General features: G+C 46.1%; 3 protein-coding genes, 1 long non-coding RNA gene and 1 pseudogene across 5 annotated transcripts; all 5 read left to right on the top strand.

Moving 5' to 3' along the window:
- Positions 1 to 17,399: 17,399 nt before the first annotated feature.
- LOC144129213 (uncharacterized) lies at positions 17,400 to 21,671 on the top strand. Its single transcript, XR_013313886.1, has 3 exons — positions 17,400 to 17,770; positions 19,889 to 20,047; positions 21,534 to 21,671. It is a non-coding gene; the product is annotated as an uncharacterized LOC144129213 (long non-coding RNA).
- Positions 21,672 to 34,754: 13,083 nt separating this feature from the next.
- LOC144129212 (alpha-tocopherol transfer protein-like) lies at positions 34,755 to 43,629 on the top strand. Its single transcript, XM_077663198.1, has 6 exons — positions 34,755 to 35,107; positions 37,237 to 37,395; positions 39,068 to 39,319; positions 40,591 to 40,784; positions 42,390 to 42,500; positions 43,388 to 43,629. Exons 2-6 carry the CDS (start codon positions 37,254 to 37,256, stop codon positions 43,583 to 43,585), a joined length of 897 nt encoding a protein of 298 aa, XP_077519324.1. The 5' UTR covers positions 34,755 to 35,107; positions 37,237 to 37,253; the 3' UTR covers positions 43,586 to 43,629.
- Positions 43,630 to 67,163: 23,534 nt separating this feature from the next.
- LOC144129211 (alpha-tocopherol transfer protein-like) lies at positions 67,164 to 79,428 on the top strand (annotated as a pseudogene). Its single transcript, XR_013313885.1, has 6 exons — positions 67,164 to 67,248; positions 70,188 to 70,334; positions 74,280 to 74,531; positions 75,825 to 76,018; positions 77,301 to 77,410; positions 79,235 to 79,428. The product of XR_013313885.1 is annotated as an alpha-tocopherol transfer protein-like (transcript).
- Positions 79,429 to 89,104: 9,676 nt separating this feature from the next.
- LOC144129210 (alpha-tocopherol transfer protein-like) lies at positions 89,105 to 103,751 on the top strand. Its single transcript, XM_077663197.1, has 6 exons — positions 89,105 to 89,574; positions 92,541 to 92,690; positions 96,231 to 96,482; positions 99,029 to 99,222; positions 100,366 to 100,476; positions 102,294 to 103,751. The coding sequence occupies exons 2-6, from the start codon at positions 92,558 to 92,560 to the stop codon at positions 102,411 to 102,413; spliced, it is 810 nt and encodes a 269-aa protein (XP_077519323.1). The 5' UTR covers positions 89,105 to 89,574; positions 92,541 to 92,557; the 3' UTR covers positions 102,414 to 103,751.
- A 1,716-nt stretch (positions 103,752 to 105,467) lies between these two features.
- On the top strand, positions 105,468 to 115,829 carry LOC144129209 (alpha-tocopherol transfer protein-like). Its single transcript, XM_077663196.1, has 6 exons — positions 105,468 to 106,493; positions 108,670 to 108,816; positions 109,771 to 110,022; positions 110,447 to 110,640; positions 114,351 to 114,461; positions 114,950 to 115,829. Exons 2-6 carry the CDS (start codon positions 108,684 to 108,686, stop codon positions 115,139 to 115,141), a joined length of 882 nt encoding a protein of 293 aa, XP_077519322.1. The 5' UTR covers positions 105,468 to 106,493; positions 108,670 to 108,683; the 3' UTR covers positions 115,142 to 115,829.
- Positions 115,830 to 117,185: the final 1,356 nt, after the last annotated feature.

Here is a 117,185-nt window from a genome sequence, read left to right as displayed (position 1 = left end):
GCAAAAGGAAGCTGTGTGAAATCGCCGTCGTACTGGGATGCTTTGTTCGTTTACCGGTATTAAAGGTTTGTGTGCTGGATGGTTATTCGAGTTTCTACACAGCGTGATGACGCACCATAACACTCCATGATATACTGCGTTGCAGCTCTACACGAAGGCTTTTTGTGAGGCACAAAGCTCGGACAGGGAGACCACTGGTGAAACTCGAATGCCGGGCTTGCATTTTTTCAGTGCTCGACTCGTCGCTCTTTCATTTATATTGCACGTTGATTTGTGAAAGAAACGGTGATTTACTTTCAGTTTACTTTTTTTTTTGCTCAATGAGTTTATTGCCACTTCGCGCGGTGGGCAGCATGGACCACCATATATTCACCCTTTTTCAGGTCTCAGCTAAACGGATAAGGTATGTGAAGCCCAGCGCACCGTTCGCGCTTAAATCACGGCTGATTATCTTCTTTTGCTTTCGTTGTCCTGCACAGCCAGGGAATCCTTTGACCATTGCCACTCATCGAAATATTCAAATACTGTAAGGTACAAGGCTCCAGAACTTTGAACATGAAACCTGACGTCTGAAGCTCGGCTTTGGAAAGCCTCAGTGTTTCTGGAATTGGAGCCTTTTAACGCAATAGCGTTAAAGGCCTCGCTGTCCAGAAAAACTGGTGTGGCGTTGTTGGCGTCGGCGCTGAGAGTGAAAAATCGCCTGCATGACTGTGCCAGTTGGTGCCCCAAAGACCTTTCAGATAGACCCTGAAGATCCGCGATAGCGAAGTAGTTCAATTCTCATTAATGCATAATGTCATTTTCTACTTTACATTCATAAATCCCGAAGAGTCTTCATACCCTTCCTGGCACAGAGGTGCAGCAGTTAAGCGATGCGCCACTGCGATGGCAGGTGCTCCCTGCAGTGAACCTTGTGCGGCCAAAGTTGACCTTCCCCAGCGAGAGATCCTTCATTTAACTGCCACCTGCCACGGTGGGCACTTTTCTTTGTATCTGGTGGGCAGGTTGTTATGACACTGGAAGGTCACGTGACCTTGGTGGCTCACCTGTCTCCTAGGTTTGCACTCTGGGCCCCACCTGCCAGTGTCATACTCGTGATTCTGCGCTCACAACGCAGACGCCGGATTTTCGGACAACGAGGCCTGTAACGCTATCGCGTTAAAAAAAAAAGCGGGAATAAAGAAAACTGAGAAGAAATGAAAACCCAGTTCGCGAATAAGTTGGTTATCATCAATGAGCCCAATTTCAACTCGAAGGTGGCTCCATTTGATGAGGGGTTAAAGAAATAAAAGACAATAGGCTCTGAGCAAGCCGCACCTCGCACCTACATTCCTTCCAATTCCTTCCCTCCGATAGCGTGCTATATACAGAGACCCTTTTTTCTAGGCGTGCTCGGAGATACACAGGAAATAAGGTCTGGGTTATAATATGAGATAACTGTGAGAAAGCTGAAATGCAGGATTGCACAGCTTTGCCGAGGCATTGGGCACGAGATTCGCCTTAAGCCAATACATACCTTTCCGAAGGCGACATAGGACGCCCTGCACCGATAGTGAAAAAAATGTCATATGCATTCGTCACTGCAGTCCATGCTTAAAGTCGCGGGGACAAAAATCATGGCCGTTGCGACTTTTCCTTCATCGCTACTTTGTAAGGTGGTTTCACGCAGCAATGTGTGAACCATACCAGCGGCACCCCGGTAAAAGATGTGCCGTGAGGGTCGTGAAGACGCAAAGCTTCTTGCCCCTATTACTTAGTGCATCATAGGGTTATCAGAATATTTACAGCGATTTTGCACGGCAGACTCCAGCCACCAGAGTTGGTGGCGACACCTGCAGACGTCCTCCAGAAGTAGAAAGTGAATCGAAGCGCCGAGGCGCGGCGCTTGCTTACCTGGCTGGTCTGGGGTGCCCGGGGCAAGCTTCATGCATGGGGGGTTTACGCACGGTCCTTGGTCTGCATGCCACGCGGGCGGCGGCGCCGACGTGTACGCCCCATGGTAGATAAACTGGTAGCGAAAGTCCCATAAGGCACCGTCGTGATGGCAAAGCGAGGCACGAATTTGGTGGCGCCACCTGGGAGTGGTGGTGAAATAACAAATGAAGCAGAAACTGTGACCTCATTATGATGTTTCTCGCGTTGAATTTGAACTTTTTTTTCTTCCTATATATAGCCCTGATCATCTGTATTTTGCCATTTCTGACGAAATAAATGTGTTACGTTCCAATAAACGGGAAAAGACAAGGCCAACGACAGCGACGGAGTTTGAACGGTGCTCCCATAAGTTGGCAGACAAATTTCACTGTTATTCTTAAGCCGACTTCACAGCAATTTTTCCTGCTAAGTCGACTCCAAATCCGAATTATTACAGCACGGTTCTACTTCCATCGTCGTTCACCTCGTCTTCCGTCGCGCGTCTTGTAAAGACATGGAGCGGTTTTTATGTGGAGGTACCTTCATAAACAAATAGCTCCCAAATTGTGAATCACATTGCTTTGGTGATTTTACTGAAGGAAAAAATTAGTGCTGTAATAGAATGTGCTTCATATACTCAAGATTACACTCTGAGACGCGTCGCGAAACACAAAATGTAATCTTTAACTATAAGAAAGTGACCAACCTCCATTCAGCTGCCGTAGAGTCTTCAAACGCAGACCCTGTATATATTAAAATTATCTGATGGCCCCTTATGCGAACAAAACGTGGGCACGCTATAAAAAGGCCATACTAACGGAAAAATAATGTGCCGTCAATATGCGAACGAAACGTGGGCACACTATAAAAGGGTCATATTCACGGAAAAACAATGCGCCGTCAACGTCACAACAGACGCCAACAAGAGAGGCAAGCGCGAAAACGTGAAGTATCAGCTCCTCAATAGGGAACTCAAACGAGATTTGTTTCCAGTAAAAAAGAAAGCTGTTATAACGTTTTAGAAGTGAAAATCAACAGTGCTACTTTTAAGTTTCTTTGAACAGAAGCAGGATTCAATTTTCTGCTCTCGGTTCATTTGATGCAGATAAATATCTATTTAAGCGAAAACGTGAAAAGTTTAAAGGGCAATGACTAAAGGGCAAGAGCCAAAGCCTAAACGTCTACAAATTATACTCAGGTCCATCACGTTTTTATGCATATGCGCGTTTTATTGCACCACTGACTGCAGAATCGGTGATGGCGAGCGAACACCGACGCACGCCGGACAGGCCGCTAGATATAACTTCCTCTCCTTTTAAAGTGACCCCATTATACGCCACAAATTAAGAGCGACTTCAACATTTAATACATACAGGTAAAACTATAGTTCACTTACGAATGGTTATGGGGAATCTGCGCTGCCAAGGTGGCACTGCAATTGTTCCACTTGGTGACTCAAAACTGCTTTTGTAAGCCGCTTGGGCCACTGCAAACGCGAGAACACATTCCCGGGTTCAAACCCGACCGCGGCGGCTGCGTTTTTATGGAGGAAAAACGCTAAGGCGCTCGTGTGCTGTGCGATGTCAGTGCACGTTAAAGATTCCCAGGTGGTCGAAATTATTCCGGAGCCCTCCACTACGGCACCTCTTCTTCCTTTCTTATTTCACTCCCTCCTTTATCCCTTCCCTTACGGTGCGGTTCAGGTGTCCAACGATATATGAGACAGATACTGCGCCATTTCCTTTCCCCCCAAACCTATTATTATTATTATTATTATTATTATTATTATTATTATTATTATTATTATTATTATTATTATTATTATTATTATTATTATTATTATTATTATTATTATTATTATTATTATTATTATTATTATTGCGATTAGGTACCCGCGTTTGGCTGACAGCATTCATTGCCTAGCTTCTCTCGGCGTAGCCCAGATAGCTGACGCACGGCACGTGCGCCTTCGACAGAGCGCGGAGGCTCACGCCAATAAGCGCCTGAAGGCGGCACGGAAAAGTACTAAGAGTACTACCCAAAACGGCCTGCTCTTCTCGCCAGGCAGTGGCTTATGGCGCTGCAATCGGCACCGCAAACTTCCCCATAGCCAGCCAAACCTTTAGCTAGCGTGCTCTACGGCAGCGTTTTCCGTGCTCCTGCAGCTTATGACGGAGTAAACTTGCGAAAAGATCAAATCTCGGCACAGACTCACCAAGCCCGTGCTTAATCTTGAGCTTTCAGCAAGTTTACTTCGTTCTAAGGTGCAGGAGAACAAAAAAAAAAGCTGCCGTCGAGCACGCTAGCTAACGGTTTGGCCGGCTCTACGTGATGACTTCTCGAGCTCATTCAGGCAACGATGCTGCGTTAATGCGGCGGAAAAACCGAAACGCGCACCAAAGGGAGTGGACGGAAGGCTTTACTAGGGAATACGACGCGCGACATGAGAGCAATAAAACCTCGCCATCAGGATTAAATGCCGAAGCGGCGCAGCGAAACGCCGGTAGTGCAGGCGTGCAGCCACGTAATACGTGCCACTTGCGGCGACGTCTACGGGAAGCTAGGTAGGGCACTGATGCAGCATTGTCGGACCGTCCGAGAAGGCGCAGTCCTCGGCATGCGCTCGCCGCCTTTGCTTTGCTGTCACTGCGAGACGAACCACTACCACACAGTGAAATGCGAAAATGTTTGACACATATAACCCTCGCTCTTCGCGGACAAATGCATAAAGCAATGCAGTGACAAAGCGGGTAACGCTAAACCGTCGAGCTGCCTCCCCGCACGTAAAATTGGTTACCGCATGGCAAACTTGCGGGTCAAGACCATGCGAGGGAGCTAAGAACAAGCTGAAATACTAGTACTACTAAGAAATTCCGCACGCCTTTTAACCAAGAAAAAACCCACCAGAGCAGGATTTGGCCACCCTAGTGTTGTACTTAGCAACAACCTTCTATGATCAAAGAAAAAACAATGATGTTTATTTATGCACACGATAACAATGATTTGCTTTTGTTTTCATAAATATAAAATAGTTTTCAGTTGCACTCTATAGTTCCTAAAATGGTACCTCCATTCCCTTCCAATGGCGCTGTTCCAGTTGATGTCGTTGGCAATAGGTTCTGGCTCGCGTTTGGCCCCATAGAGCATGTGGTCACGTGGCATGAGAGCTTGTTCGAGAGGGAGAGCGTATGGTCGGGAGTTATTCCCAGTACCGCTTCCGGCGCACGTGGCATCTTGCGAATCCTCCTTCTCTCTTTCTTCTTTCAGTCCCTCTTTCCTCCCTTCCACCACGGCGCGGTTGAGGTGTCCACCGATAAGTGAGACAGTAACATGAGCATGCCAGAAAAACCCAGTTATACCAAGAATCAATAACCCAACAACTGAGAACTGGGAGGCGGTGCTGTCCAGCTCACATTTGGAGGACCAGCTTTCGTTGGTGAACCGGGCAAGAGTGGCGACAAAAGCCACTGTGTTCCTGGAAGAGGCCCACCAAAACATTCTATGCATAAAATGTTTCTCTCTCTCTCTCTCTGCGCCACGCCCTTTTCACAATACCACTAATTCGTTTGTAAAACCGCTAGCTCTGCTGCACGGGCCCCTATGGCCTATTCCTCTCGGCGATCCAGAGTAAGGTTTCTTGTTCCGCGGAACTAAAGAGCGTGTTTAAATGGGCGATTTGATTTCAGATGCAGAGTTCTGATTGGACAGCGACAATGTGATCCCGAGACTTCCTAGACATCTTGCTCCTTCGAGGATTCGGAGTCAGCTACAGATCGCCGACTGAAATACGCCATTAGATTGGGCGCGCCCAGCTCACCCCTACCAAGGCTAGGCTGGCATGACCGGTGCTGATCGACGAGCACCGTGTGTTGTCTAGCATTGAGAGCTGGGGGCTGCCTGTCATGAAGCTCGCCACGTGCTCGCTGGTCTGCTCGAATGGGACGCATCAGTGCTCCAGCAATGAACGCTTGCAAGGGAACCTAGCCATGGGCCCGCATCGATGTCCTGCTTGCGGATCATTCTTAAGAGGCGAGCAAACAGGGGTTGAAAATAGAGAGTTACAGCATATCGTTACCGTGTTTACGTTACCGTTTAGCGGGCCCGGCTAGCGACATCTGCACATGCGCCGCCACTTACCGGTCTGCTAGCACTTTACGGAAACTCTTTTGGCGTTGCGGAGAGTTAGCGTTCGCTCGTAAACAAACATGGCGGCGCCCTGCACGGCCGCTTCGGACCAAATACAGCACCGCCGCCGCGTTCTTCGGCGCCATTTCTCGCTATGAATTAAGGCATTCGCTTTTAATTTGCAAACTCTCACTCATACGTCGAGGTTTGAGTAAAAACTAGGCCATATTTTTGAGATAATTTGCCGATTTTTGAGCAGTGAAGCCTAACTATATGTCGTGTACATAGCCAAATAGCAACGACTACACTGCAGCTCTTCAGTTTTGTGCCTGATTTAACATTTTTCTTTATTTTCAAGATTATTTTCCCAGAAAAAAAAAGACTTGTAATTCCATTGCTAAATTCATCAGTAATTGCAGAAAATAAAAACTTTCTCCCGCCCAAAGTTGGCGCGCTTTAACTCACTGTCACTAGATGGCGCCACAGTGTTCACATCCAAACACACAAAGAAGCGACGATGCGTCACGGCACACAGGCGTCGAGTTGCGCTTTTTACAGCACTCGCAACGCAACGTGCGCTGCGTATGCAAGCTTACTGAGGTCTACGTTGTGAAACTGTCAACTGGCCAGGGCATGCAAAGGTGTCTAGGTTCACGGGCACATTTGAAAAGCCGCTGAGTCGGCTGTTAGCTGACGTGCAGTCGGTACGTTTTTAAATGCAGAAAAAAAGATTATTAAAGTGCATGTAGCGTCTCACTTCATAGAAATGATTGCAATGCATCCGTATTTTTGTTTGTAATAAAAGCTGGGCATCTGCCATCATCATCACTCGTTTTAGCCTTACGGTAACTTTTTACGGGAGAGACGGTACGCTAAAACGTCTTCTGGCGTCCGGTAACACGGTAAACGGTAACGTAAACAGGGTAACGATATGCTATAACTCTCTATTATGTGCATGGTGTCAGGCGGTTGGGGCACGCTACGCAGGCACTAAGTTAAAGGGTAGGAAATTTCACGACGCTTTATGGCTGAGCTTATTTCAGCAAAAAAAAAGAAAAGCTGTGTGGCGAAGAATGTGATAAAAGTTGTGGAAGAGCGCAACTGTTGCCAACCTTTTCCCTAAACTAACGTTTAAAAGCTGCCAATCTTTTCGTTGAACCAAATGCGTAGTAACTTTCGTTACGTTACTTTTGAAAATTTCTGACGTCCCTACAGATTCTTTTTTTTCCGGCGATAGGATGCGGCATATATTTTTATCACCCCAGTGTCACAGAGCTTTCGTGTAATGAGTCAGACGGTTCGCTGCTTATTTTACTAATTGCTATGGTGCGTAAAACAGTCTTTCACATAGCAAAGCGTAACTCCTTACATATCTGAGTGCCGCTTTTACTTGTATATCGGCTTTCATTTCATCATCATCATCATCATCATCATCATAATTTATTATCCCTTAAGGGCCCTGGGTTGGGCGTTACATAAGGGGGGGTAACAAGTACATTAATCACGTGGTCATATAATTATATAGCTAAATAAAAAGCAGAGACGCAAGTAACGTTATACATTCTTATGAAACCATGGTTATTGAAAGGTAAAAATGAAAACAAAAGAAGAAAAGAACACCCATGCGATTGATTTCCGCATATCTTTACAAATAAATACAAAGGTTTACATGCACAATTATTAAACACAGAAAAAAACATACAAGACAAACCAGAAAATATGACATATACATGGGCGTGGTATATACTGCCGTGTATTCATCAATAAGAACCCCTTCATTACTACAGTTTGCGCTAAGAACATGTAGCTCTGCATTATTGCTGGATATACAAATCTGCGTTGTGATTATTTGCTTTGGTCAAAAATGGGCAGTCTCATTTAAACAGTACTACAAAAGGCGCGTCTACTTTTTCTGCAGATTGTTGCATGGGTGTTCCCTATTTAATTTTGGCCTACTTGTACGTCTGCGCCTTCTGGCCTACGTATTCTGCTCATTGAAATGTTCGACTAGCCTGGCTCTAAATTGGGCTTCAATGGCTCCTACGTGCAAACAGGTGTACGTCCAACTACTTTGTGGTAAAACATGCAAACCGGCATACACCTTTATATTTAGTGATTGCGAAGCAACAGTTCTATTATTTCCACAATAATGTGGCAGTACAAACGAACCTAAATTAGTTCACGGTGGCGCCTCATTCTGTACCAGCTTACAAAAATGAAAGAGGGGAGTAGGAATGCTTCGCTCAGAAGGCTACCTCAACATCGTAAACTAGCTGATATGGATGGTACTGTTTAGTCTCTGTGTTCTTTCATACGATGCTTGTCCTTTTATATGGCTGGTTTCTTCAGTTATTGTGAACATTTCGGACTCAACCTCAGATGGGCTGGCATTAACCCAGATGGCGAATAAATAAGCTGGAGGAATGATGTGTCAGGTGTGTTGCATAGCTGCACCAACTATTTGTCTTGCTTTTAAAGTTGAATTAAGAATTCCAGCGGAAAGGCAACCTTAATCAAAACCAGCTTTGCAATTTCCAGCTTATTCTTGTTTTAGTGAGGCTTCTGTATATAGTTTAGTCCAAAGTTCGGCGAACATTCATCTGGCGACGAAACAGCACGACTCGGCGAATGGAAGAAAATTAGGACAAAGCCCTTTTCTTTTTCATTTTTCTTTCATGCGGCGAGTGTTTGTTGTGCATTGAAGCTTCTGGGTATGTACAGACTCTTCGACAATGGTTTTCACAAGGTCTCCCGATCGGCGTGGGTCTTGAATTTTTGAGTGAGTCAGTGCACAACTGAACCTTCCTCCGCTTCTCATGTACTTCTCGTTTTGTGGGCGGGCTGGGCGATAAAGTTTTTCACGAGATCTGCTTACATGGATCAACATAAATTTTTGGTAAGTCAGTGAACTGCGTACAACTGCCACTATCTCTGCTTATCAGTTTGTGCCTTTTTTTTTTTTGTGCGCAGGCTGTAATCATATTTTTTTCAGGTTACCTGCTGGCTGGCTGAGCTTCTCGAATCTTAGGTAGGTCAGTTCATTGTGTGCAAAAACAACGTTGCACATTCACTTCATGTTTTTTTTTCTAGGAACATGTTGTTCTGGAATTTTGCGAATATACTCAGTAGAGAAGAGATTTTGGGTATGAATGGATCTACGCGGAATACGCCTCTCCCGGCCTACATGACGGATGGCTTTTCGAAGAAGGAGAGAAAGGCATGGCTTGGCGTGGTTGGCAAAGCATACTGCTACCGGCAGCGTGGTGCAGTAGATTCGAACTATTATAGTGATAGTTTGCTGTGCCCTTGTCAATGCCGTCAGTTGTTGCGCGTTGGAATGCGCTAACTCATCGGAGAAGACCAGCTGATATATCAACATGATAGTGTTAAGAAGCTCGTGTGGCAGAAAATACCGCGCCGGCGTCGTACACCATGAGCGACAAGTTCACTAAAGATCCCCAGAGAAGCAACCTAGGTGGCAGGCGGGCCACCAACGATTAAGTTAGTCACTGATCGCGAGAGGTTGCTCGGGAAAAGCAAACTGGGTCGCACAAGCCCCACCGACGGTAGCACCTGCCATCTCAGGGCACTGGCGCATCTCTTAGCCACTGCACCACTGTGCTAGGAGTGGTATGAAGACTCCTAGGGATCTATGAAAGTAGAGAAAGATGATTTGTGAATGTATGGGAGTCAATCCACTGCGCTATCGGATCATATCCAAAAAACGAAGCTTAAGTGTCCGCTGCAATATTTTTCCTTTCCGCTTTCCGAATATCGAAAACCGGCGAACAATTGGTTGTGGAGCCGTGAAAAGAGCAAAGTGACCAACGTAAAGCGCACTCGGCGTAAAGCGAACACTTCCTTGTACGCCTCAGCTCCCACTTCCTCCACTGGCCTAACGGAGACAAGATCACTCTCCCCAGGATTGTCGTTACTTCGATTTCATTACCTTCCTGCAACCTCGCGCGATGTTTATGAAAGGAAAAGTCGACGAGGAACCGAGATGTTTGAACTGTATTTATTGGCGGAGTATCCAAAAGTATAAGGCAGGGGAATTAACTATTTATTTTATTGCTATATTTCTTTTTCTTCCTCCCGTTTCTCACTGGCTCGCGCATTCAGCTGCTGAGCCTACAGACACGGAATAGAATCCAGGACACAGGGGGTGAATTACAATGGAGGAAAAACGCCTGTGTGCAGTGCGATGTCAGCACACTCTAAAGCATTCCAGTTGGTCGAAACTATTCTGGTCACCTGAACCACTTTGTCTCTGATTGCCATGCATGTGCCACTTCAGAACGGTAAACCTTACATGCCACCCCGTATCGCTGCAATTTTTTTTCGTCTACATCATCGTACTGAGGCAAACAAGCATTACCTGCAATACTTCGATATCCTGGTTGTTTAGGTGTCCTCATGAGGTGCGTGCATGGGTGCGAATATCAAAGTCGCAAGCAAATCATGCGTGCACAAACGACCTGCATGGAGTAGACATTTCCTCTTTTCAGTCTCGACGGCTTACCGACGTAATCTAAAAGGTCGCGCTGCGCCTGTAGCCTTTAAATGATTACGCATGAGGAAGTTGCGCACCATACAATCTTTTGCTCGTTCTTACACTCTCACATTACCTAAGCGGCCGTTAGGGGGCCTTACCCTGCTGAGTGCATCAAATTTCTCGTGTAAAATAAAAAAAATTTGTAAGCTCATATAAGGTTGCTTTTCTCACCCACTCAGGGTGCAGGCAGTTACGAAACGAAAATTGGTCAGCGTACAGCGCTGCTTTTGCAGTTTTGCAGACTGAGCCACGCGTCGTCGCGAGGCTTGTGCAACGACAGCGAGCGGGAGCGCGGCTGATAGCAAGGCTGCGGCAGGGGAGCGCTCTGGCTGGATTTCTATCTGTTTCATCTATCTGTTTCGTACGCAGACAACGTCCGCAGACAACGTCAAGGCGCGTTCAGACAGCCGCAATACTGAACACGTGGTAGGAAGACAGGCGTGTCGTTGGAAAGCGTGCAGACTTATACGTAATTGGACTTACAGACGAACACAGCTACTTGGGTGGATCGACAGTGTAAACTGCGCACGGTGCTGCGGCATTGGGATGCTGTCGACGTTGAGATTGGAGTGGACGGTGGAGACGTGACCAGAACCCACACCTTGTCATAGGGATATCAAGGGTAGGTCCGCATTCTCTTGCTCGAGCATAGAAAAGCGTAGGAGCCACTTTAGCGACGAAGGTCGGTTTTTAGCGCCATTGTTTGTTTCACATTTGTCGTGCAATGAGCATGGCCAGCATGATCGCTCTCTTTGCGCAGTTTCGGGGCGTGCCGTAGAACTTGGGGATATATGCTTTCCGCTCTTTCTCCAGCGGCGAAGCAGTACTAATTCGGTTTATAGTAGTGCCCCTCTGGCCCTCTTAATGCATTCGTATACCACGTGCAAATGATGTCTTAGATAAGTCTGAAGGGAAGCCACACGACGGGTCACAATGGTTTTTCTTGCTTAGTGGGCTGATGCATGTGCTAGAGGGGCAACAATTCGAGGAATTATTGTAGCAACGTCGTAGACATGTAGTGCAGGCCGTGATGTGGGGCTGCTGAGTCTGGGACTGTCGAATTGGCCTTGAAAAAAATCATCAAACATGTTATGTAGGCCTTATACCTTGTAATTTACACTTTAATCAACCAAATGGTCAGGCAGGGTTTCGTAAAGGATATTCCACAATTAATCATATTCAGATTATCAATTAGGTGATAGAGAAATGCGCAGAATATAACCAGCCCTTATATATAGCCTTCATTGATTACGAGAAAGCATTCGACTCAGTGCAAACCCCAGCAGTCATAGAGAGGCATTGCGAAATCAGGGTATAGAAGAGCCTTATGTCGAAATACTAGAAGATATATATAGCAACTGCAAAGCTACCATAGTCCTCCATAAAGCCAGCAATAAAATTCCAATAAGGAAGGGCGTCAGGCAAGAAGACACGATCTTGCCAATGCTATTCACCGCCTGTTTACAGGAGGTGTTCCAAGGCCTGATTTGGAACAGTTAGGGATAACAGTTAATGGAGAAGGCTTAAGTAATCTTCGATTTACTGATGGCATTGCCTTGATGAGTCACTGAGGAAATGAACCGCAAATCATGATCAATGAGTTAGACAGACAGAGCAGTACGGTGGCTCTAAAAATTAACATGCAGAAAACCAAAGTAATGTTCGACAGTCTAGCAAGGAAACAGCAGTTCACAACTGGCAACGAGGTGCTGGAAGAGGTAATGGAATACGTCTATATACTTAGGACAGGTAGTGACAGCTGATACGGATTATGAAAGGAAAATAACTAGAAGGATAAGAATGGGGTGCAGCGCATATGACAATTTCTCTCAGATCATGAATGGCAGTTTACCAATATCCGTCAAGAGAAAAATGTACAACAGCTGTATCTTACCAGTATTCACCTACGGGGCAGAAACGTGGAGGCTAACGAAAAGAGTTCAGCTGAAATTAAGGACAACGCAGCGAACCATAGAAAGAAAAAATACAGGTGTAACGTTAAGAGACCGGAAGCGGACAGAGTGGGTGAGGGAACAAACGTGGGTTAACGACATCCTAGTCGAAATCAATGGGAAGAAATGGGCTTGGACAGGGCATGTGATGCGAAGGCAAGGTAACCGTCGGTCCTTAAGGGTAATGGAGTGGATTCCAAGAGAAGGCAAGCGTAGCAGGGGGCGGCCGAAGGGGGCGCATGAAATTAAGAAGTTTGCAGTGATAGGGTGGGCGCAGCTGGCAAAGGACAGGGTTAGTTGAAGAGGCGTGGGAGAGGCTTTTGACCTGCTGTGCGTGCAGTCAGGCTGATGATGATGATGATGATGATGATGATGATGTTGTTGTTGTTGTTGTTGTTGTTGATGATGATGATGATGATGATGATGATGATGATGATGATGATGATACAAGACCTTCATAATTCGTCTTCAATTACGAGACAACTACACACTGTTTAGATTTCTAGTTGGCAGTATCAACAGCCAATGCCACCAAAAACCTGAAAAGAAGAAGCCGGCGGAGAAATAATGAATTGCAAGAAACGTATTGTTTTCAACCGGCAAAAAACATACATTCGGTAAGACTAAAGCTTGCTATCTGAAGTAATCCTGTATGTGGAGTCATAGATGAGATAGGATACACTGCGGACAGTGCTAAGAAACCTGGATAATGAGTGTTTACGTCCCAACCAGAAATAACATCAAGCCATAATTCTTGGGATAAAAATGGTGCTACAGGAGGTTGAGAAAAGCAGATGAGTCAGAAAGTCAGAACACAACAAAAGGTTTGCTTTCATCAAAGTTGGAAGCTATCGCATGAAAGCAAATATTCCAAGCTTTCCATTTAAGGTATGTCAAGAAAGCTGGCTCCGAGCGAAACACTGCGTTGCAAATGCTGTCAACTGGTCCCCTTATCTGCTGTGCGCCCTTGAAGTATGGCTCGTGTGGAACGAAAACCAGGAACTACTAGTGAATGCGTGAAGCTGTCGCCTTGTGGTTGCATGCTAATGACAGTTGCTTTCAGCCACTGTGCTTGCAGCTCGTTCAGAAGATTCTTAAAGAGGAGAAGCGTAGGAAAGAAATATAGAAGGTACGCTTATGAATTGAATGAAAGGGGTAAATGGGAGCGCAGCCAAACTTTTGCAAGTGTTCAGCAGCCGTCAGACGCTTCACTCGTTAGATTGAGAATAAGGCAAAGAGGCTTCGCGCTTAGGGCAGTGCAGTTATCTATCTGAACACATAGACACTTTGATACATCGCAAATGACAGAAGCCTGGGCGGACTAAGTAAAAGCATGGAAGGCGCATGATGAGCAGTAGCATGCTGACAAGCGTCAGTTAGCACTAGCGCTTATGAGCAGTCAATAATGGTGAAAATAGACTTAGGGTATTCATATTTTTGACCACCGCTCTCTGCTTGGTATAAGTTCATTGTGTTTTCAGGAAGCCGTGCAGGAAGCCCCGATCTGTTCCGAATAGTTTTGTTGGTCAGTCCGCTTGAATAAAGGAACAGATCGATAGGTAAGTTAAGGAGTTCCCGTCAATCTTTTCCACGGCAACAGTTAAGCTTTTCCAATCAATCCTTCTTTGATGGGATGGCCGGATTGGGCTGGTCGGTTGCTCGTCGCGAGCGGTGAACGATGATGGCACGCTGGCCGGTGATCGAATATACACGGCGGTTAGCGGTACGAAGAGCACTTCAGGTCTTCGTCCGCTCGTCCGGCGACACGTTGCCGGTCAGGGCAGCAGATTCAACTCCTTAAGGGAAAATTTATTTATTAAAGACGGGATTGAAATACAAGGCAGTGATGATAACGAAGTTTAAAGCGAAGGCTGTTTAAAAGCGGCCGAGACTGGGACTCGGCGCGCTCCTTTCAAGTCTGTTTCAAGCGGGTTTTAACCCCTTCGATAATTGGGCGGAGCTTTACTAAACCAGCTCTCGCCCAATTTTAACCAATAGCAATGCAATAGCGCCGTACATGCAAGTGGGCAGAGCCCAGGGCTCATCGGTCCGAGCCCAGTGGACCCCGCGCCTCCTGGAACCTTCAGGGCGCGCGGTTTCGCGTACACAGCTCGCTGCATGTGCATTCCATCGAGACGCCAGGCATCGGCTTTGCCGTCCCCGCTGACAGCTAAGGACTTTCTTCAGCGGGACAAGGTCGTCGGCGCCCTGTGGAGTACTCTAACAAGACAGTTCGGGGTCCTTCTCCCGCTTTCCCGCGGTTTTGGGCAGCATCCGGAATGCGTGATGCACTGTCACTGTTCTACCCCTCGTGCACGGCCGGTCAGCAGGGGATGAGCCAGGACCAGAGCCGAAAGGATTAGCGCGGGTAGCTAGCATCGAGGCACCCTACGCGCGGGCGTCGCGCCTCTCAGTAAATTCCTTCTACTTTCCAAGGAGATGACGGCTCCCAGGAAAAGGTGCGGGGAAGGGGGGGGGGGGGGGGGGACAACCCATCGGTGCCGTGAGCTTCTAACTTAACAGACAGTCACTGGTTTTCTTGCTCCTGCTTAATTTCTGGCACCTATGTGTTCTCCCCTTAAACCCAAAATCAACACTGCATCTCTGCTTTATACCGCTTTCTGTTAAATGATTAATGCCCTTTCCGTACTTCGATCAGTTTGTGGAATGCCCGACTAGAATAGGCTCACATAGTGCTAATGCACATGACTATTTTTTGCAACGATCGACTCTCATCTTTTTTTATCTCCACAATACCAGGTTTAAGCGACAATGAAATTGTAATCGCAAGATTGGCCTGCATTGCCGAACGCCGCAGAAATTCGCCGCCACGCACGGTGTTTTACTACGGCCCAGGCAAATATGTCTCGCGATGCCTTTAGGTCTGATTTTATATATCACATTTCCAATCTCGACGTGCATTCTACATGGAATATACTAAAAACAAAACTACTGTCCATACTAAAGAAGCACATGCCATCACGTGTCATTTCGTTGAATCGTAGAACGGTTAAGCCTTGGATGAACAAAGGCAAAGCCAAAGAAGGACCCCTGCAGTCTTTCCTCGCCTTGACCACGGTAACAAAATAAAACGCATAAGGTGCCGTTCATCGATTTACGCGAAATCATTCATTGATCGCACCATAATAGACTGGAACAACCTCCCATCACACTTGGCTACTGAGGTGGACTGACAATCCTTTCAGCATTTGTTAAAGCAAACCATGCACAAACAGATTTTGTATTTTGATGTATTATGTGCATTATAGTATTACTGAGTATTTCATTTTATTTTGCGTTATCCGTGGTTTCATTTGTGTACGATACTAGCTTTATTTCATTCTTCGTTATTACATGCATTATTTGTTTTATGTCAAGTGCCAGTGCCATATATTTATTCTTGTATTCCCCCCCCCCCCCCCCATGTAATACTCTCGCACGAGGGCCCTTAGGGGGTATTGTAGGTAAAAAAAGCAAATAAATAAACTTTGAGAAACAAAAGGCGCCGCTTATATCGCCGGAACCTTCGATCGCCACAGCTTTCTATGCATTGTGAACTGAAAGAGCAGAATCAGATCACAACACCAGAGATGCTCAGGGCCGAAAGGACGTATCTAAGCATCTTTGGCGAAAACACTAAAAATTCAAGGGGCACTTTGACGATCTACACTGCGTGAGGCGAAAGACTTTCCGCCCGACTTTGACTGCTACGGTTGTTGCCTCTGTGAGTTGACATCTTTTGACATTTTTTCTATAATTAAATAACTGATTACTCTACAGCCATCAAACTTGGCTTCTAGGGTCATTTTTTTCTCTTCTATTTGAGGCAGTCATTCTTTTTTCCTGTCTTTATTAGTTCCCACTAAACAAAGCGTCACGGATGGACGGACGGACGGACGCACACGATTGTGGCCGTGAGCATGAGCCATTAAAGGCTTTCGCCTTAAAAGTAACCCTGTTGACGACTGTTGCATCTACCGTGGTGGCAGTTGTGTTTGGCGGCAAGACTGTTTTCTAGGGTTTGTCTATAGAGAGTCTATAGACTTTATAGACAGAAATCTATGGACAGTCTATAGAGTGTCTAAAGAAGTTTTTGTAAGAGAAGTGCTTACGACTATGGCTGTTCCCCAATATCCTTCAGGTGCAACAGGTTTGAAAAAAAAATGCCCACATTAAAGGCTCCAGCTACGTATCCTTCCTTTTACACAACACTAAGAAAGTTCAAGGATACATGTGCCGTATAAATATATTTAAAAATTCATTCTTTCCCAAAACAATCCATGATCGGAGTAATTGCCCGAGGAGGTTGTTTCAGCCCCACCTTCGTCTTTTCAAAATGCATTGACGTGTCATTTGGTGAAATAATACTGTTACGGAGACGAAGAAGAGGGCTGAGGTGCGGGACGGAGCGCTCGCGCTTGGCCCCACAGCCATTAAATCTTATTTTAATCTATCATCATGTCATCGTGTTCCTTGACTTACCACCACGTATCAATATTTTTTTTCACCACTATGCGTTTTCGTATTCGTTTCTTCTCAGATTACGATGCGATGTATTCAATTTTTTGCTTGTTTTGCTTTCTTTACTTGTTTTATTTCGTTTTTTGTATAGTGTGTTATCTGTATGAAAATATTTTTTTCCCCTTGTATCCTCCTATAATACTGCCCCCAACGGGCGCTGTGGGTATCAAGATAAATAAATAATAAACCTTCTCCTCCGATATTCGCTCACTTTGCTGAATATTTCCCCGAACGATACCGCCTAGGTTTAACGCTCATGAATGATTCACTAGATTGCCCCTTTTCTTTGCAACGCAGGCAGGAAAGAGCAGCGCTCGAAAAAATTAGTCGATGTGCCAAGTTCTACCTCTCTGCGAGCCTCGCTAAGCAAAACCGGTTTGGAGAACGCCACTATGAAGGCCGCTACGCAGGGCAGTGTTCTTTTTCTTTCCATTCGCTATCATGAGGTCTGGCGAACGTAGGACGTAAAGTTACGGTGATATTTACGTTTCTTACCACTTGTGCCATCAAAGTCGTTGAAAGAAGAGGTCTGATAATTTAACGTGAATGGTGTTCTCAGTGCACGTCTGATTTTTTTTTTGCGCCGTACATAACTGCGTTAAGATTCTTGGGTGGCGCCGAAATAAGGTGCTCATTAGACGGCTGTATGGGAGATTTTCCGCTGATCTCAAAGGACGCCACGCAGAGAAGACTACTATCGGTGGTATGTTGCCTTTTCTGTTGTAACGTTGAACTGTTAATTACGCCTACTTTTTTATGTAAAATGCATTTTCAAGTGAATAGCGCATCGATGATTAGCACTTTATTAACCTCCGTGAAAATGAAGCTGTATAAACTGTCTGTTCAGCTAGTCGACCCCTCCAGGGGCCTAAACTCTAAAGGTAAAGAGAAAGCATGAAGTGAGATTGAAGTAGTAGAAATCCATATGATAACAGTAAAATTAAAAAAACACAAATGGTGAAAGCATTTCGGTGGATGAGAGAAAATATTCGAGTTAGTGCATTTTACTATTGATAAATAAACTGATCATGATGCACATTCCACCCGAGCTCAGAGCAGCTGGAAGAGATCGCCCCCTGTGATACATTAATCACTAAGAACTGATAACCTAAGGTCACGTAGGCCAACAAGGTTGGAAGAGCGGAAAATTGTTGGCGCTCTGCACAGAATTAGGCCGAAAGATGAGATTATGACGTCTGTTGAGATACGGTGGACGCATGGCTGGTGCAAAAAAGGGCTAATTGCTGACCAAGCCTAGATATCTTCGCTTTCTAGTGTACGTCGCCTTGCTGAATCCCAAGAGTGATGATGAGGGCATCAGTGCAAGTGAACTTGGATGAAGACTTCGGTTTCGCAGGTTGTGCGTGAGAACTGCGGTCACTAGAAGGGTGTGAATGTGTAATGCATTTTTGAGAGCATGAAAGTGAATATTATGCTAAACGACATCTGAAACCATCACTGTCCTCGGCAAATTGTCTCGACTGAGTGCTTCACTAAAGTGTATTAAAACATCCTCTTGAGAAATCACGTTTTTGTTTGTTTTACGTAGACATCCTGTTGACCAGTGCCTGGTTTCTATCTACTCGCTGATTCCATCGGTGCTCGTCGGGAAGACGAAGAGAGATGGCATATCGAATGTAATTCTGTACTGCGCGAGATAAGCCGGCAAATCGTTAAGCCTCAAGTCATTACGCGCTATTCCTCTTCGTTACCGGTAAATTAAAAGGTGTGAGACGCGTTTAGTAGTGCCTTGAATTAGCAGGTCTGTTCTTTAAGGTTTTTTATAACTACATTCTCGTCTCAGGCTTGAAACTTCTTTTTACAAAGACAACACGAATTATATAGTACCATAACTAGTACACTCTACAGAAAGTCTGGGATGGCACAATGAATAGATAAATAAATAAAAAAATGAGGAAATGACTCCCCCCGTCTGTAACCCTAAAAGGAAGGTATCCTCGTCGGGCTACCAGCACAGTGAGGGAGCAAGAGAGTTACCTGGTGAGTTACGAGGATCGAGTTTCCACCTGGAAGTGCACACACATTGAGTTACCAACACAGGGATGGTTAGCGGCACATATTCGGTGTCAGGGTGGACAGGTGGTAGCTCGCAGTATATATCGTTATCATTTCCGCCAACCACTAATAGTTATGAAAAAATACTTTCGTCTATGGTCATTTGAGAGCGTGGAAGGTAACACGCTAACATATAATGCTCACCTCCAAATGTCTCCCATTCAAATAATACAATTCAATTAATAGGACGGCCAAACTGAAATCTTACTTGAAACAACCAAAAGATAAATAAATAAAAAGCTGAAGATGAGTGCAGATAGTCCTCTTATCACACTGATTATAAAATAGTCCACTGCTCTTATTCAAGGCCTTCTACTGTAGGCATCCTGATAATCTGTGAAATGTAAAGCATGGGTTGCTATAATTTTGGGTCGTCTATGGAAGGACGCCGTGTTTGCTCTTTAAACCAGCCCTAACAAACATCCCCAAAACTAGCAAAAATTTATGTAAACTTGGGTCGCTTGAAAGTGATTGTGTTAATTTTTTTTTTCGAACAGCTATCATAGATTACTGTCCAAAACTCGTACTCGCGTGTTCTGGCTCAAGTAAAGCAATTACATGAGCGAGCATGTCATTTCCGACGCCTATCGTCACTGAGGATGCTGTGGACAGGTGCCTAAATGGCAAAAGGTAGCATGTGAATATAACAAATATAGAAAGCATTTCAAACTCTGCCTGACTGCTTTATCGGCGATGGTTTCATGGAACCCATGTACTAATACTAATCACCGTAACTTTCCTATAGATGCGGCGTGTACTGCTATGATCAACAGTGACATCACAAAAGCCATGGTCGAAAACAGTGCATCTATAAAGTATATTAAAGGACTTGAATTTCAAGATCTGGGAGTGACGCCTGCTGCAATGGAAGAGGCTGTGAACCAACTACGGGAACTCATTATGGGTAAGCCTTAACGATAAAACACTCCAGTGTTATTCACTGCCAGCTGGAAGATCAGGTCTTCCTGTTTTCTCCTTTCCTTTTTTTTTGGTAGCCGTCTGGAATTCATATACTGCATATACCACAGTGACAACATATTTTTTTTTCACTAATGGAATGAAGAACTAAGTATTTTTGGGCTGTCTGAGAAAACTGAATTTCAATGTTTAGATTCATTTGGCAGAGTTCATATATCTTCATATTACATATCACGTCCAGCGCCCTGAACTCTCTAAGCATAAATCCATTTCTCGGCACGATGGAATGCGTTTGCATTGGCAGTTTTAGTTGTGGGGAAGAAAGTTGAGTACATTTGATCTGCGCATGGAATCGATTGATCGACGCACAGAGTCCGTTTGATCGGCGCCCGTCACAAAGATTACACCTCGCCTTGGCATATGGTATCAATACCGAACACCTGAGAGAGGTAGCCGATAGAAAATACATTGACCTACTTAACAGCCATGGTTTTAAAAAATACAGCGCATTTCAACTGCATTTGCAATAAATGTTCAAGGAAGTTTCGGAAGCTCAGAGGAGAGTTCAGTGAGCGAGGATACAAGTAAAATATGCGGCTTGCAGAATGAAATTCATGTCTTCATAACTTACGGAATTCTCTTCTAAGAGCTAACCGAAGGAATCGCGTCTAGATGGCAGCACATTCACAAGAAAGCAGTTCACACGGCAGAACGCAATTCTCAAGTTCAACGAAGACAAGGTGACTAATATTAAATTAAATTACAAGTGCAATATGACAAGTTTCAATCATTAATCCCAAAAAACAAAATATTTCAATGTCTTTCCTTAGGAAAAGCATTAGATAGAAGAGTCTCTGAATAACATTGTCAAAATAAAATAGTTTATGAGACTGCGCAGCACGGTATTGTAAACCCTGGGCTCTAAGGAAAAACAGAAAGGAGCAACTTATTTTTAGCTACATGCCAGAGCAGCACTAGGCCTTCAGCTTGAGCATATCGAAAGAATATAACCAAATAAGCCAGATAATTAGTTTCACTGCACAGGCGTTGCCGTTGTTTTGTTCTTGGAGTATCCGTGCGGTATTCTAAGCATCAATTATTTCTGGTTCCTGTGTTCATTGTACAGCTCCCTTCTTAAGTTTTAACGCTTACAATAATAATGAATGAATATGATTCAGACTATTGCCTGTGGAAACAAATATGCTTTGGGCCATAACTGAACTTTTTTTTCCTTTCCAAAGAAGACATTACATTTCCAGGGACACCTTATACTACGCTCCCCAACAGTGGCTGCGTGGGTGCAGTGTTTTGTTGTCAAAGGTACTAAACACAAAATTAAAAACGAGACAAGCTAAGTAGTCCAGCTACGTGGTAGCTACGTGGTCTAGCTACGTAAAAAACTGGACAGAAAAAGAAGTTTGGTGGTTACAAATATATTCCGTTTTCTCTCCTCACAAATATGCCACAAACAGGGGAGACGCTGCTCGAGTGCCCCACGGACGATGCCTTTCTCCTTAAATTCCTGTGAGGTCGCAAGTTTGACGTCCAGCGCGCCTTCAAGAATGTGAAGAAGTACTTTGAAGTCCGAAGGGACAACCCGGAAATGTTCGAAGCCCTTGGACTGCACAGTGTTCCTTTCGACGTCGCCTGCCGCGTGCATCGGCTGGTTGCAGTTTCACGCAAGACGGATCCCGAAGGGAGAGGTGTCATAATGTACAAAATTGGTGAGCTGACTGCAACAGTTGTGCAATTCAACTTCTTACATTCAAAGACCTGCATTGCTCGCTGTCAGAAAAAAAAAAAAACATTATGGAGAGCTTCGATTTGGTCTCAACTTCTTAGGACCCACACAAACCCATTTCACTGAATGTTCCACTATGGCACCGCTGCCGCAAATGATGCCGGCAGCTGTGCCCCCTGGCGGAGCTGCATTTCAACCATGCCTGAAGGAGTTTATGAAAACATGAAAGACGCTGTAGCACAGGCAACCATCCGCTTTCAATGGGCACGGTACGATTCGTTTTGGGGCCAAAGTGTGTACATTTCCAAGTGCGCAACATTTGTAACGAAACTTAAGATTTCAGCTATAGGCTTTATCTATCCTTTTGAAAAGAGTATGTCTCATTGTAGAAAAGAAGATTTATGACGTCCGTTTCCTTACTCGCATTCAGAAGCTGCAACCCACTGAGTCCGCCCGTGGATATATGCCACAGTACATCTAGACTGGTCTGTCTCAAGGCTGCCTCGAGCTTCTAGGCAAAGGTAAACCGATGAAGAGAATAGGCATCCTGGCTGTCCAATACTTGAAGCGGAGGCTAATAACCGCAGCCTTCGGCGCATTAGCGGCGTGAAGCTGGAAATGTCGACTACCGACAGCTGCAATGCGCGCTGCTTGTGCCACGTGACCTTTTCTGTGTCACTCGCGCTGCTCACTGCTCCTGCAGAGGCGGAGATGAGGAGGTCCCGTGGGACGTGTGCCGCGGAGTGACGCGATTAGATGGACGTCACTGCGAGCACATGGCCGGCGCGCGATTTTCGAATTGCGCTAGAAATTACTAAAATTTGTTGAGCCGCAGCGCCAAAGCTAATCACGTTTTTGAAATTCCCAAAACAGATGCGGCTATTAGAAAAGCTCAGCAACAAATCTGTGTAACCAAGCGCCTGCCTCTATTAAATTATGAAGTTAAATATTAGGATTTATTTAACCTTATTACTACCTAACTTGATTCACCAGTTTTCTTGGCATTCGCCATCACTGGAATTGGTTTTCTGAAAAAAATAAAGACCTTTTTACCTCAACAAGTCTATCTTGAAAAATTAGTCGCGGGATTCCTTTAAACATCTGAAACCTTGGCTTACGTATTTTGAAGATGTAACCAGAGCTGTTCTCTGCCTTTCAAACACCCGCAGTCTCTTTGGGACTTCTTATTCTGCTTGTTGATTTATTCTGGACCTTAGTTTTTTTTTTGTTAGGAAGCTGGCATCCGGACATCTGCTCCCTGAACGACATCTTCAGAATTGCCCTACTTTACTCTGAACACCTGCTTCTTCGCGAAGAGTTCCAAACTAAGGGTATTGTGGCTCTATTAGACCTAGAGCACCTCAGCCCCTACCACCTGGTCCACTACACACCTTCTGTCATCAGGACATTCATCACCCTGGCACAGGTCAGTGCAAAATCTCAGAGCTAGAGAAAGAGCGTAACTTATTTCATTTCGGTGGCCTTTGTTCACAAGCCTTTACAGCATTATACAGGGGGACTTCGCATAAACTTAAAAACTAAGCAAAGTACAGGACATCAAAAAAAAAGAGAAGCAGACGGGTGTAGTGCAGACTATAACAACTTGTGTATTGCTCCCACGGCTCCTTTCCACACACTGCCAGTGTGTGCTTGAAAATGTGTGTTTGAAGCGCATGAGCGTTGTTATTGAAGATGGAAGAAGGCTCTGGCGCATTAAAGCAGTTGTTAGTTGAGTCTGCGTTCGTCCTGGCTGCTTCTTCTCTTTTCTATGCCCCGTACTTTGCGCAGTTTATTTGTTCATATATTGTCGTACCAACTAGCCTCCACCGCACTCTTGCGGAGGGGACATTGTATATGCATGAACGATGTTCAGAATAATATATTAAATTACACATTCAATTACACGTCAATAAAAAAATTGGTTTGTAAAAACAATAATAAAAATATTAACAATAACAACCAAGTACCGCTGGAGCAATGAGTACTGCCATCAATTTTATCATAACTAGCATTTGACACGTTAATGTGCATCCTTAGCTCTTAAATAACCGTTGTTACGTCTCGCCTACAACGCGCGGTATAGCCGGCGCGGATGCAACGGACGCCGCGGCTTCGTTCATCGCGGCCGCAACGCCTCCCGCCAAGCGCGTCCAGGCAGGTTTCAGTGCCACGTGTCGTCGTGCGTGCGTGTGTGTGTGTGTGCATGTTTTGCCCACGCTTGTCAAAGCGCGGCAGCCGGGGAGAGGAGCTCCCCAACTGGGAGGCGAGGAGGTCTGACCGGCGCCGGCCTGGCGGACGCGCCCGTCACGTCTGGACATGTCGAAGCGACGCCGTATCGGATGACTCTTCCCAAGCCGTTCACTCTTGCCCTCGACTCCGATGGTATAAAACGCCGCTGCCGGAGGAGGACGCGCGCGGGAGGGCGGAGAGGTCTGTCTTCTCCGAGGAGCGCGCGCGCCCCTGCGCGCGCGTTCTTCCTTCTTCTTCTGAAACCCTACCTATCCTTCTCTCTATCTGCACGCCGGCAGTGGTTGTGGTGTTTTAACACCAGTCACAGGCCCGTGCATTTTCCTTTCCTCTTCCCCTTTCATCCACTTACTACTACTACTACTACTACGCGCGCGCGCGCGCGCGCCCCTGCGCGCGCGTTCTTCCTTCTTCTTCTGAAACCCTACCTATCCTTCTCTCTATCTGCACGCCGGCAGTGATTGTGGTGTTTTAACACCAGTCACAGGCCCGTGCATTTTCCTTCCCTCTTCCCCTTTCATCCACTTACTACGCCGAGAGAGACTTCGATTCCTTCCTTCGAGTAACGTGGTCGCCCTGACCGGCTGCTCTTTTGAGATGCCAGAATAAACAAGTTGTTCTGTTGCCAGTCGACTCATCCTTTGCCGGGACCTTCGGATGTTTCCAGCTTTGCCCCAGGCCGCCAGGCCAACGCTACCCTTGGGGCTTGCAACCCATTTGCAACAACTGGTTGCCAGCGGTGGGATCCCGACAACGGAGGCCGGCAGCGAAGATATGCGTTCAACTGTATGCTGAGCAGCACAACGACCATCCGGGAGCAGTGCAACGAGCCCTGTGTGATGACTGGTTGCCTGCAGCGGAACGACTGCGCTGAATTCTTGGCTGCGAGGTTTGGTGAGTGCGGGACTTTCTTCTTCTGAGTTTTGCCAGGCTTTTGTTAGTGTCAGAAACAGAGCTGGTAATTGTGTTGTCGTTGCTGCCGGGTTAGTTTGCGGCAAGACAATAGTAGGCAGTAGAGAAAGCAGCATTCGGAGCAGCCATGGATTTGAAGTCGTTGCGCAAACCGAAATTGCTGGAGCTTGCAAGAGAGTTGGGTCTGGATGTCTCAGACAAACTCAGAAAACCAGAACTGCTAAGGGCTATTCTTGAGTTGGAGGCTGAGGATGACGAGCTGTCGGAATGCCTTGAGACCATTGAGGAGAGGGAACAAAAAGAAAAAGAGAAAAACGAGCGCGAACGTAAAGAACAAAAAGAGAAAGAGGAGCGCGAACGTAAAGAGCAAAAAGATAAAGAGAAAGAAGAGCGCGACCGTCAACACGCTTTGGAAATGAAGCGTCTCGAGGTAGAGATGGAACGCGCTCGTAATGGAAGTCAGGCACACGGTGCAGGAGAACGGGTATCGTTCAAAATGACTGACCTGATGCGGCCGTTTAAGCTTGGAGAGGACATTGGTTTGTTCCTGGTTAACTTTGAGCGAACGTGCGAGAAGCAGGGGTTCTCTCGGGAAACGTGGCCACAGCGCTTGCTCACTTTGTTACCCGGCGAGGCGGCCGACGTAGTCGCTCGCTTGAAGAGAGAGGAGGCAGAGGATTTCGACCAAGTGAAATCGAGTCTGCTAAAAAAGTACAGGCTGTCAGCGGAGGCGTTCCGTCGGAAGTTTCGGGAAAATGAAAAAGGCAGAAATGAGTCATATACAGAGTTTGCCTACAGGCTTATGTCAAACATGCAGGAGTGGCTCAAAGAAGAGAAAGCGTTTGGTGACCACGAGAAAATTCTGCAGTGTTTCGGGCTAGAACAGTTTTATAGTCGGTTACCTGAGAACGTGCGGTACTGGGTCTTGGATAGGCCAGACGTTAGTACAGTGGCTAAAGCCGCCGAGCTAGCCGAGGAGTTTGTGACGCGTCGGGCTCGAGGAGCTAAGGACGGTCAAAAGGGTGAATTTGGCTCCAAGTCTGAGAGGCCGAAGTTCACACCCATGAGAGCAAGGGGGGACACGCGTAGTGCGGATGCGAGTGAAAGCAGTCCGACCGAACGTAAGGAGACGGCGGCAGCCGAAGCCGAACGCAGAAAGCGGTTCGAGGCGAGGCAAGCGCGCGTGTGTTATACGTGCCAGAAGCCGGGTCACTTTTCGGCGCAGTGTCCAGAAACAAAAAGAGAAGTCGTGTGTTTGTCATTATGTAGCACTGACGAGAACATGAAGCTTCTCGAGCCTTACATGCGAGACTTCCTCGTGAACGGGAAAGAGTGCCGAGTGCTTCGTGATTCCGCAGCTACAATGGATGTAGTTCACCCCTCTTACGTAGAACCCGATATGTTCACGGGCGAGCGCGCATGGATCAAGCAAGCCGTGGAAGCTCATAGCGTGTGTCTGCCCGTAGCAAAAGTGCTTATTGAAGGACCTTTCGGAGCACTTGAGACGGAGGCCGTAGTGTCATCTAGGCTGCCCCCCCAGTACCCGTACCTATTTTCGAACAGGTCCGATCACCTCCTGCGCGAGAAGGGGCTTTTGTTTGGTGAGGCTAGCGTTCAGGCCTTAACCAGACCGAGAGTTCGGGAGCTCGCTGCAAAGGCGGTAGTTGCGGGGCCGACGTTGTCGAGCAATGAGAAAGGGTCGGAGGCGCAGCAAGCTGATATTCAGAGCACGTCCGAACTGAATAAAATTGAGCCTGTAGCGTTGAAGGCACCAGGTACTGGAGAGGAAATGCCCGACACGGGAAAGTTAGAAGAGCTTCCGGTCGAGCTTCCGGGAATAGGCTCAGTGACGAACAGGGAAGACACTGATCAGGTCATTAGTGACTTAATCATTAAAGCACCGCTGTCGGCTGAGCAGAAATCCGAACTACACCAACTCTTACAAGAGTTTCAAGGTCAGTTCTCTGAGAGGCCTGGTAGGACTTCTGTCCTTACTCATGATATAGAACTTACCTCCCCAGAGCCAGTACGATCCAAGGCGTACCGGGTGTCACCCCGCCAGCGCGATATTATGGAGGCTGAGGTAAAGAAAATGCTACAGCTCGGTGTTATTGAGGCGGGTGAGAGTGATTATACCTCCCCTTTGATTTTAGTTGAGGTACCGGGCAAGGAACCTCGTCCTTGCGTCGACTACCGCAGGCTTAATTCCATTACTAAGGATCAAATTTATCCGATCCCTAACATCGAGGAGCGCCTTGAGAAAGTTAGTAGCGCTCAGTTTATTTCCACCCTAGATCTTGTCAGGGGTTATTGGCAGGTTCCACTTACAGAAGAGGCTAGTAGGTATGCGGCGTTCATTTCACCAATGGGAACATTCCGTCCTAAAGTTTTGAGTTTTGGTTTGAAGAACGCGCCATACTGCTTTTCAAGCCTCATGGACAAAGTGTTGCGAGGACAGGAAGAATTCGCTTTACCGTATTTAGACGACGTAGCGATATTCTCCGCATCCTGGTCTGAGCATATGGCACACTTGCGGGCAGTGCTAACCCGCCTGCGCGAAGCGGGCTTGACAGTCAAAGCTCCCAAGTGCCAATTAGCACAGGCCGAGGTTGTATACCTCGGTCACGTGATTGGACAGGGTCGTCGCCGCCCCTCTGAAATAAAGGTGGCCGCTGTGCGAGACTTCCCGCAACCGCGCACGAAGACCGATATTCGGTCGTTCTTAGGTGTCGCCGGCTACTATCAGAGGTACATCCCCAGGTACTCCGATATCGCGGCTCCCCTGACGGATGCTCTAAGAAAAACAGAGCCCCAAACAGTCGTCTGGAGCGAGACAAAGGAAAGAGCTTTTAGCGCCCTAAAGAGCGCCCTAACAAGCCAGCCTGTGCTACGATCGCCAGACTACACAAAAGGGTTCGTTGTTCAGTGCGATGCTAGTGAGCGAGGCATGGGCGTTGTACTGTGCCAAAGGGACAATGGAGAAGTGGAACACCCCGTCCTGTATGCTAGTCGTAAGCTGACCTGTCGTGAGCAGGCGTACAGCGCCACCGAGAAAGAGTGTGCGTGTCTCGTGTGGGCCGTTCAGAAATTGTCATGCTACCTAGCCGGCTCGAGGTTTATCATTGAGACGGATCATTGCCCTCTCCAATGGCTGCAGACCATATCTCCCAAAAATGGCCGCCTCCTGCGCTGGAGCCTCGCTTTGCAACAATATTCCTTTGAGGTGCGTTACAAAAAGGGGAGTCTCAACGGTAACGCCGATGGCTTAAGTCGAAGCCCCTACCGTAGGAATCCGCCTCAAAGTTGTTGGTTACTGATGTTTTCTTCCTGAGGCAGGATTTTTAACATATTGCTTTTGTTTAGTGTTTCAAAGTGATTATGTGCTTTCTAGTGCAATTTTCCAATTTGTGGACGCGTTCTGAGTGCTGCTTGACTACTGTAAGGAACTAGGCAGTAGTATAAAAGGGGAAAGAGCCTGGCAGAGCTTAGTGAGGGTTGTCTCGTGCTTGCTGACTGAGCGGTTGCGTTTCGGCGTAGTTCTAACGCTTGCTGGGAACGAGCACAAAAATGGCAACTCTCCCGAAGTGACTTTGCAGTGTCCTATGTGATCCTGAACCCGAGAACGAGGCCTTCTCTGTGCGCTGCGCTCAAGCAACGTCGAGGGACGATCGGTTTCGATTACGAGCATCATCGAGCGACATCCCTCTGGACAGCGGATGCAGTCCCCTGACCATCGGGATCTCCTTCTCCCGGCGGGGCGGTCTGTTACGTCTCGCCTACAACGCGCGGTATAGCCGGCGCGGATGCAACGGACGCCGCGGCTTCGTTCATCGCGGCCGCAACGCCTCCCGCCAAGCGCGTCCAGGCAGGTTTCAGTGCCACGTGTCGTCGTGCGTGCGTGTGTGTGTGTGTGCATGTTTTGCCCACGCTTGTCAAAGCGCGGCAGCCGGGGAGAGGAGCTCCCCAACTGGGAGGCGAGGAGGTCTGACCGGCGCCGGCCTGGCGGACGCGCCCGTCACGTCTGGACATGTCGAAGCGACGCCGTATCGGATGACTCTTCCCAAGCCGTTCCCTCTTGCCCTCGACTCCGATGGTATAAAACGCCGCTGCCCCGGACGCCGAGAGAGACTTCGATTCCTTCCTTCGAGTAACGTGGTCGCCCTGACCGGCTGCTCTTTTGAGATGCCAGAATAAACAAGTTGTTCTGTTGCCAGTCGACTTATCCTTTGCCGGGACCTTCGGATGTTTCCAGCTTTGCCCCAGGCCGCCAGGCCAACGCTACCCTTGGGGCTTGCAACCCAATTGCAACAGTATCGGCTGGCTTTGCGCTCATAAATACATATTCGATATTTCCAACGACAATGACAATTTAGATAAGTTTAGAAGCTGGGCTTGTCTACAATAGTGAAGGCCCCTCTTCTCCTAATAAGGCATTGTATCCTGAAACCAAAAATTGCAAAAAAGTTAACGACCTATGTGTCTTTTGTAAATCCTCATAGTTACTTATATGTGGACATATTATCCTCCATTCCGTACAATTTACTTGCTAAGACAAGATTGTCGGACCTTCCACAGCTGTTTAAAGAAAAATATGTAAGCTACTGATGAAAAAAAAAATCGGCAGAGTCATTTAAGACTGCTTACGTGTGGGAATTTGAAAACATTATTGTCCCTGGGCGCACTAACGCCCACCTAATCACCCATGCGTATGACACCACCCTGAAAGCTTCGAATCTCAACTTGCTCCCGATCCCAAAGCTTTTAGACTCCAACTTGACTAGCACATGTAAACTATATGCAACGAGAAATCTAAAAAAAAATTAAACGCTGTGTGACAAACGGCTGGGAAATAATTTTGGTACGAATGTAGTCAGGAAAACGGGCGTCACGTCCAGGTCGGCCAGTGGAGGGCATATATAGAACAACACGTATTTATGATTGTCTGAAATGGCGGTGCTCGCCTTGCTGTATGCGTCCTACCACCTCTTGATGACGTCGCTCTATTTTTCTTGTGGCCGCTGGGATTTTCTGTACTATCTGCGAGTACACACACTAACACACACAGGCCGCCGGCTTTTCTCCTAATGTGACTAGTAATGCTTTCGAATTACAAAGGCATTCCTCACTAAGCTCAAGGAAGGACGTTCAGTGCAGGCGGTGATTATTCAGGTAGTTTGTTGCGGCGAGCGTGGAACTAAGGCTGACGAGCGCTCGACATTTCGGCTGGCTCTGGTCCTTAGTGGCACGTGCGTGGCAACTAAGAGGTGTCGTGCAAAGTTGCGCGTGAAATGCAAAGAAGTTTGGTGTTTTTGTAGTTTTTCGTTTATTTTGGAAAAGTTGCATAACCATGCCGAAATACCAGGGATGTGACAGGCGGTTACAGACGAATATTTTGGTTGTTTGTTGTCGTTGGGTGCAGGCTTATTGTGGGCCAGATTCCTAGGGCTTAAAACTGAGCCCAGGGACCGCGTCCGGTCCGGCGTTCTTCTCTACGGCTTGGTGCTCTGCCTAATAGGAAATGCCGAGAGGGGTCTCTCCCAGTTAGTCAGTTCCATTTTCTTGACTCCTTGTAAATATTCTTTGTATATTTTTTTGCTAGCTGTCATACACCATCTTTCCAAATTCATTCTCTTTGCCTCTGGCAAATTTCTATCCGACGGGTGCACCTCTGGTGCAAAGGCTACTCTTCCTGGTACATCTGCAAGTCATCCCAGCCATAGGTTGGCGTGGATGGAAGGAAAAGAAGCAACCAACCATCACTGGTGAGTTTTTAATTTCCTAATCCGATGGGTACAAACCCCGAGCAAAATTGTCCTTCGTGTGTTCGCGTTGTCATTGTTGTTGTTAGCCTTACAAAAAATGGCACAAACCAACACTGGAGAATCGGCAAATAATCGGGAGGCATAGGTTGCTATATACCTATTATTCCTATTGTCAGTGCGCCTAGCGCCAGCGATTCGTCCCGCGGCACTGCCCACTCATCGTTGGTTGTATTATACCTGCGCCCTGTGCTGAAGAACTATGCTACGTTATGATCGTACCGTGCTAGTGCAAGCTGTCCTCTTCTGAGGGTATAGCTCTTGTCCAGCTCTCTTACTTCTCGCTGTGGAAAGAAGCCTAATCAAGCGTGGGTACACTAGCAGGGCAAGTGCTGGCGCATTCTTCGTGTGAATAATTCAGGTTCCGTGAGAAAGACTGCGTGCGAAAGCTGCTCTCGGTTGGTCCCCTTCTTCTGTGTGACCTTGAAGTATGGCTTGTGCGCGGCGTAAAACAAAATCGATTTGCGAATGCATAAAGCGGTCGCTTTGTGGTTGCTTGATAATGAAGGTTGCTTTCAGCCACGGTGCTTGCAGCTCGTTCTGCCTCACTGCCCTGTATAGGCATGAAAGCTTTGGCCACCATAACAATAAGTAGCCCAGGAGATTTCTAAAGAGGAACATGGAACAAAATATAAAAAGTAAACGTGAGAATTAAATACAATGGGTAAATATTAAAAATTAAATATAAGGGGCATTAGGTGTAATGCAGCGAAATTTTTGCCGCCCAACACGTCGCTCCTCAAGTCGAGGATAGCGAAATATACGTCACACTTGGGCAGTGCAGCAATAGATATGAACATGTAGGCGCATGAGCACATCGTAACTGACAGAAACCTTAGCTGATAAAGTAGAAGCATGAAAGGCGCATGTTGAGCAGTAGCATGTCGACGAGCGTCATTTAACACCAGCGCCTCTGAGCAGTCAGTTACGAGACAGATAGACTTGCAGCATTCATATTTTTGACCACCGCCCATTCCCTGCTTGGTATCAGCTCATTGTGCTTTCGCCGTAAAGGACGCTTCGATTGGTTTCGAATAGTTCCGTTGGTCAGTCCGCTTGAATAAAGGAACAGATCGATAGATAGGCACCGCTTTTCTTGCTTCTGCTTCATTTCTGGCACCCGATAACTGACTCGTGGAGGCTAACTATGCGTTACCAGCCGTAAACGCAAACGTCTGTAGATTATGATTCTGTACTGGATAGAGACGGCTATAGCCGAAAGTCGCACCTTGACGTTCGCGCCGCGATGGAAGTAAGTGAGGTATGTTAAAAGAGAGCATCCGGCAAAAGGCAAAATCCACAATATTATACATGATGTCAGCTATAGCCCGGATTTGGAAGTCAAAGCTGAACTATTTAATCGGCATTTTCAATTAATCTTCTCTATCTCCGCTTGCCCTGCCAACGGCTTACAAACAGTATTTGAGTTTACGGAAATGGGCGACAAATTTTTTCAGAACATGGAATAGTAATTCTATTGGAGAAGCTCAAGTTGAACTCGGCACCTGGCCCAGATAATATACCCAATCGCATTCTAAACAACTGTGCTGCTTCTCCTGCGCCTTTTTTAGTAACGCTCTTCCAGCAATCATATGATGTCGGAGCCTTACCTGATGTTTGCAAAACCACCTATGCAGTCCCTGTATGTTAGGGGCGCAAAAAAACAAACAGAAACCATAAACTATAGACCAATCTCTAAAGTAAGTGTAATATGTAAATCGCTAGAACACCTTATTTACATAGTTTAATCACCCACCTGAAAGATGACTTTATTCACCCGCGCAGCACGGTTTCATAAAGGGATTTTCTTCCGATACGCTATTGTTAAAACATTTTCGTGCGATACTCAAAATATAGAATTTACGCAATAATGTTGCTGTGTCAATTACTGAAGTTGTCTTTCCTCAAAGTTTCACGTCTCCCGCTGAAATGGCTAGGTTAATTGATTGATTGAAAACGTTTATTGATAGTTACAAGTATTATTATTGGTTGAGCAGCGCTGCGCTCTTAGTCCAGGACCCCACGGTCTCTTGCAGCCTTCTCGACCTCTTCGGTGGGCTTAAGCTGTTGCTTGAGGTCAGAACTGGCCAGCAGGAACTCTCACTGCTTTAGAGAAGTGCGCATGCGTTTTCTTATATCCGGCTTACCCTCGCGTGGGAATTTGGGTCGGTTTGGTTTTGTTTATGGGGCTTTAACGTCCCAAAGCGACTCAGGCTATGAGAGACGCCGTAGTGAAGGGCTCTGGAAATTTCGACCACCTGAGGTTCTTTAACGTGCACTGACATCGCACAGCACACGGGCCTCGAGAATTTCGCCTCCATAGAAATTCGACCGCCACGGCCGGGATCGAACCCGCGTCTTTCGGGCCAGCAGCCGAGCGCCATAACCACTCAGCCACCGCGGCGGCGGAAATGGGTCGATAAATATCTTGTCGGGAGGAAGCACAGTGTCATTATTGAAGGGGTGAATTCATCGGACGTTAAAGCTTTAGAGGATGTCCGCCAAAGATCACTTTTGGGCCCTCTTCTTTTTTTAAATATTTATTAATGACACAGCTGGCCAGGTTTCTAGTCATGCGAGACTGTGTGCTGACGACTGTTGCATCTACCGCGACGCCACTTGTGTGAACGACTCCTATCAAATGCATTGCTACTCAACTCTGTCCTAGCATGGTGCTATGCATTGAACACGACACTAAGCTTTTGAAAATGCAATGTTCTTCAATTTACAGAGAACAGGCAACCTATAGCTACAAAATACCTTCTATAGAAAACAGAAACATGTGATTTGTTACAAATTACAAGTACTTTCTTGAAAAAGACATGACGCTACAAGTACACGTACAAAAAGACGAGGAGATGAAGGACAGACGCAAACTTAGGTGTAATCTTACTTATGTGTAAGTATTTAGGCGCAGTCTTCGCTAACAATCTTTTCTGGAATGCCCACGTTCTGCCGCTAAAGCTTGCCATGCATTAAATTTTTTTAAAGCGTATTTTCAGGCACGCCCACGCTAAGCTTAAACACATTTCTTGATAAATCTGCCTCCCATGTCAGAATATACTTGTGTGAGTTGAGATCTTGAAGCAGGAACACTTATTAACGAACCTGAACAGAATCAGAAACGTGCGACACGGTTTGTATCCGCAAACTATGATTTCACCAAAAATGTCGGGTGGCCTCTTTTACAAGAGAGACGAAATTATCTGCGGCTGGAACTGTACCACAATAGTTTTAAAGGTTTTGCAAAAGAAGCCTACATTAAAGATCTCAGCTATGTATTCTCCCGTTAGGCCACACTAAGAAAGCTCAAGAATACATGTGCCGAATGAATATATTAAAAACTCATTCTACCCCAAAACAGTCCACGATAGGAATAAATTTCCGGAGGAGGTTGTTTCAGCCCCGCCATCTTCTTTTGAAAATGCTTCGGCGTGTCTTTTGGTGAAATATTTCTGTCAACGCTATGCGTCTTGTCTTGCTGCCAAATTCCAAAACGCGGTTTGCATTTACAAGCGAAATTGTGTGTTCCAGTTGGTACTTTAATTTTTCGAATAAGAATGTTTCGGCTTCAGTACAACTTGAAGGCTATATGACAATCTTACTTTACCCTGCCTTCTTCTGTTTTTCGCTCTCCCTTAGTACTCGTTCGTTTTCAGATTAGTATGCGGTCTTTTGTATTTTTGTTCGTTTCGGTATTTTACGCGTTGTTATCTTGTTTTCTGTAGAGCGTGTCATCTGCATGAAAATATATTTTTCGCCTCGTATCCTACTGCAATAATGACCTCAGCGGGCGCTGTAGATATCCGAATAAATGAATAAACCTTCCCGTCCGATATTCACTCACTAATTTGCTGAATAATTCTCTAAGTGTGGTAGTCATGCATAATTCGTTAGATTGCCTCATTTGCTCCTTCTGTCTCAGAGAAAGAACAGCGCTAACAAAAAAAATCAGCCGATGTGCCAAGTTCTTCCTCTGTGTGAGCGTTGGTAGGGGAAACCAGTTTGAAGGACGCCGCTATTAAAGCTGCTACGTAGGGCAGAGTTCTTTTTCTTTCCATTCGCTTGCATGAGGTCTGATGTACGTGGAACGCAAAATTACCCAGGCATTTAAATTTCTTACCACTTGTGTCTTCAAAGTCGTTCAAGGAAGAGGTCTGATAATTTAACGTGAACTGTGATCTCAGTGCATCTGTGATTTTTTTGTGCCGTTCGTAAGTGCGTCAAGATTCTTGGACGGCGCAGAAATAAGGTGCTCATTAGACGGCTGTTTGGGATATTACCGCTTATCTCAAAGGACGCCACGCAGAGAAGACTACTATCGGTGGTATGTTGCCTTTTCTGTTCTAACGTTGAACCGTTCAGTACACCGACTTCTTTTTCTTGTCAACTGCATCTTTAGGTGATTAGGACACCGATGATTAGCATGTTATTAACCTCCGTGAAAATGAAGCTTTATAAACGGCCTGTTCAGCTAGTGGACGCCTCCAGAGGCCTAAACACGATATGTAAAGAAAAGGCATGAAATGAGATTAAAGCACTAGAACTTCATACGATAACAGTAAAAATAACAAACACAAGTGTTGAGAACATGGCGGTGGATGAGAAAAAATATTCGAGTTAGTGAATTTTTCTATTGATGAATAAACTGATGATGATGCACATTCCACCCGAGCTCAGAGCAGCTGGAAGAGATCGCCCTCTGTGATACATTAATCCCTGAGAACTGATAACCTAAGGTCACGTAGGCCAACAAGGTTGGAAGAGCGGAAAATTGTTGGCGCTCTGCACAGAATTAGGCCGAAAGATGAGATTATGACGTCTGTTGAGATACGGTGGACGCATGGTTGGTGCAAAAAAGGGCTAATTGCTGACCAAGCCCAGATATCTTCGCTTTTTGGTGTACGTCGCCTTGCTGAATCCCAAGAGTGATGATGATGGCATCAGTGCAAGTGAACTTGGATGAAGACTTTGGTTTCACAGGTTGTGCGTGAGAACTGCGGTCACTAGAGGGGTGCGAATGTGTAATGCATTTTGGAGAGCATGAAAGTGAATATTATGCTAAACGACATCTGAAACCATCACTGTCCTCGGCAAATTGTCTCGACTGAGTGCTTCACTAAAGTGTATTAAAATATCCTCTTGAGAAATCACGTTTTTGTTTGTTTTACGTAGACATCCTGTTGACCAGTGCCTGGTTTCTATCTACTCGCTGATTCCATGGCTGCTCGTTGGGAAGACGAAGAGAGATGACACAGCGAATGTAATTGTGTACTGCGCGAAATAAGCCGGCAAATCGTTAAGCCTCAAGTCATTAGGCGCTATTACTCTTTGTTACCGGTAAATTAACAGGTGTCAGACGCGTGTAGTAGTGCCTTGAATTAGCAGCTCTGTTCTTTAAGTTTTTTTATAACTACATTGTCGTCTCAGGATTGAAAATTCTTTTTAAAACGACAACAAGAATTATTTAGTACCCTAACTAGTACACTCCACAGAAAGCCTGGGATGGCACACTGAATATATCAGTACATAAAAAATGAGGAAATGACTCCCCCCGTCTGTAACCCTAAATGGAAGGTATCCTCGTCGGTCGAACAGCACAGTGAGGGAGCGAGAGAGTTACCTGGTGAGTTACGAGAATCGAGTTTCCAGCTGGAAGTGCACACACATTGAGTTACCAACACAGGGATGGTTAGCGGCACATATTCGGTGTCAGGGTGGACAGGTAATAGCTCGCAGTATATATCGTTATCATTTCCGCTAACCACTAATAGTTATGAAAAAAATACTTTCGTCTATGGTCATTTGAGAGCGTGGAAGGTAACACGCTAACATATAATGCTCACCTCCAAGTGTCTCCCATTCAAATAATACAATTCAATTAATAGGACGGCCAAACTGAAATCTTACTTGAAACAACCAAAAGATAAATAAATAAAAGCTGAAGATGAGTGCTGTGAGTCCTCTTATCACACTGATTATAAAATACTCCACTCCACTTATTCAAGGCCTTCTACTGTAGGCATCCTGATAATCTGGGCTTTCTTGTCAAATGTAAAGCATGGGTTGCTATAATTTTGTGTCGTCTATTGAAGGACGCCGTGTTTGCTCTTTAAACCACCCTCAATGAACATCGCCAGAACAAGCAAAGATTTATGTAACATTGGGTCGTTTAAAAGTGATTGTGTTAATTTTGTCGAACAGCTCTCATAGATTGCTGTCCAAAACTCGTACTCGCGCGTGTTCTCGCTCAAGTACAGCAATTACATGAGTGAACATGTAATTGTCGAAAATGTAATATCGTCACTTAGGATGCTGTGGACCGGTGCCTAAATGGCAAAAGGTAGCAAGTGAATATAACGTATATAAAGGCATCTCAAGCTCTGTTGACTGCTTTAGCAGCGATGGTTTCGTGGAACACATGTACTAATACTAATCACCATAACTTTAATATAGATGCAGCGTGTACTGCTATGATCAACGGTGACATCACAAAAGCCATGGTCGAAAACAGTGCATCTATAAAGTATATGAAAGGACTTGAGTTTCAAGATCTGGGAGTGACGCCTGCTGCAATGGAAGAGGCTGTGAACCACCTACGGGAACTCATTATGGGTAAGGCTTAACGATAAAACACTCCAGTGTTATTCACCGCAAGCTGGAAAATCAGCTCTTCCTGTTTTCTCCTTTCTTTTATTTTGGGTGGGGGGGAGGGGGGGTCTTGAATTGATGTACTACATATACCACCGTGAAACATATTTTTTGGCTAATGGAATGAAGAATTTAGTACTTTTGGCCTGTTTAAGTAAACTTCATTTATATGTTTATAGATTAAGTGCCGCAGCTGTACAGGATAGCAAGTTGCCAGAGTTCAAATATCTTTATGGAAACTATGAATATCTGCGCAAAAAGGACGAGACAAGAGAGAAGAAACACACGAGAGAAACGCAGACTAACATGGACCAACTTGCCCCTCACCGCTCTCTTCTAGATTTCAAATATCTTCTTATTATATATCCCCACCAGCGCCCTGAACTCTTTAAGCATAAATCCATTTCTCCGCACGATGGAATGCGTTTGCATTAGCAGTTTTAATTGTGGGGAAGAAAGTTAAGTCCGTTTGATAGGTGCATGGAATTCTTAGGTTATAGGGACGTTCTTAGCAAATCTTCAACACGACAAACACTCTTTACATGCGCACGTCACAAAGCGTACATCTCGCCTTCGCATACGGTATCAATAACGAACACCTGTGAGAGGTAGCCGCTAGAAAATACATTGACCTACTTAACCGCTATGGTGTAAAGAATACAGCGCATGTTAACATCATTTGCAATAACTGTTAAATGAAGTTTCGAGAGCTTACAGGAGAGTTTAGTGAGCGAAGACACAAGTAAAATATGAGGGTTGCAGAATGACGCTCATGTCTTCGTAACTTGCGGAATTCTCTTCTAGGAGCTGACTGAAGAAATCGCAACTAGATGGCAGCACGTTCACAAGAAAGCCGTTCACAGGGCAAAACACAATTAGTACAGATCAACGAAGACAAGCTGACTAAAACTAAATTAAAATACAGGTGCAATATAGAAGTTTCAGTCATTAATTCGAAAAGAACAAAACGTTTCAATGTCTTTTCTTAGGAAAAGCAATAGATAGAAGAGTCTCTGAATGAGATTGTCAAAAAAAAGTAGCTTATATGAGACTGCGCAGCACGGTATTGTAAACACTGGGCTCTAGGGAACAACAAACAGGAGCAACTTAATTTTACCTATATGCCAGAGCAACACTAGGCCTTCAGCTTAAGCATATCGACAGAATATAACCAAATCAGCCAGATCATTAGTTTCACTGCACAGGCGTTGGTGTTGTTTTGTTCTTGGAGTATACGTGCGGTATTCTAAGCATCAATTATTGCTGGTTCCTGTGTTCGTTGTACAGCTCCCTTCTTAAGTTTTAACGCTTTCAATAATGATGAATAAATATGATTCAGACTATTGTCTGTGGAAACAAATATGCTTTAGGTCATAACTGAACTTTTTTTTTCCTTTCCAAAGAAGACATTACATTTCCAGGCACACCTTATACTACGCTCCCCAACAGTGGCTGCGTGGGTGCAGTGTTTTGTTGTCAAAGGTACTAAACACAAAATTAAAAACGAGATATGCTAAGTAGTCCAGCTACGTGGTAGCTACGTAGTCTAGCTACGTAAAAAATTGGACTGAGAAAAAGAAGTTTGGTGGTTCGAAATATATTCCGTTTTCTCTCCTCACAAATATGCCACAAACAGGTGAGACGCTGCTCGAGTGCCCCAAGGACGATGCCTTTCTCCTTAAATTCCTGAGAGGTCGCAAGTTTGACGTCCAGCGCGCCTTCAAGAATGTGAAGAAGTACTTTGAGGTCCGAAGGGACAACCCGGAAATGTTCGGAGCCCTTGGACTGCACGGTGTTCCTTTCGACGTCGCCTGCCGCGTGCATCGGCTGGTTGCAGTTTCACGCAAGACGGATCCCGAAGGGAGAGGTGTCATAATGTGCAAGACCGGTGAGCTGATTGCAACAGTTTTGCCATTCAACTTTTTAACTAATTGGAGAGCTTCGATTTGGTCTAAACTATTTAGGACCCACACAGACATAGTCCACTGCATGTTCCACTATGACACCGCTGCCACAAATGATGCCGGTAGCTGTGCCCCCTGGCGGAGCTGCATTTCAACCATGCCTGAAGGAGTTTATGAAAACATGAAAGACGCTGTAGCACAGGCAACCATTCGCTTTCAATGTGCATGGCATGATTCGTTTTTGGGCCAAAGTGTGTACAATTCCATGTGCGCAACATTTGTAACGAAACTTAAATCTTCAGCTGCAGGCTTTATTTCTCCTTGTGAAAACAGTATCTCTCATTGTAGATAACAAGGTTGATGGCGTGGATTTTCTTACTCGCATTCAGAAACTGCAACCCACTGAGTCCACCCGTGGATAGATGCCACAGTACAGCTATACTGGTCTAGCTGTCTGAAGGCTGCCGCGAGCTCCAAGGCAAAGGTAAATGTATGAAGAAAACAGGCATCATGGCTGGCCAAGCAGTGTACTTGGCGCGGAGGGAGTTGAAAAACCGCAGCGCATTAGCGGCCTGAAGTTGGAATTGTCTACTACCGACAGCTGCAATGCGCGCTGCTTGTGCCACGTGACCTTTTCTGTGTCACTCGCGCTGCTCACTGCTCCTGCAGAGGCGGAGATGAGGAGGTCCCGTGGCATGTGTGCCGCGGAGTGCCGCGATTTGATGGATGTCACTGTGAGCACACAGCCGGCGCACGATGTTCGAATCGTCTAGAAATTAGCAAAATTTGCTTAACCACACAGCGACGATCGTCGCTGTGTGGTTCAGCAAGCTAATCACATTTATTAAATTCCAAAAACAGATGTGCATATTACACATGGTCAGCAACAAATCTGTGTAACCAAGCGCATATTTTATAAATTATGAAGTTAAATATTACGATTGAGGTAACCAACTTTTTATTTTACTTCATTCTCCGGTTTTTTATGTCCGCCATCACTGGTATTTGTTTTCAAAAAAAGCCATCTTTCTACCTCAAAAAGCCTACATTTAAAAATGTCTCGCGCGCTTCCTTCAACTTCAAACACCTCGAATCTTGGCTTACATATTTTGATGATCTAGCCAGAGGAATTGCTTTTCGCAGTTGCCGGAAGGAGGGGGGGGGGGGGGGGGGGGGTTGCCCTTCGTTCGTTGCGTCGTTGGGATTTGATATTTTGCTTGCTGTTTTATTCTGGACCTTCATATTTCTTTGTTAGGAGGCTGGCGTCCCGACATGTGCTCCCTGAACGACTTCTTCAGAATTGCCATACTTTACGCTGAACACCTGATTTTTCGCGAAGAGTTCCAAATGAAGGGCATTGTGGCTGTACTAGACCTAAACCACCTCAGCCCTTACCACCTGGTCCACTACACACCTTCTGTCATCAGGACATTCATCAGCCTCGTACAGGTCAGTGCCAAATCTCACATCTGGAGCAAGAGTAAAACTAGCTTTTGTGCACAATCCTTTAAAGCAGTACATAGGGGACTTTCTAGAGATTTAAAACTGCGAAAAGTGCAGGACATAGAAAAGAAAAGAAGCACACGGGTCCAGTGCAGACTAACTACCCGTTTAATGCTCCCAGGACTCCTTCCCACACCCTTCCAGTGTGTGTTTAAAGCGCATGCGCGTTGTTGTTGAAGATGGAAGAAGGCGCTGGCGCATTAAGGCAGTTGTTAGTCTGCGCTTGTCCCATCTGCTCCTTCTCTTTTATATGTGACGTACTTTGCGCAGTTTTTAAGTTCATAGAATGTGGTACCAACCAGCCCCCGCCGCACTCGTACACAGGTGACGTTGTATTAAATTACACATTCAATTGGACGTCAATAAAAAACTGGCTTGTAATATTAATAATAATAAAAATATTAATAACAACCTAGTTGCGCTAGAACAAAGAGCACTGCCATCCATTTTATCATCACTAGCATTTCACTTCGTAAACGTGCATGCTTAGCTCATAAATAACCGCCATAATCATCTGAGCTGTCTTGAAAACGTAGATCCCAAGAACTGAAACCACATTAAAAACTTCGCCAACAGAGATAATCAATTTTTACTCGGTTCTAAGACTTGACAGATCAATGAGAGATGAATTTTACACGGTAATGGCATTTAACTGTGACAAGAGACTAAGAGGAGATAAGTTAATCTATAAGTTACACGTTTTCACCTCGAACCATTCCAGCTCTAAGTTTTGAGCAATATTTTCGTTTTGGTAGACTGACAGTTTCGTTGCCACTCCAAAATGCACAATCTTTCAAAGTTATTTTAGTGCCATATTTAAACGGTAGCAAAGATAAAAGCTGTTGCAACGTCAGCCGGCCTAGAAGAGTTTGAATGTTGGGAATGTTCAAGAAGTACTGATTTAAATCTATTTGCCAAACTTTGATGCACTCGCATTTGCGTGCACTGCAACAACAGGAGTGAACTTATTTGGAGCCTTGTAGGATGCGGAGAGGTGGGCAAATTTGTGCGAGCCTAACATTATTTTGCTGATTTAGTGGATTTTTTATATCTTTGTTCCCAGCAGGAAAATGATGAAGCAACAAGGTTATAGTTTTTTTTTAACAAACAATTATTGCTTCAAGAAAACGAAACCCCTGTATCGTCTTATCCTGTGCCAAATATCTGCTATTATATTCTTTTGTTTTAACCTTCTTCGATTACGAGATATATTCCAAAGAGATAAGCAAAATCAGCATATTTTCCTCTTCTTTCAGCATCCCGAACTCTAGTGACAACCGCAAAAAAATACGGTCAGTCCGGCTAGCTTAGTGTGGCCTCCAGATTTGAACAGGAAAATTGTCTGATTCGTAAGAAAATAGGAAAGCTCATGGAGGCAGTCAGGAAACATACGGGCATTTGACGGTATTCAGCTAGGAGGAGGAGAGAGATTTTAATGAAACAGGATAGTGTGTGCAGTTAGATTTACAGCTTGCATGATACCGAACCAGGTCTTCTTATCACGACCATTTAGCCAGAACATGGCCGTCAATCTGCGTGCTCTTATTCCAGGACGTGCTTCCCCTCCGGATCAAAGGAGTCTACATCATCAACAATCCTGCTCTCTTTGACATTCTTTTCGCCATCGGCAAGCCTTTAATGAATTATAAATTGATTAAAAGGGTAAGTTTTGTGCGTTTCCTTCCGGTCACTTGGTTTCAAACTGCTTCAAACTAGATTTGTCCGAGTAACATTAACTGTAACAGTTCTTAAAAGCTCGCACGTTGGTTACTACCCGTATCGCAAAATTCAGTTATAGCTTCGGCGGCAGGCAAGGCTGAATCCACCAAAGCGAGAAACGTCGCGCTAATAGCTATAGCTGTGAAGCAAACCCTCTTAGTTTGTGTTCTTTCCACTGTGTAACTGAAGAGACAACGATAGCGATATACCGATAGCTACGCCGAGACTCCCCTACCCCCACCTCTTTTACCTACATGAGCACGTAGTCCAAATCGCCATGAGCCAGGCTCACATGCATAACATTAAGACACAGGGCACAATCTTGAGAGCACCCAATGCTCAGACAACCTGAATAGCGTTTATTTTGGCGGCATGTGGGCACGACAGCGTCTGATCGGCACGTATGATGGCGATGCGACTTGAGAAAAAAAAAAAATAGCGGTGGCTTAGCTCTGCAATGCGTAGTATACGGAGAGAATGCTGCCGCAACGAGCAGGGGTTCTCTTCTTCCATAGCTTGCAAGTTGCAACTGACTGCCGAGCGCATCGCCCCGCGCGCTTGTGCAATAAGGCGCATAGCTAGTCGTGGCGTCAACGCGCAGCGGGGGAGGCGGCGGCGGCGCAGCTGTGACGTCACGCGCAGCGCACCTGTGGGCCGTGGCGAACCTCGCGCTTGCGCAGTAGAAGCAGATGGCCAAGACGGGCAAAATCGCTACGGCTAGTGTAATCAGCTTTCGCAAAAAAAAAGTTGCGTGTTACGCGAGCTCTTGTACCGACATTATCAGTGGGCGATAACCGGTAAGGATCAATGAATTTGCCTGTACGTTACAGATTCGCTTCTTCGGCTACAACTTGGAGGAGTTACACAAGCTGGTGCCAGAGGACGTGATTCCTGAGGAGCATGGTGGAACGCTCGAGAGCTACGACTACGACTTGGTGAAGGAGGAGTTGATTGCTGAAGATAGTTACTTCCAGAAGATCAACTCTTACGGTTACCGCACAGCAACAGAAGAAGCTACACACCTGTAATGGCGAATGAGTTTGACAAACTAAACACTAGAAGTATGTACTTACTTCTGCCAGTTGGTAACAGGATTTGACTTCTTGATGACTGTTGAAGTTGAGGAAGTTACCATGCATGACTTTTTCTTCAAAACGTTAGCCGTCGTGAGCAGAGGAAGCCACACTGCCTCATAGAACTGATGAAGTTAGTAACCCAGTGGTGCACTCAGTGTCCTATCTTGGGATGACGAAGAAGTGCCACCGCAAACAACGGCGACAGCAGAATATGTTGCACATGAGTGAACGAGGGCAGAACATGCATCCCCTGCGGTAGTCAACGCTGAGAAAAATAAAATCGTTGGATACAAATAGGAACAGTTTGGTTTCGCTCTCGGAGTAATGGTGCTCTTTTGTCATTTATTGTCAGACTAAGCTGGCATGTAATACATTCACAATAGACGGCACGCACATGATATTTCTCCATGCTTTTCTAAGCGTTCCCTTGAAGTCAGCCGTAACATAAAGCTGAAAGCCTTAGTATCAAGGAAGTGGTGCGAAACATTGACGTAACAATTGCAAAATATTGGGCACTTTATCATTTCGCCCTGGAAAGCTGCAGGAAAAACCGGTTTATCAGATCTATTTCGCTCGCCATTAAAAGTGGCAATGCAATCGCAATAATCTGCAAGATCTCAAGAACCCTCCACAAGGCTTGATCGACCGGTCATATAGAAGCTGACTGCACAAGAGCTGAACCCGTGGAAGGAATATTAATCGAATCCCTGTGGCAGCAACGTGATCGAATGATAAATCAGCATCTGCGCAATTTGGCCGGAGGCACTCGAGATCATTATACAACGCGCATGCAGAAAGTATAGGTTAGCACGTTCTTCCCATCCGCAGCTTCCTCTTGCGAAATCCATGGCTCGCAACACAAGAAGCATCCGTCACTTGTACAATTGACACAGTCTCCATCCAGATATCTTGTCGCTTGGAAACAACTACAAGATGTTTAAATAGTTTCGCAACCACAGCGAGTAACGAATGAACCGACATCTAATGTGTTGGGCACTTGTTCATTGGCGCTAGCCAGGAAATAAGGACTTGTACTCAAGACGTGCTTAGAAAGGTCAATGAGATTGTCTGATGGCAGTTTCCAAAGCACGGCCTAAAGCAGATGATGTGATGTTAGAAATAAACTGAGAAATATTCATTGCTAAACATAGTCTATTCACTCAGGTGTACTTGGAACGTTGCTGGTTTTTAGTACTGGAATGCATTTAACAACAACACTTTCACCTCTTTACCGAAAAATTTTGTTCATCCTTTCATCCACACCACGAGAAAATTCGTTAAAATGAAACACGCTAGAAAAGTTTTTAGAGAAATTCCAGCCACCGCCTCATAGATTTCTTGCTAACTAGCAGGCTGGTTAACTAATATTGAATAGGTAATCAAGGCCTACCTCCCGAACACGGGCTTTTGGAGTCTGCCAGAGAAGATCTCTTTTGGACTTGATTTTTGTTACTTTTTAAATATCACGCTGTCGAAAAACAGAATATCGACAGTGACATCGGCGCATCGTCTCAAGTATTCTGCCGAAAATGATTGTACCATACATAAGAAATAGTTATACAGAGTGTTTCACCTAAGACTTTGCACAATTCTTAAAAATAGGCTTTGTCAGTTAGAATAGCGCTTTTTTCGGCACATCATTGTCAGTGCTGTAGTAGATCAGAATACAACTAAGACGAGCTAACTAGCAGGCTGGTTAACTAATATTGAATAGGTAATTTTTAACTATTAATGAGAACCTCTTTAGTTCCTGTGAGGCATGTAGCCCACCGTACGTAATACCCATATCAGCTTTAGAATTTCGAAAAGGCGGTTACACTCGGCGATGTGGACCAACAAATTTTTGCAATTTCGACGAATTGCGTGCACTGGAGAGGTTGCTTTCCCTGCAGGCTCCTCCAAAGCGCGTGTATTTTAGTGCAATGTAGCAAAAATTTGTAGGGCCACAGCGCCGACAGTAACCGCGTTATCGAAATTCTAAAAACTTATATGGATATTACTCAAGGTGGGCTACACGCCTCTCAATAATTAGGGAGCCTATGATTAATAGTGCAAAAGTTAACTATTCCGTCTTAGTTATCCAACCTACTAGTTGCAGATCTCAACCGTATTCCGATGTACTACACCGCTGACAATGCTATGACGAAAGAAGTGCTCTTCTAACTCAAAAGCCTTTTTTAAATGTAAGCACCATGTATATTGTAACGGAAAACAGGGAGACAGGTCGCTAACCAGCAGAATACAGCAAGCAGCCAGCCAGCCAGCGCGAGACACTTCAACGTCTTCGAAGACACTTCAGCGCCACCTGAGAATTTGCTCTTCCCGAGCAATCTCTCGCGACCAGTCATTAATTGAACTGCCACCTGCCAAGGCGAGCGGTTTGCTCACAATCCAGTGAGCAAATTGGGACGAGGCCACAAGGTCACATGACGTAGGTGGCGCACCTAGCACTCTTTTCCGGCGATTTTTTGCTCGCAACGCCGACGACCGACGCCGGATTTTCTGCAGCACGGTAGGCTTAACGCCATCGCGTTAATATGTGGCACTGGTATGCGGTCTCAAAGGCTGCGAGAGACGAAGTAGGTGTCCGGTTCTTCTGCGTGCACTGACATCGCTCATCACTAAGGCGTCTTTTGCATTTCGCCTCTATAAAAATGCAGCCGCCGTGGCTAAGACTCGAACCCAAACCATTGGACGAAGCAGCCCAACGCTATAGCCATTAAAGAACTGTGATAGGCGTCAAGATCTATGCGCTGGTTATGGTTGATATTTATGTTTAAGTAGTCCTAGTTCCATTATATGAACTACAACTAGGACAGAAACTGAGTGTTCATATTGCCACCTGGTGTTCTCAGGTGGCGCTGAAGTGTCTTCGAAGACGTTGAAGTGTCTCGCGCTGGCTGGCTGGCTGCTTGCTGTATTCTGCTGGTTAGCGACCTGTCTCCCTGTTTTCCGTTACATATTTTGGTGTAGGCGCTGGGTAAAGATCCCTGTATATGTCTCATACTCCTCCGGATACCCTGGGCTCCAGTCCTTCGCTAGTGGACACCCCCGTGCACCGTGCTAGCCGAAGAAATCAAGGCCTACCTCCCGAACACGGGCTTTTGGAGTCTGCCAGAGCACCCACCCATCGACCTGTCATGCCAGCTGCTGCCTACTACACCTTGCAGAATCCGCGACTGCCCAAACCATTCCACGGCAGTCAGCTCGAAGACGTAGAGGACTGGCTTCTCGAGTTTGAACGCGTGGCCTCATTCAACCAGTGGGACGACGCCGCTAAACTTCGAAACGTCTTCTTTAGTCTCGAGGATGGTGCACGTACCTGGTACGAAAACCGAGAAGACGCCCTAACATCATGGCACGAGTTCCGCCGACGCCTGCTGGAGACCTACACCAGCACGGATCGTCGAGAACGGGCTGAACGGGCTTTGCAGTCTCGCATTCAGATGCCGAATGAGACTGTAAGCATGTACGTGGAGGATATGACTCGGCTCTTCCGGCGAGCTGACCCGGCCATGCCCGAAGATAAAAAGGTGCGCCATCTCATGCGCGGCGTTAAAGAGCAACTTTTCGCTGGCCTCGTGCGCAGTCCACCTGGGACTGTTGCTGAGTTTCTCTCGGAGGCGGTCACGATGGAGAAGATGCTCTTGCGGCGGTCTACCACCTACGACCGGCCGGTACTCGCCGCTTCACTTACAGAGCCGCTTCCTGCCTTCGGGGCTAACCCTGGTCTTCTCCGCGACCTGATCCGCTCCGTTGTGCGCGAAGAGCTCCAGGCGCTTTTCGGTGCTCCCCTGCCGACGGCCGGCTCTCTCGCTAGCCTGGTCCGCGAAGAGGTTCAAGCCTTGAGACCTTCGTTCCCGTCCGTTGACCCGCCGCCTTTACCAACGGAGTGCCATCGTCCAACGTACGCTGAAGCCTTGCAACGTCCTGCGCCCTCTTCGGCGCAGTTTCCTCCGTCCAATCAAGGCTCGCTGTTTTCCGCACACCCCGACACGTACTACATCGACAATCGACGATCACCCCAGCGGAAGACGGACCTGTGGCGTGCTCCGGATCGGCGGCGTCTCTGCTTTCACTGCGGGGAACCCGGTCATCTGTATCGCCAGTGCCCGTATCGACAGCTTGGGCTGCAGGGGTTCCCTATCGACATGCCCCGTCCACCAAGAGGTCAACGACCCCGGGAGATCGAGGACTACGTAGCCCAGCAGCGCATGGCGACAATTCCCCAGCGGCAGTCTCGGTCTCCATCACCACGCCGACCTTCGCCACAGCCCCAAAGCTCCTCCTGGATGGCGCAGAGACGGTCGCCAAGTCCCCGCCGGGAAAACTAAAGAGAGCGACCTCAGGGGGCGAGGCCGCTGGCAATCGATACGAACAAGACCCCCCGACAACGCGAACAGCGACCGACCGCGATTTAAAGGCAACGACTGCAGTACCTGAACTCGGAGATCGATTCTCGTTGGATATACCCGTGCTTCTCGATGGCTATAAGGTTAGTGCTTTGGTGGACACTGGCGCTGATTTCTCGATTTTAAGCGGAAAGCTAGCGGCGCTTCTTAAAAAAGTAATGACACCATGGTCCGGCACGCAGATTCGCACGGCTGGCGGACATGTCGTAACTCCGCTTGGCCTATGCACAGCAAGAGTCCAAATTCGCAGCTCCACATTTGTTGTCAGCTGCCTAGTTCTACCGAACTGCTCCCGTGACTGTATCCTTGGCGTTGATTTTCTCCGAGAGTATGGAGCTATTATTGACCTCCGAAAGCGCACTGTCACATTTTCTACCGAGAAAGCTGATGTTTACTCCGAGGACTGTCCACGCCGCGCCGCCCTTAGAATATCCGCCGAGAGCGTTTGGATTCCGCCACGCGCCAGCGTTTTTGTGAGTGTTCACTGCGACGGACTACGTGAAGGGACAGCGGTCGCAGAGGGCAACCTGTCCCTTTTGCTCACCCACGGCATCTGCTCAGCGCGAGGTCTCATCCATCTCCGCGACGGCTGCTCTGAGCTCCTGGTGACTAACTTCTCTAACGAGCCCCGGCACCTTTTTCGTGCTACTGCCATCGCATTCGCCGACCCCTTAGCGGAGGTTTCTGAATGTTTCGCGTTCGAAGCTGTTAGACCTGTGCGCCAATCCCTTGACATCAGCCCGGACCTTTCGGTGACTCAACAGCGAGAACTACGTGCCCTCCTACTTGAATACTCCTCCTGTTTCGCTTCTTCGTCGAAAGTCCGGCAAACGGCTCTTCTCAAGCACCGCATCATTACGCCCGACGATGCCCGCCCCATCCATCAGCAGCCGTACCGTATCTCACCGAAGGAGCGTGAGGCGATCCAAACGCAGGTGAAGGAGATGCTTTCAGATGGAATCATTCAACCTTCCAGCAGCCCCTGGTCTTCACCTGTCGTGCTGGTGAAGAAAAAGGATGGGACACTCCGCTTCTGCGTGGATTATCGGAAACTGAACAACATCACCAAAAAAGACGTCTACCCAGCACCTCCACCAAAATATGTAACGGAAAACAGGGAGACAGGTCGCTAACCAGCAGAATACAGCAAGCAGCCAGCCAGCCAGCGCGAGACACTTCAACGTCTTCGAAGACACTTCAGCGCCACCTGAGAACACCAGGTGGCAATATGAACACTCAGTTTCTGTCCTAGTTGTAGTTCATATAATGGAACTAGGACTACTTAAACATAAATATCAACCATAACCAGCGCATAGATCTTGACGCCTATCACAGTTCTTTAATGGCTATAGCGTTGGGCTGCTTCGTCCAATGGTTTGGGTTCGAGTCTTAGCCACGGCGGCTGCATTTTTATAGAGGCGAAATGCAAAAGACGCCTTAGTGATGAGCGATGTCAGTGCACGCAGAAGAACCGGACACCTACTTCGTCTCTCGCAGCCTTTGAGACCGCATACCAGTGCCACATATTAACGCGATGGCGTTAAGCCTACCGTGCTGCAGAAAATCCGGCGTCGGTCGTCGGCGTTGCGAGCAAAAAATCGCCGGAAAAGAGTGCTAGGTGCGCCACCTACGTCATGTGACCTTGTGGCCTCGTCCCAATTTTCTCACTGGATTGTGAGCAAACCGCTCGCCTTGGCAGGTGGCAGTTCAATTAATGACTGGTCGCGAGAGATTGCTCGGGAAGAGCAAATTCGGTAGCACAAGCCCCACCGGTGGCAGCACCTGCCATCGCAGGACACTGGCGCATCTCTTAACCACTGCGCCACTGCGCCAAAGATGATATGATGACTCCTAGGGATCTGTATATGTCAAGTATAGAATGATCAATTCCTCATACTGCTGGGACATTAGCCCATTAACGCTACCGCGGGATTCCGCTAAGGCGGAAGCTTAAGTGTCCATTAAAAATTTCTTCCATCTGATGGCCGCAATGTACCATCGTTTTTGAGAAGTTCCAAGGTGCACCGCTGCTCGCATTCCATTACAATCGTTTCATTTCTCTGGGCGAGTAATAACAGCCTTTCTCTGCGCTTTCAAGCTTAAAAGTACCAGGCACATTGCCACTCTTAAGCTGCTCCGCAGCAGTGGCATTGGAAGCGACGGTACGTCACTGCACATCACCCTATGTGAATGTCCCGGAGCTATTTCTGGTTTTGCATGCATATCACTCTAAGCAAAAAGGGGCTAAAAGGTTTATGGTTAACGAGGCTTAACCTCCCAAGCGGCTCGGGCTATGAGGGACGCCGTAGTGGAGGGCTCCGGATAAATTCGACCTTCTGGGATTCTTTAACGTGCGCTGACATATCACAATACACGCGGCCCTTTAGCACTTAGGGCTCATTCACACTTGAGAGTCGCAGAGGTCGCGTGACTGTTTAGGCCGAAAACCGACAGTCGCAAACGGTCGCGTTGGTCGAAAAGCGACAGTCGCGGGCCAGTCGCTCGCTGCTCGATTTTTCAGCCTCGCGACTGCGAGTCGCTAACCGCTGAACCAATCAGCGAGCGAGCCCAGCTTTCGGCAACGACGCCGCTCGCGGGTGCGCCGAGCGACGAACTGCGCTTCTACTCCTTGGCTGCCGTAGTCGTCGCTAAGCCTAGCCGGTTTCACAACGATGCCGCAGCTGAGGGTGTTTCGGAACCGACCAGCACTGTAACCAAGATGCTACTTCCGTCATGGCTTTATTGTGAACTCCGTCTCATGATAATATAAAAATATGCTCGATTATTGCGACGTCTTCAGCAGCGGAGAAAGGAGAAGCCAGCCGATCGAGCCGCTTTGGGCAACAGCAGCAAAGCGGCTAGTAGAAGAAATTGCTTGTATTCAGCAGCTTAGTATTGGCCAACGGCCCTCGAAACTGATTTTATTTTTTAAATTTCGACTTCGCAGACCATGGTATGAACGCGAACAAACAATATACTACGGCATTTTTCTGACGCTAGCGGCCGGCATTGAGGCTGGCTGGCAGGCCGCTTGTACGGCCGCGGGGCGCATTGCTGTTACATCTTCCTCTTCGCTCAGCTCGTCGCAGTATATTGCTAATAGCGAGGGACCAGCAGAGCCCTTTCGAGGGCCAAACGCGAGCGCAGGAGACGCGGCCAAAGCAGACGAAACTCTCGAAAGCGCGCGAACGGCGTCATTCCCAAGAGTTCTCATTTCAAACGAGAATCGAACGAGAAGGCGACGCGCGGGTCGCCTTTGGAAGTGTGAACATCGGTGTTGTCGAACTGCGGTGTAGTCGCAGGCGACTGTTGGTCGCGCGACCTCTGCGACTCTCAAGTGTGAATGAGCCCTTAGCCTTCATAAAAATGCGACCACCGCGGCCGGTCAGCAGCTAGCACAATAACCACTGAGCACCCGCGGCGGCGGTGGACTGAAAAGGGCGCGAGAAGTTAGTTCTTTTGGGCCTAACTGAAAAGAATCTGACTGTTAGAACCCTAGAGAAGGGGTGCTACAGTTTGCCCCCATGAGCAGCCATTTAACAAAAAAAATTCGCTCAAAGCTTGATTTTCAGGGTAATATCGGGATAGTTTTCCGGCACCATCGATCGCACATAACACAATTTAAAAAAGTCGGAGTAAACATCCATGAATATACGAGGATTTGAACTCAGAACCTTTCGACTACGAACCGAGCGCGGATATGACAGCAGCCTACAGCTGACGGCCCGAGCAGGAAGTAAAAGCCTTATAGTATACGAAGCACACACACTTACCACTCGCACTTGCAGTTTACTCTAACGTATTGCTGTTTATAGTGAAGCCTGGTGATTTCTTTGCGTTCATGTGCTTTTGCAACAATCATCGGCAAGCCTTAAATCATGTGCGCAGAGGTCTAATTCGCGTTCCTGGGGCAAAAATAACTTCAGGACCGTGTACACCTTACGTCCGATACTTCGCAACCACAAATTGATGTGTTTTGTTTGTTTTGTGCGAATAAGGTTGCCTTATTTGTGGCAACTGGCAGTTAAACATTGCGGCCGGTTGAAAAGAAATATAGAAGCCCGTGGTCCACTACGTTTGTTTCGTTACTGGCAGCAGCGGCGATGGGGAATCGACTGTTTGCCACTCATCGTTCCGCTAAGTGCCGCCGATGCGTACACAACAATGCATAAGCTCGCACACAAACAGCAACGAAATGAAATGACGTATACCTGCTTAACGCCAACTGTCACAACTCACATCCGACTTGTATTGAAGTGCGTAGTACATGTTCACGAACCAGCTACCAATCACATAGTTTCACGAAGCCTTTTTGCTCGTGCAAAGAGTCTATCCGCTTGGGAACAGACATCAGCAGTTCCCTCACTGGCCTTAGACCGAGTGTTATCGAGTACTGTGGCAGTCAAGGTGCTCTCGAGCGATTTTCGTGTGCTGCTGTGCTGCGGTTTCCCCCCTGTGTGCCTCTTTCTCCATGGAGTTTGCGCATGGCACGCATTTGTGGCAAGAGACGTGACGTATGCATGTTTAGGGACTAACAGTAGGTTTAATTTCCCTCCCACTAAGCTTGTTTTTTTTCTTATAGCGTCAGTGTGTGTGCAGTCCTCCAGTTATGTGCTGAAGCGCAGCGTGAACATAAAAAAATATTCTGAATCCATGTGGCGCGCAGTGAGAAAGAATTTGGGTGACACTCAACCCACCTTAAGTTTGGTGCGTTTGTAGGCTTATGCCTTAGGAAAGGAGAGCGCTACGCGTTCGGCAGAGACGTTTAAAAGTGCTTACGTGTGGCAATGCGAAACCACTAATGTCCCTGGATGCACTGACACGCACCCCCCTCCCACACACACACACACACGCACGCACGCCCACACACACACACACACACACACACACACACACACACACACACACACACACACACACACACACACACACACACACACACACACACACACACACACACACACACACACACACACACACACACACACACACACACACACGCACACACGCACACACGCACGCACGCACACACGCACGCACGCACGCACGCACGCACGCACGCGCACGCACGCACGCACGCACGCGCACGCACGCGCACGCACGCGCGCGCGATGAGGCCACCCGGAAAGCTTCGAATCCCGGTCGCAAGCTAGCCTCCAACTTGACTAGCACATGTAAGCTATATGAAACGAGAAATCTAAAGAAAATGAAACGCTGCATGACAAACGGTTGGGTAATAATTTTGGTAGGAATGTAACCGGGAAAACTGGCGGCATATCGAGGTCTGCCAGTGGGGGGCATACATAGAAGAACACGTATATATGATTGTCTGAAATGGCGGTGCTCGGCTTGCTGTATGAACGTCCTACCACCGCTTGATGACGTCACTCTATTTTTCTTGTGGCCTCTGGGATTTTCTGTACTATCTGCGAGTACACACACTAACACACACAGGCCGCCGGATTTTCTTCTAATGGGGCTAGTAATGCTTTCGCTTTACAACTGGAGGAAACACTGAAGCTCAGCCTTAAGGGTATTATGCGACAGCGTTGATGGGTTACTGCCCACACATGCGGAATTGTTCATTCTCTACTTTACATACATAGGCCCCTCGGCATCCTCATACCCCTCCTGGCGCAGTGGTGCAGCGGTTAAGCGATGCGCCGCTGGATGGCAGGTGTAGCCACCGGTTGAGTTTGAGAGACCCAGGTTACCCTTCCTGGGGAACCCAACGTGCCGAATCGTTAATTTCGCTGTCCCTCTCATGGGTGGCAGTTCGCTCACAATCCGGTCGACAGGTTTTGATGACGTCACAAGGTCACGAGACGCAGTCTTTGGGGATTTTTCGTGGATGTTTCGCTCAAGGCCAATGCGCCGATACCGACGACGACGAGGCCGGCTTTTCTGCGACACGGGAACCTTAACACTATCGCATTAAAAAATGAAAATAGCGGTATATTGAAACTTTGATCGCTCACACTCTGTCTTCTACTGTCTGTCTGTCTCCAGTCTTCTTTCTACAACCTTCCTTCATCCCGAGTCCATTTCGCCGACGTGTTGGGCGATGTATGGGCTCTGATATGCTTGGGTATCGGGACCGAGGTCTTCACCGCATGACGATGAACTCTGCAGACGACGGAGGGAAGCCTTCAGGAGGGTTGGAAAACTTGAAGGTTTATTTACATATTTACAAGAGAAGCAGGGAGACCAAAAGTCAGAGATGAAGTGCCGTGAAACCAGCCAAATCGCGGCTTAAATACAGTGGATATTCCCTAGGCACCTAGCTAGGGAAACCGGTGGCTGATCAAGCGTCCAATGGGCAGACACGCTCTTTATAGTCTCTTCCCTAACTCCGTGACCGCTCCGCCCCCACAAACACGTGCACAGGCGATAAGGAATCCTGGCGCCTTGAGGTCCTGAAATGCTATTTCCGATCGGTCGACCAGGTGCATAAGGTCGTTGGCTTAGCAGGCGGTGATGCCCTCCGTGGGAAAGAGGCGTCATGGAATGTGGTTTCCGACGGGTTGACCATGTGTATAAGGTCGTTGGCTTTGTAGGCGGTGATCCCCTTCGTGGAAAGATGCGTCCTGACGGCCCCGGGCATTCCAGAGGGTAAGATGAATCAGCCGTGTCCGCCCCCGCTTTGTCTGGCCGCGCAAGTGCAAGCGAGCGAGGCGGGTCCGGCGCCTTTGTTCGGGTTTTTCTGCCGGTCCACGTGAGGGCGCAGTTCGGGATCAATGCCGCATTCCATACTACGGGCGAAGGGATGAGAGGCCTTTCGTCACAGCTCACCGTCGCCAGGAGCCGTTCCTAATCCTCTTCTCAGGACGACAGCACCTTTGGTCAAACATAGTTCGATGGCGCCTGCCGGGCTCGTCTGTTCCCGTTGTCAGGGCCTCCGATCACAACAGCTCCGATTCACCGAATTTAGACAGCGACCAGGACCAAAGTCGGAAAATAAATGTTTTAAGGCGAAAGCCTGTACAGGCTCATGACTCGCCAGCGGGGATGTTCGCGGAAAAGTGTCACACTATAGCTGTCAATCAAACTGATAACGCCATCAGTGGTGTAGTACCGAAGAAAGGGGATTCCTCCGCCGGCTGTCGAGGTGATCGGACGTGCGTCCGACGAGCTCCGACGACAACGGGGGCGACGTAGCACCCAGGACTCTGGATGCGTAGAAACTGTCTGGAATCACCGACCAAGGAAGCTCCATCATCGGACGCACCGATATTCACAAGGTGGGACCGAGTTACCTTGATTTTCGAGGCTTGCGGAACCCCACGTGTAGCAAGCGGAGTTAAGCCTAACGAAGCTTAGGTCGGCGAAGGAAGGAACCGAGGCCTAAGGGCCTCCAGCGGGCGACTCTAAGAGAAATGGAAGTCGTAGAAGGCACGGATATAGATCCGGAAGAGCTGATGATACCGGGTCAATGGTTCAAAGCGAAGAAAAGCGGGAAAATAGCCCCGGCCGAAATAGAAGATAGCGGCCACGTGGCTCACATCGTGTGTAGGGAAACTAATGGAATATGGAATCCAAACGAGGCTAACCCGATTCATGGAAGATAATGAATTATGGCCGAATGAGATGGTCGGATTCCGGCCGGGCCTAAGCACCCAGGATGTGATGTTGAGACTCGAGCACATCATAGACTCGCGATCGAGATATATAAAAGCAATACTAGGTCTAGTCCTCAAGAAAGCTTTTGACAATGTCAAACATGAGGCAATCCTGACAGAACTTCAGGAAATAGGCGTAGGAGGCAGAACCTACAATTATATAAAGAACTTCCTGACAGACAGGACGGCAAAGATACCAAGATTTGAAATCGGAAGAAATAGAGCTGGGAACAGAGGTACCCCACAAGGATCGGTACTCTCCCCACTCCTCTTCAATCTGGCAATGAGGGGTCTGCCAGCTAAACTTGGGAGAATAAAAAACCTAAATTTCAGCATGTATGCTGACGACATAAACGTCTGGATAAACAAAGGTAGCGACGCAGAAATATAGAACAAGCTGCAAACGGCTGCAGATACAGTGGTAGAGTACGTAGCAGCTAGGGGCTTGCCTGCTCACCAGAAAAATCAGGACTCTTAATGTACAACCCCAAATCATTAAGGCTGAAAAAAGAAAGCGATATCAAAATCATGGTCGGAAACAAACCAGTACCCAAAGTAGACAAAATAAGAATATTAGGTCTTTTCATTCAAAGTAACGGATACAACGACGAAACCATAAAGAAATTGGAAGGCTACGCAGCACAGATGACTGGGATATTCAGAAGAATAGCCCTCAAGGGAAGAGGGCTAAAGGAAAGGAGCCTAGTTAAGCTGGTACAAGCGTACGTCATCAGCCGACTCAGCTACGCTACACCATATCTAAACATCCGGGCCTCAGAAAGAGATAAATTGGACTCAATAATCAGGAGATGCTACAAACGAGCACTCGGAATAACCATAAGCACATCAACCGAAAGACTCCTAGCAATGGGAATCCATAATACATGAAAAAAAACAGCCGAAGCAGTAAGGACCGCCCAGCAGGAAAGACTCAGTCAAACATACACAGGCAGGGCCATTCTAAGCATGGTGGGACTGCAGACGGACAGAGGCATGCAAAAGAAACCGGATATTCCAAGAAAAATCAGGGAACAGCTGAGGATTGACCCGCTTCCCAAGAACATGCATCCCACCTTCAATAAGGAAAGGAGGGAAAACAGACCTGAAGCACTAGTCAAACGCTTCAGCGAAGTAAACAGCGAGACAGTGGCATACACAGATGGGGCGAGCGGCAAACTGGGAGCAGCAGTAGCCTCGGTAGTAGATGGCCAAGGTAAAGCAATCTCGGCAGCAACAATACGCAGCCGCAATCCAGAGGTAGCGGAAGAAGTAGCAATAGCACTTTCTTGCGTAGGCACCAAGGCAAGTTACATAATAAGCGACAGCAAAACAGCCATATACAATTACGGAAGGGGCAGAGTAGCACCAGAAGCGGTGCGAATACTAATTGGAAGGAAAATTGATAGGAAAATTAGCCTCATATGGGCACCAGCTCACACGTCAGTTCCAGGCAACGAGGCGGCGCACCTCTTAGCCCGAGATCTCTACCTCCGGGCAAGAGCAGAGCCGCCCGATTGCAAGGAGCTTGACGAGAGACTACAGACATACACGGAGATAATAGAAAACTACAGATTACAGCGAAGAACTGTCCCTCCACCGGACAAAGAGCTCGGAAACAGAGAGGCAACAACTTGGTGCAGATTACAGGCAGGAAACTACATAAATCCGGTATGGGCATCACACGTCCTGAAAGACGAAGACGTAGACGATAAATGTAAGGAATGCGGAGAGAGGGGGACCCTCGACCACATAATCTGGCAATGCACACACTCCCCAGGGGTCAATGAAGGAATAAATAGTAGAGAAGCCTGGGAGACCCTTCTGCAAAGCGCGGACCCCGCCATACAGAGGAAAGCCATCCATCTGGCGGTAGAGGCCGCGAAGAGCCAGCAACTCTTTGCCTGCATCTAGTCGCGGAGGCCCCGGCCCCTGCCCCTAGGCCTGCGCGCCAGGGGTAGGAAGTAGGGGGTCTCCATTTCTGATGGAAATAAAAGTTTTTGGAATGGAATAAAATGGTACCGAAGAAAGTAACGCACCGCACTTGCGCGGACTGTGCAGAAGATAAATCTTAGCGCAAGTGCGGTGCGCTACTTTCGTCGGTACATGGGCCCCGCAACAACAGATTACGCTGTCGAATAGCCGCTGGATCCGAGCTGTGTGCAGTTTTTAATCAACATCTTCACCACACAACAGCGACACAAGCAGCAAAACCACGCTAAGCCTTTCTCCTCAGCGCACTTTGGGTCAACAAAGTGCCCGCCTGAATTTTTTTCTCTCTCTCCAGGCAAATCTGTCTCGCTTCTCATGAAGGCGATAAGCTCAACTTTATGTGACAGGTGAAGCGCATTTTGAGGTATTGATTTATGTTTGAAATGAAGTGTTTTACCCCTATTTTGATGCAACTCCGGGTTGCAGCTTATTCAAATTCGCATGCCCAATGTAATTGTTGGATGGAGCTGCTATATTACTCATCTACTTTAAGTTTTAATGCGGCAGTAATAAAACTGTCCCCTCCACCCCCTCCCTTCCTAATTTACGATGTCGTGAAATTTCCTGACTGGTGGAGACGATGGTGAACGTCACAATTGTTACATTACCGCAAATGACCAAGCACAGAGCACCACCCGTTAGAGACAAGTACAAACCACCAAACAAAAGTGAATTAATAAGGATTGCGCGAAAACTCTAGAGGTCCCATTCTCGAGAAAAGCGGGCGTCGGCCGTCCGTGTCGTGAAAAAGCGCCATTGGTCGAAAGGATGGCGACACAGAGAGAAAAAAGCACTTTCGCATAAACGCAACAGGGCGCTAAATCGAAATCGAAAGGCTGTCTTTTGGGTGTCGAGCAAGGCACGTACCTCTGCGTAACTTCCTTAGAAAAATGTCTTTACACAGTCTATAGGCGTCCATAGACTTCTGTCTATGAAGTCTATAGACTCTCAATGAACAAACCGTAGAGAACTGTCTATAGATAATACAAATCCTGTAGGCAGTCTATAGAAAATGTATAGATTTATGGCCATAAACATTTAGTACACTTTGTCTATATACTACGAAATGACAAAAATAAATATCTATAGGAAGGCAATATAGTCTATAAGAAGTCTATAGACTGTCTACAAACCATTTTTATAGGGGCTGAGGAGCGTTCGACACGATTGTATCACACTGTACAAGGAAAGATATGCCAAGCGTCCTCCAAGTTTTTTTCCCTCATTTTCTCTCTCTCCCTTAAGCCAGCAGTGCAGCACATGAGACCGTATGCTAGTGCCAGCGAAGCGAGGAATATTTTCCCGCGCTCTCTGCGAGCTGGCTGCTTAATACGTTCTACCGCCACCAACAACAACGGCGCTTGCCAACGCGAGCCAAGGACGGCCAGGCTACTCAGCCGCTGCATCAAAACAAGCGTTGTAAGCGTGTGCGAATTCCATTATTCATAAATAGCGGCGTCAATAACGCGATGGAAATAACCTGAAACAGCGGTAACACCGGCGCTAATAGCTTCTTTCTCTCGCTCCCGCAAGTTTGATAACCGTGGCATTATTCAATAAAGTTTTTATTCTTTAAATCAAAATAGGAAAACTTCCACCGATGACTCGTGAAGTAACCGTTCCTGCCAAAGTGGTTAATTATTAAGGAAGGCGTTACAAGAACAGACACAAACCAGATAATGGAGCTGGGTTGGTATAAAAGCGGGGAGTTGGGTTGGTCTGGCTAGATCACATCTTGCTCAGTCCCGTCCTTTCTTCTGTACTAGGCTTTCTCAAGTAAATCTCGAGCGCTTGCCAGTGCTGAAGGGTGGTATCTGAGTTGCTTGGCTGTGCGTCTTGGGCTTATACCCTAAGGTTGTTTTTCTATTTTCTCTTTGTCTGGCCGCGTGCGGTGCTTGTGCACGAACATTTCTATTGTGCACGAACATTTCTATTGTGCACGAACATTTCTTGTGCACGAACATTTCTAGTTTATCGGTGCTACTGTGCTGGCCGTTGGCGCTGGAACCTACTAACACGCTAACACACGCCACCTTCTTTTATCGCATATGTGACCAGTAATAGTTCCGCAATAATGGAGGGTGGGGAGGGTTTAATTCAGCACTTTGCGGGGCTTAACGTCCTCGAGCGACGAAGGTCACTACGTTTTTGAAATTCTAAAAACTGACATGAATATTACTTACGGTGCGCTACACGCCTCTCAATAATTAGGTTTGGTTTGGTTTATTGGGGTTTTACGTCCCAAAGCGACTCAGGCTATGAGGAACGCCGTAGTGAAGGGCTCCGGAAATTTCGACCACCTGGGGTTCTTTAACCTGCACTGACATCGCACAGTAGATGGGCCTCTAGAATTTCGCCTCCATCGAAATGCGACCGCCGCGACCGGGATCGAACCCGCGTATTTCGGGCCAGCAGCCCAGGCCGTAACCACTGAGCCACCATGCCCGCCCCCCCCCCCACCCCCCCCCCCCACCCCCACCCCCCCACGAGGAAACGCAAGGACAACATGCGCTATTGTGAATGCAAAACTGTTCGTTTTATTTCAGTCATAAACATTCGCTTTTAATGTGTCCAACCGAACTTATCTCAACCATGTGCTTGGATTTATTCAGTTTGGTGCCATTTTAACGAGTTTAAGAATTCTCTAGTTGCACCGTCCGTTACTTACAGGTGGAGTTGAGGCAATTATGAATTTATTGGCAGAAAAAAGGCTTTGTTTTGTAGATAGTACAGGACACTCATTTGTGCTACTGCCTAACTATCAATCATGCTCAGTGCCAATCCACGACAGAGTGAGCCTGACTAAATTTTTTACCCGCAAAAAATAGGGAAACGTATACCGACAGTTTTCATTTGATAAATGTATGTGGATAGTAGAAATGTTTCCACATTGTGTCACGCCACTTACGAAGGTGCCTAAAAAAAGATTCCATAGCTAGACTATGCCTATACAAACTTGCACAGCAGTCTCCCATTGTTAACTGCCTTTCCTCCTACGCCGATATGCAACACTGTCGCTTCTTTTGCCCCATTGCTGGCACCCTAGGGCGCCTCAGTGCGCTCGTTCGCCCCCCCCCCCCCCCATCCATTCACTGCGAAAGAATTGGAGACATGCTTCTGGGCCCGCTTGTTTTTGGCACGCACCTGCATGCCACCGCACTAATAGGTTCCAGGAACGAAAAAGGCCTCGACAGATCGACTCAAGGCCTATCTGACGATTGAAGCGTTACATGGCAACAAGGGCATTTGTAATGCAAGCAGCGCCGGTGCGTCGTAGCAGCGTTGGCGCAGAACTTATGTAATGGGTTGCGGTGCGAACTCTCTCACCATTTCCTTCTCGCTTCTTTGCCATTGAAACACCGCACGTAGCAAACCAGTTTTCTGTTTTACTCAGACGTCGATGCATGATTTCAGTGGGATTCGACAAGTACAAACCCAATTTCCGGCACCAAGACTGTTGCGACAGCTGACAGCTGTCGCAACAGCTCTAAATTATGGCTGCTCTCTGTCGCTGATGTGCGATGACGTCATCACAATCACGGCAGTGGCCGTTGTGGGAGCATACTCTAATAGCTGTTTCTGCAACTTCTCCTGCGCGCCTAATGCCGCCGTAAACTGTGGGAGCCTGGCGTCTTGTGAAACCAGATTTGTTGCTGCAGACGTGACTTGGCCATGACTTGCAAAGAAATGCACGCCCGCAGCGGCCCTGCAAGTACTACGCTCTCAATGTCTCGGGCCTTTTGCTGACAGGTCACAAGGAAAAGATCCAGTCCAAAGACGATACCTTCAAATGACTTGGACGTCCTAATGCAGGCTCTGTGCACTCGCAGTGACGGAGCGGGTACCGAGCTCCCAATATACCTGTCTGAGCGTAAGACCAAGCTCCGGTCTTTTGCAAAGACTTGTAAGTTACCGAATTACAGAAGACTGTAATGAATATCATGCTTGTGCTGCCGTCGAGCGTGCATAAGCCAAAAGCACGAAATGCATGCACTGCAGGTACTGGCCACGCTCAATTTAGTTATTGCATTGTCACAAACAGCGCGAAATAACACGAGGATCATAAGAAATGGAGACGCACGACGACCGCTGTAGTGTTGCAACTCTTCAATAGCAGACACATTAATGGCTCCAATCGTATCTTTGCTCAAGAAAGAAGTGAGATGTTTCCATTTTAAGGCTAAAGCCTTTCTTCGCTCATGAGTGGCGTCTGGGTGGAAGTTGTAGGCGGAAGTTTGTGGACGGAAGTTGTCCGCACGAACTGTCAATCATAAGTTGTGTGGTAAACAAAACAAACATGTAAAAGTCGATTAAACAACAGTTATTAAGCAACACATGTCTTATAAAAAACAGAAATAAAAATAAAAACAAGAGATAAAAATAAGCAAATATAAATAAAAAAGAACGAAAGACAAAAATTCCAGAAAATAAAAGAAAATGAAAAATGAAGGGGGAACGAGTATATGGAAGGGCATTCGCATTTCCGCTTATAAGCAGACTTAAGTCCAATCTTGTAATCTTTTTATCTTTCTTATCTTCCTGATGTGGAGCAGGTTGGCTGCGTACTCTGTGGCCGGGTGTTTTCTTCGCAAAGTGGCATTTATTGCGCATTGGCACAAGCAACCGCTTTGCTTGTGACACAACCGTATGTCGTCATGGGGAGATGTATAGAAGTGGAGGAACATTTGCTGCGTAAATGTCTTACGTTTAACGACGAAGTAAGTGTCCTGTGCTGTCCTCTGGGCCGCTTCGATCCCCGCATTCTGACTTGGTCCTTGCTACTTACCCTATATCTTTTTCTCTTTCCCTTCTACTCCGATGTTCCCATTCCACCAGTGGAGGGCATCCAACCGGGATACACTATATGGTTAATCTATCTCGCTTCCTTCCCCTTTCTTCCATCTTTCTATCTGAGCACACTCTGCACTGCAGAAATTCTTGTACGCAACGAATTCTTCTTTATAACAAGGGTATGAGTTTCAGCCAGTAAAGCGCGTATATTTAGTACCACAGCTTCTTGCCGTAGGACAAAAAAAGTCAGCACTTCTTGAGCGCTTTAGTAAACCTTATATTGGTTACGGTTTTATACCGTAAATTAGCCTGATGCAGGCTAAAGAAGTTACCGGTTGATTTAAGCATCAACAAACTTACTGTAGCACACCGCTGCATGAAACGCTTCGGATTTCTAGAGAACTAAAGAGTGCTTCAGAACTAAATAAAGCGGCTCTCAAACGGGATAAAGACTTTATGAAAACTTCTGAGCAATTCTTTAGAGTGAAATGGGCAAACCTGCACGCTCATATTCCGTTTCTTCATTCAGCAGAAAAACGAGCCCCCCCCCCCCCCCCCCCCTCTTTGTACACCCGCACATTCCAGGTAGCCCAAAGCATTATAATAATGTGTTATATTTGTTACGAATGTTAATGTTATGTGGTTTGGAATAACGTTAACCTAACATTAAAATTTAGATAAAACGTACGTTCTCCGATGTCTTTTCCGGCCGTTTGTATAACTCTTAATATAAGCTTATTAAAACTTACCATATAACTAATTTTTACGTTCAAAACATTTATGTAATGTTCAAATAGAACTGGAGACTAACCTTGGAAACGAGCACAGGTGTAACAGGGAATATACGTATAGGCCCTTCGTTTTAGGAACAAATTTTTTCCAGAATTTGAAGTGTGGCGGTGGGGAGGTAAAAATTGGGCGACAAGATTTTATTTCGAAATCAGTCAAAAGTCGTGTTATTCAATAAGAATTTACATATGTCGGGTCATTTGTCCTTTTTTTTCAGCAAGAGAAATCGGGCTGTGCGTGATATTTAAGAAATTTCCTCGGAATGCAAGGATCAGGTAAAATCGGCTATTGGCTGAAATTGTAGGGTTCACAATATATGTAACACACGAAGTTTGTTGTACTGCTAACAATTATTCTTTACCATTAAAACAGTTATCAGCTATACTGGAATTCAGAAAATGCTCCTTATTATGGTCGCAAGCATGTGTCAGTAATGTGCCTGGAACAATTACTTAGAAAATGAGCAGAACTTTAGTACAACGTCAATATAACGTTCCTTACAATACAGTTAAGCTTACTTCAAGCATGTAATTTAAGCATTCTTCCAAGTTTATTTTTTTTCCACATTTCGTGTAGTAGTGATAAACGTCCACTAAACTAAGTTTGCAACCAAACCTTTCGGCTTGTGCCAGCCATAGGTTACATACATGCTGCCAGAATTAATTTTGAAAACTTGGCTCAATTATTAACAATTTGTCATTAACCCGTTTTTATAGTATTGCTCATGGGTAGTATATGAGCATCAGCTCAGGGTAAAAACACAGGCGAGGTGAGTGCATGAGTGTGGCATGATTTATAGTTGGGATGTGTTATACTCTTCTACAGTCGTTCTTCTTTGCGTAGTTTATTAAGGCTGCTGGTGTGCATGGGTGTAATATCAGACCTCCTTGGTCTGTTTGTTGAAGATCGTTTTTCTCTTTACGTTATTTAAAGGTTTTTACTGTCATATAAAAGCTTAAATAACGTTCAACAACAATGCACAAACGTTTGTCTAAAATGCGTCAATAAAGTTTGAAAAATAATGACATTAAGAATAATGTAATAGCGTTTGACTCAAAGTAATTACGTCATTGTATCTGTGTTACCTGAGACACACACAAGCACAAAAACAGGTGCTATTCTCTTGCTCTGGTTGTTTCGAACTCAACACATCCTTATTCACAAAAAAAAAAACGCCTTGGTGCGCCTTCGGGGAATTATTATTTACACTTCCTTACAAGCGTTAGAGGTTAGTATGAAGGGTCCCTAGCAGGGAGCACAAACACGAACAGGGAGCCACATTAACCTCCTCTTCTTCGTTCGTCCTTTCACGCCGCGAAAGGCCACTTCGTCTTCCCCTGCCACTTCGTCGTAACAATATTTTCCCCGCTTTGAAAACGTTTGAATTGCTCGGCGTGATGTGCTGAGATATGATTGTGACAGGACGCACAAAGTGAAAGCACACAACCATCTGTCACGATTGCGGGGGAAAATAACGCTCAGCTGTTCTCCACGACAGAAGCAACGTGTGAATGGAGAAATGCGAGGACCACACAAGCTGCGGCGAACACGACGGCAGCTGGTTCCCCGATGGGCTTTGACGTCACGGAATCGGCACCTAAACGGCCAGCCGTCATACCTTGCATCCTTGCTATCCAACGCAGCCACTGCCGCACAACGCACAGGCTAGAGACAAGAAAACCGAAGCCGACAACCGACCATCAATATCACCGTCAGCAGCCCGCCCAACACACAGTCCACTGCACATAACAGAAGGCGTGCGCCCCTACTTTGTGTTGAAGCTCTTTATGATCTCCAGTCACTACAGGTAGACTGTTTTCATGAACGCTGTCCTCTTGCGTGCACTGTGCCCGGTAATGACTGCGACCTCTTGTACTGCGCAAGGCGGCTCTTTTCCTAATAGTGTGATGTTGGTGACAAGGTTATGTCCCAATATTATGAGAATATATTGACTCCAGCGCTCGTGCAGACGAACGCGCCAATATTACCGGGTGGAACTTGCGACTAATTCTTGACTGGTCGCAACGACCTTGTGGCAGCCGTCCTGTTGGTGGAAGCCGAGAGCAGGGTGAAATGCGGTGCACTTATCTAATCCGCTTATTGTAACTTGCTCCGACGTCCTCAAAGAAAGATGTGCGCGGGCCACCATTCCCTCTGAGTGCTTGTGACGTCACGCGGAACGCGTCGACTTTATTATTATCCGCTCTATGACCGCCATATGCCACGAAGTAGATCCCGACAAATGTGTATCGAAAACAACTCACTTCAAAATAATTTCTTGGCTCGCATCTCTTTCAGGTCTTGATTGCTATTAACATATGAGTAAGAGATTCCTTCGATAATGATCCAGGAAATCTAAGCTAAGTCGCTTTCGCGAACACACTGTCGATGCGAGGCGGTATTGCGACGCACTGCTCGCTGCTTCTCTATCTCTTGGGTTACGGTTTTAATGACGAGGAAGCGTTCTAGCGCTGCTTTCTAGTATCACAAAATGTGATGAGTAAGAATGAGCTTCAAGAGCGTTAAATCGAGGCCTGTAGAAGCTATGAGCATTCGCGGAAAATTGGTAAATCAGGGGTACATCTCGATAGAAGGTGTGCACGTTAACGGAAAAATGGTTTTCCTGCACAAGAGTCAAACTCCGCTCTAGACGCTGTTTTCTAACGAACAGAATCTTGCTACCTCACGGTGATTTTTTTTAAAATTGGTTTTTGGGAAAGGAAATGGCGCAGTATCTGTCTCATATATCTTTGGACACCTGAACCGCGCCGTAAGGGAAGGGATAAGGGAGGGAGTGAAAGAAGAAAGGAAGAAGGAGGTGCCGTAGTGGAGGGCTCCGGAAAAATTTCGACCACCTGGGGATCTTTAACGTGCACTGACATCGCACAGCACACGGGCGCCTTGGCGTTTTTCCTCCATAAAAACGCAGCAGCCGCGGTCGGGTTCGAACCCGGGAACTCCGGATCAGTAGTCGAGCGCCCTAACCACTGAGCCACCGCGGCGGGTTCACGGTGGTTTCCCAAACTCACATTTCAACATAAGGCGAGATGTTAAGTATTAGTGTACTGTATATCTGTCAAAAATATTACTGATAGAATTTTGCTACACTCTGTCATCGTTTTGATAATCAGTTCTGTCATCGTTTTGATAACCAGTTTGTTTTCATTGGGAATTTCTATAGAAGACCTTATTTTAAGATGGGAAAAACGTCGGAGCAAAGTAGCGTCCGAGACGTCCCGTCCAACCAATTCAACCTTGGTGAGCCCTGCACTGAGGCCATTAGAAGGAAATTCGCACGAAGCCAAGTTTGGCCGAAGGATCGTAGGGGAAAGTGAGACAGTGCTTATGCGGAAAGAAAAAAAACAGCGCCGAAGGAGACGGCACAAACAACCACAACAGGTGGAAAGTGAGGCAGTAGCGAAAGTAGCGCCGGAAACTGCGCTCCATGCCGCGACGCCAATTGGCGCGCGCGCTAACAGGAAGGTTTCGTTTCCTTCATATTCTGTTACTTTTCCTTCCCTCCACAACTATTGAGGGAGAAGCAACCACTTGCAGTGTAAATTTGTCCTCGATGCATATTGAAAATTCGCCAAGCAGCATTTCCTTGATTGTATAGAGTTTTGAGAAGCGCAGCACAGAGTAAGGTAATCGAGTCAATCGCTCTGGTGGTGTGGCTAAACTGTGCTTTGTTACTGTTCCACCGACAGGGTTAGAGGGAGAAAATCGGGCGTGAAGAGTTCGAGGCAGTGTGTCGATGGAGCCGGTATTCAAGGCCATGGAGAAAGAGTACCTCTGGCTTGCGCCAATGCTTGTTCAAGTATGCGCGTTAGGACGCCCTAGTTAGTCCGTATAGCAACGGCCGTGCATGTGAGAACAAAATTTAAAGATAGCTGCGCTAACCTTCAAGCATGTTTCCTTGCCTCCGACACTCACTCCTTCGTGCAGGCACCAATTTGGCAAGAGGGACGTTTTTAGGAGGAACCCGCGCTTCTAAAAGGAGCAAGCACGATTTACGGTAAGTGTTCAGTTCTGATTTATTTTTGTATGTTTTAAAAACGAGGTTCGCTTTTAACTTCAATGTTGTAGTGAAAATAAAAAAAATATAAAACCCGCTCTTAAGGAGTGTGCATGTGGTGCGAATCTTCGAGATAGCAACTTTACTGAACCCTCTGTCATCGTTTTCTGGTACTGACTGCCCCGCCGCTATGAATTCCTTGCAATGTGCCTTTGTGACCGCAGTTTGCCGGTTCGTTCCACCGTCATTCAAGTCGTTGCTAGCGTGTGTTACCTAACGGTCGATCCCCAACAATGTGTTATGAGACACATTTCTCTTGATCGTGGTCGAATAATCACTTTTTGTGGCAGTCTTAAATTGGATATATTCACAACAACTGCTCTGAGGTGGCTGCTTCTCACCCGCTGTGTTACTCTGCAGAGAGCCATTCCTTATGTCGCCGCCTTAGAGGTGGCGTTCGCCTTTTAACGCGATAGCTTTAAATGTCCCGTTCTTCAGGAAACCCAGCGTCGTTGTTTTTGTGACTGGAAAATCCTGATTGGTAGAGAGGGTTGTGACGTAGAAAAGGAGTTTCGCTGAAAAGAAAAAGGGTGGTCAAGCGGAATGGAACCGCTGCCTTTTCGGTCGGGAGTCGAGCACGCTATCTCTACACCGTTGAGGAACGTTTGTTCAGGTGGATAAATAGAGGCCTTGTACAAACGCCTCACACTGCACAGTCGGTAAGTTACAGCACGAGAACACTTAGTTAATTAAGATCACCAATTAGCTTGACCAATTATATGGACTATGATGTGTACTAAAGCAGTGTGTCGTAGCAACAAGCGTGTCGATGGCTGCGAAAGGATGCACATGTGAACCCCCAAGCGACCTTAGGGGACCTTTAAAGCTAAAGAGTCGTACTCTTAACGAGAACTTGTGTCCCCGACTTTGTTCTTTCCAGTAGCCATACGCTTTCCTCGCGACTTTTGGGCTCGCATTATTTTGCGGTCATTCAAGTAACTATTACAGCTACGGAATGGTCTTGTTCATTCAGGATCCGAAAATTGTTGCACGTAAGGCAACGCGCAATAAAATAGACAATGGAAATAGCGGAACAGTCTATTCAGGAAACATAGGACCAACAGAGGAAGTAGAAAGGACGAATCCATTTTGATAGATATTGGCTTGAAGGAATGAGTTAGAAGATAAAACCACAACGCAACAGGACGACACTGGTGCTCTTCCTGTTTTACTTATTTGTTAATTTAAAAATACACCTCAAAGGCCCCAGGTATGAGGTATTATTGAGGGATAGAGGTGGTACGTCATAAGAAAGAAAAAAGAAGTCACGTATTACACAAGTGTATTTTTTCGATGAATATCTTAAAATATTGTGGATCTAAGTGGAACACGGCATCAGCGAGAAGGTCATTCTAGTTTTTTGCAGTCTGGATGACAAATGAGAAAAGATATGAAGTAGTATGGGCAGATGGCGGGTAAACATTTTTGGTGTGGTGACACGTTGCGAAGTCCAGTGCCGATGACGTAGCTGGATAGTTGGGAATGATAAAATTTATGGAAAAGACGAAGTTTAGATATTTTACGCCGATTAATGAGAGCAGACAAGGTTAGCTTCGAACTTTGTATTAGATACACTAGTGAAATAGCTGTAGTTTGATGGTGACTTCTGGAGTGGACTGTGATGTGAACTGTGTGGATTGATTGAGTGCATAGATGGTGACTGCGGGATTTTGAGCAGATAAACCGAGCAGCTCCATTCTGTAATGATTCAAAAGTGTTAAAAGAACTTATTGATGCGGGCCCCAAATAGCGCAAGCGTACTCTAATTCTTGTCGAAGAAGTGTTAGATGCGCCAATCGTTTAACACAGGAAGGTGGGATTTTAAGTGACAGCGCAGAAAACCAAGACATCGGTCAGCATCGTTTGTGACTGCCGATATGTGATCAGAGCAAGATAGATCATTGGTTATGTTAATATCCAAGTACTTAGGTACTGAAGGGTGTGACTGCATATAATCGCTGTCTTGAGCAAGTGTGGTGTTCTCGCGCTCATACACTGCTTACACGTGCACACAAATATGCACTATGTAACGTAATAAAGGAACAAAGAGTATGAGGAGAGTGCAACTTAACAATCAATGTTGGAAGCACAACTACCTCCTTCGATCCTTGCTTCCCCATTTACATACTTCACTTTTTAATTAATTCATTCATTTTCGCCGAAAAAAACTCGACGGTCTAAAGGGCTAAAAGCTGACATTGGCCGCTGCCTCTAGCAAACGGGTGGTCACTGCAGCCATGATAAGCACTTGTTACTCGACGTGAAATAGACTAACAATGTCTGACTGCCTCCAGTCAAAATTTCTCATCATAACTTTGAAAAAAAAAAAAACTGCGCTGAACAGCGGTACTTCGCGGAGGGGAAGAACTACATGCTGAGATGGTGGAACTAACTTCGACGTGTGCACGCTGCCGTCATTCCCATTCTGCCTGCGGAGGTGTGTACACTGCGTCATGTGACGTGCCCTCGAATCTTAATTCAGCGCTCTTAAACAACGTTCGTCGCAAGTTCTCGTGGATCATCGCGTTTCTGTGGCTGTGCATGTGGATCATCATCATCATCGTCATCATCATCAGCCTGACTACGGCCACTGCAGGGCAAATGCCTCTCCCATGTCTCTCCAAGGAACCCTGTCCTACATGTGTACTATCTCTATGTTCCCGTTAACAGCTGCGCATAAAACCGAATGTTCAAGCGCCTGCTTTAAAATCGAGGTATTCAAATGAGAGTTCAGTTTGAAATGAGATCTTAATCCTAGAGAAAAAGCAAATGCGTCGTATCATTTTAAAAACCACACAGTTTTTGCCGCCGCCACCTAAGCGCAAGAGGCTTGCACGACGTGTGACTCTGACGACAACCTAAAATTTTCTCCCCAGCAGAACTTCGACACGCGATGACGAACAGGAAGATGAATGCTGCTACCTCTGATGTCACACCGAGCCTGGAACACAGAATGCGTAGCAAATCGGAAAACACCCTAACGACAGAGGCGGATGCTCTCAATCAGTTGCGTGAGCTGATTGCAGGTGAGCTGGCACGATGCAGATGTTTGTCGTGTTACTACATAGAGAGTAGAAATATGTTCTAGAGAGGAGAGTCACAACATATGTCCTCAATATCTTCCTCAATATCTATTAAATGTTTATGAGCATCAACACCCAAGAGTAAACCTGTACCTTTTAGTGCCATCCAATCTGTCTGTGAGACATCTTCCATTATAATGCATTTTTGTAGAGCATTCGAATTAATGTCATTTAGGAATCCACAGAATAATTGAATTTTCTCAGCTTACTGTATGCCATATATACCGAATTAAACGGCTCGAATAAATTCTAGACGCGTTTTGCAGCGACACCATATAAATCACCCGTTCCTGTGTTTCGCGCCAGTGTTTTAGTAGTAGTAGCTTATGACTTTATGCAGGTTTAACGTCCCAAAGCCACTTAGGCTACGAGAGATGCCCTAGTGAAGAATTCCGGATACTTTAGACCACCTGGGGTTCTTTAACGTGCACTGACATCACACAGTACACGGGCCTCTGAAATTTCGCCTCCAAGGAGCAGTAGTAGTAGTAGTCGTAGTAGTAGCAAAAACGAATAGTGGTAATAGTAGTTGTAGATAGTAGGTACAGTAGTAGTAGTAGTAGTAATAGTAGTAGTAGTAGTATTAGTAGTAGTAGTAGTAGTAGTAGTAGTAGTAGTAGTAGTAGTAATAGTAGTAGTAGTAGTAGTAGTAGTAGTAGTAGTATTAGTAGTAGTAGTAGTAGCAGCAGCAGCAGTAGTGGCAGCAGTTGTAGTAGTAGTAGTAGTAGCAGCAGCAGTAGTGGCAGCAGTTGTAGCAGTAGTAGTAGTAGTAGTAGTACTGGTAGTCGTAGTAGTAGCAAAAACGTATAGTGGTAATAGTAGTTGTAGATAGTAGGTACAGTAGTAGTAGTAGTAGTAGCAGTAGTAGCAGTAGTAGTAGTAGCAGTAGTAGTAGTAGCAGTAGTAATAGTAGTAGTATTAGTAGCAGCAGTAGTGGTAGCAGTTGTAGTAGTAGTAGTAGAAGTAGTAGTGGCAATAGTAATACTCCTATTAATAATACTAGAAGTAGCAGGAGTCGTGGTAGTAGTAGTAGTAATCCTAGGTTGGTGTTGGCTTGGAAACCGCCGAGAGGGTGGTTACCATGAAAGGAACAGGGTTTCACGACAGTGGAGGGATCCCCAAACGGAGGTGAGCTATCATCCAAGAAGAAAGGTCTCCATAGAAGGAGCAGGCCATGGCGAACGCGTAGATATGCATAACCAGAAGGGAGTTGCCACGGGAACCACCTGAGGGGCAGTTATCATCGAAGGACGACGGTTACCGTCTAAGTACGAGGTTATTGCGAGAGCGTAGAAATGCGTTATCGGAGGGTCGTCACCACGAGAAAAATCCGGAGGGTAGTTGCCCTGGAAAGAGGAGGAGAGTTGCCGAGGAAGAGAGATAGTATAGAGAGTGCGGGAGAATCGCCAACCGGAGGATGGTTACTGTGGAAAGAGGAGGGTATGGCGTGAGCGTAACACGGATAAATCGGAGGTAGGTTGCCAAGGTAACCATCCGGAAGGTGGCTGCCATGGAAGGAGGAGCGTGTGGCAAGAGCGTAGGAATGCGTAACCCGAGACTGGATGCCAAGGGAACCATCCTCCGGACGGTTACCGTGGAAAGACGAGGGTATGATGAGAGTATAACGTAAGAGGGATTGCTACGGGAGCTACCCGTAGGGTTATACAGTGGAGGAAGGCGGGTATGCCGAGTGAGTAAGATGGCGGAACAAGAGCCTTTCGGAGGGTAGTTACTATGGAAGGAGGAGGGTTACCAAGGAAGGAGAAGGGTATTGGGAGTGCGAGTAATGATCAACTGGAGGGTGGTGTCGTCGAGAACCATGCCAGGAGTTTTACCGCGAAAAGAAGAGGGAGAGCATGGTGAGAGCGAAGGAATGTAACAGCGGCTGTGACACTGCGCGCCAAAAGCGGCGTACTCTTCAAGAGTCCGCTGCTTCGTGTGCGGAAAGCCGGCCCAATGTTCCCAGTCTCCAGTGACCGATTATGTGTGGAAAACTAAAAGACAGCTCTGTAACTATGCAGATATAGAATCGTTCTCACATACGGCACCTCAGTATGTTGCGAAATAGAAATACCTTAACAGGTTTCGCTGAATCGCACATTGCGCATTGCAACCATCCTGCTGTTCAATGCACTACGTGGAATAAAACATATTTAGCTAGTTTTCATGCTTCTCTTTATTCCTATTGACCAAATCTACTAGGGGTTACTTGGCAAAAAAAAATTTCATTTTATAGCTGTGCTTTTGCAAAAAAAAGTGAATCATCGTCTTCCTTACAACATATGAGGAAAGAGTTGTGATTCGATGCTGATTCATGTATATCGTTGCTAATATTCAGACCTTAGCGGTGTGAAACTTGCAAAGCTGAACAGAGGAAAAGAAAAAAGGAAAGGATAAGTAAAAGAAGTGCTTAGGCGTTCAACATCATCATCACCAGCCTATGCATGTCCACTGCGGGATAAGCCAAATGAAATCATTTTATTTTTCAGAGTAAGTAGAACAGAACTCTGAATGGTTCCCTGGATTAAATGTTGTGATTTGCGACTTGAACGAGTTCCTGGGGCCATTGAACAAGACAGCAGTCAACGCAGTTTCCAACGTCAAGAAATTACAATAGGCATACATTAATCAAATTATAACGAAAAATACGTACACTTTACCAACATATCTGCATCTAAAAGCACCAACTAGCATAGAACGAGAAAAATGTGAACAAAAAGTGCAAAAAAAGTGTTTTGAAGAGACTAACCAGTTCTATTATTAACTATGGATCTGCAATTGACTTCCAATTACCCCTGTCCTGAGCCAGCTTCCTTATCCTTATCTAACTACCCTAGATAAGGACTACCTTATCCCTATAAACTTTCTAATCTCATACACAAAGGTGACTCTATGACGCCCGCTACTATGCTACACACTATAACCCTGTAACCCTATAACCCTATAACACACTATAATCCACACTATAACCCTTAAGAACCACCGGTTATCACGTCTTCTTTTTCAGATGCCCTTTCTATGCCCATTTATTCTTCTTGGTTTTGAAAAGGATATCATTAATAACGTTTGCTCTCGGACCCACTAAGTTCTATACAGTTACCTGCGCTGTGCTCAATTTAATTTCAACCCTTTTCATTAACCACCAAGTTTACGCCCCCTAGGTGAGAACTGACAAGGTGCAGCTATTATATACTTTACTCTTAGGCGATACTGCCAGGATGCTATTACAAAAGTTGTTATCAAATACCGCCTTCTCGTTATTATTTTCATAGCAAATTCAAGCTCGTGGTCCGGATCTGTGGTCACTCCAGCCCTAATTAGACGCATTCGTTTACCACTTCGAATGATTGTTACCTTTGATTGTTATCGAATGATTGTTATCTGCCTGATCAACATTACTTTATTTCCCTTCATATTGTTGTGGCATATAGCTTCTTATATCAATCATAGATTACGAGAAATTCTTAGATGCCTCTTCTGCAAGACAGTAGAAGAGGCATCTGAAAAGGTACCGGAAAATATCAACAGACACTGCAGGGTGACCACAGCTGTCCACATTCAAAGTGGCAAAATCCGCAAAATCCCAGTTAAGAATCAGATTAGGGAGAGAGACTACCTCTTTACTGCTGTCAATATGTGTTCACAAGCGGCATTCAAAGAACTTGATTGTGAAGAGCTGGATATTAGTGTTCATGGAGAATACCTGAGTAGTCTTCGGTTTGCTGTGTTCGTTTCTCTGCTCAGTAGCCCCGGAAACGAATTGAAAAGGATGATGCAGTACCTAGACAGGCAAAGCTGAACGAGGGGCCTGAGAGGCTACAGAATGTGAAAAGGACTGGTCATTTTTACTTTTCTCGCTCACTGACATATATTTGTCTCATTTATCAGCTGAGCCATCGTTGGACTGTCCTACAGACGAGGCTTTCCTGCTGAAGTTCCTACGTGGTAGGAAGTACAACGCTCAAGAGGCATACAGAACAATCAAGCAGTATTTCAAAGTGCGCAAAAAGAACCCAGACATGTTCGAGGGACTGGACCCATACTCTATTCCTTTTGATGTGGTGTGCCAAAAGCACAGGCTGGTGACAGTGTCCCGGAAAAAAGATACCAAGGGAAGAGCTGTGATTTTGCTGAAGATAGGTAAGTGCGCTGTTTATTTTAGATCTTACAGTTCTTTCAACGGATTGTTCATTTATCAAGTTTAGAGGTTGGACTTCTTGTTTTATAAAGAGAAAAAGAAAGCTCTAAAAGTACGCTGCATTCAATTTTAGAAGTGGGTTTGAACCGAGGCAGGTCAGTACTGTTGACACGCGGACCATAGCTTGCTAGCTGTTGAGTATAAGTTCGTCATCATAAGCCTGACTACGCCCACTGAAAGACAAAGGCCTCTCCCATATCTCTCAATTAACCTTGTTTTGTGCCAGTTGCGACCACCCTATCGCCGCAAACTTCTTAATGTCATCTGTCCACCCAACTTTCTGCCACTTCTCACTACGCTTGCCTTCTCTTGGAATCCAGTCCATTATTCTTAACGACCATCGGTTACCTTGCCTTTGCGTTACATGCCCTGGCCACGCCCATTTCTTCTTCTTGATTTCGACTAAAATGTCGTGAAGGAGAGTATTAGTATGAGTAGCGCACGAAAAAGAAAGGGGAATTACCCTTTGTCCACTTAGCCCCCTGTAACCCGTCGCCTGTCACCATCTTTTCGTCTTCTCTTACGTACCCACTTGCATTTTTCTCTGCCCTGGAAAAAGAAAGCAAGATTTCTCCCTACGCCGATGGCGACGACATAGGACGACTACGATGCGCAAGCCGGGGACGCGGGCGCCTAACTGCTACCACTGTAAAACACAAATGGTCATGTTGTTGCATGCGTGTACAAAATTTCTTCCGAATTGTCGAAAGGGACGGAAACTCTAATAACAAATCACCCAACTGACATCAATACTGGTGGACGACCAGTCAGCAAGATGGCGTATGACGTGGTATTAGGCACACTGTTTTGTGCATTGTTATTTGCTGCGTTCTCAAGTCTGCATGAAAAAGCAGACTATAAGCAATAGGGTAATGCTGAATACCCCTAAAACGACGAAATCAGTGTTCGGTAAACTCTCCACACTGTAAGTAAAAGCGGCGATTTCGCAAAGCACACAATTGTGTGCAATGCGCTTAAAGGGCTAAATGACTAAGGATGAAATTATTTTTTTATATAGGTCGAAAATTTACGGTGTTTTTCACCAACGTTCTCTCACGTGTGAAAGATGCGTAGGGAATTGTTGTATGCTAAGACAGGCAACAATGGCGATAAATCATCCCAAATGAAAAGCGCTGTACGTTTATGCTTTTTTTCATGTTCCCCTTTCACATAAGTTATTTGCACACGTTGATTATTTTCTCAGTTACGATGTTTTCTTTTTTTTTTCCTTTTAGGAGGCTGGAACAGCGGAGTATGCCCTCTGAACGAGTTCTTCAGAACAGGCATAGCCCACGTGGAATATCTTCTTTTTGACGAGTCTGTTCAGCTCAATGGTGTGGTGTGCGTGATGGACTTCAAGGGTTTGAGCATCAATCATATGCTCCATTACACACCGGGAGTCATCAAACAGCTTTTGAGCCTTGTCCAGGTCAGCGGAAAGGCTTCTTGATGCTCTTGGTGCGCGATGCACTAGAGACAGGCGTCCGCTTTGAAATGAATATGAAGATATCGATCGTGTGTTGAGCGAAATCACGACGTGAAACTAAATTATGTGCAAAAGCGTGCCTTCGGTTCACAAATAAAAAGCCACCTTATTCGTAGACTCATAGACAACAGTAACCTAATTGATACGATACATTACCATCGTTCTCTGTGAGCATAATTAGATCATGTACTCAGGAACTACTAGCTGCGGGAATCGTGGCAAGATTTGTCTGACCTTTTAATGAAATAGAATATAAGCAATTAAATATTTCTTTTCTTTTCTGGAAACTTTCATCAACAATGATGAAGAATGATTGGGGGATGGGGCACAATATTAAAGCACACCTATTCTCATATTTATATAGGTTTTTCTGGTTCTAGACGGATATCAAAGCAATTACACCGGCTCCTTACTTCACACTACAGCCATGCAAATTGTTGGTTCCGTGAAATAATTGAAGGTGTTCTACAAAAAACTTTGGGGCACTTACGTTAGGCCATAAGGGTCGCGAAAAGCTAGCTTTAGCGGCCTTGCGTCTTCCTTTCATGCCACTTCGCAGCCACGTACCTTGTCGGACAGGACACACAAAGGCATCCCTTTACAAAAATAGACCATACATGTCGCCATGGCCTAGGTGTGCGTGTCTGACTCCCGATCCTAGGGGTACTTTGATTTTCATCTCACACTAATGTTTTTTTAAGTGCAGTTAATTTACTTCACATTCTTACATGTCATAATGACGTTCGAGTGGTGTAGTGGTCTAATATTCACGTTTATAAGATGTTTTAACCGCTTTCGAATTCACCGCTCCCTGTGACTTTACTACCATTCCGAAAAATCCGTTTTTTCTCGCACAGACGGAGCCGGCGCCGCTGGGTTCGACGCTGGACGGGAGTCTTAGCGCGATCGCGTTAAATTTAGTCAATGCATGCTTACATGCAAAACTTTTGCGCATGTCCTGAATAGGAGAGATGCTGAGGCATACATGATGATTGACGAGTAAGCTTTACTTTCTGTCTAATGAAGAACCATTCCTGCAGTTGTGTCTTTTGAGATTACTGAAGTACGGCACCGCTGCTGTACGCCATTTTGGCAAAGCTCTAAAACCTTTGACAATGACGTAGTTCGTAAGTCGTAGGCACTTTTCCTGCAGTATCAAAAGTATTTTTTAATATATTTCAGTTGCAAAATTAAGTCTGGTTACAGAAATCAACATTGTTTTCAGGACTGCTATCCAATACGGCTCAAGGGAGTCTACATAATTAACCATCCCCCATTGTTTCACATTCTTTTTGCGATCGCCAAGCGCTTCTGAAGGCCAAACTGGTGAACAGGGTAAGTGCACTATTCTTCGTTCAGCCGTTCTTTTTCCTACGTGCAACTCAGATAAAAGTTTTAAAAAGTCACTGTTAGCTTCGGTGTCGCAAAACAAGTTGCAGTTGAACCTCGTTATAACGAAGTTGAAGGGGCCCCGCAGTTTATTCGTTATAGTCGTCGCCTCGTTGCAGCTGTACGCGGCCTACGCTTCAGCTCTTGCATGCTAACAGGCCATTGTAACTAGGTGTGTACTGAGGACAACATAGCAGCATGGCATAGTGAGCTTCCGATGTGCGCTGTGGCAGCATAAACACGGACACCCACCACGCAGCAATTCACGGACATAAACTGTGCATGCGAGCCTTGCCAACAAGCGCCCGTTTCATCCTCGGTTCGCATGAATTTGAGCGCGTACAAAACGGATCCTGGAGGAGAATTGTCATACAATTCAGGGAAAGACCTATTAGAATTATTTAGCGCCGTTTTCTAGGCCCTGAAGTGCTTAAGCCGATACGGGCCGCTGTAAAAGACGGCCATCTAAAAAAGGGGCGACTTCGTCGCGACCACCCGTTTTGGTTGCCTTCGCTGCGCAGCTCACGGGCACGTGGGACATAGCAGTTCACCTCATGACAAGCTTGTCTTGAGGTGAAGGCGTACCCAAGAACGAAGGCTTTAATGATGGGCACCTTCTCGTCAAAGGAAATTTGTTAGCGTTTTCTTTTTCCGCCGCTTCACCCTCTACCACCAGCGGGACGTCGATGTTGTCAAGTGCACCAAAGTGCACTGCCAAGCGGTTTTAAAACAAAGAGACCACATGGAACTAGAGAAGCAGAGCGGGCTCGCAGTGGGTCATGTGCAGCACGGAGGTTGGAGAACGGGGAAACTCCAATGGCTTGGCGAGACGAGACGCAGCGTGGCGCGGCGGGCCATGAACAGAACACAGTGCGACATGGATATAAAACAAACTGCGCAACCTACACGACACAGATGCGATGCAGACAAGACCAGAGCACAACAGGACGGTGTGGCTTCCTGTGGTGGGCCGCGTAGCCAATGTTTTGCGAAGGGATCGCCATCTTTAAAACCGCGATTTGTATAGATACGCTCCATGCAGGCCCCGCTTGAGGTGGCATAAATTTTCCTCGTGTTCCGTGTGGTACTTAATTTAGCAGGTTATGCGCGGTGATCTCATTTTGCCACATCGAACTGGCACGAAAGCGTTGGGAACCAATAAAAATTGACATACGCTTGTTAAATTAGCTATTGGCTCACTGGAAGCTCGTTATGTGCGCACATAATGAAACTTTTACTACGTTAAAACGAAATATCAAATGGACTACCTTCTGCGGGAACTTCCAAGAGCGGGTGGTTATTCATTTGTTATAAGTAGTTTCGTTATAGCGAGGTTTTACTATGTCGGAAAATTACAATTAAAAAGGCTGCTAATCATTCGCCCACTGATCCAAATTAACACCCCTCAAGGCTCTACATTCCATCCATTGCTAGGCGACAGGTTCTGCTGAGATACGAACCTATGCTGACGCTAAAAGGTGGGTGCTTTGTAATAGTACCTAGTCTGTGCTTGTGGATACGCTGGAGGATTATGCGCAGTAGAGGTTATTTATGCAAGAGGTGTAGAAAATTTTTAATACCTTTTTTGACAAAATAACTTCAACGACTCTTCAGTTGTTCGAACTGTCCGTCCCTTTAACTTGGTAGCCTTCTGTGAAACAATCATCTGCGGAGAAGTATTACAGCTGGCACGACCGCGCAGCACTTCGGGAATCACTAAGAGCCTCACAGATGCAACAGCACCGAATGAATTCAACCTGTTTCTTCCAGATTCATCTCTTTGGTTACGAACTGAACAAGCTTCGTGACCTGGTGCCTGATGACGTCATTCCGGTAGAAGGCGGAGGCGCCCTCGAAAGTTGCGACTGCAATGCTACGGAGGAGGACTGAACCGTCACGCGGAATGTGTCCGCGAGATCAACGGACTCGGTTAACACGAAAGGCCAAGAAAATACATGAATGGTTCGACGTACTCATTCTTGCCTAAACGAACCTGAGTAGGATGGTGTTAGGCCGCTGCTCGTTCATTCATTGATCCCAGCTGCAAATGATGCTGCCCAGTCAAACGTACAATCATTCCTACGGTAGATACGAAAATTTCGCTTTTTTGCATGACTTCGCTGATCAAAGCAGTGTCACGTGTAAAAGGAGAGCGGATAAAAAAAGATTAACATGACGTAGAATTAAATGACACGTTAATAAATAATGGTCAATAATTAATTAGTAAAAAAGAGGAAGATTATGTGCCAGATATTAAAGCGCACGACATGACGTGGCAGAGGTACTGCAGGTGCTGGACGTGCCCAATCCAGTCCTTGCAGCTTTTCAATAGCAGGCATAATGGCTCAACCAGCCTCATGGTTCCACCAAGAAGTCAAAAATGCATCAATTTTTCGTCTGTATTATCCACAACGGCAAGAATCAGCTTGGCTACGCCGTCTGTAGCCTGGTGTTTCTTTCACGAAGTGGCACTTGTTCTGTATTGGCGTGGCCGACCGTCCTGATTGTGACACATGTAGCCATGGGGAGATTGAGGAACGTGGTGTAACGTTTGCTGTGGGAATGCTTTGTGATTGGCGACGATGTACTGGCCTTGTGCTGTGCTCTGGACCTCCTCAATCTCCGCCCTCTGAGATAGTCCTTGGTCTTCACCCCATCTCTCTTTTTTTCGTCTTCCCTTTTTACGTGTTTTCTTGAACGCTGTCTTCTCGTGGTATACTGTCCCCGGTAATGTCTACGACATTTCATACTGCACATTCACCTTGTAGCGGCCGCCATGTTGGAAATGTGCATTTACCTACTCCTCATATCGCAAAATGCTCCGTCATCAACTAAGCAAGCTATGGACGCGCCACCGTCAGAGTGTCTATGACATTTCGCAAAACGCGCCGACCTCATCATCATCTGTACTATGCCTGCCATTTTACCCCCCCCCCCTCCGTTAATTTACCCCCCGTGACACTTCCCCGTTCGCAGACGAAGCCCTCTGGGCCAATGCATCAATTTCGGTCCCAAGAGTGGAAGGGCTTTAGCCGTGCGACATGCACGACTAGTGTTTTCTTTGATCGGCGTCCTGGCGTAGATTGGGGAGGGACCACGCAGTTCAGGTCCTTGAGCCGGGCTTGCACGATGAACGGGCCTGTGTATTGGGACAGCAGCTTTTGGTATGAAGCACGACGGTGGAGAGGGTGTCCACAACAATACAGTGTCACGGGGCAGGTAGCAGACATCCTTGCGCCGGTGGTCGTAGCGCTGCTTAGAGCGGTCGTGCGAGGCCAAGGTGCGTATCCGGGCAAGTCTACTGGCTTCTTCAGCGTGGCAAAGGGTGCTTGCAATAGAAGGCTCGTTGTCGAGAAGGAAAGGTAAGGTGCGGTGGAGGGAGCTTCGAGGCGGGCAGCATAAAGAAGGAAGAACGGGCTATATGCAGTTGACGAAAGTAGAAGGCGCCGACCATAAGAAAGGATGGGATGACGTTTCGGCTCCTCCACGGAAACCTTGTTCACAAACTTCATCCCATCCTTTCTTTTGGTCGCCGCCTTCTACTTTCGTCATGTACCATCTCGACCAGACGGGTTTTCGTCAGACTCTAGACTTCAAGCTACACGCAGTTGTTCCATGCTTCGATGTGTTATAGGCGTATGTAATTTTTGGCCACTTTTGGCCAGTAAAAACGTTGTATGGAGTGGTTAAGGGTTCTAGAAAACCCCAAGTGCCCGGCGTCATCGTGCATGGCGTGTAGAACAGAGGAATAGAGAGTAGCAGGAACGATGAGGAGAGAACGCAAGGCGAGTAATTCGTTCTGTAGCCGTCGAGAATGCAGAAAGGGCTTGCACATGTCGGTTCACCTGCTTCTTCAAAAAGCACCCCTTAGCGCTTATCCTTGGGTTGTTTGGTCTTGAAAGTGTCAAGATACGGAAGCTCATTAGAAACGGCGGCGAGATAGTCGTCAAAGTTGTCATCATCGGAAGTAGTTGCCGCGAGCGGCAGCCGCGAGAGGCAATCTGCGTCGGCGTGTCGGCGGCCAATTTTGTAAGACACTGTGAAGTTGAACTCTTGAAGGCGCATTGCTTGGCGGGCCAACCGACCTCACGGGTCACGCAGATTCACAAGCCAGAACATAGAATGATAGTCTGTGACGACTGTACCAACACGTCCATAAAAGTACGAACGAAATCGTTGTACGCCGAAAACAACGGCGAGACACACTTGCTCTGTCACAACGTAATCGCGTTCCGACTTGCTGAGGGTGCGACTTGCATAATCGACAACGTACTGATTGCCCCCATGGCGTTGGATGAGCACAGCATCCACGCCGATTCCGCTGGCGTCTCTGTGGAGCTCTGTGGGCGCTGTCCGGCAGGAATGACACAATATTGGCCGCGAGGTAAGGAGAAACTTGAGCTGGCGAATCGCGGAGTCGCATTCGGGAGTCTACTGGAAGTGAATGTCTTTCTGAAAGAAACTTGTAAGCGGATATTCTAAGTCATAAAATTTGGGAAAGAAGCGCCGAAAGTACGAGCAAAGCCGTAAAAAACTCCTGGGTTCTTTCAGTGCTTTGGGCTCTTTTCACTGCCGACGGCTACAGTCTTCTGTGGGTCGGGCCTGACACCATCCTTGTCAACCAGATGACCAAGGACAGTAATTCGACGTTCACTGAAGGGACACTTCTGAGAGTTGAGAAAGAGGCCCGTTCTCTCTATGCAATCAAGGAAAACTTTTAAGCGGCTGTTATGTTCGGCGAAGGTCCTTCCAAAAATAGCAACATCATCCAGATAACACATGCAAACTTGCCACTTCAGTCTACGTAAAAGCGTGTCCATAAATCGTCCAAAAGTAGGAGCAGCGCTGCAAAGGCAGAATGGCATCTCATTAAATTCATCCAACCCATCAGGGATCACGAGCGCCGTCTTCTGTTTGTCTTTCGGGTGCATCGGGATCTGCCAGCATCTAGATCGCAAATCAACGGAGGAAAAGTTCGAGGCTGTGTGGAGGGAGTCGATGGCATCATCAACGCGTGGGAGCGGGTAAGCATCCTTCTTTGTAACAGTGTTTAGGCGGCGATAGTCGACACAGATTACCGCCATGTGTCATCTTTCTTTTTGACGAGGATCACTGGACCAGCCCACGGGCTTGAAGATTCCTGAATAATTCCTGGGTGCAACATGTCACGGATTTGTTCATCCATTATCTGGCGTTTTGAAGGTGAAACGCGCTATGGCTTCTGTCGAATAGGTTGTGCAGATCCATTGTCTATAATGTGGTGGGTACGGGTAGCTGGAATTGGCAGTGGTTGGTCGCAAGCGAAGTCAAACACGCACGCATGCTTCAAAAGAACGGCCGACAATATCCGGCGGTCGCTGGTGGGCAGGGATTTGTTGACGATGGCCAGGAATTGAGATTCGCTCAGGTCGCGGCGTCTAGATGGACGGGAGACGTTGTCAGTGAGCGCGGCAACTGGCACAGAAAGCCATTCTTCAAAACCGGCGAGTTTTAAACCACGTGGAATTATGACAGGTTCGCTGGAGTGATTAACAGTCCAAAAACGGCACGGCCCTTGATGATACGGATGAGACTGCGGGGCACCAGCAAACTTTTCTTTACGCAGTTAATGGAAGCAGGTTCCACCACGGCGTCAAAGGTATCGGAAACAGTGCTCGAGGACAAAACTGGAACGAATATGGCGGACATCGCTGGAACGGTGTCTGCGGAGACAGAAAACGTTGGGGCATTCAGCAGCGAGTCTTCTATGAGAGCTTACCAAAGACCAGGACTGAATAATAAGCCGCCACTGCGGAAGTCGAGAGTTGTGCCGCACTGGTGTAAACAGTCAGTACCTATGGATGATGTCGTTCGTAGAGCGAGGAAGCACCGTGAATTCAGTTCGGAACACGTGGCCAGCGATCACTACATTTACAAAACAAATACCAATTGGAACCAATGATTCTCACCCTACGCCACGGAAGATCACACGATTATCCCAAGTGAGCATTATTTTATGACCGAGATGGTTCTTGAAAGCTAAACTCATCACCGACACTGCGGCACCAGTGTCCACTAAGGCCATGACGCAAGAGCCGTCCACTAACACTTCAAGGCGGTTATTTAACATTACGACGGGCAGAAGAATTGGCAATGTCGATGACCCTGCGACCGCACCTCCATCGGCCGCACTTAGTTTCCCGGCGGCGGTGGTGAAGGGGGGAGTCAGGCTTTGGTCAGAGGCAGGGGAGTCGTTGTGTGGTGGTGCATAACTAGATGGGCGCTGAGAAGATGTAAAGATAAGGGTACGAACATGTGCAGGAAAACTTGGGCCAGGGTTCGACCATTGGCGCTGATAGCGGGTAATCGGTCATTGGCGACGGCAAAATCTAGATATTTGACCCAGCAGACCACATCGGTAACAAACTAGTGGGTTGGGGGGAGGGGTGGGGGAGGCATAACACCCCTTGTAGCCAGTGTCGAAGCGGAAATCGTACACCGGCCGCTGGTGGTGTTGCGGATCGACGAGCTGGCGCACAGAGGTTGGGACGGGAAATCTGAGCAGCGTCGTTGCAATCGATGCGAGGTTCACTGGTCAGGCAGACTGGACGAACTCCAAGGCGAGGAGCGATGGGCCGGAGCTGCCTGCAGAGAGCAGCTCTCATACGAAACTTCACTGCGGCGCCCAATATTTTGATGCTTTGAGAGCAGTCACAGGCTCATAGAAATCCACGCTAGCGACGGTGGTGACGTTAGGCAATCGGTCGAATTTCGGAATAATTCGACGTAGCTTAAGAGCTTCTAATGTGCGGCAATGCCTGATAATGTCCGAGGCAGAGTCAAAGTTGTCTTAAATAATAAGAAAACTGTAGACATCCTCTGCGATGCCATTTAGGAGATGGCCAACGCGATCTTTTTCGGAAATGCGTGGATTAACCATTTTGCAGAGCTCCAGCACCTCCTCTATATATGTCGTGCACGTATCACCAGGCACTTGCGCTCTCTGGAGCAAAGACTGCTCAGCGGATTTGCTTTTTGCAACGGTATCCCCGAAGCAGTTGCGGATCTCTTCCACAAAGGGGTCCCAAATTGTTAAGGACGCTTCATGGTTTTCATACCATGTTAACGCGCTACCGTCCGGAAAGAAAGCAGCATCGGCAGGCTTAACGATGGCATTCCAGTGTCTGTATTTGCTCACCGGCTGGTAACTGGTGAGCTAATCATGCACGTCTTTTCCAACCTTGACGGCAGCTTTCCTCGCTGCAATGGATAGACCCCTTTCTTGTGCGGAACTCAGAGCACGTTGTGCAGTTCCTAAAGAACCAAAACCCTGGTGGATGTCTCGCCTTTAGCATGGACATTGAAGAAGTATTTTATTCTCTCCCACACAATGTTCTGCTGGAATGCGTCCAGTGCTACATCCTAGAGAATAAGGACGAAATCAATTTCAGATCAAATTGTGGCACGTCGGTTTAACATTCCGTTGAATTAATGTCTTTTTATCTGCGGTCAAACTTTCTGGGTTGGTGAAATAACCTCTATGTTCAAAGTTCTGGAGTATGTATTGACTCTTCCTTTGCACCCACTCTTTGCGATATCTTTCTGAGCCGTATTGACAGAAATATGTAAAAGCGAACCTCAATGTACTTCACTTTTGCGTATTTAGGTATGTTGATGACTTTCTGGTATTCACAAAAATAGAGAACTTCAATAGGGGTGTGGTGATATTTCAAATGTCTTCAAAGAAAATAGATCTGGACTGTCCTTCACTTTCGAATTTCCAAAACAGCAAAAGCTTCGTTTTTTAGATCTAAACTTGCATTTGTGCCTCATCATGTCTGCTGGTGTTACGCGCCCAGATGTTCAAAACAAAAGATGAATTACTCTTCTGCGCAATCAAGAACCATTAAAAATGGAGTAGCCGTTTCTTCTCTGAGATCGGCTCTCGTAAAATCATGTCTGCACAATGCTCAAAAAGCTTTTCATGAATAGGCAGGTAGGCTGCAAGCATCAGGGTCCCCCGAAGCGGCCCTCTTAAGTCTATGTCAGAGGCTTGCAAGTTCTATCATGTCCCATATGTTCAGCGGTAGGGACAAGAGCGAAAAAAGAAAGGTTGCTGTCATCCGGTACGTTCATAAAACTTCACATTGGCAGAAAAGGGTAGGTGGATGCTATGATGTTGACGCCGTTTTCTCCGCACCTGCCAAGCATTCCGTTGTGTGCATGGGCGTCCAAAAACGGGCGGACGCTACACCCCATCCCGTCAGCAAAGTATTTGGCATCAGGCATGTTAACAAATGTGTTTAATGCTGTAAAAAAATTGGAGGACGCTTAAGCTTCTCCGTTAAGAGTGGAACGTGACAGCGTGTTGCAGCACTGCCAGGGAGTCCACGGAACGCCATCGCCCATTCGGCGCGACGCCTTGCCCGTTAGACAAATCGCTCTGCTACGTACGGTGAAAAGGACACGTGGAGCGGCAAACCACGTAGAAACGCTGCCAGGCGCCTTGCCGAATCGCGCGGGACTTGCAGTCGTAGTTGCAGTCGTAGTGCGTCGGAACATCGTTCTCGACAAACCCGATGCCACGAACGCCAGCACAGCTTCCGCGCCGAACGAACGGGCAGCAAGCCGCAAGCTTCCTGGTGAGCGCGCTTTGGATGTGCGCTGCGTTGTTCGCCGCTCACCGCGTGATTCCTGCGTGCCCTCATGTCCCCACTGCGCCCGAACGAGACAAGCGGGAGGCGCTGCCGTCGCGCGCCATTTGTTGGGGCAGTGGCATACATTGCGAGGAGGAGGAGGAGGAGGAGGAGGAGGAGGAGGAGGAGGAGGAGGAGGAGGAGGAGGGATTTTTTGCTCACGGCCAACGCCGCCGACGACACCGGCTTTTCTGCGACACGGGGTCCTTAACGCTGTCGCGTTAAAAAGCAGTCTGCGAAATTCCGACGACCTGCGGCCATGCTTGCATCGGCCAAACCGGCCGCTGCTTAAACATACGCCTTATGGAGCATAAGAATTCCTTTAACCAAGACCGCTCTAGCCTATCTGACCACTGCCGGGGATGTGACCGGCTGGGAAAACGTAAGTGAGGTGCGTCAAAATTTGATAACGCTACTGTTCTTTTTACACACCATAATCAACTCACACGCGAGGTAAAGGAAACGTATTTCATCGCAAAATGAATGGACACGTGAATTAGCACCCCTTCAGTCACCATAACAAGCCATGAAACAGTTTTCTTTGATGGCACATGATTTTGTCTCGTCTTTCGGGCCGATGTTCGCTGCATTGCTTTAGATCTCTTGTTGATGCGCGCGTAATTCGTTCCTGATTAAGATTCCTGGTGCGCCGTCATTGAACCTTAGTGTCTTAATAATAATAATAATTGGTTTTTGGTGGAAAGGAAATGGCGCAGTATCTGTCTCATATATTGTTGGACACCTGAACCGCGCCGTAAGGGAAGGGATAAAGGAGGAAGTGAAAGAAGAGAGGAACAAATAGGTCCGTAGTGGAGGGCTCCGGAATAATTTCGACCACCTGGGGATCTTTAACGTGCACTGACATCGCACAGCACACGGGCGCCTTAGCGTTTTTCCTCCATAAAAACGCAGCCGCCGCGGTCGGGTTCGAACCCGGGAACTCCGGATCAGTAGTCGAGCGCCCTAACCACTGAGCCACCGCGGCGGGGCCCTTAGTGTCTTGCTTCTTTGTATTTTCGCCTTTTTGTGTGCATACTGCTGTTTTTTTCCCAGTAATCGTCAAGTTACGCTTGAGCGCTTGTGTCGTGTTGTCGTCTTCTTCTCTTCGTCTTCGTCGTTTTTGCGGTCATTAACCATAACGAAAAATGGTATTAACAACCATGTAAACAGCGTTTGATTCCTCGTGTAAAAGTTCTTTGTGATCTGCACTCCATCTAGCTCGACTGTTTTCATGAACGCTGTCCTCTAGTGTTATACTCTCCCCATTACAACTCCTTGTACTGCGCAAGGCATTTATTTTCCTAATATTACTGGGTGCAACTAGCGACTAATTCTTGACTGGTCGCAACGACCTTGTGGCAGCCGTCCTGTTGGTGAAAACCGAGAGCAGGGTGAAATGCGGTGCACTTATCTAATCCGCTTATTGCAACTTGCTCCGACGTCCTCTAAGCAAGATGTGCGCGGGCCGCCATTGTCTGTGAGTGCCTGTGACATCACGCGGAACGCGTCTACCTCATCATTATCCGCTCTATCACCACCATATGCCACGAAGTAGATCCCGACAAATGTGTGTCGAAAATAACTCACTCCAAAATATTTTCTTTGCTCGGTTCTCTCTCAGGCCTCGATTGGTGTTAACATATGTGTAAAAGCTTATTTTGATAGTAATCCAGGAAACCCAAGCTGAAGTGTTTCGTGACCGCACTGTCGATGCGATGCGGTATGAGGACGCACTGCCCATGCTACTTCTCAATCTCTTGATTTACGCTTTAAATGACGAGGAAGAATCCTAGTACTGCTTTCGAGTATCACACAATGTTGTGAGTAGGAATATGCATCAAGAGCGTTAAATCGACGCCTGTAGAAGCTAGTGAGAATTCGCGAATAATTGGTGAATGAAGAATAAAATCCAGGGTTCGACGGAAACCCGTCTGGTCGGGTATGTTCATGGCGGAAAATCTTCAAGCGCCGACCAATCGTTAAAAAGGATGACGTTTCGGCCAAGGCCCCCGTAAGCCGGGGCCGAAACGTCATCCTTTTTAACGATTGGTCGGCGCTTGAAGATTTACCGCCGTGAATGAAGGATACATCTAGATAGAAGCTGTAGAGTCTGCGTCACACTTGTGTAGAGCGCTCGAGTGGCGTCATCTACTGCATAAAAGTCGACACCTTGCCTTAGTGTCTAGCTTTTAAAGTCTACGCTTGCGCCGATGTAGAGTCACATGAACCTGCAAGCAAGGTGGGCACAAGCAGTTTGTCTGCAAACCATGGACTCCTTTCTGATTTCACGGTTAATTTCGCGGTGCAGACTACTAGAGCGCTCTACACAAGGGTGGCGCAGACTATACCTGTAGCAAAAACTAGTTTTTTTACAGAAGGGTCCAACTCTGCTCTGTAGATTGTTTCGTAACGGACTGAATCTTGCCACCTTACGATGAATTCCTAAACCTGCATCTCAGGATAGGGCGATGATAATAAATATCAGCCGACTTAACACATGTCAGAAATGTTTCTAACAGAATTTTGCTACACTATGTCATTGCTTTTATTAACAGGTTTTGTTCATTCGAGTTACGATAGAGGGCTTATTTTAAGATGGAAAAACCGTCGGTGCAGAGCAAAGTTCGGAGCGTCCTGTTCAGCCGTTGCAACCTTGGTGAGCCCTGCATTGAGGTCATTAGACGGAAGTTCGCACGAAGCCAAGTTTGGCCGGAAGACCTTATAGAAAAGCGAGGCATTATTTATGAGGAAACTAAAATAGCAACGCAGTACACGCCACAAACAACCAAAACTGATCGCAAGTGAGGCAGTAGCGGAAGCTGCGCCGGAAACGGCACTCTCCACGACGCCAATTAGCGTGCGCGCTATCAGGAAGGCGGCGTTCTTTCCATATCCTGTTTCTTTTCCCTTCCTCCACAAGTCTAGAGGTGAAAGCAATCACCTGCAGTGTAGTTTAGTCCTCGATGCATACTGATATTTCATCACGCATCATTTCCTTGATTGTATAGAGTTTTTGGAAGCGCAGCGCAGAATAACAGAGTAGAGTCTGTCGCGCTGGCGGCGTGGCTAAACTGCACGTGTTTATTGTTCGGCAAACGGAGTGAGAGGGAGGAAATCTAACGTGATGAGTCCGAGGCAGTGTGTCGATGGAGCAGGAACTCAAGGGCATGAAGAGGGAGCGCCTATGGCACGTGCCGGTAACTATGTAAGTATACGCGTGACGACGCGCCAGCTATAGTCCGCAGTAACGGCCGTGCAAGTAAGAACAGAATTAACGGATAGCTGCGCTAATATAATTTCTTTCAAGTAAAACAACGAAGCACGTTTTTTGCCTCCGGCACTCACTCCTCTGTGGTTACACGGGCAGACTTTATTTAACAAACGGAGTGTTTTCCGGAGGAACCCGCGGCTCCAAAGAGTGCAAGCCCGTTTACGGTAAGTGTTCAGTTTTCTTTTTTTGTGTGTTTATGTGTGCTTTTACAACAGTTTCGCTTAAACTATGACGTTGCAGCGAAAAGAAAGAAAAATATAAATCTGCTCCTAAGGAGTGCACATGTGGTACGAATCCCTGAGCTAACAACATTATTATGCCCTTTGTAATGATTTTTTTTTGGTACTGACCTCCCCGCAGCGGTGAATTCACTGCAGTTTGCCACTTCATTCCCCCGTCACTCAAGTCGTTGCCAGCGCACGTCACTCGATCTCCAGGAATATGTTATGAGGCAGATTTCTCTTTATCCCGGTCGAATAATCACTTTTTTGTGCCATTCTTAAACGGCATATAGCCGCAATAACCGCTTTAATGTTACTGCTTCTCATCCGCTGCGTTACTCCTCAGAGAGCCATTCCTTATTACCGAGCCTTAGAAATGGCGTTCGCCGTTTAACGCGATAACTTTAAAGGTCCCCTTCTTCAGGAAACCCATCGTAGTTGTTCTTATGACTGGAAAATCATGATTGGTCCAGAGGATTGTGACGTAGAAAAGTAGTTTCGCTGAAAAGAAAAAAGGTGGTCAAGCGGAAACGGTCACACCCCGTAAATCGAATTTTGGCACTTTTCCTTTGAAATTCCTAAAGAGGCATATATATCGGTTGCTAGAGCAAGGTAGACGTGATCAAATTCTGTAGTAGAAAAAAAAGAGTAAAATAACGTTGGCGCTAGGACTTAGACCGGTGACTTGCTCACGTGTGAACTTGCTGTCATTCCACACCCTACACCGTGGTGTCAGTTGGAAGCTTTGCAATTTATCGTCTTGTCACGAGCGGATCGCATTGATCCTTGTAATGGTCTTTCCAATCAGTTCAGGGCTTTCAGCGCCAGTCATATGACAGCCTCTGACTGCAGAGCTTTTCGCACCTCGTGAAAATTCCACAGATCCTATGAATTTAAGGCGCAGTGAAATAAGTGTTCAAACTTCCTGTTGTATTGCAACTCCCATAGTACTGGTTTTCGGCCATGCTTTTCTGTTGCACGTCATTCTTGTTGCAGACTGAGTTCTACCACCAGAATTCCTGGCATGATGTGCCTGGCACCTTCTTAGTGAGACAACAGGTCGGAAACTGACGCGCTTTATTTTTTACTTAGCACTTTAGAAATCTAAACACAGCACTATCAAAAGCTAGGCTGGTTAGTGTAAATTGCGGGCCGCCACGAAAAAGACGCGATACGGAGGAGGAATTGTCAAATATGGACGATGTATCTTTTTGTTTTTGTATTTTATTCCCACTGATTCATCGCTTGATCGTCACTTCTTTTCTTAATTTAATTTTTTTTAGTTGTTTACTCATAGGAGGCATATGCTGACTCCGTGCTTATGCTCCTTGCCACACGCACTATGTTTTGTAGCCTGTGATGAAGCCAGTCTCGCATGTTTCGTTGTTCATTGCTTTGCCTCAGTGACGTAAGGCATATATTTCTCTTTACCGACAATAACCTGTAGTACCACTTTTCCTTTGTCCTGGAGTCTTGTTTGCAGTCAAATACCTGTCTGTTTCCTCGAGGACACGGAAAGGAAGGCCCTGTGTATCTCAGCTTACGTCAGGCTGAACAGTTTAACAAAAATGAATTAGTTCGAGCCCGAAAAAAAGCGCATGAATACAAAGGCGAAGAAAACACACGGCAACCAAAATTTGTATGTTTACTTGTTTTCTGTTTGGTAGGTAACAAAGGATGGCATGTTATCTTTTGCGAGCATCCGAGAACAAAGCTAGTGCAAAATCAACGTCCTTCTGATAGAAGAAAAGAAAAATAACAGCCTATTCAGGCAACAGAGAGGAAAAGCAGAGGAAGTAGAAAGGACAAATCTATTTCTATAGAGACTGGCTGGAAGGAACGTGTTGTAAGAGAAAACCTCAACGCAACAGGTAGCCAGTGAGCCTCTTCATGTTTTTATTTCTTTGGCTTCTTACTTTGCGCTCGTTAAGCATTGGGATGTGTCTGCACATAATGTTCACTGTGGTTAGCCAGTGTGATGCTCTTATTTCTGTCTACAACTTACAAAGGTTCATACAAATATTCAATGTGTAGGGTAATAATAGAATAAAGGGTATGAGGACAATTCTACTTACGAATCAATGTTGGGAACAGAAGTGCCTCCTTGTTGAAAATACCTTGTGCTATAGATTTCTTTGGCCACAGACGCCATTGCGCCATAAAAATTCACTATCATCATCAGAAGTTCCTCCTTCCTTGCTTGCCCTTTGCATACTTCACTCTTTTTTTATTCATTCAGTGTTCATATTTGCAGAAAATACTGGACGATCTAATGGGCTAAAAGACGACATTAGCCGCTGCATCTAGCAAGCGGGGGCCATAGTAGCCATGATAAGCACTTGTTACTGGATGTGCAATAGATATCAGTGTCTTGCTGCCTTCGGCCATAATTTGTTATCATGAGATTGAAGAAAACACTGTGCTGACAGCCGTTTATTACCCGGAACACCGCGGGGGGGGGGGGGGGGGTAGGAAAGAGGCGTGATGTTGAGTTCCCTGGCACCAACTTCGACGTGTGCATGCTGCCACCATCCCCATTCAGCCTGCGGCGGTGTAAATTTCGTCATATGACGGGCCTTCGAATCTTCCTTCAACGCTTTTAAACAGCATTCATCTAGGTTCTGGTGGATAAGCACGTTGATTTTGGTGTGCGTGTGACTGTGCGAGCCTATTGACTCATGGTGCCGTCTAACTGCTGCGTATGAAACCGGTCGGATGCTAAAATGCCTACTTTCAACCAACTATTCAGATATCAGTTCAATTTGAAATGAATCTTAAGCCTAGGCAAAAAACAAATGTGTCGTGTGATCTTTAAAAAAAAACTGATTTTGCGCCCCCGCTTAATCTCCTAAAGGCAAAAGGCTTGCACGATTTGTGACTCTGTCCACGTTCATAAATTTTCTCCCTAGTAAAACTGCGACCTGCGATGACGAATAGGAAGTTGGTTGCTGCTTCCTCTGACATGCCACCGAGCCAGGAAGACGGCGCGTGTGACAAGTCAGAAGACACCCGAACGACAGAGGCGGATGCTCTGAATCAGTTGCGTGAGCTGGTTGCAGGTGAGCTCGCACTGTGCTGATGTTTTTCGTTTTACTACATCGAGAGTGCAAATAGGTTCTAGAGAGGAGAGCTACGATAAATATGTCCTGCTTCCTCAACGTGTAACAAATAAAAAATGGAAGTGGCTTAGCTCAGCTTTGCCAGGATATACGTAGCGAGAGCTGCAGTTCCCCCCTGGTTACTCATGTTTTCGAGCTTGTTGTTGTGACTATAATGTTAAGCATTGAAGAAGTATTCGGTGAAGCCCATTGCTTATTTATTCAAGTGTTTTGACAGAGATAAACACTGCCCGATGATCGGTGAAGTAACACGCAGTTGTCTCAATGCTGCCCACGCAGTATTTAGACTGGTTGGTTTCTCTCAGATACACAAGGTCAATGGCAGTTCCCCACTGTGTAGTCTGAATGCGAGGATAGTTAGCTAAATTAATATCAAACTTCTGTTTCACGCATCGATTAAGAGAGTCTTGTTTCCTATTGAAATCACCACACCGAGTCGTATCACCTCAGCTTTTATACACACAGCCGCACATACGCAGTTTATCCACACGACCCCAAACGCGGCCGCGGCGGCAGCTGAGCTCTGACGTCATGCACCGCGCACCAGCTTCCTTTCGCACTATCGGCCTCCCAGGCTCACGGCGAAATGCTAGACTGGGTGGTAGCGTAGTGTAGCTCTCGCTACAAAATTTATAAGCATCAGAACAATACAATAAACCTGTATCTTAGTGCCAGCTCCAGCAAGTCTGTGAGAGGTCGTACGTCATAATGAATTTTTCTAGAGCATTGGGATATATAATGTTTAGAAATTTGCATAATAAATTAATTTTCTCACCTTACTACATGCCATATACCGTATTAATTTGCTGGAATAAATTCTAGACGTGTTTCACAGCGACACCTGATAAAGCGCCCATTCCTGGGTTTCACGTCAGTGTAGTAGTACTAGTAGTAGTAGTAGTAGTAGTAGCAGCAGCAGCAGCAGGAGTAGTAGCAGGAGCAGTAGTAGTAACAGCAGTAGTAGTAGCAGGCGTAGTAGTAACAGTAGCAGTAGTAGGTAATAGTAGTAGTAGCAGTGGTAGCAGCAATAGCAGCAGCAGCAGCAGTATCAATATCAATGTCAGTAGCTGTAGTAGTAGTAGTAATAGTAGCAGGAGTAGTAGCAGGAGCAGTAGTAGTAGCAGGAGCAGTAGTAGTAGCAGCAGCAGCAGCAGCAGTAGTACAAGTAGCAGTATCAGTAGTAGCAGCAAGAGTTGTATTAGTACTACTGCTACTACTAGTAGCAGTAGTAGTAGTAGTAGTAGTAGTAGTAGTAATAGTAGTAGTAGTAGTAGTAGTAACCAATTCGGCTTGGTAACCACTCAGATTGTGGTTACCGCGAAAGGAGCAGGGTATCACGATAGCGTAGGAATCCCCAAACAGAGGATGGCTTCTGTGCAAGGAGAAGGGTTATTATGGAAGAAGCAGGGTATGGCGAGTGCTAGGAGCGCATAACCGGAAAGGAGTTGCCGCAGGAACCGCCCGAATGATAGTTACCCTGGAAGGATGAGGGTATGTCAAGAGCATAGAAATGCGTAGCGTCAGAGTGTTCACCAAGGGAAAAACCCTGATTGCAGACACTGGGAGGAGGCAACCAGTCGACAGTGATGGCTACCGTGGATGGTATGAAGAGAGAGTAAGAAGGCGCAACCGGAGGGCGGTTGCCACGGGAGCCACCAAGAGGGTAGTTACCATTGAAGAGGGAGGAGGAGGTTTACCAAGGAAGGAGAAGGGTATTGGGAGTGTGAGGAATTTGCAACTGGAGGTTGGCGTCTCCTGGCACCACCCGAGGGGTTTTACCTTGGAAGGGAGACGGAGGAGGGAGAGAGTATGGTGAGAGTGGGAGAATGTAACACGGTCCTTCTCCGGCAGATGCTGCAAAACACGCCGCCCGAGGAGAGGGTCAGCGGCCGTGACATCGCGCGCCTAAAGCGGTGGACTCTCCAGTCCGCTGCTCCGTGTGCGCAAAACACGCCCAATATGCGCAGTCTCCAGTCCTCCGAATATGTTTGGAAAACTAAAAGAGCGCTCTATAACTATACAGATACGAAGTCGTTCTCATATACTGCACCTCAATATATAGGGAATCATAAATGCATTAACAGCTCTGGTTTAACATCTAGTTGCACAGCGAAAATCGTCCTGCAATCTTTTTTATTGACTGCACTACGCAGAAGTAACCCCATTAAGTTTTCGCGCTTCGCTTCGCGTCTATTGACCAACTCTAGAAATGGTCTCTTGGCAAGGAAAAAGAAGATTAACTTTACAGCTGTGCTTCTGCGAAAAAGTAAATAGTCATATTGCTTCCAACATCTGAGGAAAAAGTTGTGATTTGATGGCTTGTCGAAATTTCGTCTATATGGCGGCCAAGAATCAAATAGTGCTGTGAAACTTGCAAAGCTGAACGGAGGAAAAGATAAATAAAAGAGGAAGCGCTAAATAAAGAAGTGCTTAGTTGTTCAACATCATTGTCATCAGGCTAAGTAGGTACATTGCGGGATAAAAGAAAATTAAGTCATTTTATTTTCCAGGATAAGTAGAACAAAACTTTGAATGATGCCCTGGACTAAACGTAACATAATGGCAATCACACAGCACTTGTGTAAAATGAAAAGCACAAAATCAACGGCGAAGAGGACCAAAATGCCGCATACAATGAGAAGAAAACAAAATAATGTGCATTTTACAGCAGAATGAGTAAAGATCTATCAAGAACAACACTGTAAAAGAGATACAACCCGAAAATGACTACCAATGAGGTCAAATAAGGGTCATAAAATATGTTCTTAATGTTTTATTTCATTCATGGGACTGTTTTATTTCTGGGGGTAGGGCATTCCAAACCTTGGCTCCTGAAAACTGCACCAATTTTTCGCTGTAGATGTTGCTATTTGGTGGCTGATTAAAATTACCGCCCTATAGTTGAGTACTAGCAAGATACAGCTATTATGTACTTTGTTTTAAACGGTGCTGTTGCAACATTCCCTGACTGTTCAACATTACTTCACTTCTCTTCATATTGTTGCGGCACATAGCTTCAGTTAGCAATCATAGACTGTGAGGAAGGTTTAGGTGAATTCGAAACGCTTGCAGCCATTCAGGTATTGAGTTACACGGGGGTAGAAGAGGCATTTGTAAAGATGCAGGAAAGTACCACTGCGCACTGCAGAGCCAGCATAGCTATTCGCATGCTAAGTGTGCAAAATCTCAGAAAGGGGGATGAGGCAAATGATCTCTCCACTGCTGTTCACCGCGTGTTCACACGCAGCAATGAAATGAAACACAATGCGAAGAGCTCGACATTAAGACCAAGAATGATCTTGATCTCCGGTTTGGGGATCACGTTTTCCTACTGAGGAGCCCAGGGAACGAATTACAGAGATTGATTCAGGACCTAAAGAGGCAAAGCAGAACGACGGGTCTCGGAAGTTACCGAATGTGAAACGGGCTGTTTCCTTTTACTTTTCCCGCTTACTGATGCATGTTTGCCTGATTCATCAGGTGAGCCGTCGTTGGACTGTGCTGCAGAGGAGGCATTCTTGCTCAAGTTCCTACGGGCTAAGAAGGGCAACGCTCACGTGGCATATCGAACAATCAAGCGGCACTTCGAAGCGCGCAGAAAGAATCCGGACATGTTCGAAGGAGTGGACCCATATTCTATCCCATTCGATGTGGTGTGCCAAAAGCAGAGGCTGGTGACAGTGTCCCGGGAAAAAGACGCCAAGGGAAGAGCTGTGATTTTGCTCAAGATTGGTAAGTGCATTCGCTGCCTATTTTGGATCTTACTGAGTTCACTTAACCGACATTACATTCATCCCGTTTAGGGCTTGGACTTTAAGTTTTAAAAAGAGAAAAAAGAAATCGGTGAAAGTACGATCAATTCAATTTTACCAGCAGATTTTAACGAAGGAAGTCCAGTATTCTTGACATGTGGACCTTAGCTTGCTGGCTGTTGAGTGTGAGTTACACTCTCACAAACCAGAAAAATATTAGGCGATGCTGTAGCTGGTCATTTTGCTGTAGCTAATGCCTCTATATGCAGAATTCGTCGTTCTCTACATGCACACATTACTGGGAGTGCTGATATCACTCCTGGCGCAGCGGCGCTGCGGTTAAGTGATGCGCCATTGCGCCGGTAGGTGGCTCTTTCAAGCACGGCCACTGGTGGGGCTTGTGAGACCCAACCTGCTCTTCAAGCAACCTCTTGCGACCAATCATTAATTTAGCTGCCACGCGCCACTGGGGGAAGAGGGGGAGGGGGCAGCCTGCTCACCATCAAGTCAGTAGTTTTCCAGCTGCCTCGATGGGCAGGTTGTGATGACGGCGCAAAGTTCGCACAGCGTCACTCGTGATGGCGGTCACCATTTGTGCTTACACAGACCCTTCTAACGGTAACGCGTTAATAACAAGGTATGTGTGTGCGCGGTGCTCAGTCGACCCCGAGAGAGGGCAGAAGGAACGCTTTGTGCGTGCTTGTGCCTGCGCGGGGCCCTGCGCTGCTGTCGCTTCGTGCCGCAAAACTACTCGAACTGGCGGGGTCGGTATACGCTGGCGGTGCACGGATGGCTAGCAGCAGAGGTTGGACGGCGGCTACGGGGCCCTGGAAAAGACACCTGATCCTCCCTCAGCCATCTATATTGTTGCCGTCCTACTTACTAAGTCAGACAAGAATTTAACGGGCGCTCGTTGCCGTGAGCACGATTGGAGACGTTGAACGAACCTTTAGGCGAGTACCGCGAGGGGAATCGAAGGCTTGGAGCGACACATTGGAATCTCAGATAGAACAGGAGAGAACGGACACAGCCGCGCCCTCACCGAGTTTTTGTCGTACTGCAATCTTCTTTTTTTTTCACAAGATGTGGCACCCCGTACGGAGTGCGGGGAAGCTGGTTTAAAAGAAGAAACGCACTTGGAAGACGCAAGGGCGATCCAGTTTTACGAGGTGACAACAGTGCCCGCGAAGGGGCATATGTGTGCTCGACAGCCGCCAGCATCTTCCGCCTAGGGCCTGTTTCACATGCATGCGATTTCCGCATGCGACACTGCGAATTCAGTCAGTCTGCGAGTGGGGCGGGCCGTCGATCTAGCCGCAGACGGCTTGCGATTGAGTTCCATCCGGTTGGTATCCAGTCGCAGCGTCAGTGCGTTCTCTCTGCAACTGACCAATGGGGAGCGCCGAGACGGTCACGTGGGAGTTGTTGCCGCGGTGGAAGCAAAGCTGTTTATTCTAATCAAAACGTACGAAATATTGTCTTGCATCTAAAAATACAGTGTTTTTAATATAATCAACACATTTCGTGCACCGTTTCTGTCGCGTTTAATCATGGCTTGCCTATGCAAATATAGAGCAACCTTGCCTGTCCCTCCGACCGAATTCGCTGGCTGCTCGTTGCATGTGAAAGCACTGACCGAAAATCGCACTGCGGCATCAGCGACTAGGCCGACTATTTTCGTGCCTCTGCACAGCGCAAAGCTTTACCCCTCGCAAAACATCATCTGCTAGCCTACTGCTCTTCGCTGCCATCACTTACTCAGTGCATCTGCTTCATTAAGTAGGTCGCAAAAAAAGTTTTGTTTTCTGTCTTCCGCAACGGTTCAGCTGCAGTTCCATCTATGCAGCCAGCACGCACACCCCGTGAGGCCCCACTCTGCGGTCATCTTATAGCATGGTGCACCTAAAGAAACAACCCAACGTTTCTAAAAATAAACTTCAATTTACGTTTGTGTCCGCCGGTTCACGTCGTCGTTATTTTTTTAACAGCGATATCATTTCCTTAGACAAGCGCAGTTGTTTGCACGGCTATATGTGTGCTAATTACTGGTACATCTACAGCTGATGGCCACAAAATGAACGAAATATACTTTTTGTGATATTTTTCTGCACAGGAATGATAAACTACACGCTAGTTGCCATAATAGAGAAGATAGTATGCAAGACGAGACTGCTTAAGTTCCTTAAGATGAATAAATAAGTGCTAGGTAAAGCCACCAAACTCTTAGTAGAAATGTCGAGTTCACAATGAACATAACTGCGTGCAATACGCCTTAAACGACTAAGTGACTGAAACGTTGGCAGTATGTTTTCCCTATATCATATATATAAAACATGTCTCTCAGCAATGTTCTCTCAAGAGTGAAAGATACCAAGAGAATAGTTGTGTGCGGACATAGGAAACACTATCGAAAAATCATCCGAAATGAAAAGCGCTGCTTGCCTGTACCTTGCTTTCATGTTCCCCTTACACAAAAATTGTTTGCCTATTGTGATTATTTTCTCTCTTTTTTATTTTTGCTTTTAGGAGCCTGGAACAGTGAAGAATGCCCTCTGAACGAGTTCTTCAGAATAGGCATCGCTCACGCGGCCTATATTCTTTTTGACGAGGCTGTTCAGCTCAATGGTGTGGTGTGCGTGATGGACTTCAAGGGTTTGAGCATCAATCATATGCTCCATTACACACCGGCAGTCATCAAACAGCTTTTGAGCCTTGTCCAGGTCAGCGGAAAGGCTTCTTGATGTTCTTGGTGCGCGATGTAGAAGAGACAGGTGTCCGCTTTGAAATGCATATAAAGATATCGATCGTGTGTTGAGCAAAATCACGCCGTGAAACTAAATTAGATGAAAAAGCACGCCCTTGTTCCACAAATAAAAAACCACATTATTCGTAGACTCATCGACAACAGTAACCTAATTGATACGATACATTACCATCGTTCTCTGTGAGCATAATTAGATCATGTACTCAGGAATTACTAGCTGCAGGAATAGAAACAAGATTTTTCAGACTTTTTAATGATATCGAATATAAGCAATTAAATATTTATTTTGTTTTCTGTAAGATTTCGTCAACAGTGATGAAGAATGATTGGAGTATGGGGCACAATAATAAATCACACCTTTTCACATAGTTATGTAGGTTTGTTTTGTTCTAGACGGATATGAAGGCAATTACAGCGCCACTCTACTGCACACTACATCCATGCAAATCGTTGGTTCCGTGAAATCACTGAAGTTGTTTTACAAAAAAACTATGGGGCACTGAAGTTCGGCCATAAGGGTCGTTAAAAGCTAGCTTCATCGGCCGTGCGTCTTCTTTTCATGCCACTTCGCAGCCACTTACCTAATCGGACAGGACACAAAGCCATCCCTTTACAAAAATAGACCACACATGTCGCCATGGCCTAGGTGTAGCGTGTCTGACTTGCGATCGAAAGGGCATATTTATTCTCATCTCATCTCAATTTTCTTTTCAGCGCAGTTAATTTACTTTACATTATTGCATGTTATATTGATTTTTGAGTGATGTTCTTACCTTATATTCACTATTTGATGCTTTAACCACTTTCGAATCCGCCGCTCACTGTGACGTTATTATCTTGACGACCAATCAGTATTTTCTCGCACGGTCGGCACCGGCGCCACAGGATTCTGCGCAGAATGGGAACCTTAAAGTTAGTCAGTGTGCTTGCATCCAATACTTTTGTGCTTGCCCTGAATAGGAGAGGTGCGAAGGCTCACATGATGCTAGACGAGTAAGCGTTGCTGTCTGTCTAACGAGGAACCATTCCTGTAGTTTTTTTCTCAATTAGTTTCAGTTGCAAAAAAAAGACTGATTACAGAAATCGACATTGTTTTCAGGACTGCTGTCCAATACGGCTGAAGGGAATATACGTAATTAACCATCCACAATTGTTTCACCTTCTCTTTGCGATCGCCAAGCGCTTCATGAAGGCCAAACTGGTGAGCAGGGTAAGTGCACTATTCTTCGATCAGCCGTTAATTTCTTTTGAGCAAATCAGTTAAAAGTTTAAAAAAGTGATTGTTTGCTGCGGTATCGCAAAACAAGTTGCAGTTGAACATTGTTATAACGAAGTTCAAGGGGCCCCGCGATTTCTTCGTTATAGCCATTGCCTTGTTGCAGCTGTACGCCGCCTACGTTTCAACGGTTGCATGCCAACAGTCCATTGTAACTAGGTGTGTATTGAGGACAACATAGCAGCACGACATAGTGAGCTTCCGATGTGCGCTGCGGGAGCATAAACACGCACGCCCACCGCGCAGCAATTCACGGACATAAACTGTATATGTGAGCCTTGCCAACACGCGCCCGTTTCATCCCTGGTTCGCATGAATTTGAGCGCGTACAAAACAGATCCTGGAGACGAATTATCACAGAATCCAGGGAAAGAGCTATTGGGATAATTTAGCGCCGTTTTCTAGGCCCTGAAGTGCTTAAGCCGAAACGGGCCGCTGTAAAAGACGGCCTTCGCTGCGCAGCTCACGGGCACGTGAGACATAGCAGTTCACCTCATGGCATGGTTGTCTTGAGGCGAAGGCGTACCCAAGAACGAAGGCTTTAATGATGGGCACCTCCTCGTCAACGGAAATTTGTTAGCGTTTTCTTTTCCCGCCGCTTCACCCTCTACCACGAGCGGGACGTCGATGTTGTCAAGTGCACCAAAGTGCACTGCCAAGCGGTTTTCAAACAAAGAGACCACATGGAACTAGAGAAGGAGAGCGGGCTCGCAGTGGGTCGTGTGCAGCACGGAGGTTGGAGAACGGGGAAACTCCAATGGCTTGGCGAGACGAGACGCAGCGTGGCGCGGCGGGCCATGCACAGAACACAGTACGACATGAATATAAAATAAACTGCGCAATCTACACGACACAGACGAGGTGCAGACAAGACCAGAGGAGAACAGGACGGTGTGGCATCCTTCGGTGGGCCGCGTAGCCAATGTTTTGCGAAGAAGGGATCGCCATCCTTAAAACCGCGATTTGTGCTGATGCGCTCCATGCAGGCCCCGCTTGAAGTGGCATAAATTTTCCTCGTGTTCCGTGCGGTACTTGACCTAGCAGGTTATGCGCGGTGATATCATTTTGCCACATCTAACTGGTACGAAAGCGTTGATAAGCGTTATAAATTGACATACCCATGTTAAATTAGCCATTGGCTCACTGGAAGCTAGTTATGTGCGCACATAACGAAAGTTCCACCAACAAAATATAAAATGCACTACCTTCTGTGGGAACTTACAAAAGCGAATGGTGATTCGTTTCCTATAAAAAGTTTCTCATAGCAAGGTTTTACTATGTCGGGAAATAAAGCGGGGACCAATAAACAAGAACAAGTATCAGCCTAACCTGCGGAAAATTAAAAAGGCTGTTTATCATTCGCCCACTGAAACAAATTAACACCTCTCAAGGCCCGATATTCCATTGCTAGGCGACAGGTTCTGCTGATATACGAACCTATGCTGACGCTAAAAGGTGGGTGCTTTGTAATAGTAACTAGTCTGTGCTTGTGGATACGCTAGAGGATTATGCGCAGTAGAAGTTATTTATGCAAACGGTCTAGAAAATTTTGAATGCTATTCTTGACGAAATAATTTCACGACTTTTCATTGATTCCAACTGTCTGTCCCTTTAACTTGGTATCCTTCTTTCAAACAATCACCTGCGGAGAAGTATTACAGCTGGTACGACCGCACAGCACTTCCGGTAATCAGTAAGAGCACCGCAAATTCAACGGTGCCGAATGAATTGAACACTATTGTCTCTTTCAGATTCATCTCTTTGGTTACGATCTGAACAAGCTTCGTGACCTGGTGCCTGATGACGTCATTCCGGAGGAAAGCGGAAGCATGCTCGAAAGTTACGACTGTGATGCTACGGAGGAGGAATGAACCGTCACGCGGAATATCTCCGTGATATCAGCAAACGCGGTTAACACGACAGGACAACAAAATACATGAATGGTTCGACGTACTCATCCTTGCCTAAACGGACCTGAGTAGGGTTGGTGTTTGGCCGCTGCTCATTCATTCATTGATCCCAACTGCAAATGATGCTGGCCAGTCAAACACATTATGCTTTATTAATCACGCCTAGGTTAGGACACAATTTTTAGAATTTTTTTTTCATGACTCTGGTGATCAGAGCAGTGACACGTCCAGAGCACAGGGGATAAAAAAAGAGGAAGATGACGTAGAAGAATGACACGCCAATAAATAATGGTCAATAATTAATTAGTTAAAAAAGAGAGAGATTACGTTCCAGATAAGAAAGAGCACGATATGACGTGGCTGAGGTACTGCAGGCGCTGGACGCGCTCAATCCAATCCTTGCAGCTTTTCAATAGCAGGCATAATGGCTCAACCAGCCTCATGGTTCCACCAATAAGTCAGAAATGCATCAGTTGTCCATCTGTATTATCTACAGCGACAAGAATCAGCTTGGCTACGCCGTCTGTAGCCTGGTGTTTCTTTTACGAAGTGGCACTTGTTCTGTATTGGCGCGGCCGACCGTCCTGATTGTGACACATGTAGCCATGGGGAGATGGAGGAACGTGGTGTAACGTTTGCTGTGGGAATGCTTTGTGATTGGCAACGATGTACTGGCCTTGTGCTGTGTTCTGGACCACTTCAATCTCCGCCCTCTGGCTGTGTCCTTGGTCCTCAGCTCATCTCTTTTTTAATACGAAAGCATTACTTCGCTATGTCGGCGAGGTCGTGTCCGCAAAATGTGTCGGCAGCCATTGTGTCGTTCTCAGAACAGTTGGGATCAAACGAATGTTTGTAATCGATAGAGGATAATGTGATGGTGATGTGCGCCGAAATTTGATGTCGATAGGATGATTAGTTAATAAATAAGAGCCGAAAAAGTTTAAAAACTCTCGAAATAGTAGGAACGTCGATATAATGAGTGGGCGGGGAAGCAACCGGGGACGGCAAAATAGTGGAAAAACAGACAAAGTGGAAATAAAGTTTGAAATGGATTGAAATGTGTTTCATGAGTGATAAATAATCGAACAAAAAGCGTGATCGATATACAGTAATTAGTTAATTACAACCAAAAGTGGTTTGATATAGTAGGTGAACGGAGAAGCAGCAATGGGCGCCAAATTTGAAAAACCAAAATGTGTGATTGAGCTGAAAGGGGGATTTAATTACAGTAACTTTGTGAACCTTCTTCTGAGATCCTCCTTAGAGGAAAAAGAGGAGCAAAGAGAGGCGGCGAGTTACCCTCAAAACACATGCTTTCGCCTTCCTCCACGTAAGCAGATTTAAATGCCCTCGGAATTTTTCTGCTCCCCTTCTTACGTGTTTTCTTGAAAGCTGTTTCCTTTTGTTATACTGCCCCCGGTAATGTCTACGGCATCTCATACCGCCCATTCACCTTGTAGCGGCCGCCATGTCGGCAGTGTGTATTTCCCTAATCTTCATATCGCTACATGATCCGACGTCAGCTAAGCAAGCTATGGGTGCGCCACTATCAGAGTGTCTGTGACGTTTCGCGCAACGCGCCGACCTGATCATCATCCGTACTATGACCGCCATTTACCACGAAGTACATTCCGACAGACGTGTATGGAAAGCACTTCAAAAGAATTTCTAGGCTTGGGTTTCTTTAAAGCCTCGAGTGGAATTATCATTGGTAAGACCTTCCTTCGACAGCGATGAAGCGTAGTCTCTCGCGGAAACCCAGGCTCGAGTGTCTGGTGAGTGAACTGTCGACGCCAGGCCGCACGACAACGCATTGCTGACTGCTTCTCGATCTCTTGGGTCACGGTTAAAATGAGAAGAACTGTAGCACTGATTTATAGTGTGCTAGCGAATTAGTACCGGTGATTTTAGCTAAGTAAAGCTTCTGCTTTGGGTAGTTGGTACATACTAACATCGCCCAGACACGAGCACTGCCCTGCTCCGGTCACAGGCTCTTCAGGGAGGAAATTTCTGTGCAAGTTAGCTGTCGTAAGAAAACACACCCGAGGAAGCTGCCGCAAGGATGTCTTAGTGCAGAACCAATACGAAATGTGCATGACAGCACGCATTTACTGCCTTCTCACTCCAAGCAGTCAGCCAAGTGCGTTCATTATTCTTGTTTTGTTTTTGCAAGTGGGCGTGATGATATTAGGTTAAAGGAACACTATGAGGGCGGGCTCAATGCATGGTGTCAACAGGGTCCGTTGCCGTACACACGGCCGATTCTTTAACAGCATCAGGGGAGTATGGAATAAAAGGCTTAAGGTGGCTTGTGGCGAAGCGAGGCGACAAACCGGACGAAGACATCCATATTCGCACTGCGTGCTTGCCGTTTGCAGCCTGTCTCGGCGCTCCGCTATGTTACATGCCGCTGTATACGAACGGTTGTTCGGCACTCGTGCGATACTGTTAAAAAAATTTTCTCGAACCCGAGGGCGGTGATGACATGTTTCACACACAAGCTTCACAGATTCGAACCCTTTAATCTCGTTTAATTTTCAAAAATTTCTTGAGCTTCCAGTGAGGGCAGCATTAGATTCGTAAGTTGTGCAGTGAAATCAAATGCTCAAATGCAGGAAATAACTCACAGTATTGTGTCTAAGAACATACAGCATGAGAGTTAAATTCAGAACGTGCTGGAGGGCTCCGGAATAATTTCGACCACCTGGGGATCTTTAACGTGCATGTTAGTGCACGTTAAAGATCCCCAGGTGGTGGAAATTATTCCGGAGCCCTCCACTACGGCACCCCTTTCTTCCTTTCTTCTTTCACACCATCCTTTATCTCTTTCTTTAGGGCACGGTTCAGGTGTCCAATGATATATGAGACAGATACTGCGAAATTTCCTCCCCCCCCCCCCAAAAAAAAAAACAATTAAACCACTGAGCAGACGCGGCAAATCTGTCAATTCAGCGAATATCGATAGAAGGTGTACGACGTGCCGAGCGGAAATTCCTGTACAATGGAACCCGGTGCTGTTTTCTGACGTACAGCATCCTGCCACATCACAAGACATTGCCCAAACTCACAATGGCAGTGCAAGGCGAGATGACATATTAGCGGCTTTTACGCCTGCCAAAAATGTTTCCAGGTAAATATCGCTACATTCTTCATTTATTCTGATAAACGGCTTGTGCCCAATCGAAGCTTCAGAATAAAATGCCGTCAGCCTCTTTATGGGTCTTATTTTGAGAAGCCAAATCCATCAGAGCAAAGCAGCGTTCGGAGCGTACTGTCCAGTCGCTGCAACCTTGCATCGCCTTGCACTGTGGCCATTAGAAGGACGCTCGCCCCAAGCGATGCTTGTTCGGAAGACCGAGTTCGGGGAAAGGCAAAGCGAGGGTTTAGCGAAGCGGAAAAAAACAGAGGCCTTGGCAGGCGACACAAATAACAACAAGTGGAAAGTGAGGCCGCTGCGAAAGTGCCCTGGCGAACGGCGTACTATGCCGCGACGCCGATTGGTGCGCGCGAAAACAAGTTAAGTGGCTTTCTCTCTTCCTCTGTTTCTTTCACCCCTTCTTCATAACTCCACCAGCAGAGGGAACCACTTTCAGCGTAAATTTGCATAGCAGAATAAGGCAGCCGGGTCAGTTGCTGTTGCGATGTGAGTATACCGTACCTGTTTATTATTCGCGAGGCAGATTGAGAGAAAGAAATTCGGGCGCGTAGAGTCTGAGGGGCAGTGTGTCGAGGCCGCCTGAATTCAAGGCCATGGCGCCAACGTGCCATTGACGAGCGGCAATGCAAGTTTAAGCATACGCGCTTTACGACGCCTAAGTGATCTGCAGTCAATCTGTAGTAAAGGCTGCGCTAGTAAAAGAGAAAGTTAAGGGTGGTGGCGATAACCATGGAGTTGCCGTAGGTGAAACAACGGAGCAGATTTTTCTTGTTCGCTGTCTCGAGCGCTCCCTCGCTCTGTCTTTGCACGGAAGGCATCCAAATCGGCAAGAGCTTCGTTTTCAGAAGGAACACGGGGTTCCAAAGGGGCAACCAGGATTAACGGTAAGTGTTGAATTTCTTTTTATTTACCTATTGTGACAACAAACTTCACTTTTAGATCTGACGCTTGAGTAGTTATAAAAAGAGAGAAGAAAAGTTACTTCTGGAGAGTGCCCATATCGTAGACGTCTTTTAGTGGGCAAACTTACCGACCTTTCTGTCGCCGTTGTCTGGTATAACCCTCACCGCAACGATTAATCCCTCTCAGGGCGCCCTTTGTAATCGCAGTTCGTCGCTGCAATGCGTAGTCATTCTAGACGCTGCAGCCGCATACTATCACATCGCCTCGGCTGGATTCACCCGCTGCGTTACGCAGTCGCCAGCTACTCGACATTTCACGGCCTTATAGATGGCGAGCCTTCCTTCTTTCCAGTAGCCGTGCATTTTCTCATTTAAAGCACACCTCAAAGCTGTTGGGTTTAATCTCAAATACGCTCACACTTGCAACTATTTTATCTGCTCAACAGTTTTGTTTACTGAGCATCAGAAAAACCACGCAGAGAGGCCCCGTGCATGGATCATTTTTCCACTGACAATCACAACACTTGTACTTGCACGCAACACTTGACAATCGCAACACGTAGACTATTGCTTAACTTTCTTAACCAATGGCGCCCGCTCCTTGCGCTACAGCACGGAACATACAGCCTTTGTCAAACGTACGGAGCCCAGAGGGTTTAAAACTAAGCCATGCAGCAGGACTCATGTAACATCAGTGGAAGTTCGAAGTTCCGAGAAGGTGGGGACGAGAGCTCCTCTCCCTTTCAAGAGATTTGGGACACTGTCGATGCACAGCGAGCCACGCTGCATGGCCCTGAAGCGAATCCCCGGAACTTTGTATTTTGACAAAGGCCGTACCTGTGCAGATCCACTATAATGTTTTACACGCTCCGCTTTGTCTAAGATGACGACGAGGGCACTACGGCAAGGAACGGGTTAGAAGAAGAAACCGAAACCTAACAATGAGTATCGATTCTCTGTGTGTTTTCATTTATTGGTTCGCTATTATACACTCGTTATGGGAGGAAGGCTTGACTACACATTGCGCGCTGCTGTGCGTCAGTTAGATGTATTCCAGCACATTGTTTAAAGAGGGACCTACAATTTTATACTATAGCGCCAAAAAATAATAAAGATAACAAGTACAGTTTATTTGACTCACAAATCAACAGCTCCAGTACAACTGCATCCGACATTTTTTCACTCTTTATAATCGCCGCTACTAGCAAATGTGGGCCGTTGTAGTCATGATACCGTATTTTCTTTCGAAGAATAGCCGTTAACATCGCCTTGCGGTTTTTGGACAAGACTGCTTACCATGTTGTTTAAGAACACTGCCGAGCTGAACAGCAGCTAATTGTTGTGGATTACAATTCTTTCTACAGCGAAACATTCCTGGAACTTCGCGGTAGGAAGAATGTGATGTCGATTTGTCTCGTGCCAATCCCGATGCGCGCAAGCTGCCATCTTTTTCATTTCGCCGGCGGCGGTATAAACATCGTCATGTGACGCGCCAGAGGATTTGCCTTTAGCACTCATCAAGAAATATTTGTCGCAGAAGCTTGGGGCGAAGGGCGCAGCTCTGGCTGTACATGTGGCTGTGCAAACTTAATGCTGATAATGTTGGTTAACTGTGGATGACTAACTCTATAACTAACACGCCTCAAGTCCAGCATTCCTAGACAAAATTTTTGAATATTAGAATATTGAAAGGAACTGTTATAGAAAAATGATACTGCTTCATTGTTCCGATACGTAGCAAAATCTTTCTTTTAATGTTTTTCCATCGTGCGCATCGACTAGCTTAGACTGTCATCGAAAACCACTGGGAACGCTTTTGCCGACAGCAAAAACGTTAACAGCAAAAAATGCATGCCTGCCGAATGGAGATCTGCGGATATATTAACTTTTTTAGTGAGATCTTACAATATATGCAAAACAGCGTTCATAAACTCCCTCCTGTTGAAAACTGCTTCTGTCCAAAATCGCTGGGTATGCTTTTAAATAGGTTATTTAAAGATAATTGCAATTTTAATTGAGATTTCTACCACAATGCTTACGCGAAGTAGTGGTATGCTTTTAACATACGTTTGTTTTCAGTGTCATCACTGTTCATCTGCCTTGGGCAATATTACACAACCAGTGTCTCTGACGACGACGCAAAATTTTTCCCTAATAGGACATCTGCCTGCGATGAAGAACAAGAAGACAGTTGCTGCTGCCGCTGACATGGCGCAGATCCGAGAGAATGTGCCGCGTAACAATTTGGAGGACGCCTTAACGACAGAGGCGGATGCTCTGAGTCATTTGTTTGAGCTGATCGCAGGTGAGATTGCACGATGCAGATGTACACCGTAATACTACTTAAGGAGTACAAATTGGCTCAGTAAAATGAACCAGGATAAGTTTGCCATGTTTCATCTTCACGCAACCCAGAATTCTCAACATGAGCCCACTACAGTAAGCCTGTGCTACTAACGGCATCCATCAGCGTGGCTATGGCTGCCAGTTCGTCATAATGGACTAGACTAGAGCTTTGGGGTTCATTTCATTTGGGAATTCACATATTGCTACTATTTTCTCAGCTGCTATGTGCCACATACTACAGAACCATTTATTGGTGTATGGTTTATGCGGTTTAACCTCCCAAAGCGACTCAGGCGATGAGGGACGCCGTAGTGAAGGGCTCCGGAAATTTCGACCACGTGCGGTGCTTTAGCGGGCACTGACATCGCACAGCACACGAGCCTCTAGAATTTCGCCTCCATTGAAATTGAACCGTCGCAGCCGGGATCGAACCCGCGTTATTCGGGTCAGCAGCCGAGCGCCGTAACCACTGAGCCACCTCGGCGGCCGAATCATCCATTGGCACGAACAAAACCTAGACTTGTTATTCGCTACGATACGGTGAAGCACGTGTATTGAGTTTTCACCTTTAGTTTCCGTCTGTTAAAAAAATGAAAGACGCTTGTGGTCTTGTCGTGTGACAAAGAACATTTCCCCTCATAGGATTGATTTTGGGGAATAGTTAATGATTGATTCGGTTGCAGCATCTGGGGAAAGATACGTCACTTGACGATAACGACTTGGCCGTAATTAATGCATGCATATGACTGCTTAGAATCAAGGGTTGTAGTTTTGTTAAGCATACAATCCTGAAAAGGAGAGCAAATTAAAAAAGAACATGTGAATAAACTGGGGCTGAGAGGTTGGCTATATCCTCAGAACTGTTTATTTATATTAATTCCTGCTTGTTGATGTATCTTTGCTGATTCACCAGGTGAGCCGTCGTTGGACTGTCCCACAGATGAAGACTTCCTTCTCAAGTATCTACGTGGACGAAAGTACAACACCCACGATGCTTTCCGAACAATTAAGAAATACTTCAAAATGCGGCGAAACAACCCGGACATGTTCGATGCTCTGGATCCATATTCCATTCCTTTCGATTTCGTATGTCGCAAGCACCAGTTGGTGACAGTGTCTCGCGAAAAAGATGCCAACGGCAGAGCTGTGATTTTACTGAAGATTGGTAAGTACGCTGTACACTTCGTATCTATTTAGGTTTATTTGAGACACAGGGCGTTTGTATTATTTCAGAAACGTGATAACTGTAATGCTTCCCTGCATGTTACCCAGCTGGCTAGAGATTTGGTGCTCACTCGGTCACGTGACCGCCCTCAGATTGTCGTAGTCTTACCCACGGGACCACACGGGATCACATGCACGCTTTTTTTTTCTAGGTCGCATATATACAAATTTTCACAGCCAGGTTCTCTCCAGGGCGGGATAAAAATCACAAGGTGTTTGTGAAAAATTATTTACTGTCAGACGTCAGCTAACGCTCAAACGCACGCGTTACCACTCGTAACCGCCCTGTGACTTTTTCATGTAGCCTTTTCACACAAAGTATTTGTGCATGCGGCAGGTTTTCTTATTTATGTTCTCGCTTTTAGGAACCTGGAACACCGACATATGTTCACTGAACGAATTCTTCAGAACGGCCATAGCTCACGTCGAACATCTTCTTCTCGATGAGGAAGTTCAGCTCAATGGTGTCGTCTTCATGATGGACTTCAAAGGTCTGAGCATCTATCATTTGCTTCACTACACACCGCCAGTCATCAAACGGCTGTTCAGCCTGATGCAGGTCAGCGACTTGGCTTTGTCTGCGTTTGTGGGATGCTGCACACTAGACAGAGACGCAATGAGCAATCATTGCAGCCTTTACGCGTGATCGCGTGAAGCCAACTAACCGTACTTTAACATTAGAGTAACCATAAAAACGGGCCTCGTATCTACTTTTAAGGGTCCCAAAACATATATTTACACAGCTCATGCAAAGCTGAGCTAAGGTCTCAAACGCACAAGCGCCAGTACGTGCTCATGCACCTCCGTCCAGATGAACAAGTGTGTGCAAACATAAGCACGTTATATGTCCGGACGCCAGTTCATAAATTGAAATGGGTGTGTTCTTCTAGACATGTGACGATTACTTATATGAGTAAACACTTTGTGATGTACGAATATGATGGGCATCGTGATGTGAAGCGGGCCCTATATTTGAAAAGTTTCAGCTTAAACACGTTGTATATCTCTCTCCCGCCCTTCTTTCTGAAAAAGAAAAGCTCGAAATATTTATAGTATCACAGACAGACGTTCTCCAATTAGCGTGACATGCTTGCATCGTTCTCCAGAAACATCATTATTTCATGTATTTAGGTGTCAATAGCTGTACCATTCTTCGCAACGTGTGGTGTTAATCACGTATTTTTCATCGGAATTGAAAGTAAGCGATGAAATACTTATTTCACGCGCAGTGAACTTTCGGGAATTGTAAATTTTGGTCGAAAGAATGTAAACAGAGATAAACCAATTTTCTGATTTGCACCTTCGACAGTGACTAATGATCGCTCTGAAAAACTAACACGTACTACTCATCATGGTTATGCCTGGACAACGAAGCAGCCGTGAAGTAAGCTTCTCGATTTGTGGCGACCAGTCAGCCACGTGGCTGTAGCGTGCCCTAGAAGCGGCATTCAAACATGCTAACTTTTTCTTAATGGGCAAACTGTACAGCCGCTGAGCCACCATGATGGCTGGCGAATATGTCCTGAGTGCCTGAATTCGTATTTTGAGGGAGATGTAACATACCCGGAAAGAGTGCACACTTCCGGAAATAATATTCTAAGTGCACGCTAAGCAATGCAGACGTGAACGCAAACATATACAACATATAAAATAAAGAACGGCAATAGGGTTGCCGCGGCTGTACAGCACAGGATTAATTGGAGCTATGGGAGAGGCCTTTGTCCTGCAAGGGGCGCAGTCTGACTGATGTGGATGATGACGGCGAATATTCAATCTACCTGAATTAAAAAAACATGCTTGCCTTGTGCTACCGGTATTTGAATTGTTCATGCCCGTTATATTTCTTCCTTACGTTACACAGAAAGCATTTAATGTACACCAGCAAATTTCTTTACTTTTGTCTATCAGTCAAGTTCGAGTAACGCTACAACATTGTTACGCGAGCAAAGGACGCGTACACTATCATGAAGCTCACTGTTTCCGCGCGCTTTTTTTTTTTGTCATTGTGCTGTCTTTCGTGTCTTCAAAAATGTGCTATTTTAATAGTAATTATCGATGAATATTAGGTATTTCTTTTCCCATCCTTAAAGCGCTAAAGATTTTGAAAAACTAGTAGATGCCACACATCGTCATCCCTAATTGCTTTATATCTTAATCGGTTGGTTTACTTCAGTTACTGTACATGGTACTTTAACTGGAATGATATTTATGCCGTGATAAGCCATGAACAAAAATACAGCGTACGGTATTTCTCAGAAGTGAAGAGGTCAAAGGTTTTTCGTCCAGGCTGTGCTGTGTAGCTCGGTATACATCTCCAGCGTTTCAAATCTATCGAAGCTGACACGAACTCTTGTCGTCAACCCTTCGTAACCTGGGACTTCCACAGACGTTTCAAGAGGCCTATTACACGCTTTTGAAGCAATCCCTTTGTGCTGTACACTTTTGAAGAAGGCTGTGCATTTGGCGACTAATGAAAATGTTACCCAGGATGGTTTGCATCGTAAGTGCCAAACGACTACGAAAAAGACTGCTCTAGAGACTGTCCCATATCCGTGTTTACACTATCCAGCTTTATTTAGGACTGAACGCTATCCTTAGGCCAATTTCTGCCGCTTCCACAGCTATCCTTTTCACAACCTCGCCTCAGCAGACAGCGGGAATTCAGAAGCTTTTCTGATTACGTACTCAGTGCTTAAAAGGAAGGACGTAATTATTTTTGCAGAGCATTGTTAAAACATCTGCATGCCTTTAACAGTACAGTGTAGAGCCACACGCGGCTTACAAATTGAGAAATGACGCTTTGAAGCAGCAATGCTGCAAGGACAAGCTTTATGAGCGCTTATTGAAGTGATGAACTTTTTTTGTGTCCCCTCCCGAAAAAAGTTCTCCCACTCTCGTTTCTGAAACTTTCATTGCAGCTATGACATCTGGTGTAACGAAAGATGAATAGATGTATTTTATATAAAGAGCTTGCCACCACAAAATAACAGGACGATTAATAAACTTGGTGATGCGTTATCACAGCACGGTAGTTGTGGAGGATCTCGGCGGCTGACTCAAGAAATGTTGCTGGTTTTCAAAAGGCAGATTTAAGTGCTTGAAATTTTTTGTTCAGACTTCGCACATATTTTCTTCTCTTTAAATATTAATCGCTTCTTAAGATTTCAATTGGATTCCTTTTGTAGAATCGTTTTCAGAGTGACGAAGGCGACACTGAGGCTTGCGAAATGATCGCTTGAGCACGCTGTCTACTAAATTCTATTCCAACTCTAAAAATCTGAGCCATATCCAAAATGCGTGGCCATCAATGCCAAACACTGTATCTGTCAGGTGGCGTACCACGGTTAACTTATTCAGGGTAAGCATGTGAGGCTCTCCTTTTCATTGCAGGATGTGTTTTCTGCGCGACCTCAACTCTAAGCAGCAGAGAAAAAGCGTTCACGTGCGCGTGAAAAGAGCTCGGCATAGTCACATGATTTTGCTACGCCACCACTAACGCTAATGAACTAAGTGCTGCTTGTGTATTCTACGAAATTCTTTACTTTTGTCCTTTCGACACTGACTAACAATATTTTGTAGTGCTGAATTTTTTTATTCTTTCCATCCGCAATGTATCCTGTGCTTTGTACTGGTAGCGTCTTGATCAAGTTGGAACATGCTTACTAAGAAAAAAAAATTAAAAGAAAAGGGAAACTCAATCCTATTCTGGTTAACCGGAAGCTGCGAAGAAATCAAGGAAGCCTTCAAGATAGTTGCGTTTTTCTCTCACAAGATACTCAAGAGCGCCTGCTGACATACTTTGGTAAATGTCGTGGTTCGAGATCACGTGTTCGAGATGGAGATCTAAAGGCAGTCAGAGCTGCGCCCAATTGCATGTTACCAAAACACTTGCAGCTTTTTGGTGTAGGCAATCGACCAAAGCTATTGAAACAAAAAGTTAAAGCCCGTGTGTTTACATTTCATGCCTTTGTGCGCAGCATCACATGTCGGAAATTCGATGGTACTTAGTAATTGGCATCTCTAACCAGGAAACATTTTTGAGTTTATGAGATTCAACGTTACCGATGTATTGGCATGGTTGTTGTGCGCCTTGTTGAAAAAAAAAAGCTCTTACACCTGAATCCATAACAGAAAAAGAAAACTCTGACACCTCTATCCAAGACATTGTTAATAGGTCATATTTGTCATTTCCATTGTATCATCAGTATTTCTTGAATGCTTTTCATTGCGAACGACAAAAGTGGTTACGGAAGTCGACATTGATTTCAGGATTGCTATCCGCTACGGCTCAAGGGAATCTATGCAACTAATAATCCCCCTTTGTTCGACATTCTCTTCACAATCGCCAAGCGCTTTATGAAGGCCAAACTGGTGAGAAGGGTAAGCATATCCTAATTTTCGTCGGACGTTTGCTGTTTTCTTTTAAAACCATCTGCGAGTTTGAAAACTTACTGCAGACAGTGGTGTCACCAAACAAACTATTGGAAAGCAAAGCGGGCACCAATGATTGTAAAAGAGTATAGCATTAAGGTCGGAAAATTACAAAAACAGCAAATCATTTCCCTTAGAAAAAGATGACCCCTCTTCAATGCTTGTAGCTCCCGGGTTAAGCTGGAGGTTCGACTAATTACGAGCATGTTCCGGCATGAAGCGGTTTGTTCTTTCTCTTCGTTGCCAGTGTAAGCTTGGAAATTAAATTTGTTGGAGATCTATACATAGTAGACGTACTCTAAGCAAGGCGGGTAAAAAATTTTGAATGTTTATAGTAAAAAAATCTTGTTTCAACGCTAGTTTCTTGAAATGTACGTCCTTTTAGGTTGGTGGCATCCCATGAAAATTTTCTTTTATGGACAAACTGCCTCTTCCAGACTCACCTCTTTGGTTACGACCTGAACATGCTTCGTAACCTGGTGCCTGACGACGTCATTCCAGAAGAATTCGGAGGTTTCCTCGAAAGCTACGACTATGACGCGATGGAGGAGGACTTGAAGAATCACGCGGAATATTTCCGTGAGATCAGCAAACGTGGCTACCACGACGAGGAAAAAAATAATGCATGAATGCAACAGCATACTTTATTGTTGCCTAAACGAGTATGAGTGTAGTTGGTGATTGGCTGGTTTTCGTTCACTCGGTGTTCACGATTGTCAACGATGCTGGCAAGTCAAAAATTTTGTGCAAGTGCATGCAATTGTTATTTAATTTAGACGATATCAGTTGAAAAAAAGTTGTTTCACTATTTCCCGAAACTTTGCAGAGACAGAGCAGACATACCGAACCCTACGGCGCACATTTTCTCGCACTATAATGCAGTCTACACGTAGTTCTGTGGTTTAATCTTTTTCTATGTACCGGCACAGCTTACAGCGAGTGAAAATGTTTAAACTCAAAATTTCCCGTAAAACACAGAACACATCACTGAGCCGCAACAAAAACTTCCTTATAGAGGCTATAGAGTGTTCATAGACTTCTGTCTATGAAGTCTATAGATTCTCTATAGGCTAGCCCTACAGAAGTCTACAGGCAGTAGAAATCATATAGACAGTTTATAGACAATCTATAAATTTATGGCCATACACTTTCAGTTGACTTTTTCTATAGACAGTCTATAGACTATGAATAGACAAATAGAAAAATCAATAGGGAGGCGATAGAGTACATGAAATTCTACAGACTGTCTATAGACCATTTTTGTAAGGGAAGTTACGCGACTTTTTTTAGAGCAAAAATAAAAGTTCCTTAAACAAGCATGTCTGAGTACGAGGTCTTTTTAATCATTTTTTTCTTTTAATATTGAAAAACAGTGGCCACGCGTTGCCGCTGTTGTGGCAGTAGAAGCATGCAGAGGTGGAATCAGAAAAGATTGAGTTAAAGATATACTGACTTTATGTCTTGCGCAATGCTTCACCTATACTCCGCGAAAACGTTTAGTGGCAATTAAACGGAACCTACGCAAGCAAAACACGCCTTCTCTTCGTACGCAGGGGAACAGGAGAAATTTCCAGTACCTATACAAAGCGCCTCATTTGTCCAACATAGCGCCGCTATGGAGGACCGCTTGTGCGTTCGCCCTGGGTAGAAGCACACTTGCTTTGAAATTTAACAATACACTAGCGCTCGTTCGGAGATAGTAGCAGCCTATCGTGCGAGACAGTCTCGTTCCTCGACTGTCTGAAATAATAAACGAGAGCGAATAAAGACATCTCTGTGTAACGTTTGAACCCATCCAGTTTGAAAGCCGAGCGCTCGAGGTACGACACACTTGGAAAAGGATTTGAAATCTTTGACATCGACGGTGATAACTTGTACAACCGACAAATGTAAAAGCATAGAAGCTTAATTTTTCATAGTAAGCATTATGGCCTCATCGCTGTTTGCACAGAAAACAAGACAAAGTCTTGTGAGTTACTGCCGCTTGAGCTTAGCTCACAAAGCTGTGTCATTATGCCTTTTCTTTCTCATCAATATTATTCACCATGCGTTATTTTGACATGAATTTAAATTTCTAATTTTGTGTACAGCTTAGAAAGCAAGACCAATGAGGCATTTTTTCTCCGGCGCGCTCTTTTCTCGGAGCACTTAACCATGATTTGTGCTCTCAAATTTACAAGTAAATTAATAGAGTAAAGGCACTTAATGAATGTTACATCAGTAAAAAAATTGTGTTCTTCGAATTCTATTCAATTCGTACCACCCACTCGTGTGATTGGCAGGTTCCGAGGAAAGATGGCGAAAGTAAAAGACAAAAATGAAGTGCCAAAAGAAATCAGAATCAAATAGAATCGAAATAAAAAACATGATCACACTCGTCTATATCCATGGACTACGAAGCATCATATCACCTCATATGTTTGTTGTAATAAGCCCTGCCATTGTAGTCGGTCAAGCACAGATCTCTTGGCGCTTGGAATTTGCCCGTTAGTGATGTGTGCTCCGAATAAATCCGAAGAAGTCATCTCTGGTATAGGACCGGGGCTTGCTGCCAACTGCACTGTCATGTCCTTACAAGCGTTCCATTGCTTTGTGTAAACGTCCTATCCCCATTTTCACTGTTTATTGTTGACAATAGAAAACTAAACCAGTGACACTTAGCTGCTCTTTTAT

The sequence above is a fragment of the Amblyomma americanum genome, chromosome 4 (genome assembly GCF_052857255.1).
Source record: "Amblyomma americanum isolate KBUSLIRL-KWMA chromosome 4, ASM5285725v1, whole genome shotgun sequence".
Classification (NCBI taxonomy): Eukaryota; Metazoa; Arthropoda; class Arachnida; order Ixodida; family Ixodidae; genus Amblyomma; species Amblyomma americanum.
Note: the sequence above shows the minus strand (reverse complement) of the source record. Positions and strands in the feature narration are given on the sequence as shown.

Bases quoted from the DNA above. Each gene is read 5' to 3' on its own strand.
- LOC144129212 (XM_077663198.1), top strand. From the start codon at position 37,254: ATGATCAACGGTGACATCACAAAAGCCATGGTCGAAAACAGTGCATCT. The intron at 37,396-39,067 runs GTAAGGCTTAAC...TGCCACAAACAG, and splicing joins CCTACGGGAACTCATTATGG to GTGAGACGCTGCTCGAGTGC. The intron at 39,320-40,590 runs GTGAGCTGATTG...TTTCTTTGTTAG, and splicing joins TGTCATAATGTGCAAGACCG to GAGGCTGGCGTCCCGACATG.
- LOC144129210 (XM_077663197.1), top strand. From the start codon at position 92,558: ATGACGAATAGGAAGTTGGTTGCTGCTTCCTCTGACATGCCACCGAGC. The intron at 92,691-96,230 runs GTGAGCTCGCAC...CTGATTCATCAG, and splicing joins GTTGCGTGAGCTGGTTGCAG to GTGAGCCGTCGTTGGACTGT. The intron at 96,483-99,028 runs GTAAGTGCATTC...TTTTGCTTTTAG, and splicing joins TGTGATTTTGCTCAAGATTG to GAGCCTGGAACAGTGAAGAA.
- LOC144129209 (XM_077663196.1), top strand. From the start codon at position 108,684: ATGAAGAACAAGAAGACAGTTGCTGCTGCCGCTGACATGGCGCAGATC. The intron at 108,817-109,770 runs GTGAGATTGCAC...CTGATTCACCAG, and splicing joins TTTGTTTGAGCTGATCGCAG to GTGAGCCGTCGTTGGACTGT. The intron at 110,023-110,446 runs GTAAGTACGCTG...TCTCGCTTTTAG, and splicing joins TGTGATTTTACTGAAGATTG to GAACCTGGAACACCGACATA.